The 144,179-nt window shown below is 35.8% G+C and overlaps 1 protein-coding gene and 1 pseudogene across 1 annotated transcript; one reads left to right on the forward strand and one right to left on the reverse strand.

Moving 5' to 3' along the window:
• Positions 1 to 14,695: 14,695 nt before the first annotated feature.
• LOC143386406 (uncharacterized) lies at positions 14,696 to 84,794 on the reverse strand (the record flags this gene model as incomplete). The annotated part of the gene is made up of 5 exons (XM_077108418.1): positions 84,056 to 84,794; positions 79,479 to 79,546; positions 23,049 to 23,175; positions 15,023 to 18,034; positions 14,696 to 14,772 (listed from the first exon to the last, which is right to left on the reverse strand). Coding segments are annotated over exons 1-5 (4,023 nt in total), but the record flags the coding sequence as incomplete, so codon positions are not given.
• Positions 84,795 to 116,247: 31,453 nt separating this feature from the next.
• On the forward strand, positions 116,248 to 117,179 carry LOC143640848 (transcription factor JunD pseudogene; annotated as a pseudogene).
• The last annotated feature ends 27,000 nt before the right edge of the window (positions 117,180 to 144,179 follow it).

Consider the following 144,179-nt stretch of genomic DNA (forward strand, 5'->3'; position numbering starts at 1 on the left):
GCGCCTGGTAGGTTGTCCAATTCAACATATGGTTCTTACCAGTCATCGGAAAACTGACCTTTAGGCAACTGACCTTTAGGCGTCAGCCTCCTGTCTTAGGTTGATACCACTGCAATTGGATCATACCCGTCACTGACTGCCGGTCCAGCATATAGCCATTGGACCCCAAATTTAGACCATCACTAGCAGAAGGGAGGAGGATACAGAAATGCCACGACACCAAGCCAATTGACAGTTCCTTTGGAAAAAATGCATCATTGGTGACACCATCAGCAAAGATCACTGGTGACACCATCAGCAAAGATATGCCAGCATTACCACAATTTGCTGCACTAAACGTAGTTACATAGTCCAGGCAAGTTCTGTAAGCAGTTCAAAGGGGAGGAATCTATCAATCTGTCCGTCTCCTCCCAAAGTCCGTTTCCTCCCAAAGTAAGTTGACTCCTTGATTGAGCATACTTGTTGAGTTATATTCATTGAGATGAAGATAGGAATTCTGGCAATGATGCTAAAAAGACATTATCCTGAAAAGAATTATTAAATATAATGAAAAGGAAAGGTGAAAGTAAACAAACAGATCTGTTAACCTTCTTAAAAAATAATCCTTAACAGCTGTTTACCTGATTTAAATTAGTAAACAAGCAGATCTGTTAAGCACCTTTAAAAACAATCTTTAACAGCTGTTTACCTAATTTAAATTAAGCCATTTAAATCATGTGAATAAAAAAAATAATAATTTGGATCCATTTTCTCATGAGCGCTCCTCATATATGAAATACGCACACACAGACATACAACACAAAACACAAATGTGCAAACAAACGTACAACACATAAGATAATAATAAAGGCCTTGTAGCTTTACCTAGGTGAAATCTCCATTGCAATGTTTAAAAACTCCACAGTGAAAAAAATAAAACTGATCAGAAAAACATTAACCTAGGTTTGTATGAGCTCAAAAAATAAAAATAGAACCTTATGATGTGGAAAAATGCAATAATAAAATAGTATTGAAAAAAGCATCCTGGTTAATCACTGTTGCAGATGTAAGAAAGGCCAAGCTGGAGTTCTGGATATCAGCTGTTATGGATTTGAGTCAAATCATCTTCTTTTCGATCTGTAGAAATCGTTTTAGTTAGTCTTTCTGGAATCCAAATCGGCTGCTGTTCTCCCTGTGGAAACACGCAAACAGAGCCCCGACTCCAGACAATCACTGGGTCTGGACCTTTCCATTGTCCTGTTAGAATATCTTTCCAAAGAACTTTAGGCTTATGCACATTTTTTGGATACATATGCCTTTCCGCAGCACTAAGTCCTGATGAATCCAAATTTAAAAAGTTTAGAGTAAAAAGCGTTATTTTAAGTTTATCTTTGGGGGATATATACCCCTTTCCAATTCCCTCTTTTTGCTTTAATAAGTACGTTTTAATAGTTTGATGAGCTCTTTCAACTATGCCTTGTCCCTGTGGATTGTATGGAATTCCTGTTATATGAGTAATACCAAATGATGAGCAAAATTGTTTAAAAGAGGTAGAGGTATAGCCAGGACCGTTATCGGTTTTTAACTGTTTAGGAACACCCACAGTGGCAAAATTTTGTAAGCAATGAGCTATAACATCTTTAGTTTTTTCTCCGGCATGAAGGGAGCCCATCAAAAATCCGGAAGAAGTATCAATTGTAACATGTAAATATTTTAATTTTCCAAATTCTGGCAAGTGTGTGACGTCCATCTGCCAAATATGGTTAGGTATCAGTCCTCTAGGATTGACTCCAAGATTAACTTGTGGTAAAAAGGTCACACAATTTTGACATTGTTTTATTATATGTCTGGCTTGTTCCTTAGTTATTTTAAAATGCTTTTGTAAAGTATTAGCATTAACATGGAATTTTTTATGAAAATTCATAGCTTCTTCTAGTGTAGAGAAAATATGTATGTCATGTGTAGTTTTATCTGCTAAATCGTTGCCCAAACTAAGGGCTCCAGGCAATCCTGTATGTGCTCTAATATGTCCTATAAAGAATGGATCTTTTCTGTCCCAGATTAGACTTTGTATAGTGGAAAACAAAGAGAAAACAGTAGAAGAAGGGGAAATCCTACCAGCATCTTCAAGAGATACTATAGCATTAACTACATACTGACTATCAGAAAATAAATTAAATACAGAATCTTTAAACATTAAAAAGGCTTGTAATACTGCATTAAGCTCTACCTTTTGAGCTGATTGTTTGGATACTACAAATGTAAAATTTTGATCAGGGGTAACTACTGCTGCTGTACCATTATTTGACCCATCAGTGAATATATTTGGAGCATTCATGATAGGGGTTTTTCTTGTCATTTTTGGAAAAACTACAGGATGCTTAGACCAAAAAGACAACAAAGGATTAGATGGTAAGTGATTATCAAATGAAACATTAGATTTACACATGATTATTGCCCAAGTATTTAACTCATTAGCTAACTCATCAATTTGATCCATAGTATATGGAGTAATAATTTTATTGGGAGAAATTTCAAACACTTCCTTCGCTGCTTTTATTCCTTTGAATATTAATTGTCCTACAGCCTCAGGATACGTAGTAAGAATAGTGTTAGGAGAATAAGATAAATGTATCCACAATAATGGACCTTCTTGCCAAAATACTCCTGTAGGAATATTTTTTGTTGGTAGTACAATAAATAATAAAGGCAAACTTATATCAATTCTATCCAAATGTATATTTTCCATATATGTTTCAATAATTTTTAATGCCTTTCTTGCTTCAGGAGTTAACATGCGAGGTGAGTTTGGATCTGATGGACCTTTTAGAATATCAAATAAAGGTCCCAACTCTCCTGTTGGTATGCCTAGATAAGGCCTTATCCAATTTATGTCTCCCAATAACTTTTGAAAGTCGTTAAGTGACTTGAGTTGATCTACTCGTATTTGAATTTTTGGTGGACGGACCATGGTTGAGGATAATAGAACTCCTAAATAATTAATTGGAAAATTTAATTGTACTTTATCTATTGCTATCTCTAGATTATAATTTTTTTAATAAGTTTGTAAGTGTGGCATAACATTCCAGCAATATGTTTTTATCTTTATGTGCCAATAATACATCATCCATATAGTGAAATATTTGTAGTTCAGGATTTTGATTTCTAAGTGGCTGGATTGCTTTATTAACATATATTTGACACATAGTTGGACTGTTAGCCATCCCTTGAGGGAGTACTTTCCATTCATATCTCTGATCAGGACCTTCATGATTTAATGCAGGGATAGTAAATGCAAAACGTGGACTATCCTCGGGATGAATTGGAATTGAAAAAAAAACAATCTTTAATATCTATGGCTAAAACATGCCAGGTTTTGGCAAAGCAGACAATTGAGGAATCCCTGATTGAGCAGGTCCCATAATAACCATTTCATTATTAATGGCTCTTAAATCTTGCAATAATCTCCATTTACCAGATTTCTTTTTAATGACAAAAATGGGAGTATTATGGGGAGATATGGAAGGTTGTATATGTCCTTCCGCTAATTGTTGTTTGACCAGATCATGGGCTACTTGTATCTTTTCTTTAGTCAGGGGCCACTGAGGAACCCACACTGGTCTTTCTGATTTCCAAGTAATTTTGATTGTCTCAGTGGCCCTTTCTGAAAATCCAACCAATGTCTGTCTGTTCCTTGATCTATTTGAATTGGTGCTGCTATACCTTGTCCTTGTTTTCCTAATCTTTTTTCTTTCCTAAAACCTTGTCTAGCCCTAGTAGTGGGCGCATTAGGATTGATGTTATTTGTTAACGTCAAACCTAATTGATCTAGGACATCTCGTCCCCATAAATTTATAGGAAGATGATCCAATACATAGGGCTGTATAGTTCCCTCACAACCTTCAGGATCCTTCCAATCTAATATCATTGCACTTCTATGGGGATTAGTAGCCACTCCGAGGCCTCGAAGCGTTTGAGTGGCTTGTTGTAATGGCCAATGTTTTGGCCATTCCTTACTAGATATGATGCTAAGGTCTGCACCTGTGGGGGGGTGAGGTTCTTTGCCTCACCTCTGTTGGCCCCCAAATTTACTCTAAACTTTTTAAATTTGGATTCATCAGAACTTAGTGCTGCGGAAAGGCATATGTATCCAAAAAATGTGCATAAGCCTAAAGTTCTTTGGAAAGATATTCTAACAGGACAATGGAAAGGTCCAGACCCAGTGATTGTCTGGAGTCGGGGCTCTGTTTGCGTGTTTCCACAGGGAGAACAGCAGCCGATTTGGATTCCAGAAAGACTAACTAAAATGATTTCTACAGATCGAAAAGAAGATGATTTGACTCAAATCCATAACAGCTGATATCCAGAACTCCAGCTTGGCCATTCTTACATCTGCAACAGTGATTAACCAGGATGCTTTTTTCAATACTATTTTATTATTGCATTTTTCCACATCATAAGGTTCTATTTTTATTTTTTGAGCTCATACAAACCTAGGTTAATGTTTTTCTGATCAGTTTTTTTTTTCAAAAAGATGCTTTAAAAAGCAAAATGTAGAGGGAGAAAAAAGCAACATTTTTTTTTGGTAATTAGGCATTTAAAAAAATTTTAACATTTGTCTGTTTTTAATGAAGGTCACACACTAACACTTAATCAAAATAACAGTTTATTTTCTGAGTTCAGGTGACCAAAGAATAGCCACACCCTTGGAACAAAACACACACACACACACACACACACACACACACACACACACAGAGAGAGAGAGAGAGAGAGAGAGAGAGAGAGAGAGAGAGAGAGAGAACAGAATTATCTTTTACCTAACTTTTTATATGATGTCTCAGATCCCCTTAACTTTCCATATTAGCTTTTTTGTCCAGTTGAATTACAACTGCTTTTTGTAGTTGGAAAGAGTGTGACTATTGAAATTGAAACCGTTTATTCTGGGCATCTTGGTAGTTTCTGGTGAGGTTAAGTGGGTGAGAGGGTAAAGAGAAAGTGGGGGATTCTTTCCTATCATAACATGAAGTTTCCCCCATAGTCTGCTCTAAGGTGACAGAACTCAAGTATTTCTTACAGTGGTATGCTTTGATTATTTTTATTTCCCCTTTATCCACAAGTTTTAACAGCATTTTGTCAAACTGCACTTATTAGGAACCATTTTTGAAATAAAGTTATAGTTCACCTAACCAGTCTGCATTTATTGCTTATGGTTTCACTCACCTGCTATGTCTGTTTTTGGTGTCTGAAAAACAGATATATTATTTTCCATATTTTATCCTTTTTTCTCCATGTATATACTGAACAGAAAATTTTGTCTGGAAATATTCCATTTTGATTGAATGCTATAATCAAGAAAATAAAATTTAAATATGTTAAATGTATTTCCAGATTTTCTCAAGTAGTTATGCTTAAAACAAATAATATATCCTGAAATGAAAAACCATGGTCAGCTTCAAGAAAGCAAGAATAAAACCCAAGTATTTATCCTTAATAATAGATTATAGATGATAAATACAGAATAACCTCAAGATTTACAGGAAAAATAGTATTCAATCTGGTATTCTAAAATGAAGCAGATTGTCCATCAATGATAAATAGAAATAGATTTTTATTAATAATAAAAATCTAAAAAGCTATTTTCCATGCCTCATTTCAAAGAGAGTTACTCAATATAGAAGAAAAATTTTTTAAAAAAGGGAGCAGAGTTTGTGGACAGAAACAGTGGCTGTAACTGCAGAGCTCAATAAAGTTATGCTGATTCTGCAGTACAACTTGAAAATAGTTTTGTTAGCATACCTCAGTCCTACCTTTAAAATGATGGTTTAATAGAAATATTAGCTAATGAGTAGTCAAGTGATTGAATGTAGCAAAATTTAGACGTTTCTAGTGATCAATTTTTCTCACCAAAAAAAATGAATATTAGAAAATACAGGAAAAACAGAGTGATGAAAAAAGAAAGTAAAAACGCACTAAACACAAATAATGAAAGCCAAGTTCTGTATATGAAACACAGTAAAATGTGCACTTTTTGTTAAATTTAGTGGGAAAGAAGAAAGTTGTACTGATTGTTCTTGATGGTAAGAACATCCCTCCATGAGCAGCATTCATGTCCTGAGATTGGATGTCAGAAAGGCTAATAAATTAGAGAAAGAAATTACTCTTACTTCTGGTATGTGTTTTGTGATGAAAAGTATCTTAAAGTCAAATTTGTGAAAATGCTTACAGGTTTTTAACCTTCATAAATTTTCTGTAGACAAAGAATACAACACATAATTATTTTTTAAAGAGAATAACTACCTGAGGAAGCATGAACACAGGGACTTGTAACTATGAAAAAATAGAGTGGGGTGTGGTTGCCTATATAGATGCTGATACTTAGAAATAATAAAGTGTCCAATGTAAATTAAGAAAGAAATCACAGAACACATACCATAAATGATAATCAATTAAAGGCTAAATCCTTTTAATATTTGATTGAATAGGCCTGAAGAAAAAGAAGTGGCCCCATAAGTTAAATTGGTTTTCCTCCCTCTCTTTGCAATTACAAAAATAATGGGAACCCCTAAAACATTGTGTAGGGTCTTCTATATACATTTCAAGATTAAAATCAATATAATCAGACAACTAGTAGTGTGTATGGCTAAATTTAGTTTCCTTTGAAAACTTTACATAGTTGCAGATAGAGTGTAGGCTGCTGATTTGGGTGTAAATTTTGGAAACTACTGTTTTATCTGGTTCTGGAGATTGAACTCGGGGTGTTGTATCACTCATATATATACAAAATTCTTTGATATTTTATTTTGAGACCCGGTCTCACTTAGTTACCAAGGCTGGCCTTGAAGTTATTATCCTTCTGCCTCAGACTCTATGATATTTGAGATTACAGGTATGTACCACCACATCAGGCCTGGACACCACTTTTTTTTTTTACATGCATCTAATAATCAAAATTTTTAAAAAATATTTTTGCCTTTTCTTTGATATAAAATATTCAATATTATCTTACCAAATTGTTTTTGACCCTAATATTATTTTCTTGAAAAGGCCAAAATTCATGTTGAGTATTTATTTTTTTTTAGCTTACCATAACAAGATTTACTCATTAGATTCTATCCTGAGTTAGCAAGTCAATTTTATCCATGTTTTAAAAAAACAAATTGCTATAAATTCTTCTGGTCATGGTTTTAATAGAAGTACCTTCCTCTTAGTCATAATCAAAATAAAAGATAGGAGACAATATAGTAAAGTCAAAAGCTAAGATCCAACAGTTCTTGTTTCAACCAGATGTTTATGATTTGATTGTTTATCTTTTAAATTTCTTCTGATTACTCTGATGGCCTTTTCTATGATATTCAATACTCAGCTTCATTTAACAGCACTAGTTTATGTGAAAAGTGGAAACTAAGGGAAATAAACATCTGGAACAAATTCATAGTAGTCAATATTTTTCTCATAATAATATACAGTTTCCTCCCACGATTCTGGGATTTCAATTTATAGAGCTTTAAATGATTTCCATTCTTCAATATATTTCACTATCTGCACATGCAGAAATAATTTCTCAACAAATTTATATTAAATATAAATAAGTAGCAATTTAGAGAAAACCAGATATAATTTACACCTATGAAATTAAAACAATATATGTGGAAGTTTGCCAAAGAATACTTGGCATATTCAAAGAATAAAATAAAGAAATTTACCCGAATTGTTGCTTTCCTTTATGTGATAGGGCAAAGTTTATTGACATGTTGTTTCAAAAAGACATTAACATTTTCATTATGAAAAAATAGTTGTTATTTTTTAACATAAATTTTACTCAATTTTTTAAAATTTTTAGCCATTTATCTTGCACACTGAGAAGGTATTAGCTGGGGTAAAACACAGTGAGATACTGATCAATCAATTGTATTTTCAACTAATATTGTAAAATGCATCTCTGACACATTTGCTTGTTTTCATTTTATATAATAGCATCATGCACAATCAGAATGATAAGAGTTTTTTCATTTACTTTCGTATCAATAGTGGGTTAGGTACATTGAAAAGATGTTGAAATAATTACATCTATAATGGTGGAATCTCCCAATTCTTTGTTTTCATTTTTCCTGTGGTGCTTCTGCCCTTCATATTAGTATGTTAACTTTAATTTGCATTTTCCATACAGTTTCTTAAAACATAAGACACTTAGAATTGAGGAAATCACATTTAGTAAGTTTATTTTTTAAACTGATATAAGACTCAATGAAAGACTTCAGCATTATTAATGTACATTTAGTCAAAATTCCATTATATCACAATGGTACATACAGTATTTAAATTTTATATAGCTAAAGGTTTTTTAACAATGACTGATAGGCACCCTAAGCAAGTATGTAGCTCCAATCTTCATTTACTGAGCTTCATTCCTTCATAATATTATAGTTGACAAAAAAACACACATCAGAGTGTCTGTTTTTGGAAAAAATTGTTTGGTGAATTGCTAACAAAACAGCATTAAATTTTTATTTATTATTGGTTCATTGTACTCACATCTTACATAGTAAGATTGTTATAATATTCAATAAGGTGTAGATAAAATCATGAAATACCACATACCATATTGTACAGATTATATAAATGCTCTTCATTATTTCTTCATTCTTTTTCACAAATATTTATCAGGCACTTACTATATGCTAATTAGAAAAAAAAGTTTATTATAATTATTTCCGATATTTTTAAAAAAAACTGCAAGACATAATTTGAAAAGAGAAATATAGATTTCAGAAGTAACTACTGTTTCTCTAGTGAATAATGTGTATAGAATTCTGCTTAGGTATTGGGGTATGCAAATATATTTGAGATGCATCAGAGAATACATATGAAAAAACAATACTATTTATTATGTTATTTAAATAAAGTGAAATATCTTACCAAAGGTTAAAAAAAATTAACTTTAGGGAAAACAAGCAAAAGGGTGCACTATATTTGAAATAAGGTAATAATATTTTTTACTGTAATTAGTTGTTTCTGAGTCTCATTTCACTCTTTACTTTAATTACCTATCCATTGTGTTAAGAACCCCTATAGGTGTTAAACTGTATAAGGTACATATATTGTGGTGTGAGGTGTTATTGGAAAATATTAGCATTCAGTGAATAATGCCATCAATTTTCTGTTTTGCAATATTAAAGAACTATTTCAGATTTATTTCAATGGATAGTTGTGTTTAAAGGTAACAGTAGTTTTTCAATGTAGAAATTACTAAGAAAAATTTAGGTGTTCTCCAAAAGTCTGTAACAAACATATTTGATGAACTTTAGGTCATAATGTATAAGAAAAGTTGCTTTCCTAACCCAAACCAGACATCATTGGAATAACCTTGTGTAGTATCAGCACATACAAGTTTAGATGAGGACTTTGGCTTCTTTTCTCCTTTTACTTCCCACCTACGACATGGCTTATTTTTAATAAGCAAATTTCAATGCTTGTTCAACCTCTCACACGTCTCAGAATTTACTAAGAGGGATCCCTGACAATCTAGAAACAAACATATCTGAGATAGTGTATAGATTAATATATGAAAAAGTTCAAGAAATTATTGATCTGGCCATGAGATGGTGTGGTAACTATATAGAAAGCTAAAAATTGAAATTGAAAGAAATATAATACTCATGAGAATTACTATGAATCATGTAGTCTTTGGAAGCAGATATTTTAAGTATGAAGCTCATGAGACTGATGTCCACTGCATTTTTATATGAATATTTGCTCTGTTTTTGAGGGCCACCAGATTTTAGCCAGTAAACTTTTGGCTTGATATAGCATAATCAGAAAGCCCAGCATTCTCTTTTTATACCTAGGCATGGTTTACTAAACATTCATTGAGTTTTTGCACAGGCTTTTTCCTTATTTTAATATACCTAGCCCATTAGTCTTGTCACATTCAAATTCATTCATTGTACAAAAAGTAATCTAATTAAATACCCTATTGTCTTTAAAATAAAATATCAACCTAAAATAATTTCTAGACTTTAAAGCATTTTATTCTAGTAACTAGAATATTTATAACTACTAAGAAATTACATTCTAGGTCTCATTTTTACCATTGTCTCTCTCATATTACTTCATTATGATTTGAGTATGTCCCCCGAATTCTCATGTGTTTGGAACTTAGTTTCAAAGGGAGAGAGTTGGAAAAGAGTGGAATGTTTAAGAAGTAAGATCTAGTAAATTGTGGTTAGATCATTGGGGGAAATGTTTTTGGAGAGGGTTAATGTAACTTTCATGGGACACAACATAGTTTGTATTAAAGCCAGGTGTTACAAAAGAGCAAGTCTTTTTTCTGAATTTCTCTTATTCCTATCTACCTCTCAAATGAGCCCTCACCATAATGCCACCTCATTTGTATGCAGGTAAGGGAGCTTTCACAGGAGCTGAGAAGTACAGTGCACTTAAATCTTCAGAACTATGTGCTCAAAAATATTTTTTATAAGTTGTAGTTGGACACAATACCTTTATTTTATTTTATTTATTTATTTTTATGAGGTGCTGAGAATTGAACCCAGCTTCTTGCATGTGAGAGGCGAGCACTCTACCACTGAGCCACAACCCCAGCCTCTCAGAAAATATTTTTTATGCAATTATACCTATTTTTATTCATTGGCCTGTTTCTGGTATTTTTCTATAACATTATAAAATGGACTAAAACAACCTCTGTGTCTTATTTCTAAAGAAGACAGTTGAGACTTTGCAGTGTGTTATCAAAAAATTCTGTAAAAGCTTTAGAATAAGAACTGCTATGCATTCACTGAGTGACCTTTAGTGAGTGATTAAATATCTTTGAGTATAAGGCATCTTACTATGAGAGCAAGTAGAACTTCTAAGATTACTTTTTAAAAGCTCTGGTATAGTTTAGATGGTAAAGGCTTTGCATTTCTGATTCTTATTTGTTTTTATATTTTAAAGGTGATATCTTGTATTTCTTATATTCCTCATGGTGTTTAGGTTAATGTATTGCCATTTACTTTGGGACTCAAATATGTGGAATTTATTTTGTTTAGTCAAGCAAAAGCAAGAGTGGTTCCTTAGAATATAGAAAAGACTCTATGAGAATGTTTTTATTTTTAATTGGAAGAATTTTCTCATTGCTAATATTTATAGAGGGAATTTATATCTTGATGACACCCATTAATCAGAAATAGCCTGAACTGACTAGATCAAAAACATTAGAAAACTATGAATAAAGAGGCAGATTAAAAAAATAGCACAATTTTGAGTCTCCTATTAAAGTACAAATAATAGTATTTTTTCCAGTAAAAGGACTCAAGTACATGTAGCTGCATTTTAAGCCTCCTGTAATCACACAACTCACCATCAATCATACTACCACTGTAGGAAGAGAAATGCAGATCTTTACAGGCAGAAAAATCAAATACAAAAAGTGCAATTTGCCTTATGCAAAAAAAGACCTCACTATTTATGTCATACTTCTTTTAGCTCCAAGGTTCCATATCTTTGAGCTCAAGATATTTAACAAGAAGAAAGTGGATTTGTTTTATGCTAGATAAGTTAAGAACTGATATAATTAGAATGTAGAGTAAACATTTTGATTTTGGATTCAGTTGTTTCAAGTATGATGGCTTGCCCAGGAAAGCAATGCAGGAGGTTTTGTCCTCAACTTCACCCAAATTGTATGGAAAATTATTATTTGTTTAAATTAAAAGTGGAAGCTACAGGCAATCGACAGCAGGTATTGAAATGTCATGATGAGACATTGAACTGCACTTGTTTTTCTCATGTTTTTGTATCATTGATTGCTGTGAAATTTGAATATTTGAAATATAAAAACTATATTTAAAAATAAACATTAATATTCTTTTGTATTTTAAGGTAATTTTAAGGCTCATGGCCTAAGGTCTTAATACACAGTATAATTACCTCATATTTTTCTAATGTAATCCCAAGACAAAGGAGTTGGTATATATTTTTCCTGAAAAAAATATTTTTACGAAGTAAAATTATGTTGTTACATTATCATACTTTTCTATGCAGTATATGTTGGGCCTTAAAATTAATAGAGGTGAATGCCTTGATGGGACTGCCAAAAGGTTTATATTATCTTGCCCTGGTAAATATTGTGGCAGAATATATGGAGCATGAGAAAAAAGATTTCTGAAATTGTGTATTTTTGTGGTTTGAAACTGTTGAAAGGTATATCATTGTTATTAATGAAACAGACTGACTAAAAAGAGCAATGTTCTTTAAGCGTAGATATGTGAACAAATTCTTTGGTAAGCAAAAATGCCCTGTGCAGCCAGGCTGAAATACATTATACTTAGACTCTGGTAATCTCAGTTCTTTTTTTTTTTAAATTCTAACTAGTAAATTTTTCTAGCTCAATAAATCTCTCCCTATTCCTTTTCTTGCTTTTAAAACCAGAGAAGCAATACTTGTCTTTTTTAACTTTCTGGATTATTTCCCGATTTGACTGCAACAAAATATGCAGAAAACTTTTGGAAAATATTACAAAGCATACAAATGGAAGTCAATAATCTTTGCTTACTTTGTCACTCTTTTTCTTTCAAATGCTGTTGTAGCTCAAAGTGGGTAACTTATCTTTCTTCAATTACCTTTAACTGATTATATGTCCATTTTCACCCTAGCATTTGGAAACCACACTTCATCCACTATTGGTCTCTTGCTTAAGTCTTTATAAGTTTTTATTTCTATATTGTTGTTCATCCAATTGATTTTTCTTCTCATTTAGTGTAGTTTCATGTATAATTAAGTTGGTATAAATATGTCTATATTGGAGAGTGTACAATGTCCCTAGACCTTGTTCTTAGGTATATGTTGTTGTAAACTCAGGTCTTCATGAATTATATGTAATGTTAATAAAATAGTGAATGATATTCAATGATTTTTGTATGGATTCTGTGTATAAGAAGCTTTTACCCTGTTGTACCTGAAAAGCCAATATTTTATGAGAAGAAACTTAATCTTTACATACAACCTTCTCAGTTTACCTCTTAGTACTTGGTCCTCATAAAATGAGATTATAAAACATAGCTCATTGATTATTTTGTCATAAGTATAAGGCCTCACTCAACCTCGACTCCACATTTATTTCTCCAATTCTTGCCCTGAAATAACACTACCTAGAGAATAACAATGATGTCAGAATTTACTAATGTACATGAAAACACTGATCATTGACCTCATTTACAGAAAAATGGAATGTTTCCAATAAGGATGAAGTCTAGAAGGCCATTATACACAAAAGAAAGATAAAGCTCTTCTCTCCTGTAAGAGCTACCCTTACGTTTGGGGAAATTCAGTCTATTAAAATTAATGGAAAATGTTAAAATGTTAAAATTTTAAAATTTATAAATCAAGATATGAATAGCTGGGGCTTATTTTCCTATATCTATATCCTTCTTATAACTCTTAATTTCACCATAAATACAAACAGAAAAAAATAATGATCTGACTTATGCAAATTGTATTTCACATTAAGTTTGATTAAAATGTGTAAAAGTATTAACAGATACTAGAGTATTATTCACTCAACAGTATGTTTTACTGTTACATAGAATATTTAGTCAAGTGGAACACTATGATGTCTGTCATTTAACAACAGGATGCAATACATGAGTGTTAACATGTAAACAAATATTCAGTTAAAAAGACATATTGCATAAATAAGGTAAATATAGGTAAAAAAATGCACTGTAAACCTGACATGATGGTTCATGCTTGTAATCCAAGCAAACTGGGAAGCTGAGTAATTTCAGAAGTTGAAATTCACCCTCAGCAATTTAGTGTGGTTTCAAGCAACTTAGTAAGACAGTCACAAAATTTAAAAAAGTTTAGAGAGGGCTTAGGAATGTAGCTCAGTGTATAAAAATACCTAAACTTAAACTGAAATACAAAAAAAAGATACAGTTTAAAATATTACACTTCAGTGTTAAAAATTAAAAATAGATTTGATATATAATTCTTTTCTCAGTATTCAAAAGTGAAAATAGTAATTTTTGATTTAGGAAAAACAATTATATACTTTTAAAAATGAGGTTTCTTCACTATGAACGTATGATATTTATGACTGATATTTGTACAAAATAACTTGATAATGCTTAATAAATTTAAGCAAAAGTTAAAGACAACTACATGTTTTATAAACTTAAATGAGTTCTGTATTTTACTGATCCTCATATACATCAAGGTGTAATATATAGATAATAACTTTACTATACTCTCACATTTATTATAAATGTTTCATTGTTATATAAGTCATGCATTTTGGACAAAAAACGTTCAGTGTTCACTACTAGTATGAGTTTTCAGATGTTCAATGAATTTAAAATTTAAATACATTTTGGAAATATTATTTAACTTTTTAGAGTTTCTGGGCACAATGAATTCTCTATAAATAAGCAGTGTTTAAGAAACATGTAGCTACATTTTTTTTTCATTTGTATTTTCTCTAACCAGTATGTATCCACAGGTGTTGATTATTGGTGAATAAATTTTGGAGGCGTTGTCACATTGTCAATTTTCACATTTCAAAACTTTCTCTATGCTATGGTTTTTATGGTGAGGATTAAATGTTGTCCCTTTCTTACAGTAATGGTACAATGGTCTCATTTGTAGAGCTTTTCTCCAGTGTGTTTTCTCTGATGTCTAGTAATATATGATACATAATTTAAAATGTTTCTACATTCCCTACATTTAGATGTCTTCTTTCCAGAATAAGAAACCTAGTGGTGAAAAGAATTGCTTTCTTATTAAAAGCTTTGCTGCATCGTTTCAATTTGTAGGGTTTCTTTTCTGTATAAATTCTGTTGTTAATAAGGTTTAGTCTTTTTTTAATGTTTATTTTTTAGTTGTAGTTGGACACAATACCTTTATTTCACTTATTTATTTTTACGTGGTGCTGAGGATAGAACCCAGGATCTCACACATGTGAGTCTATCACTCTACCACTGAACGACAACCCCAGCCCCACAGTTTAGTCTTTGTTTAAAAGTATTATCACTTTATTCACATATTCAATGTTTATATTTGTAGGGCTTCTCTCCAGTGTGAGTTCTTCCATGGTAAATAAGGTCTGATTTTTTACCAAAAGCTTTGCCACATCCTTTATATTTGTAGGGCTTCTCTCCAGTGTGAGTTCTGCTGTGGCGAATAAGGTTTGAGTTTTTACCAAAAGCTTTGCCACAATCTTTACATTTGTAGGGCTTCTCTCCAGTGTGAGTTCTTCTATGGTAAATGAGGTCTGATTTTTGACCAAAAGCTTTGCCACAATCTTTACATTTGTAGGGTTTCTCTCCAGTGTGAATTCTTCTGTGGCGAATAAGGTGTGACTTGTCACTGAAAGCTTTGCCACAATCTTTACATTTGTAGGGCTTCTCTCCAGTGTGAGTTCTGCTGTGGCAAATAAGGTTTGAATTTCTACCAAAAGCTTTGCCACAATCTTTACATTTGTAGGGCTTCTCTCCAGTGTGAGTTCTGCTGTGGCAAATAAGGTTTGAATTTCTACCAAAAGCTTTGCCACAATCTTTACATTTGTAGGGCTTCTCTCCAGTGTGAATTCTTCTGTGGCGAATAAGGTGTGACTTGTCACCAAAAGCTTTGCCACAATCTTTACATTTGTAGGGCTTCTCTCCAGTGTGAATTCTTCTGTGTCGAATAAGGTGTGACTTGTCACCAAAAGTTTTGCCACAATCTTTACATTTGTAGGGCTTTTCTCCAGTGTGAGTTCTTCTGTGGCAAATAAGGTGTGATTTTTGACCAAAAGCTTTGCTACAATCTTTACATTTGTAGGGCTTCTCTCCAGTGTGAGTTCTGTTGTGGAAAATAAGGTGTGATTTGTCACCAAAAGCTTTGCCACAATCTTTACATTTGTAGGGCTTCTCTCCAGTGTGAGTTCTGCTGTGGCAAATAAGGTGTGATTTTCGACCAAAAGCTTTGCCACAATCTTTACATTTGTAGGGCTTCTCTCCAGTGTGAGTATTGCTGTGGCAATTAAGGTTTGAATTTTTACCAAAAGCTTTGCCACAATCTTTACATTTGTAGGGCTTCTCTCCAGTGTGAGTTCTTCCACGGTAAATAAGGTCTGATTTTTTACCAAAAGCTTTGCCACATCCTTCACATTTGTAGGGCTTCTCTCCAGTGTGAATTCTGCTGTGGCGAATACGGTTTGAATTTTTACCAAAAGCTTTGCCACAATCTTTACATTTGTATGGCTTCTCTCCAGTGTGAGTTCTTCTATGGTAAATGAGATCTGATTTTTGACCAAAAGCTTTGCCACAATCTTTACATTTGTAGGGCTTCTCTCCAGTGTGAATTCTTCTGTGGCGAATAAGGTATGACTTGTCACCAAAAACTTTGCCACAATCTTTACATTTGTAGGGCTTTTCTCCAGTGTGAGTTCTTCTGTGGCAAATAAGGTGTGATTTTTGACCAAAAGCTTTGCCACAATCTTTACATTTGTAGGGCTTCTCTCCAGTGTGAGTTCTGCTGTGGCAAATAAGGTTTGAATTTCTACCAAAAGCTTTGCCACAATCTTTACATTTGTAGGGCTTCTCTCCAGTGTGAGTTCTGCTGTGGCAAATAAGGTTTGAATTTCTACCAAAAGCTTTGCCACAATCTTTACATTTGTAGGGCTTCTCTCCAGTGTGAATTCTTCTGTGGCGAATAAGGTGTGACTTGTCACCAAAAGCTTTGCCACAATCTTTACATTTGTAGGGCTTCTCTCCAGTGTGAGTTCTTCCATGGTAAATAAGGTTTGAATTTCTACGAAAAGCTTTGCCACAATCTTTACATTTGTAGGGCTTCTCTCCAGTGTGTGTTCTGCTGTGGCAAATAAGGTTTGAATTTTTACCAAAAGCTTTGCCACAATCTTTACATTTGTAGGGCTTCTCACCAGTGTGAGTTCTTCTATGGTAAATAAGGTCTGATTTTTGACCAAAAGCTTTACCACAATCTTTACATTTGTAGGGCTTCTCTCCAGTGTGAGTTCTGCTGTGGCAAATAAGGTGTGATTTTCGACCGAAAGCTTTGCCACAATCTTTACATTTGTAGGGCTTCTCTCCAGTGTGAGTATTGCTGTGGCAATTAAGGTTTGAATTTTTACCAAAAGCTTTGCCACAATTTTTACATTTGTAGTGCTTCTCTCCAGTGTGAATTCTTCTATGGTAAATAACGTCTGATTTTTTACCAAAAGCTTTGCCACAATCTTTACATTTGTTGGGCTTCTCTCCAGTGTGAGTTCCTCTGTGGCATATAAGGTTTGATTTTTGACCAAAAGCTTTGCCACAATCATTACATTTGTAGGGCTTCTCTCCAGTGTGAGTTCTGCTGTGGCACATTAGGAGTGATTTTAAACTGAAAGCTTTGCCACATCCATTACATTTGTAAGGCTTTTCTCCAGTGTGAGATCTACAGTGGCGAATAAGGTCTGATATTCTACCAAAAGCTTTGCCACAATTTTTACATTTGTTGGGCTTCTCTCCAGTGTGAGTTCCTCTGTGGCAAATAAGGTTTGATTTTTGACCAAAAGCTTTGCCACAATCTTTACATTTGTAGGGCATCTCTCCAGTGTGAGTTCTTCTATGGTAAACAACGTCTGATTTTCTACCAAAAGCTTTGCCACAATCTTTACATTTGTTGGGCTTCTCTCCAGTGTGAGTTCCTCTGTGGCATATAAGGTTTGATTTTTGACCAAAAGCTTTGCCACAATCTTTACATTTGTAGGGCATCTCTCCAGTGTGAGTTCTTCTATGGTAAACAAGGTCTGATTTTCTACCAAAAGCTTTGCCACAATCTTTACATTTGTTGGGCTTCTCTCCTGTGTGAGTTCTGCTGTGGAAAATAAGACTTTTAATACTAACAGCTTTGCAACATTCTTTATATTTGTAGGTCTTCTCTCCAGTATAAATTCTCTGGTGATGAACAAGGCTTGATTTTTTGTATGATTTCTGGTGTTCACTCTCACTTGTAGTTTTCCATATTTTCATTCGTGGTAAATAGTCAAGATCACAACTTCTATATTTTGCACTTTTCACTTCATGAAATATATGTTTTAGGCCCTTTTCTGTTGAATATTTTTGGATATGATTAGGAGTCATGGCTGAAATAAACAAAAATTTTTAAAAAATCAATGCATATTAGACTGGGATAAATATATTTTGCACACATAATATGAAATTAAGAAAAAAATAAGTACATCATTAGTGTAGCAGATTAGTAAGTCCTAAGTCACCATAAATCCAAAAAAATATATATTAGTTCCAAAAAAAGGAAAGAAAAAATTACTTTGAGAATATTATTGAAATTTTGTAGAGACCACAGTATCCAAGAGGATTACATCATTAAGAAGAGTAATATAATAAAATGTTGAAAAGTATCATTAACAGCCTTTTGTCCTCCATAAGATAGTATTGTGTATTTAGGAAATACGTACCAGCTACATTTACTGTCAGTAGAATAAGAGAAATGTAAAACATATGCAAACATTTCTGGCTTTTTCAAAGAGTGTCCAAAATGGTTTTTGTTTACCATGACATAGAGACATGAAAATAACTAGTAGATTTTGAGTGATAATACCATAAATATTCAACAAGGAAAAAGAGGCAATGGACTCTTAAAAACAAATATGAACAAAAAATTTACTAAGAAATATACACATATATGTCTATAAAATTTTTTATTAAAACATTTTAAAAGACTATAAAAGCCTTGCATAGCCTATGGCCATAATATTTGGAAGAATTCAACACATGACAATCAAGTATAATAAATTAATTTTTTTTATATATTTTTACATTCGTGTGATATGAGAATTTCCTTTATTGACAAATACTACTTTGTTTATTTATAAATATATCATGGTATTTTACACTATATATACAAGGTAAGATGACTAAATAGAATGAATTAACAAAATCATTATTTCATATAATTATCAATTTTGTTCTTACAAGGTATTGTATTTTTTCTACTAGTATTTATGAAGAACATAAAACACTCACTATGTGGTAAAATAAAACTCTTGACCCTATTATGCTCAATAAAATAAAAATATGGAGACTTTTACTATAATATCAACCCTTCACAAAGCATAGTACCTGGTGAGCAAAATTTTGCTCCCTAAATTTCTGACTTCCACATGTGAATCAAATGCTCCTACAACTTAATATCTGCCTGCCACCTTTCACTTAATTCAAAGTCCTGCATATATTTCTTATAACACTTTAAGAGACAAAATATTTCATAACTAAATAATTATAGAATATAAGTACATATTTTTCAACATTTTACATTGATGGGCATACACATTGAGTCCCTAGATTTAATACTAAGAAAAATATTGGCACTAAACACAAAAGCAGAGGTATATCTTCAATTTTCTGATTTAATTGTTCATGGATACATATTTAGTACTGGCAATTCTGGATTTTTAGGTCATCAAACTGTTAATGTTCCATGTGAAATGCTTGAGATTTCCCCAAAAATTCTATATCACGAACTACAATACAAGTGTTTTTAAAATTGTTTTAGCGATGCTGTTTCTAAATTTCTGTGACTTCTCTCAAACATGAAATACTTTTGCATGGCCTCCCAATTAGCAAATATTACAAGTATGCAGCATTGTTCTTGCCTATTTTTGTTTATTAAAAAGTTTTTATATTTTTTTCCTGAAAATGGACTATATAATCTACTGATAGCTTCTTTAGTGAATAAATAAAAAATAGTAAAGCAAATACAAACAAGATAAGCATGGCTAAATCCAAGTTACAAAAAAGAAAAATAAAACATTAAGAATTTAACATTAGGATACTGACAGTGATGAATTACTCAAAGAATACTAAATAACTATTTTAAAAAAGTTTGGAGACATAAATTGATATAAATATTAACATCAATGTGCACAATGTTTATGTGAATAATTCTTTAAGAAAAAAATGAAAGGGGAATTCCTTGTGTGCAAATCTGAAATTCTACAAATATGGGAGAGGCTTATCAAGCAGTACCAAGTTTACGACAAGTCTAAGCAACTTGTAGAATACTGTAAAAATTAAAAATCTATAGGATATATAAGGAGAAGTGGGATACACACACACACACACACACACACACACACATACTGTGTTTTGTGTAGGGTTGATATTATAGACAAAGACTCTCTCTCTGTCTCTCTCTCTCTCTCCCTCTCTCCATAAAGAGAGAGAGAGAGAGAGAGAGAGAGAGAGAGAGAGACAGAGACAGAGACAGAGACAGAGACAGAGAAAGAAAAGAATCCAAGCATGCCAGAATAAAAAAAATGATCCAGAAGTTAAAACACTAATCAAAATAAGAAAAATAAAAAATATTAAAAAATTATAAAGTAGAAGTATAGTGCTAAATTCACTTCAAAATATTTATGATTTCTAATGCATTACTGCAAAACACAAAACAAAAGAAAAAAATTACTAACAGAATTGAATCTGAAAAAGAAAATGTCAAGTCAGTTCCAGCAGAGAACATGGAAAGAAACCAAGCATGATCTGCTCCTAGAGGTTCTATTTGTTTAAAGATGGATAATGATCCAGCCTTTACATCTCATCCTGTTGCACAATTTTTAATCAATGAGATATAGTTTTAAATCATGAAATTTTTCATAAATCTTTTGGACGAGCTTTTGTTGAGTGCGCAAATTGTATCCTAATATTTACCTTTTAAAACAAAAACAAAGATTTATCCTCTCTTATATAAATATACATTAAATATTGTTTTATTTACAGTTAATATGCTCAATATTCAACATAAATTTAATACTCATAATTGGTCATCTGCATTGAATAGACATTTTATTCTCAAACAGCAATTACCAATATAATTATGTAATATACGAGGCTCCACCTTACCAGCATGACAAGATCCTATGCCTTTGATCACGTGGGGAAAAGCATAGACTTCTATACTTATGCCAACATGGACTCTACCTTCATGTTTGAAAAAAAGCAATTATAAATATACATCAGGGACTTCACAAGCTGATTTCTAAGTCTTATTTAACCCTGGAAGATAAGAGTTCATCCAAACAAGAGAATAATCATTCTCCTCAAAAGAGGAGAAACATTAAAAGAGGACCCAAAAGATACTTGAATTCTAGTAACTTAGGGAGATATAAAACCATTAACAGCCTCAGCTCAACAGGTGTTGGCTACAATGGGGTTAGAATGTACTCTAGATAACTTTGTTACTGCTTTGATTGCTAAACTTACACAAAACTCTGTAAATGCTTTGGTCTTGATAACAATATTGCTCTCTTTTTGTACACCAGCTCTGGGAAATTCAGTCCTGTCAGATTCTGGACTTCTAGAACCCACTAAAATATCTTGACTCACTTGCATGAAATTGTTATATACCTGCAAAAATGTCTCATGGTATTCATTGTTGTCTTAGCAGAATAATGTGTCCTTACCATCTACATAGTATTAAATAGGTCACCATCCTGTGCAATTTATTCATAACAGATCTATTCCTCTTGATAAAAATTGTGAAGATTCAGTGAAGCTTCTCTCTAAGGCAGAATTTAATGCTTTGACATTCTCCTTTGTGGGTTTACCTGGACTAGCTCTACAGGCTCATAAAACTACTATGAAACTCGCCTATGCTATCATAAACAGTATTAGTCATGCATTCATGGATGTAAATATGCTTAATGAAGAACAAAAACAACATTGTCAAGCCATACTTGACAATCATGCTGCAATTGATTGTCTGTTATTGTTACATCATCAAGGATATCAAAAGTTTAATACCATGTGATCCTTCAATATAAGTTATAATATTAATTTTATTTCAAAAGACCTAGATTACCTTAGAGATATTATTAATAAGTTTCAACAAGATGATGGATTTTGGACTTGTTGGATTGGTTAACTTCATGTATACACAATTTTATCTGGGTCAAAAATATTCATAGGTGGATGTTTACTGATGTTGGAACTTGCTGATGTCTATGCCTGCCCTATTTATTGCCCTCACCAGCATTAAGGAGATAAGTAATATTATTTATTCAAAATTCCTTAAAAAAGAGGGCAGGTATTAAGTATTCTGACCTGGGAATAGATAGGAAAGTGTGGGGGTGATTGTAACTGGCACCCTGAGTCCCACGATTGTAATGCCCAGCAGTTTCTCCCTGAAGCTATTAAGACAACTCTACAGGTGCATTATCTAGTTTCTGTAGTAATGTCCTTAGGGAGAAGGGTCTCTATATTTGTATTAACTGAACCTAATCTTGGTTAGCTACCACTTGGGGTTAAAGAAACACTGGGTGAGAATGTAGTCAAGGTATCAGAATCTTTGTAATTTGGGGGCATTATATGTACAGCTGTTAAGAGGGGTAGCCAGTTTATTTTTCTTTTTTCCTTTTCACTGTGTGTGTGTCTCTCTCTTCTGTTTGCTCCTTTAAAGGTTTCCTCATAAGAAGATTTGAAACAGATCATGCTGGCCCTCACAACAAAAGGTAAGTTTTAATGGTTAATCTGAATAAACTGGAACATCACTAAAGAACAAAACAGAGAACAACAAGGAATTTGAAAATGTGATAAATATAGGGCAGTATGTGTTCAATGATTACAATTAAAATAAGTAAACCTAAGCTTTTGAAAATTTTGTCTGCTGGGTAACTACTCTTTCGACATTTTTTAGTTTGGTTTTCTCATTGACATTTGAATGACTCAACTGTGTCCCCTGCTATGTGTAGTCTACAATAGTTTACATCACTAAATTATACTAGGTACTACTTATCTAAAGTGAAGGATGTGTAACACACAAAGAAAGAGACAGATTTAATAGTGAAATTATATATATATATATATATATATATATATATATATATATATATATATATATAGAGAGAGAGAGAGAGAGAGAGAGAGAGTAAAATATCTGTACTAAAAATGCCCTTTTTCTTTGAAACACAAATTTGAAACTCATTTTTATAGAGAAGTTCCCAGAAGATACTCTGCAACAGAAGTAAATTACATAATAATAAGTAATTAATAATTTTAAAGGAAAGTTAAACTTACCCAGGAAGGCCAAGTTTCTATAATTCTCTAGCATCACATCTCTATATAAATTTTTCTGAGCAGGCTGAAGGCATTCCCACTCCTCTTCAGTAAAATCAATGGCTATATCCATAAATGTTAACAGTACCTAAAATAAGGATAGGTAAATAAATAAAACATTGACCACAGGAATATTTGCACAGTCTGTAATGTAAATACAGTTGAAATTAGAGTTTGTAGAATATTATGTAGGTATTGTTTTTGAACACAATGAGAAAAAGTGATTTAAGTTCAAAAAAGTACACATATTCCACATTTATGAAACACAATATAAAATTTAGGCATTATCACAAAAAATATATATTTTGTAATTTTTTATATCTTGATCTAAATTATACATATTTTTCAGATGAGAAAATTATGGTAATTAAGAAAGGGAATCCTCAAATTTTAATTGTACAACTACAAATCAGAGATTTACTAATGTGTAGAATCTTATTTGTTATTTTTGTGATACAGCTGGCTATTCTGAATGTGTAGTGAGATCTCTAGTAATTCCAGTATCAATGGTATAAGAGAAATTTTGAAATGCAACAAGGTAGGCAGACCACTTAATGGGAATATTTAATAGTTTATTTAAGTTTGAACATTTTATGGTTTTTATGTATGTTGTTAATATAAAAAATAGCAACAAAAATCCTGTTTTAATTTTCCTGTTTATAATTTTAACATTTTTTAACATACAAAATTATATATATATATATATATATATATATATATATATATATATACACACACACACACACACACACACACATATATATTTAAATACAAACTTTGATCGATGTTTATATTGTATGATATTTATAATAGAATATACATATAGCTCTTCAAAAAATATATATTTTTTTAATTTTATTCATTCTTTCTAGTTCTACCTGACAGTAAATTGATTTTCATGGTATTATGAAAGCATGCGATATATATTAGTATAATTAAAATCCTGTTTCTGTTGGTGGCTACGATGGTAGGATCCACTTACAGATATAGATCTTTTTTTTTTCTATCCTTGTCCCTTTTATTTATTTATTTACATATTTATTTTTTTATGTTTACCATTGTTCAATCTACTAATCTTCTTTTCTTGCCCTTCCCCACTTTATAAGCTTTAGATTTCACATATCAGCAATAACTTTCAATATTTGGTTTTAAAGAAATGGTTTGTTTTACTTAGCATAAAATATCCAGATTCATCCATTTCTTGGCAAATGTCATAAAGTCATTCTATTTTATGGGCAATTCATAGTTTATTGTGTACATAAGCAACATTTTTTATCCTACATTATTGAATGGACCCATGCATCATTGAATGGTTGGTTTTATAGCTTAGCTATTGTGAATTGTGCTGCTATAAACATTAATGTGGCTGTGTTAATGTAGTATGCTGATTTTATGTCTTTTGGGCATATACAGTGCAGTCAAAAAAGTGGGTAAAATTGTGGTTCCATTTCTTTAACAATATCTATAAATGTTATTATGTTTCACTTAGATCTCCATACAGCTGGAAAAATTGGAATTCATCTATACCTGAGGCGAAAATAAAACATAAACAAAAAATTAGTAAGTCATAAAATGACTAGAATTTATTATCAAATCCTACATCCCAAAATATAGTAAAATTCAAAAACTAAAAGTAAAGAAAGTCTTAAGCAAATAAGCAAAATTAGAAGCTATTAAAGATAAATATAACACAAAGTTATCAGTATCAATGTTGGTGCTTTTAAAAAGCAAATGAGCTCAGTTTAGTGATGGAAAACTATAGTTCCAGTGACTGAGGAGGATAAGAAAAAAGAATCATAAATTCTAAGACAATATTATATATAATATTGTCTTATATATATTTTATTGAGCATCTTAGTGAAGCACTTAGCAACTCGGCAATATTCTGTCTCTAAATAAAATATAAAAAAAGGACTGAGGATATGGCTTTCTTGTTAAGCACCCCAGGGTTCAATCTTCAGCACAAATTTTAAAAAAGAAGATACAATTAAAAAATCACTAGCAAATTTGAAAATTGAACGAATAAAAATTATATCAATTATACAGTATATAATTGCAAATATAGGCAAATATAATGATATATCACTTTATTGAAATACACTCTGGAAAATTTATCCTAAGAATTTTCTGCAATTTTCCAATACTCTGAGTGCAGTGACAGAATCTAGATGGTATAGACTAGTACATGGCTAAAATACTTGCTAGATCCATGCTTGTACATAAAGCCTACTGCTGACCAAAATACAATAATGACACATGATTGATGTTATGAAGTAAAATCAATCAGGGTAAACCTCATAATAAAATAAATGGTGGAACTACTGAAAACACTAACAATACAACTCTTAAAACATGCTAGGATATTGGGAAAACAGTGCACTAATAAAATGCTATTTTATCCCTTCACTCATAAAACTTAAAACATATTTTGACACATTAAATGCTGATTATAAGTTATTAATAAATAATACTGAAATATATAAGAAAGTACAAAGCTCAAAATTTACATACAATAGATAGGGTTCATATGGCGGTGCACACCTGAAATGTTTACTATTCTGGAGTCTAAGGCATGAAGTTCAAAATTTAAGGCGAACTGAAGAAATTGAGCAAACCCCATCTGGAAATAAAATTTATAACAGAGTTGATAATATGCTCAGCATTAAGACACTTTGGTTGAATCCCTAATATCACAAAAGAAAAAAAAATGTTTTTTTTTGTTTTCAAAATTATACAATATAATAGACTTAAACTTATTATTTACAAAATATTAATACAAAAAATTTCTTCATCAAATGATTACATTAAAAGCTGCAAAAGTGACAAGTTAAAAAAAAACTAATTTCCTCACATATAATCAAACACTTATAAGAAGAAGAAATACAACATAATGCATAAGAAAAACAAAAAATTCTTGAAAAGTCACTTTAAAAAAGATATATCTAAGTATTCAATAATCATAAAAACCCAAAATCTTTAGAAATTAGGTAACATTGAATAAAATCACATCATATAGATGAATTTAATCATATTGATGAATATGTGGAATAAATGCATTCACAAAAAAAGGAAAATAATAATTTAAGCTTTTATTATCCATTTGTAGAAACTGTTTTGTAATCATATGTATATGATACACCCACATAGGAAACAGAGACTAAAATTACAGAAACTGTTCATGAGAATACATTCACATTCTTCCAGAGTTGAAACCAAGGGGCATGGCTAAATAGGAAGAAATAATTATTAAATTTTGTAAAATGTAAATTCTAGGAGCTAGAATTTTTGTTGATGTATTATATCCAGTTTGACAAATAATATAAAATACCATGCATGTTTTATGCTGATGTCACATGAATGTTGCATTTCATATGCAAGTATGTTTACAAAAGGAATATGCACTATTTGAGAAAATAAAAATATGGAAAAGAACATAAAAGACTCAAATATTCAACATACTTACAACGGATAGAACTATTATAAAAATGATCATTTTTCCCAAGGTACACTTTAATAATAACTGGTCGTAATTTTACCATTCTTTACTTTTTGTTAAAGAAGAATTAAAGGATAAACTTCTAATATTTTCCTGGAAAGATGAATGTATATAAAATCAGACATGTACTCTCTGACAGATAAGAACAAATGTACTAGTGATCATTACCTGACAGTAATGCATGTTATAATATTACAAAAGTGTAGTAATTTTAAGATAAAGAATCACAATACAGAAAACTACATAGGGCAGTTCATATGTATACAAATATCTTTTTAATGTTAATTATTAATTATATAAATCAAAACATATCAATAAAATATTTAATGTTAACGAATGCTACGATTCAACCTCAAGGTAGATGTTAGAATAAAAGGCAAAGATTACAAAAGCTACTTGTGTGCAGAATGTGCGTGACACTGGAATTATACAAAAGCATTCACCAAACAGCAGATATAAAGAGAGATAATTTTAAAAAATAAAATAAAAATAAATAAAAGCAGAATATAAGCCTACCTCCATTTATGGATACACCAAATAAATATATACTCTGGTTTTGAGTCCTTCTAAAAACTGTAAAGGAATTAGAGGCACACAAATTGGAAAACTTAAAAAAAAAATATCGACCAAGAGGAGATAAGTAGAATGCACTTGAAGATTTTTCTGATTTGAGCAATATGCAAAATTACTGGAACAAAATGCCCAAATCCGGTGTTAATATAAATAAATGAAGACTGATTTGGGTTTGAAATATAATATTTAACTCTAAATTGCCTGTAGTTTAAATGGTAATTTATCTGTACACACAGAGGAAGGAATAAGATATACATGAGTATTTACTCGGGGGTGTGGGGGGGAGATAAGTGGTTTTCTATGGCCGAGTGGAAGAGGTGTTAAATCTTAAGGTAAACCTTAATCCCTTAGAGGGATTTGCCAACATTCTCTAAAAATGCAAGTAGCTGTTGCTGACAGTTGAACTTTTATCTAGACACTAACAAAAACTTAACAGGAAAATACAGACCACCACTGAAAGCCAAATTGGCAGATTAGCACTTCCTGAGCTCTGTCAGCCAGCTCACTTTACTAATAAACACCAGACCTAACCAATTCTTTCTCTAAGTAATTTCTCCCGATATTAACTTTTTCCATTTACTGCACTACATCTGAAACCTCAAAGCATTGAAACATTGGTAACTTTCTAGATCAAAAAGGATTTTTCTCACATTGGTGTGCAAACATTGTAATGGGCTAAAATCTCAAATATTAATGAAGAAAAATGTTTACAATCACAGATCCCTCTTTATTTCTAAAATGGATGCACCTCAATTTTTTTTTCCAGTGAGCATAAGGCACCCTGGAATCTAAAAAGCTTGCATCCAAATTTTAGTGCACCATCCAACTATAAGATTTACTGCATGAGCACAGCTGTTAGAATGGCTACTCTGAAAAAGTGGAATAGTAAGTAGTACTCCAATTATATGAATATGGAAGAAAGAAACACTGTGCTGGACTATAAAATTAGTGAAAACATTTTTTAAAAAATGGAAGTTTAGAATTCTCTCAGTTATTTTTTTAAGAAACTAAGCTCTCTACATTTATACTGCTGTTGAAAAAGGAAAGCCCCAAGTACTGATCTGGACTTATGAGAGCCACTTGAGTCTCTGGAATTCATATGCACGTATCATTGCACCCAGAGAGAAAAAAAATACTTTAAAGTCTCATCCAGTTTTTGGTATAACAATTGAAAATACCATGTTCACTTGAATATAATATGGGTAAAGTAACTGATAATACTGCAAAAATGTAACTTATAATACTGGAAAAGGGGGAAGTTGTCATTGAACAGGAAGCTAAAATTTTCCATATAAATACAACTCACAATACTGGAGCATAATTTTAAAATCACACTCAGCAACTGTTTGAAGATAAAAAAATAAAAAAGTACCAGTTATGTAGCTAAGTGGTACAGTACCTCTGGCTCAATCCACAATTGCACAATCTTCAAAAAGAAGAAGAATGAATTCAGGAAGAAAGAAAAACTGAGATACCTATAGAGTATTCACCCCACTCCTGGAGGAAAAAATACATGGAGTTGTGATTGGGATGGTCTCCTCACTCCAGAATCCACAACACAATCTGAGAAGATTTGGAAATATTGCCACAAATGTTCTCACATAGAATTTAAAGTAGGGGCTGAAGATATTCCATAGGATACTATAGGACTTCCAGTATCTACTGTTAATATATGGTCCAGTTGACTGGCCAGTGGAAATTCATGGCTGACCTTTCTCATAAGAAGACACAGGACTGCAGAAACCAAAGATTACACCAGGGATTCTAGCCAACCATTGCCAGTTCCCACCATAGTCAGTGCAGCTAGTTTTAACCAGACTCACCATTCAGTCTCAGGATTTCACTGCAGACTCATCATTTACTGTATTTTTAGGAACCATGTTTCCTCTCTATAAATCACAAAGAACCTATATAGGAGATAAAGTCAGGTTCACTGAACATAAGTGAGGAAGCCTAGAAATGGATACCCACTCTGGCAGACTTCACACCAGATAGTCAAAAATTGCTTCTCTTTACTTAATATGTGTAGATGGGGCAATGCTTATATAAGGGGTCCTGATTTGACACAACTTATGTCTTCATATGCTCAATCTGAGTCTAGTGAGTTTTTTGAGAGATAGGAGATAAACTCAAATCCAGAAATAAATGATGTCAAATTGTAGGGTCTTGCCTGTACATTTATTTACTTATTTAACATTATTTTTTTTTTTTTTTTAGGCTCTGGGAATTGAACTCCAGATGCTCAGGCTGCAGCGAATTTAAGGCAAGGTGTCCTTGGAGAAGTAAAATCCAGCCAACCCAGAAAAGCATTTGCATTTAAACTTGCATACGAAGCCTTTTGAATTTGTAGATTATATATGTAAATATATTATTTATTGATGGAAATAATACAGTGACAATCTTGTAAAATTTCAGTTAACTTCTCTTGAATAGAAACAGATGGAACATTAAAATTAAATAAGGTGGAAAGATAATTATTTTTAAGAATTCATATAAAAATAGTAAAAAATGAATTTTATAGTATAACCCATTATTTCCATATTGTGAAAATGACCATTATGTATTTAAAATATTACTAATAAAGTATACGTATTTTTGGAACAGCACCCTCAAAACTATGTCAAGACTCCAGAAAAATCTCAGTTCACAGAACCATATTTGAGAGTTATGCTTCTCCTAAGTTCAGGAAGTTAAAGGACATGATCACTTCTTTTTATGCTATAGGTGAAAGATACATTTATGTTTTATCAATATTTCTCCTGAGATATTAAAAACTAGAAAGAAACTTTCCTGAGTGAGGGCAAGGAGATTTAACCAGAAAGTGTATGGTGTGTGTATGTGTGTGTGTGTGTGTGTAATATATATATATATATATATATATATATATATATATATATATATATATATATATATGTTTTTTTCCACATCAAAAAATTTGAGGCTATTATTTAAATTGATCAATGGTATATACCTTATTTTATGCCATGGCCTTAGACAAAGTGGCCTATCTATAACATTTTCTTTTTCTGCCTTGGATGAAAGCCCCTTAAGAAAGTGGGCTGGAAATTAAGATGAATTGTGTTGCTATCATTGTGTTGCTATCATACACCTGTAATCCCAAGTAGGGGATTTAAATTTTGCTTCTTTTAGAATAGTACTAAAGCACAAGAAATAGAAACAAGAGTCGATAGATCAGATGAATTCAAACTGAAAATATTCTTCTCAGCCAAAGAAACACTCAGTGAGGCGAAAAGTGATACCAGAGAATAGGAGCAAATTTTTACCATATGTACATCAAATAGAAACCTAATTTCCAGGATATATAAAGAAGTTAAAAAACTTAATAACAAAAAAAAAATTCCAACCATTAAATGAAATGGACTAAGGAACTGAAGAGACACACTTCTTAGAAGATAAACAATCATTCAATAGATAAAAATGTTCAACATCTCTAGCAATTAAAGAATTGCAAATCAAAACTACTCCAAAATTTAATCTTACTCCAATCAGAATGGCAATTATTAAAAATACAAACAAAATTGTATGTTGGTGAGGATATGAGAAAAAACGCCCACTCTTACACTGTTGGTAGGACTCTAAATTAGTGACACCAATCTGGAAAAGAATAAGGAGATTCCTTGGAAAACGTGGAAAAAAAACAAAATTTACCCAGCTATTCCACTCTTCAGTTTAGACCAACAAGAGTTTAAAAATAGCATAATACAGAGGCATATCCAATTCAATGTTCATAGCAAAACAATTCACAATACATAAACTATAGAACCAATCTATATGCTCTTCAATAGATGGATGGATAAAAAAAATATGGTCTATTTTCACAGTGGAATATTACTGAGCATTAAAAGAAAATAAAATTATGGAATTGGAAAGTAAATGGATGGAGTTGGAGAATATCATGTTTAGTCAAGTAATCCAATGCTCCTAAACCAAATAGCTAATGTTTTCTCTGCTAAGTGGATGGTGATCCACAATGAGGGAAATGGGAGGTAGCATTGAAGAAATGAAGAAACTTTGAATAAGACAAAGGGGAGGGAGTTGATGGGAGATGGTATAGAGGTAGGTAAGATGGTGGAATGAAATAAAAATATTGTTGTAAACAAAGTAGAGTTACATGGGTTTTGTATCTATACTTTCTGAACAACAAGAGAAATAAAATTTTGTGCTCCATTTGTGTGTTATGAAGTGAAATGCATTCTGCTCTATTAGAAAGTTAGAAGTGATTAATAAATTAATTGATTTTTAAAAATTAAGGAAATAGACTTGCCTTTCCCTAGATCTACATATAAACATATATGCATATACATATATATATTCTATATATAACATAGTTAATGTATATAATTTATGAACAATTTTTTCATATTTCTATCAATTTTTTTAAAGAAATGACAACAGAAGCATTACAATTCTTATTTCATGTATAGAACACAATTTTTTATATCTCTCGTTGTATACAAAGTATGGTGATACAAATTTGTGTCTTTGTACAAGTACTTTTGATGATGGTCTCTATCACATTCCACCATTCTTGCTAATCCCCTGCCCCCTTTGTTTTCCTCCGACCCATCTTCTTTATTGAGAATCCATCTATTTCTCTCATGCTCCCCCTCCCTACCCCATTATGAGTCAGCCTCCATATATTTTGCATTTTTTTGGAATAGGCTAAAATCACGTAGCATTATCTTCTCCAATGCTATCCATTTACCTTAAAATGCCAGATATGATTGTATATTTAGAAGACTCAAAAAGCTCCATCAGAAAACTTCTAGAACAAGTAAATAAATTTAGTAAAGTAGCAGGATATAAAATCAACACCCATAAATCAAAGGCATTTCTGTATATCAGTGAAAATTTTTCTGAGAAAGAAATGAAGATAACTACCCCATTTACAATAACTTCAAAAAATATAAGATACTTGGGAAGCAACTTATTGAAATAGGTGAAAGATCTAAACAAGAAAAACTACAGAACCCTAAAGAAAAAAATCAAAAGAGACCTTAGAAGGTGGAAAGATCTACCTTGATAATGAATAGGAAGAATTAATATTATCAAAATGACAGTGCTACTGAAGCACTGTACAGATTTATTGCAATTCTGATCGAAATCCTAATAACATCCCTCATAGAAATAGAAAAAGCAATCATGAAATTTATGTGGAAAAATAAGTGACCAAGAATAGCTAAATTAATCCTTAGCAGAAAGAGGGAAGCAGGGGGCATTACTATACCAGATCTTAAACCATACTACAGAGCAATGGTAACAAAAACAGCATTGCATTTGCAGAAAAAAAAATAGACTGCAGATGAATGGTACAGAATAGCGGTCACAGAGACTAACCCACAAAATTATAATTATTATATATTATACAAAGGTGTCAAAATATGCACTGGAGAAAAGATAGCCTCTTCAACAAACCACTATCTCTCACCATGCACAAAACTCAACTCCAAGTATATCAAGATCCTAGAAATTAAACCAGATACTCTGTGTCCAATGGAATACAAAAGAGGCTCTAATCTTCATCATGTGAAATTAGGCCCCAATTTCTTTAATAAGACACTGAAAGCACAAGAATTAAAACAAATAATCAATAAATGGAATAGAATCAAACTAAAAAGTTGATTCTCAGGAAAAGAAACAATCTGTGAGGTGAAGACAGAGCCTACATTTTAGGAGGAATATTATACCCCTCACATATCAGATAGAGCAATAATCTCTAGGGTACATAAAGAACTAAAAATTAAGAAAATAAAAATAATAGTGGTTGATGATGATGATGATGATGATGATGATGATGATAATGATTATAATGATAATAATAATAATAATAATAATAATAATAATAATAATAACCCAATCAAGAAATGGGCCAAGGATCTGGACAGAGAGTTCTTAGAAGAGAATATACAATCAATCAATATATTTTTTATATATCTGATTGGTTATGGTCCTCCCTTTTCAAGACCAAGTACAGTTCTAGTTCAGTTTCTAAGGAAAGGAAACTCAAGCAAGAATTATTCTCAACTCTCCTTTATAAATTATCAAATACAATTATCTATGTCATAGCTGGACATTGGAAATATAGGTTTGGAGAAGAGAACATCTTTATTAGAAACACAGTGTAAAAGAAAGAAAACAAAAACATAGTTATTTGTACCACATTGAACCACAAGAGAAACGGAACCTGGAATTCAGAAAAGATTAAAACTTTTATACTTGGGAATGTTGATGACATGAATGCCTAAAGTGAAAAGGTTATTACAAGCTTTTGAAAGAAAATTCATGTGAGTGGCAGATAATGGTTAACCAAATAGAATCTACACAGTGTATTCCAGGGGCTTTGTCAGCTGTGCAATACAGAACATGCAGGTATTCATAGCCTCATGAAGAGCATTATTCATCTGTGCGCTCTAAAATTATTCCCATAGTACAGATGAAAAAACATGGGTATCTTGATATTAAATGGCAATTAAGCAGCCCACAAAAATACCCAGAGACAGAACTGTATGAAATTTCTTCAAAGACCATCAATGTATTGTTAGCTCCTGACACAGGGATGTCAGTCTGGGGAAATATTTTCTCCACATTTGAGGAGAGTGCATTGAGAATACATTTCAGGGGCAACATAAAGGATTTTTTTCTTTCTTTCTTGTTAAGAAACGCTTCAGAAAAGAGAGCTCACAAGACAGATTTCTTAGAAGGGAAAATGCCTGGAGATTACAAAATAAAAGAAAAACACATCAGTGGCCCTGAGTGAGTCAGGAAGGAAATAAATCTAAAAGGCTTATTAGAAACTGAAAAGCAAAAAAAGTAACTATTTCTAAAAATAAATATGTTCATTAGTTGCTATCTCCACAACATGTCATTAAGTAAACAACAAATTATGTATGAATATTCCTAGGATTGGCCAAATTTTATTCCATATGATTCTATATTAAATCCCAAAGTCCAGATAATAGAATTCATGATTCACTGCCAAAAATATTACAGAAAAAAATTTTTTAAGGAGTGGATGTTTAGTAAGTATGTGATTTAACAATTTTATTACCATATGATTTTAAAGTAATTTATTCATTTTCCTGCAGCCATACTGTAGAGAAATTTCTTATTTATTTTTTCTGTAGTAATTAACAAAGATAAGCCCTAGAATCCACTTTAAATAATGTACCCTTACAATCATACAAGAAACCTAAAATAAATGATGAGTAAAGAAAAAAGCCAATTTAAAAAAATAATAGTTTAAATCTTTTTTCTTTTTCTTTTATTTTTGTTTTTGAAATCAATCTCTAGATGCATTTTTGGATCCTTTTCTTATCTTTTAAGCCAAAAATATATAAAAGACAGAAATTTGAACTTCAAATTTATACATAAAATATGTTTATTAACTATAAAATTTCAAAATCTTTAGAAATTTAAAAAATACAAAATAATAACCCATCATGGGAAAAATTAAGTAATATTGATGAATATTTAAAACAAATTAATAATCATTAACTCAAAAGGAGTTTTAAATAAGTATGTATTTGTGGAAACTATTTTGCTATTGAATATAAATGATACTCCCCATCACAGAGACTTACTGAAATTAGAGCATATGTGATCATGATAACATGTAAGTATGCAATGGTACTCATCCAAACACTTGAAGCCCAAGGGCATGACTCAATACAATATACATCTTGGGAGAGATAAATAAAAATGTTTATGAAAAAAATGCTCACTGGGGCCACTCACATTTCATATTATATCCAGTTTAAAAAAGAGCATAAAACACTATGTATAAATTCTACATAGATGCCTTATGCAAGTGGTATTTCACATGTGTACATTTTTAGAAACGAAATATGTAGAACTTATGAGAAAATAAAAGTCACAAAAAGCAAATAAAAGACTGAATTATAAATCCCATGTAAATAATAAAATTCATCATTAAAAAGGTGATCATTTTCCCCGAATTAACCGACAATATATCTCACCAAACTGCTATGTACAAACATGAATATATCACAGTGAATTATAATTTTATGTGTATTCTATAAAGCAATAATAAACAAAAAACTAAAAATAAATATATGATAGAAGAAAATAGGGGAATAGGAAAAGCGTAACTACTGGATACTGAACGGGAGCAAATTATATTTCATGTTTTACGGTTATGTCAAAGAAAACCTGACTATTAAATACAACAATAATGTAATAATAAAAAATCATCAAGCTTTACTTTAAATGAAGTAAGAAACCAAAGCATAATTTTTTAAAATTCATCTACAAAGTTACATGTAACTTTAGCCAAAAAACTTTTCAATAAAAAGAGCAAAAAAAGAACTTATCATGGCCTACTCTTCGTATATATTGTGAAAATATAATATTACAATAATAAAGAATCACAATATAAATAAGATCCCCATATGGATACATATGTACGTAAAAACAGTATGCTTTATTGCAATAGCAAATTCTAGATAAATCAAACCATAACAAAAATAATTTCAGCAACTTAGCTAGGACCTTTCTAAAAATAAATTTAAACCTGTTAGGGCTGTTTACTGGTGAAGAGTCGTTGCTTCCCCAATGATGCAGTATAACACCAGAGACGTGCGCCAAGGTGAGTTTAGAGTGGAAAGTAGAAGCTTTATTAGAGGACAGTAGAAAAGACTTCTCCCCAGAAGAAAAAGGGGACCAAAGAGGTAGAATCCATGAAAGGGATTTTTTAAACTAAGGTCTTTTTAGCTTTTTTATTGCTAAGGTCTTCCTTCAGCTTTCCTGCATTCCTGTCACATTGCTGTTCTTTGTTTTCTTGCAGTGTTGGAATGTAGGTGGGAAGAAGCAAAGTGTGGAGGACAGGTGGGCTGAAGGAGTAATGTGGGCAGGAAGGGCTTTTGAATTAGCATCTCCATGTTTGCTGTGAGCTGCTTCTTTAAAATTTCCTTAGGATGGGCTCCGGGCCTAGGGGACATTTTCAATTCCCCTTATCCTGGACTCCATCCTCAATATGGTGTTTATTCTTGATTTTACTGGATATTAGACCCAATTTACCTAACTACACTAACTACCTATCTGTAAATCTGGCTCCACTACCAAGGATATTGCTAAGTAGTACACTATCCCTGAGTTGACCTAACTTTAAGAAAACAATAATAATGAAGAAAGTAAAAATAGAAGATTTTCAAAATGAAAATTAGCTAGCTGAAAAGAAATTTGGGTATCCAAAAATGACAGCTCCTTTTGTGCAGGAAAATGGACCTTGGAGTTTTGATTTTGATAATTATTTCACCTGTCAATCTCCAGCATCTGGTAAGACACTGGGCTGCAGGAACACAACTACCACATAGTATTTTATGCAGATTTTAAGGAAGCCCTTTCAGCATAAGGAAGGTAGCAAAGAGTCTCTGCCACTGATATGTTCCCCACCTGGTTGGCCAGTAGGACTGAGGATATAGTGGCAAAGTGGAGAAATTAAGCCTGCAGACTCCAGAGACTGCCCAGAGTCCCAATGTGCTAGCTCCTATTTTCAACAGAGCCAGTCTTGTGGTACTAATAGTCTTCCTCCCCCAGCCTCCCTTGCTAGGCAAATGCACACTCACCATTTCCTGCTTCTCAGGAGTAGGGCTACTTGGGATCTTCAGTTCCTGCACAGCAGAACAACCTGTGACTCTGAAGTGTGAGACTACAGATGGCAAAAGTGGAGGACTCAGGACATAAGAAATGAAAGCCCACCCTCCTCCTCCCTGATGACACATGATTGGACAGTTCCGACAAAATGCTTTTGATTGGAAGGGGCTTCAGATCATGAACATTGAATCTGAGAGAAGTGAGCACTTTTTTTGAGTTACAGAGAATATTATCCCATCGAGGCATGAATAAGGGCTAGAATATCAGGTCATTGAGTGCTGTTTTTTTTTGTTTTTTGTCTTAATCTGAGAAATGTACCCCAGAGTCTCAGGCTGCTGTTATTTTTAAGGCAAGGTGTTTTCCCATAAGTGGGAATTAACCCAACCCACACAACATTTTTATTTAAACTTATATATAAAGTCATTTCAGTTTATGGATTATATATGCTTGTATATTATTCAGGAATTAATATAAAATAATGATAATAATTATCAAATCTTATTTATTTATTTTTTGATCTCTGTTCTTTTTAGGTGACAGATTGAACTTTGAACTGGGAAAAAAAACCTGTAAAGTAAAAATGCCCAAGAAAAATTACACATAAGGGCCTGGGGTTGTGGCTCAGCAGTAGAGTGCTCACCTCCCATGTGCAAGATCCTGGTATCAATCCTCAGTACCACATAAAAATAAATAAGTGAAATAAAGGTATTGTGTCCAGCTACATCTAAAAAAATACATAAAAAATAAGGTACTATGTGAGAAACCAGCCTCTACCTCAGATCAAAGACTGTCCAAGGAAGGGGGCATGACTCTTGTCCTTGGAAAGACACACAGAGAACTCCTAGGCTCATACCCACCCTGCTGAGTTGTTTATCTACAAGTAACAAGAGAGATCTGCTGTGCTTGGTGTCCCTGACTCAGTCAGGCTAATTGGGGATTCATAGCAACCCCCTAGCAGCCACCAATCAGCATGAGACAGGGAAAATTCCTGGAATTCCAAATGACAGTTCCAATAGTTTAAGGTGGTTGATAACATTTTGGGAAACCATATAGTTCAGCATATACTACCCTCATGGCCTAAGCCAATCTGTTCAACTGAATCCCCATCTTGTGCTAACCAATCATGCTTACCCAACTTGTTCCCACCAGTGAATGTGCTAATCATGTTTTAGAGTTCTTTATAATTTTCTCAAGGTGTGTGATGATTTGCAATGAGATGCTATGATGTCTGTGGGGTTCCCGCCTTCCCCAAAGAGTTATATAACTGCTGTAAACCCCGGGCTCAGGGCCTCTAAGCCACCAGTGTCTGTCAGTGTGGTGTGTGTGTGTAGTACTGAGCCAGCTTGCAATAAACACCTCTTTTGTGCTTACATCAATATTGGTCTCAAGTGGTCTTTTGGGGGTCCTGCATGTGAACATGACAGTCTCTCCTGAAACCCATGGGAAAAAAAGACAGCACTCCACTTCTCTAGTACTGTAGTTTTATTCCAAAAAAAGTTACAAAAGGGGGGTGACTTGAGAACTTACACGAATAACAGGATTTTCACAAGCATAATACAAAGACACGTGGTAGGTTAATGGTCTAAATGGTTTAGCTCTTATTGAGTAAATTTAGATCACAACATCAGAATTTATGATGCACCAGTAAAGTTTCAGAGTGAGTTTTTATTTGGTCAGGGAAAGCCAGAATTTATGAGTCATCACTAAAGTTTCAGGGAGGGTTGTTATCTCATCAGGGAAAACAGACATGGGTGAGTTCAAGGCACTGGCAGGAATTTCAAGCAAGTTTACAAATCACAGTAATTTATAATGAAGCAGAAGTTAACTTTTCATGCCTTTGTGATGAGATGGCTTCCAATCTTAAAAGAAAATTAGGCTGGATTTTTCACTTGCTATATCCATAGCTTTTAAAGTATATGTTTCATACCTTAACAAGTATGAGAATTAAATTATTAATATTAATTACTACTAATTTTTAAAAAACTAAATAAAATAGGAAATTAGATATTTGTTGTTAAATGCATAAAAATTTTGATTAATATATTGATAATATAAACATGGAAAATTTTGACAATGATAAAAAGACATTTAATATAAGGGATTCAATATTATGAGTCCCTCATGTTCAGTGGGTCAGTTCTTCAATGATATTTTTCATGTTTTTTAGGTCATTTTGAATTACACTTCTGCAAATATTTGTTAAGTATACAAATGTAAGATCTTGTATTTTGTGAAATAGAAAAATGGCAGATTTGAGCTCCTTTCAGGGTTTTAAAACTTATAAGCCATTTGGGGCATCTTAGCACTTTTTTTCATATTTGCACACAGTCCAATTCTAGAGAAGAATGAGCTGGAGATATAGTCTATTGTTCTGAGCAAAAGATAAATTGCCTTAAAATATTTCTAAAGCTTTTAACGTTTCTATCTTTTCAGAATTTTTGATGATTTGAAAAAAATTATTTATTTTAAGAAATAAATTGTTTGAAATTAATTATTAATCTTTCCTGCATTATTTTTCACTTTCATTGATTTTTTTAGAAGAACTAACAGAACAGAATTCCAAAATTGTTCCATGTAAATTTAAAGGTATGTTTCTAATCATCAAGATAGAGAGCAGAATCAAAACATTATCTAGCTTGGAGGATCTGCCTCAAACTAAAGAGTTAATTATTTATTTCTGCTATTATTCACTAGGTTCCTGAGGCTGCAGAAATCACCAACCAACACAGAGAAAAGTCTTGTTAGTTTGATTCTCACAACCAATTCAAGCTAAAATACACTAGTATGAGTGTAGTTTCAGACCAAAGGGTGTTACCAAATAATAAAAATATGTATACATAAATATATAAATAAATATAAAATAAAAAAGAATATTAGATAGACTTATTTTTCTATATAATAATTTTGTACATATTTCCCTTTAGAGACAATTCTAGGAACAAAGTGTCACAAATAAGACATAAATCCTACATTGCTACACAGAGTAATTAAGGCACATACTGAGACCTTGGTATAAAACTTGGCATAGAGACATAAATAACTGCAGAACATCGTAGAGAATTATACATAGGTGCTAAGTAGCAAATTCATAGTCTTTAAGTACATGAAGAGACAAGTTATCATAGCAAATTTTGTAACTCAGTTGCTGCTAATATACAGAGATAGAGATATTTATTAAGAGATAGTTTTATGCAGATTTTTGTTTAAAAAGGGAAAGATCAAATAATGGAGGTGATTTAAACATCAGCAATAATATTTTTCTGCATTCAGTACCTTTTTCACAGATATATGAATTAAAATTAATTCCAACCAATAAAATGCAGAAATAGTGAAAAGATTATTCACTAGGAGTAAAACTACTTAAAAAGACAACCAAAACTCCCATTCCTGTACTAATGTTAATTCCTGACAAAAAGATTTTTTTTATTTTGAACCATTTTTTGTAGATATGATTTTTTGAATAAATATTTTGGTGATTTTTTGCATATTACTTAATATATTTATGCTTCACATTTTCTCTTTTGTCCTATTTTACTACCTATATTCTGAAAGAAATAATTTCTAACTCCTAAACTCACTTGATATTTGAGATATCTTTTAATTTTTAAGCTTATATCATTTCTATAATGAATGCTGTGCTTTCAGTAAAGAATGACTATTTTTATGCACCTGGCTCATTTACTGGAGTTTTGTTCTGTTCTTTGGTTATATTTACAGTGAAGTTAGCATAAAGGTTAATGTTAAACCATAACACAAATGACCATGAACTCAAATTTTAAATCAAATTAAATCAAGATTGTATTGTGTACACAAAAGCTGGCCAGGACTGTCTCTTACAAGATTCCATGCTAGAGATCATCCCCCTGATATTCAGGAAAAAGTTTTTACAGCACAAAGAGTTACAAAGGAGGTGGGTGTCTAAGGTACTTGCAGCTAATAAGATTTTGACAATCATAATGCAAAGACAAATAGCAGGTTAAGGATCTACATGGCTAACATTTCAATGTGGAAAATAAATTCAGATCCAGACATTAGAATTTATAAGTTGCCACTGAGATTTAGAGAGAATTGTTATTTGGTCAGCAGGAGCCAGAATTTATGAGGCACCAGTAAGGTTTTAGAGAGGATTGTTATCTGGTAAGGGATAGCCAGGCATAGGTGAATTCAAAACACAGGTAGAAAATGCAAGCAAGTTTAAAACATCAAAATATTGTCAGCCAAAGAGAAAAATTAGTTTTCTTACACAAAACAGAAATAAACTTTTTACCTCTGAAAGCTCTAAGAGAAGATTTCATTTTATTTTTATTTTTTTGTATTTTCTCATATCTAATGGCTTCTGGCATTCCTTTGTTTGTGGCCATAAATGCTTCTCTTCTGTGTTTATGGGGCTTCCAAAACAAAAAAAAAAAAATAGATAAGCCCTTCTCATAGGGAAGATTTTTCAAACATAGCAAGTAACTACCCTTTAATCCACAGGGTCTGACAACCACATTATAGGATATGAAAGACGCTCCAATATGCTGTTCTTTCAATCATTGTTTGCAAAGATTGACAAAAGTCAATTCATTGCACAGAATGAGTGAGGTGAGTCTCTGCTCTGCAGTCCAGAACAGGAGGTAAAAGAGCCCCCAAAGTGAGTTTAGGACAGGGCTTTACATGGCATAGCTGACAAAATCTTAAAAACAGGAGAAAACATAAATTCAGAGAGAATCATACCCACATAATCTCATTCGACAGAATCAAATTCATAAGAGGAAGAGAGGACAGAGGGATTTAACTATATTTTCTTTTTCTGAATTGCTATGAATGTCTTCCAGGATTATAGAGTTCTGGATCTCTTTAGTTACTTCTTTATCATTACCTTCAACCTACAATGCATGAGGCACACTGAATTTACCCTCATACTCATGTACTTATTCCTTATTTTATTTCTATACAAATGCATATGTATGTAAATATATTTTCCCCACATTTCCAAGATTCTACACTGAAAATTTCTGTGATATCACTTCCCTGAAATGCATTTTCATTATTTCATGTCAGTTCATGTAAGTATTCCATATCATGTGTTGGAAAAGTTGAAACAACTCTAAGGCCCTTCTTATTTGACTATTTATAAACTATAATTAAAGGTCAACCTCAGTACCTCCAAAAAACTTAAGTCTCATTCACCTTTCTCATTCATAGTGCTTTATTTTTAAGTAGGTAGAAAAAAATTTATTTTGAAAAAGAGTAAGTGATTTAAAGCCATTCAGTGTAATTTAGAGGATGCCAAAAACCTATGGTTGCGGTTCTTAAACAACCTTATCACTGAAAAATGTGGATTACACTCCAGGTTGGACACTGATACTATGCTTTCATGGGAAATGGTTTCTTGATTGTGAATATTGTCTTTCCCTTTCCCCTATAGCCTTGGAAATGTGTGGATTGTGTGAAGTTTTAGAATTACTATTTTCAACACAGTTAGCATGGACCCATTTGATAATAGAAGAAATTTATATTCTGAAAAAAAAAAGACCCTTCACCAAGGCCTAAAGAAGTGATAAAATAATCTCTGGAAAAAATAACAGTCATCCATTAGATTATTTTTTAAAAATACTAAAAATAAGTTTAGTTAGTAATTCATTACTATACTAGGAAAAGTGATATAAATGCAATTTTAATTTTTAATGTTGTTTCTGATTACTACAAAGAGACTATAAAAAGCTGGGCACATGGGCTGGAGTTGTGTCTCAGTTATAGACTACTATGCTAGAAAGTGCAAAGTACTGAGTTTGGTTCTCAGCAATACATATAAAGATTTTTTTGTTGTTTTATTTTTCAAATACATGACAGTGGAATGCATGGTAAGCAATTCTTATTATACATATAGAACAATTTTTCATACCTCTGTTTGTATATAATGTATGTTCACATCAATTACTGTGTTCATATATGTACTTTATTTTCTTTTGAGAGAGAGAGAGAGAGAGAGAGAAAGAGAGAGAGAGTTTTATTATTTTTATTTTTTAGTGTTTGGTGGACACAACATCTTTGTTTGTATGTGGTGCTGAGGATAGAACCTGGCCGCACACAAGGCAGGCAAGTGCACTGCTTCTTTAGCCACATCCTCAACCCCATATATGTACTTTAGATAATAATGTCTATCATATTTCACAATTTTTGCTAATCTTTACACAACACTCCTACACTGGCTACTTCACATAAACTTGCCTCAGAGATTCAATGCATTAATCAAATAGATTTTATTCAGCCTATGCAGTGCTGTTGGAATGACTATTATAAAATTCTAAAATTGTCATGTGTGGTGGCATATGCCTGAAATTCTAGAAACTATGGAAAATGTCACAGGAGAATTGTTAGTACAAAGACAGCCTCAGTAACATAACAAGGCTACAGTGAACTTAATGAGAGCCTGTCTCAAAATATAACATATAAAAGAATGTGGATGTATCTCAGTGGTATGCAACTCTGGGTTCAATGCCCAGCACCAAACCATACAGATCCAAGCAAATATCTCATAATTAATAGGGATTCAAGGGTACACAAATATGCAAAAATGTTGATGACAATATAAATTAAATAAATATATTTTCATAATAGTGTTATGGTTCTTTAAAGCCCTAAATAAAAATGTCACATAATCCACTAGTAATAATTTGGGGTAGCAGTTCAAAATCATACATGCCTGCATTCCCAGTGGCTAAGGAGAATAAGAGGTAGAAAACTAGGGATTTATTCTCAAGTTAAAGACCAGCCTCAAGAACTTGGCAAGGTCCTAAGAAACTCAGTAAGACCCTCTCTCAAAAATAAATAAATATATAAAAGTGTTAAAGACTGAGTATGTAGCACACTGGTAAAGTGCCCTGGGTTAATCTCTAGTATTTATAAAATAAAAAATATATATAATTAATAATTCTCGGTAAAAAAAAAAAAAAGCCATACAATCCAGTAATAACTTTGGATATATATGTAAATAATTTGGAATCCTTTTGCTAAATATATTGCCACACATCTATTTTTTATTGTACCTTTATTCACAGTATCTAATAAAAAGAAACAAATAAAGTACCTTTTAGATAGAAAGGGGGCTGCAAATTGGTGTGGCCAATATGGAAAGCAGTATGGATATTCCTGGGAAAGCTGGGAATAGAACCACCATTTGACCCAGCTATTGCCCTTCTCAGACTATTCCCTGAAGACCTTAAAAGAGTGTACTACAGGGATACTGCCACATTGATGTGCATAGCAGCACAATTCACAATAGCTAGTCTGTGGAACCAACCCCGATGCCGCTCAATAGATGAATGAATAAAAAAAATGTGGCATTTATACACAATGGAGTACTACGCAGCACTAAAAAATGACAAAATCATGGAATTTGCAGGAAAATGGATGACATTAGAGCAGATTATGCTAAGTGAAGCTAACCAATCCCTAAAAAAACAAACACCAAATGTCTTCCTTGATATAATGAGAGCAACTAAGAACGGAGCAGGGAGGAAGAGGAGGAGGAAAAGATTAACATTAAATAGAGTCATGAGGTGAGAGGGAAAGGGAGAGAAATGGGAAATTGCATGGAAATGGAAGGAGACCCTCATTGTTATACAAAATTACATATAAGAGGTTCTGAGGGTAATGGGAAAAAAATTAAGGAGAGAAATGAATTACAGTAGATGGGGTAGAGAGACAAGATGGGAGGGGAGGGGAAGGGGGATAGTAGAGGATACGAAAGGTAGCAGAATGCAACAGTTACTATTATGGCATTATGTAAAAATATGGATGTATAACCAATGTGATTCCACAATCTTTGTAATGTTTTGAATAACCAATGAAAAAAATAGATAGAAAGTAGATCAGAAAATGCCTTGCAGCTTCAAAGCATCCAATTAGTCCATCCCTTTAGAAGCTACACCACATACAAACAAAGATGTTGTGTCCGCCCAAAACTAAAAAATAAATATTAAAAGAAAATGCTCTCTCTCTCTCTCTCTCTCACACACACACACACACCCACACACACACACACACACACACTCTTAGCAGGACAGCTTAAATCAATTTAATAACTTAAACCACTATATCCAAAATATTATTATTTTTGAAAATATAAATTGACTAATAAATAAATGTATTTTTCAAGCTTCATCCTAAAATTCACTCTTGACCTCTCAGGGATATCTATGTTCATCATAACTCTATTCCATGTTTGAGGTCTATAAATACCCTGACCTCAGCAAGGTGAAAAAAAAATGGACAACTCAGTTCTGTGTCATAGATTATGGAATAAACATACCAAACAACATTCTCTCAGGGCCAAAGAACAGGAGATACTCTGCACTTTGAGAGAGCAGTCATCTACAACTCAGAAGTGTACAAAAGTGGAAACTGTTTCTCACAGGATTCTGGGCACAGATCCATTTTCATTTTAGATATCATACTTTTACCAAAAGAGATTGGTATCACAGGAGAGAAGAATCTAGGTAATCAGATCATCAGTAACCAGGAAACTAGACTCTAAACATTTAAAAAAAAATATTTTGCAGTTTTGTCTTTAGCCTAACACAGGGTTGTAATTTCAATTTCTTCTTTAGTCTGGGTACTCTGAGAATATCATCAAACATTAAAGGCATAGAAGTCTACACATATTTCCATTTAATTCAAAAAAGCCTGTCAAGAGATTAAAGTTTAAACTTAAATTAATAAAAATTTAACCAGTAGCTAAAAGGCACAATATGTCTTTCACATAACTTCTGTTCCACATTCAGCCTATGTTTCGTGAATTAGATGTCTATCACTGAATAAGAAGAAACCATATAAAAATTATTGTCTCAATTGTGGGCTTATCATCAATTAAGCCTGAGTTCATATGGGATCTGTTTACTGCATTCGGTGATAGTTGGTAAGGTTACTGAACTTCAGAGGGAGATATGGTTGCCAAAAAAGCACCCTTCTTCTCAGAATCAAATAAATTAATGTGGGCTCATACTCATGGAGGTGACAGTGTTATGAAAGTAAAAACAAAGTATTAAAAATGTTTTCTGACTACTACACTTTCATAGTCACAGATTTACATAAGTCACACACAAAAAAATAAGTGCTCGGATCCAAAATTTGGGAAATATACTCTGCAGTTTGGCTACAAGAGGAGTAAAAACACATTGTCACCTTTATGTGTACAGATAGGGCTAAAGAATTGCTAATATGCTGACACTCGGTATCATTCTGCTTTTTGTAATGGATGAGGTTTACATAGCTGTTCAGTGTGAAAGAATATTTGAAAGGTCTCACACACTCTCTCTATTAAAAAAAAAAAAAAGAGATTGAAGTTGGCCAGGCATGGTGGTGCATGTCTGTAATATCAGCTGTTTACCAGACTGAGACATAAGGATCATTAATTCAAAACCAGTCTCATAAATGGTGAGGCACTAAGCAACTCAGTGAAACCCTGTCACTAGGTAAAATACAAAATAGGGGGTAGGAATGTGGTACAGTTGTAGAGTGCCCACGACTTCAATTCGTGGTCTCCCCCCCAAAAAAATGGGGCTGAGTAAAGCTTGTAGAGTGCTTGTCTTCTAAGCATGAGGCCCTGGGGTAAATCCCCAGTAGAGAGAGAGAGAGAGAGAGAGAGAGAGAGATTGAAATTGCATCTAATTTAAATTCAAGTTAGTCCCACTTATATTTTTTCCTGCCACACAAGAATAAAAGAGTTTCCGGAAATATTTGGAATGTTTCTATGGGTTATTTATTTATTATTTATTTACTTATTTTTATGTGGTGCTGAGGATTGAACCCAGGACCTTGCATGTGCTAGGTGAGTGCTCTATCCTGAGCCACAACCCCAGATTGTCTGACCATAAGTAAGTAAGTAAATAAATAAATAAATAGATAGATAGGTAGATAGATAGATAGATAAATAAATAAATAAATAAATAAATAAACCCTCACTTGATGACACATTACAGTTTTTAAAAATCCTTATTTGGGACACATAAACCTCATTTAGGAGAGATTCATTCTTTTTAATGTCACCTTATTATATTCTGCTCTCTTCTCATGTGAAAATCTCAGAATGATAAATTAAAATCTTTTAAAAATGCCCTCCAGTTCTTGAAGAAAAACATTATAAATGACGCATGCATTTGAAATAAAACAAGGGAAAATGATTAATAATGTTGAAAGTGGAAATTTGAGATGAACCAAAATTTCTCAGTTTGCAAATTGAATCTGGGTGCTTGACTCATAAATTTTGAAGGAAAAAAAATCTATTTAAGGAAAAAGAAATAGAACGCCCACCATGTTGTATAAGGAATTATACCAGTTAAAAAATAAAATAAAATAAAAAATTAAAAAAAAAACAACCTCATTTTTGTATGCCATCTTAGAAGTGTATTGATGGTTGTGGGCAGAACAAGGAGCAAAATACATTTAGAATAGGCTTTGGAAAAGGCATCCTGACTACCATATGGGTTCATTTTTATTCTTTCTATGACCCATCCTTTTTTCTTCAAATTCAATCAGGAATCACCCCTGGCATAAAGGACTTTGGTGAAGGTGTTCCCACAAGTGGGATTCAAGGTCTTTTACATTTGAAATAGGCCTTAATGGTGCTCATTAACATCTTTCAGTTAGCCACCAGGTATGTTTGAGTGAGGCTCATTATCCTCATTACATGGTCATTGTACTATCTATTATATTTTATACTTATTCTCTGTGATCAGAGAACCCAAGTTTTGGATATGTGAACAGAGAGCTAGAAAACTAGGGGTTTATTCTAAGACCTATGGAGAGCTAAACTGAAGTTCTGGATTTCAGATTTTTGTTTTGTTTTTGAAATACTGCTTCTGCTACTTTTAAAAATCTCAGGACTCATGAAGAGAATGAGTTAAAAGCCAGCATCATCAAAGTTGTGAGGCCCTAAGAAATTCAAAGTGACCCTGTCTCCAAATAAAAATGTTAAAAAAGGGGTGTGAATTTGAATCTGTGGATGAACATCTCTGGGTTGAATTTCTGGTACCAAAAAGAAAACAATATACACATCATCATCATCATCATCATCATCATCATAAACGAACAAACAAACCCTCATGAGTTACAAGCCCTAAAATTAACAGCCTCTCTCATGCATGAATACAATAAATGGGTTTGTAGTTCTCTCCTGGTAATTATCTCAGCATTCACTATGCAATTTGGATACATGCTGGATTCATGGCACATAGAAGACCAAAAATGGCTTTAGAAAGAAGCTGAAAGCATCATACAATTATGGAACAAAATGCACAGGTTTTCAACTGATGATCTAAGCTTCACTAGACTAGTCAGAGGGAGGTGAAGGCTAAGCTAACACAGAGAGACCCTCTGGCCACAAGACTCTGGAGAAGACCAGGAGGAGTCCTTAGACATGAATGCCCATTTCCACCATTGCCACTCCTGTCAGCTTAAAGCCACCTTCCTACACAGTCTCAATATAACAAGGCACACTTACCATTTCCTGGCTCTCAGGGTTCTCAGCGTTCTCCCTGTGGTTTGTTTTCATATTCTGCATAGCACAGACACCTGGCCTGCGGATCCAGGACAGAAGCCTACAAAAAAGATTTTAAAAATGGAGGGTTCCAGACACCAAGGGAACAGAAGATTGTGGATGCTCTCCCCCTCATCACTGGCTGCGTGAGGATTGGACAATTCTCACCTAAGTGACTGATTGGTCAAGGCTTCAGGCACTGCCTCCAACCTGAGCCAAATGAGCACAGAATCAAAGTCTGAATGACAGGCTGCTCCATTGTCATTGTTAACCGACTACAGATCAGGGCTGAGAATATAGCTTAGTCAGTAGAGTGCTTGTTTTGCTGATATAAGGCCATAGATTCAATCCCCTGCACTATGCGCACACACTCTCCCCCCCCAAAAAAAAAAAAAAGATTAAGTAAAGGACTTTGGGGACTAGGGTTATGGATCAGTGGTAGAGAACTTCCCTAGCATGCATGAGGTACTGGGTTGAACACCCAGCACCACATTAAAAAGCCACCCAAGAGGGGATGTGGCTCAAGCGGTAGCACACTCGCCTGGAATGCAGGTGGCCCAGGTTCAATCCAAGCACCATATACAAACAAAGGTGTTGTGTCCGCCAAAAACTAAAAATAAATATTAAAAAAAGCCAACAAACAAATACTAATGATATTGTTGTCCATCTACAACAAAAAAAATTCAAGAAAAAAAGACTTTGTATTGGACTTGTACACCGTCACTACAGAACTCATAAACAGTTTTTATAAATAATATATGCATATATGTCTTCAGACAATTTATAAAATTCTTCTGTGATGTTTTTTGAAGTAACTTATATTACAGGTATGCTTCACAACTTGAAATCCTCCCCACCTTAATTATTATTATTATTATTATTATTATTATTATTATTATTATTATTATTTGAGGCCTCTTAATTGCCTTAAATGCCGCTGTATGGGGTTATTTTAAGGCAAAGTTTTCTTCCAATAATACGACCTAGCCCATAGAGAAATGTATTGACACTTATAACTGTTTATAAGGTTAAAGAAAATTGTGAATAAATATGTATATATATTTTTATGAAAATGATATCACAATTACTTTAATATATATTTTTTTAAATTTTTCTATTGTCTCATAAAAAAAACAGTTTGAACTTTAAACTCATTAGGAATGTCCTTATATCCCTTCCCCCAAAAAATTGACTCACAAGTATTATTCAAATTTTTGAGACTCATAAATTTTTGATTCTTTATTTTAACTAGTGAAGTCTAAAAATTCTCTTTTTATTTTCACCTTTAAATGAAGCCCACTTTTTATAGCTTTCTTGTTGTGTAACTGACCTTTAATATTCTATAATTTTTATCCCCATTCTGATCACTTTGGTCTATTGATGTTTTGATCGAGGGGATCTTAAAGTGGTCTTGGACAAGGTAGGAAATGGATATAGTAAGATATAAGACTGGGGATTGCTTAGTATGTAGATTTTCTATGCAAAATAAGTATTGGTGGATGATATGGGGGTAGGGCAAAAAAGAGCAATGTTAAAAAAAAAGAAAAACTTGAACAGTAGAGGGGTTTACATGCTACAAGTCTACAATGATAGCATGAATATAGAGGGCAGTGTTCTTGGAAGCAGCAATAAAATTTGAGGGAAAGAAAAAGGCAATTTTTTGCACAGTTCCTAAGTGAGATAGCCAGGTGAATGCTTTCTGTGTTCAACTCTTTCTACCTAGGAGTGGACTTTATAGTTCATAGGGTATATCTCAGTAAGTAGTAAAACTCCATTTCTATGTAACTTTACACTTTTTCATGGCTACAAGCTGACTTTGACAATTCCAGTCTCATTACATCTTTGCACTTGTTAGCTATTCATTTATTAATTCATTTATTACATTATTTATTTATTTTTTATTAATTCACTTTTTCTTTTTTGTTCTTTTTTAAAGAGAGAGTAAGAGAGAGAGAGAGAGAGAGAGAGAGACAGTGAGAGAGACAGAGAGACAGAATTTTAATATTTATTTTTATTTTTTTAGTTCTCGGTGAACACAACATCTCTGCTTGTATGTGGTACTGAGGATTGAACCTGGGCCACACGCATGCCAGGCAAGCGTGCTACTGCTTGAGCCACATCCCCAGCCCTAATTCACTTTTTTTTAAGTTGTCATTGTTTTTACATTACTGGTGTTTACATAATTGCATTAATATTCTGAATGTTGACTTTTGGATAAATATTGTTTTATGTATTTATTCATACATTTACTTTTCATTGAAATGTTTTTCGTTTGCCAAGCCTGATTTATATTAGACCTCAATCTTCATTTATGAAGACTAGATAAAATCACATTATTCCAAATAACTCACGTATTTATCATCTTTGCAGAACCCTAATCACCCACAAACGTTGACCCAGTCTGAGTCAACTAAAAGCTGTGTCAAAACTCCTCTTTTTTCTTATATACACTTTAATAAAGAATTCCTTTGGCACTTTTATATTTTGGAGAGTAGACTAACTTACCAAGCAATAGTTAATAACCTAGATAAGTTTTCCAACTAGCTCACTATTACTTTTAAATTATTTACATCCCTGATACTAACAGTGTCCCTGATTACTTTTTTTATTTTTCCAAGATCTCTCTCTCTCTCTCTCTCTCTCTCTCTCTCTCTCTCTCTCTCTCTCATGACAAATTGAAATAAGATATGTTTTTTTACTAAGAAACACTCTCAGCCTTTAATAAAATATTCTATAAAGAAAAGGGTTTGGGGGCTGGGGATGTGGCTCAAGCAATAGCACGCTCCTCTGGCATGGGTGCGGCTCGGGTTCAACCCTCAGCACCACATACAAACGAAGATGTTGTGTCTGCTGAAAAATAAAAATGTAAATAAAATATTAATAAAAGATTACAGATCAGGGCTGAGAATATAGCTTAGTCAGTAGAGTGCTTATTTAAAAAAAAAAAGAAAAGAAAAAGGGTTTTGCTGATTTTCTTAGAGCCTCACTAAGTTGCTGAGGCTGGCTGACTTTAATCTAATGTTATAGAAGTTTGCATTATATATATAGAGAGAGATAGTAGTGTTCATTTGACTCTTTCTCTTGGGGACTGTGCCAGAGTTACCTTCTTCTTTCACTTCTACCTTATTTCTGCCTCCAAAGAAACTACCCTTTAGCCTCATACTACTGTTGATCCACCATTAGACTTTTTAAATCTGAACTCTTGAGCTGGTCATTCTTTCCCTCTTTCCTTCACAGCACTTTTTTCTCTACCCATACCTATTTCACCAATACTTTTTCATGAATAGTCACTACTACATACTCAGTATCCACCAATCTCACATTCTGACCCATCCTTGTTCTGCCTTTTCCATGTATCACTTTGAGATCTCCTCCACCCAGATAGTAATAGTCCAGAGTAAGGTCAGGAAAGGGTGTTATATATACAGGTTTTTAAAAGTCATTTACATAACAATAATCCTATTAAAATTGGGATGTATTTTGTCTTAGGTTAAAAAAGAAAATCTACAGACTGCACTGTTATACTGAATTGTTAAAAATTTATTAATCTCAATAATTTGGAAAAAGAAATTTTATAAAAAGGAGAATAAAAAACATAATACATAAAATTGAGAAATTTGAAGACACACCAAGTGTACATATCAAAGAGTGTCATATAGCAGTGCTTTCAAAAGAAAAATTAATTTGAAATAAATGTAGTTAATGTGAGATGTAGTAATCATTTATTAATTATATATAATGGTAGTATACATGTATATGTACAAAATGCACCTCATATAATTATGAGTATAAATTGCAAAAAATGAACTCTACAGTATTTTTTTTAATTTTACTGGCAACTCTATAAATACCTACATTTAGGTTTATGTATTACCAAATGTTCAAGACACATTTTGCACTTTATAAAGTTTACAACTGACCAACAGACCTTTTTTTTCCATTTTAAAAGGAGTAGTATTTATTTTCAGTTAGAAAATAATGCCATCATTTATCTTTAATTTTTAAATATTTTTTTAATTATATATGACAACAGAATGCATTACAATTCTTATTACACATATAGAGCACAAATATTATTTCTCTGGTTTTATACAAATTCTATTTACATGAATTCACTTCTTTATACATATACTTTATATAACAATATAGATCCTATTCCACCATATTTTTAACACCATGATCCCTCCTCTCACCTTCTAACCCCCAAAAGGTAATTTTGATACACAATGATGTATGCTATAAAGTTATAGAAAAGAGTATATACCTTATAATAATATGAACAGATAAAGTTTTGTAACTAATACATATCATCATCATCATCATCATCATCATAAACTTGCCATTTAGACATTAATAAATTATACATCTAGAACTATTGACAACTTTTCCAAAAAAAATTGACATCTTTTCCAAAAAAGCGGGGTTATTTGTGGGGGAAAATGGTATTCTATGTTTTCTTAATATTGAGAATAAATTATTTTCAGGAGTAATATGTATTTCAATATAAAATAAAATAGAACCAGGTTTCATGGCACACACCTCTAATCGCAATGGATTGTGAGGCTAAGGCAAGATAATCCTGAGTTTAAAGCCAGCCTCAGAAACATAGCAAGGCCCTAAGCAACTATGTGTGACCCAGTCTCTGTGTGCCCCTGATTTAAATTTCCAGTAAGAAACACAGCAACAAAAAGAATAAAATGTATTGATGAGGACACAGAACAAATTACCATGAACTAAAGATGGAGTAGAAATTGCTGTTATTTCATCAGGAAAACTGTATTTATAAATATATTTATATGAGAAATACTCCTCACCAAGCAGCTTGGACCTGTAGAAATTATAGTATGTGTGTACAATGACAGTGTACATGTATGTGATAGCATAAGACTAGAGTTATACTTGTCAATACAGTAGAAATCTGCAGCCTAGCAGGAAAGAGGAGGTGATTCAGAAAAATAAATATAATAAAGATTGAGAAAAAATGGTTTCTGGAGCCCAGAAAGATTTTTGGTTTAATTAGAGTACAAAATACCACATAAGTATTATACTGAAGTTACATCTGTTAAATACATCACATGTATAATGGATTTCAAGGAAAATATGTGGAACTTATCACAAACTAAAAAAAATTTACAAAACCACATAAAATAGCATGTGTGTAAATAAAAGTAATCATTACAAAGACAATTATTTTAACTCAATTTAATATATAATATTTTCCTATCAAAATTTTAGGATGTTTTTCTTTAAATACAATAAGAGAGCTGGACATGTTGGTGCACAATTGTAATCCCAGTACCTTTGGAGGCTGACACAGGTGCATTGTGAGCTCAAAGCCAGCATCAGCAAAAGTGAGGCCCTAAGCAACTCAGTGAGACACTGTCTCTAAATGTCATACAAAATAGTTTTGGGGATGCGACTCAATTCCCCTGAGTTTAATTCTATGTACCAAATGAAATAAAAGAAAAGAAGGGACCAAAAAAATCTTAGAAATAAAATATACGTAAAATACCCAAAACATTTAATAAAAAAACAAATAATATAGTTATTGTTATGAGACACATTAATGTATATTATGAAACTATATTGCAATAATACAGACTAATATATCATAATATAATCAAATCTGAAACCATATGTAGATCAATAGTATTGTTAAGAGCAATAGAAAGGCATATGTAAAACCGACCATATGAAAAATAACATTAGATATGAATGAATGAATCCATCCAACCTAAATTTAGAATTGGAACATAGAGGCAAAGTTCACTGTTAGAATGTGTGTGCAGAATGTGCAAGATAGTCAGTTCCAAACTTAGCAACACTATAAAAAGCGAATATTCAGAGGGAATGATTTTGAAAATAAAGCAGAATATTAAATAAGATTCTCTCCCTCCATCTATAGATAAATTTAAGGAAAAAACTTCTGTGAGTATCTCTTTGGAAAAATCATGAATGAGTAGAGAGATTTAGATACACTGGATATTAGTCCGGTCTTAAGAAATGTACCACATTTGGGACAAAATTCCCAATTATCATCATCACCTCTAGTGAACAGAAATGTGAGAGGGTCTGAGTATGTATCTCAGTTTTTAGAGTGCTTGTCTTGTATGCACAAGGCCCTGGGTTCAATCTCTAGCACCACAAAAAAAAAAAAAAAAAGAAAGAAGGAAATATGAAAGAAATGATACAAAAATGGTGATATCTAGGAACCATAAAAGCCTTCACAAGTGATTCATCAACTTTTTTGTTTATGTTTATGTTTAACATAAACAATATTTTGTTTATGTTACTATGTGCCTGATACACTAGTAATAATGCCAGAACTACCAATTGCTCCTAGAAAGTTTTTTTTTTGTGTGTGTATGTGTGTACTGAATATCTCAACTTTAACATATTTTATTTACCTTACTATGTCTTGAAGTTCCAAACTCTAGAACAAAAGGTGATTGAGCTTATGTAAATCTCCGTAGATTTCAAACAAATGAATTTACATTCTTTTCCCAGCACTTTTATGAACTATGATACCAAACAGCAGTTCAGAAAGGAGGTTAAAAAACCAATGATCCCCGTTTATTCCAACAAATCTTTACAGAATAGTTCTACATTGGCTACTTCATATTAAATTTCCTTAGGGATAAAATGCATCAGTCAAAGAAATTTTTTGTAGCCTGGGCAGTGTTGTTGAAAATGTTATTATAATAATCTGAAAGATCTAGGTGTGGTGGCAAATATACGAGAGGCTGGAGAGGCAAGTCAGGAGGATTGTGATTTGAAAGACAGCCTTAACAACATAGAAAGTATATAAGCAACTTATTGTGATATTAGTGATATATCACCTGTCTCAAAAAAAAAAAAGTATTGGAGACATAACTCAGTGGTAAGCATCTCTGGAGTTCAATTCCTAGCACCAAACCACACCAAACTAAACAAATATTTGAAAGATAGTAGGGGCTCCAGAGTATAGGTGTATATGTAGAGATAAAAATTTTGGTTACAATATAAAGTTAACAAAGATACTTTTGAAAAAAAAATCATGGTTCTTTTTTTTTTAAGAGAGAGAGAGAGAAAGAGAGAATATTAATATTTATTTATTCATTTTAGTTTTCAGCAGACACAACATATTTATTTGCATGTGGTGCTGAGGATAAAACCCAGCGCCACACACATGCTAGGCAAGTGCACTACCACTTGAGCCACATTCCCAGCCCCTATCATGGTTCCTAAGAGCTCAAAATAAAAATGTCATATAATCCACTAATAATATTTTTTTTGAAGCAGAGTATTATTGTGAATGTCTGTACTCTCAGTGGCTCCGGAGGATGAAACAGGGGGAACTTAAATGCAAGACCAGCCTCAGAAACTTGGCAATGGCTTAAGTGACTCAGTGATATCCTGTCTTATTAAAAAAAATAGGGATGTAACACAGTGGTAAAGTGCCTAAATAAGTAAAAATAAATAACAATTTTTGGTCTAAAAAATACCCTATAATCCAGTAATAATAATTCTGGATAAATATCTAAAGAAATTGGAACACTTTTGTTAAAGAAATTACTTCACTTCCATTATTATTGTAGGTTTATTCACAGTATCTAATAAAAGGAATCAAATGAAGTGCCTTTTAGATGCTAGGTATTGATGAAAAGGTTCCTTCAAGGTGCAGATCATCCATCTACTTGCCTTAAAGGCTGCATACTTATAATTCAAACTTCTCTCTAAAAGGCAAGACTCAGATATGGATTCTTCTGAGTACTCCAAGAAATTTTGGTACCTCTGCACAAATTCTGTAAAACTTTTCCAAAACTAAGAAATAGGTAAATTTTGGAGTTTGGAGTGTGGACAACATACAGTAAATTTTCAAGGGGGAATCTTAATTCAGACACTGTTATAAGGTGTCTGGTGTGGGGAAGAAAGAGGAAGTAAAATCAGAGTTTGAAATAAAACTAGACTTTACTTCATTGATTTCTAGGTTTTTGATTTAATCCAAACAGATTTTGAAAATGGGTTAAAGCTACTAATTAAAATTTATGTAAAACAGGTATTTAAAAAGTACCAGGAAACAGCTGAAGGTGTGGCTCAGTGGTACAGTTCTTGCCTAGCATATATGAGGCCCTGAGTTTAATTCTCAGCACCACATATAGGTAAATAAAATATAAATAAATATTTAAAAAATACCAGGTAAGCATTACGGGTTGTTGCTCAGTAGTAGAGTGAATGGCTAGTGTGCATGAGGTAGTCTGTTTGATACTGGACCCACATTAATAATATAATAATAATAATAATAATAATAATAATAATAATAATATTTTGTTCATCTACAACTAAGAAAAAAATTATTTTAAACAAATACAACAGTGCTATGGCCACCTTCTAATTATCTATGTTCTAATTAAGCCCTTGCAATTGAACTTTCTTGTCATTTAAATTAAAGTCCAGTTCCACTTTTATTTCCTGCCACACCAGGACAAAGAGTTTGCTTGAATATTAGGAATGCTTCTAAATGTCACTTTAATAATGTTTTCTACATATTTAAAAACTCAGTTGAAACAAACTTGGTGGCACAGGCCATAACCCCTGTGGCACAGAAGAATTATACATAGGTATCATGAGTTCAAAACTACCATTAGTAAAAGCAAGGCACTAAGCAACTAAGTGAGTGCCACAGTCTTGCTGGGCACAATTCAGGAGCCACTTGTCAAAAGAAACAAATTTTATTTTTAGAACACACACCGCACCACACAGCTCCTAAGGAAAAATCCTCAAAACCCAACTGCCACCACTGGCTTTTCTCAAGCCTCTCAACCTTCCCCACTCCTCCTGCTCTTGAGGCTGATTGCCTGGGTCACGTGGGCGGAGCCAAAGAAAGACCCCCAATGAGCAGCTCCTTAGTCTGAAAGGGCAGGGAAAAAGCCCAATGAGCATCACGGCAGAGGACCCAATCAGCTAGAAGTTGCTGGGGCTGCTGTGAGCCAATCATCAGCTGGCAGCTGGAAGTTTGCTGGCATCTGGAAGTTTGCTGGGGTCCCTTCGGCTGTGGCTCTCAACAAGTGAGACCCTCTCTCTAAATAAATATAAAAAAGGACTGGGGATGTATCTCAGTGCCCCTGAGTTAAATACCTGGTACAAAAAAAAGAAAAAGAAAAGAAAAAAGAAAAAAAATCAATTGAGGACAAATATATTAAAGAAACAAACAACAAAAAAAAACCTTAATTTTGGACAAATTAACTACACTATTGTGAGGATGGTCTTAGGCGTGGCCTAAAAAAACTTCATTTTAAAAACTCCAGTTTAAAACATGCAATCTCACCAGGCATGCCTAAAGAAGTCCTGCAGTATTGCCCTCAGACATAAACAAATTACTTCTCCTCACCTTGATAAACAGAGTGAGGCCTCTGTCAGATTGTCCTCACATAATAAGAGGGAAGGGTGAGAAGACAAAGGTGTAGACCACCAGACCAGATGTTTCTGACCCTAGAGTCATGAAAAAATGGTGGTAACTAACAAGAATTTAAAAAAGGGTCAAAAAGCTGCAAAATTTAGTATTAAGAATAGGAAAAAATGAACAGATGTTCAGCCAGATCAATAAAAAATGCACTTGAGCTGGGCAGGCTGATGAGGACTTGGAATGACATCTAATCACTTCTCATCATTTGTATTATCCTCACCACTCTTAAACTCTACAGCCACACCTCAGTGAGAGTAGGAAAAGTAAAAGATTATGTGATGTTCTTCTCATGTGATGAAAACTTAATTTCAGTGAGGAGAAACCCAATGGGGAAAATAAAACCAAGAGGCAAGATCTCCCACACACCCAAAATATATACTTTTATGAATAAAAATTTTATCAAAATTACTTTAAAATTTCATTTAACTTTTGTGCTTTCTGGTCTTATGAGAAAGCAAATTTTATTTTAAACTTCTAAGCAATGTCCTAAGGCATTAATATTTCCCCGGAGGGAAAAACAATATAATGCATTAGTATAATTTAAAAATTTCTAATTATTCATAATAAAATTAAGAAGGACAGCTTAAATCAATTTAATACCTTAAACCACTATATCCAAAATATTATTATTTTTGAAAATATAAATTGACTAATAAATAAATGTATTTTTCAAGCTTCATCCTAAAATTCACTCTTGACCTCTCAGGGATATCTATGTTCACCATAGCTATATTCCATGTTTGAGGTCTATAAATACCCTGACCTCAGCAAGGTGAAAAAAAAATGGACAACTCAGTTCTGTGTCATAGATTATGGAATAAACATACCAAACAACATTCTCTCAGGGCCAAAGAACAGGAGAGACTCTGCACTTTGAGAGAGCAGTCATCTACAATTCAGAAGTGTACAAAAGTGGAAACTGTTTCTCACAGGATTCTGGGCACAGATGAATTTTCATTTTAGATATTATACTTTAACCAAAAGAGATTGGTATCACAGAGGAGAAGACTCTAGGTCATCAGATCATCAGTAACCCAGAAACTAGAGTCTAAACATTTAAAAAAAATATTTTGCAGTTTTGTCTTTAGCCTAACACAGGGTTGTGATTTCAATTTCGTTTTTAGTCTGGGTACTCTGAGAATGTCATCAAACATTAAAGGCATAGAAGTCTACACATATTTCCATTTAATTCAATAAAGCCTGTCAAGAGATTAAAGTTTAAACTTAAATTTATAAAAATTTAACCAGTAGCTAGAAGGCACAATATATTTTTCACATAACTTCTGTTCCACATTCAGCCTATGTTTAGTGAATTAGATATCTATCACTGAATAAGAAGAAACCATATAAAAATTATTGTCTCAACCGTGGGCTTATCATCATTTAAGCCGGGGTTCATATGGGATCTTTTCCCTGCATTAGGTGATAGTTGGTAAGGTTACTGAACTTCAGAGGGAGATATGGTTGCCAAAAAAGCACCCTTCTTCTCAGAATCAAATAAATTAATGTGGGCTCATACTCATGGAGGTGACAGTGTTATGAAAGTAAAAACAAAGTATTAAAAAATGTTTCCTGACTAATACACTTTCATAGTCACAGATTTACATAAGTCACACACAAAAAATAAGTGCTCAGATCCAAAATTTGGGAAATATACTCTGCAGTTTGGCTACAAGAGGAGTAAAAACACATTGTCACCTTTATGTGTACAGTTAAGGCTAAAGAATTGCTAATATGTTGACACTCGGTGTCATTCTGCTTTTTGTAATGGATGAGGTTTACATAGCTGTTCAATGTGAAAGAATATTTGAAAGGTCTTCTGAATATTAAGCAACTTTACTGGAATTCACGATCAATTCTATGTGACCCCAATGCCACAACTCACATCCTCTATACTACATGAATTATCAATCTGTCATTATTGTCTTAGAAGTTAGATAGTGGCACAAAAAAGCAGAATATTTTTTTGTACCGAGGACTGGACTCAGAACACTTTATCACAAATCACATCTCCAGCCCATTTGTTTTTAAAGACAAGCCAAGTTCTCACAAAGATGCTTAAGGCCCCACTGAGTTGCTGAGTCTATCCTTGAACTTAAAATCCTTCTTCCTCAGCCTCTTGAGTTACTGAAATTACAGACATGCATTACAATATTGGCTCTTGTTTCCTGGTTTATGAATAGGCAAAATTGAAATAATAAGTAGAGACTCAGCTGTTATAATCACCCCTTTATTAATTCTGGCTTAATTCCTAAGGTTTAAATATTGAAACCCGTATTTCAATGTATACTGAAGGTAACATTATCTATATTGTCAACAGTCTGTTGATCTCCATTTTATCCAGACAATTTTTTACTACCTAAACTTTGATTTAATTTGAAAATGTTACTCAATATGTTTGAACTTCTGTTTTTCTTCTGGCATTATTAGGATACTAGGTTCAAACCATACAGCCTATGGAAATTTATGGTGTGGTTATAGCTAAAAAGAAGACTATATGATAAATAAATTTTTAAACTCATGAGGATGAGGTGTTTTTTTTTTATTTTTATGTAACCTTGGTGAATAAGATACAGAGTACACAGCCAAAACTTAACTCACACAAAGCAGGCTCTAACTGTAGTTAATAAAGAAAAATATCAAATACAAAACATTGTGTTGCAAAATCACATAGCAGTTGGTTTGTTATCAGCAGCACAGGAATGGGTTTCTGCCATATAATAATATCAGTATGACTTCAATACATATGATATCTTTAGATGCAGCCACACAGCAGTTAATCAATGATAAGTGTTAAGAATGATGAGCTTTTTAGATAGCATCTGGAGATGGCTTTTAGTAATCCTAGACAGGGGGATTGTGTTTTAGTCATATCACAATACAGCATATTTTTTGAGGCCTGTGGATGCAGAGCTCTTACCTCTTTGCTAATAAATCATTGCAGAAGACTTCAGGTGTGTAGATTTTTTGATGATGAAACCTATAATGGTGGATCATTGGAAAGGCCAAACATGGCTATAGCTACTCTGTTGTTGATGCTTCCAACAGGTTACTGTTGTTATTATTATGATTATGATAATTATTAATATTATTATCATTTATTTAAGTAATAAAAACCTTAATTAAGTATATACATTCATTGTCATAAACATTTTCTTCTGAGCATGTGTTCACTATGTAAAATATTGATCAAGCACCTTTGTTTTCTAGCCTATATATGAAAAGGCCTATGGAATGATGCAGGATTCTGAGGGCTGAATGCTCTGGACTACCTGGGACCTATTGTTACCTCTGCATAAGCATGACTACACTGCCAACTCTTCCTCACATCTCTCAATTGCTAGAGACCAAAATTTTACATCCTGGGTCTCAACACCCACACAGCAACTCGCATAATTTTTAGGATATTTGCAGGTGAGAGATATCTCAGTCCTGATAGACTAATGGAGATTTTTAGGGGGGTAGAAGCACCTATGGACACGAAGAAGCATACAACACTTTGTTGCCTCAGTCCAATTACAGTACACTCCTGCGGAGAGCTGTGACATAATGGGATTAGTTCCTTGTAAACAGAAATACGGATTCTGACTGCACTCTGTGCAAACATAAACCTTGGAAGTTGAACTATCAATGAATTGCTGAAGCCCAGGCCCCAGCCCCTGGCCAAAGAAAAAAGTGGCAGAAGTGGCATAGATGATTTGGAGAAGTAGTCAAATGAGTCATGTGCAGCTGCTTTGGTCATGGGATGAATGGTTTCTATAGATCTGACAGCAAAAACTGATGCAAGTGTATGAGAGACTACCAGAATGAGAAATTGCAAGATAATCAAGTATAGGAATCCAATGTATATCCAGTAGAGAAAGATCTCTCTATTTTGAAAATACCCATCAACCTCCATTCTTATGATTGAATCTGGGGAGAAGAAGAAGGATAAAGGCCTTCAAATCCATTCAATGGATGATGCATAAAATGAAACAACAGGAGCCAATGGCTCCAGTGAACAACTGGCATGGCCAGCCCAGGTATCCAAATTTACCCCATTTTACCTTTTAAGCACAACTGGTGGACTTAAAAAATAATTTATCCAGGTGGCAAGAGAGCAAGATTATTATTTTTTTGTCTGTAGAAATTAGAGATAAACAGCATTCTGTGTTGAACCTTAAGAGTGGAGAGGTTAGCATTGCTCCTTACAGCAGAAGCTGTAAAATGCTCAAAGCCATGAGGCATTTAAGGACCAAAAAACACCAAGTATGTTAGTACCTGGCAAGGCTTCCAGAGGGCAAGTAACCAAGGTCATAAACACTCATATTGAATCTATGTTCTCAAGGTCAAAAACATTTGTTTGTGAGCATGCTCTTACATCAGTAAAATGTTGTTGATATGCCTTCTTTGTCTGACCTGCATAAAAAAAAATGTTATATTTAATAATTTGAGGGCCTGAGGTATAGAAGCTAGAGGTTGGTAATGGGCTATTGCTGCATTCAAAAGTAGCATGCCTACAATTCCAAAAGTTCCTCACATCTTTGTTCAACTGCTTGAGCCCCAAACCTTCTTTTTTGATATAAGCCCCTGCACAACAGCCAGAGATGTGAAACCACTTTTAATTTGAGACTGTCACAAATCCTCTGCTTTATGCAAGGAGTATTGTGTTGTTTTGTAGACATACTCCCAGATAAAATTCATATAGTGGAGATTAAGTATATTATTTATTTTAGATTACACCTATGGCCTTAATGTTGTCTCACCCTCACTTTTTTGATGTAGTGTTTCATATTCTCCATTTACAAAACTTTTGTGATACAGACACAGTCCTTTTGTTGCAGTTTCCGTAGCATCCTGCATTTTCATCATGACTGAAATGAAATATGGCTGTTTTCAAATTACTCCTGATAAGAAATTTTAAAAATATTGCTTGTTCTTGATTTTTCAATTCAATTTTCAGCAATTTCCCAAGTTTATTTTAAATCCTTGCTATAAGCTTTAGACGTTTTTCTCAAACATATTATCGCCATTGAATTAAAAGTTCATTAGATGTAAAAATTTTGTTTTTCTTTTTTTTTATTCTTTCTTTTTTTTAAGGTGAGAGGAATGAATACTTAACCCAGGGTAGTTCTCCTAAACCACTACATCACCAGATTTTTAAATTGTATTTTATTTTATATTTGGTTTTCACACAAAGTCTTGCTTAGTTTCTTAGTGTCCTCTCATATTATTTAGGCTGAATTTGAAAATGTGATTATTCTGCTTAAGTCTCCCAAATTATTAAGATTGCTGATATGAGCCACATATGTGTGTAACCTCCCTCCCCTTTTTGAATAAATGTCACTACTTAAAAGTGTCACTACTTAAAAATAATGATGGATCATCGCTTCTAAAGGAGGTAAGTTTTGCCTTTGTGTCAGGCATATTCTATCTTGATATGTACTTAAAAATTGTGGGCACACAACAAAGCATCTTTGTAAGATCCTGTTTCAAAATAAACAAAAAGAAAAGAAAAAAATTGAGGATATAGCTCAGCAATATTTATTCTCTCAGTTTAACCACCAGCACTACACTCATATAAACACACACACAAAGTACTTGTTGGATTTTGAAAATATTTTTTGACACTGAACAGCTGTATAAACCTCATCTATTACAAAAGGCAGAATTAGTGACATAATATCAGTAGTCCTTTAGCCTTATCTGTGTACAGAAATTCAGTAATGTAATTTTACTCCTATTCTAGCCAAATGCAGAATGCATTCTACAAACTTTGGGTCAGGGCTCCTCTTCTTTTTTTTATGGCTTTTATAAAGTTGTGGCTATGAAAGAGTACTAGTCAGGTACCTAGTAAGGAAATATTTTTTAATGTTTCTGCTTTTGCTTTTACAACACTGTCTCCTCAATGAGAACAAGCTCACCTTAATTTATTAGATTCTGAGATATCATGTGAAGAAGATTCAGGGTGATTTTTTTTTTGGCAGCCAGATCACATTCTGAAGTTCAGTAATCTTAAAAGCTAAACATATGCAGCAAAAATATTGCAGATGAATGCAGTTCAATCCAAATGTGAACTAGTAAGTTTTAGAGTGACTTTTTGTACAGTTATAGACAACAATATACCCACTAGAGGGAAAATGTCAGGTTTTAATCATATGTGGTACAGTGAATATCTGGAAAACAGCAGATATCTTATATAAAGTATATTAATTTATCTTATTTAAGTTCATATCTTCAGCCCTGATCCTTAGTCTTTTAACAATGAAAAAGGACCAGCTTGCCTTTTGGACTTGATTCTGGGCCCACTAGGCTTACGTTGGAGTCAGTGCCTGAAGACTTGTCCAATAAGTCTCTTAAGTGCCATTCTTTTTTGTTTTTGTTTTTTTTTTTTAGAGAGAGAGAGAGAGAGAGAGAGAGAGAGAGAGAGAGAGAGAGAAAATTTTTTTTATTATTTATTTTTTAGTTCTCAGCAGACACAACATCTTTGTTTGTATGTGGTGCTGAGGATCGAACCCGGGCCGGACGCATGCCAGGTGAGCGCACTACCATATGAGCCACATCCCCAGCCCTTAGGTGATATTATTTTAATTATTTTGTAGGCTTTTGGTCATGGATCAGGAGCCCAAATTTCTGTGCTAAGGAGAAGCTGAAAACAAATCACAGTGAGAACTCTAAAAACCCTGAAAGCAAGAAAATGATTAATGTGCCTTTAAGGGTAACATTTCTAAGCTGCTTCAAAGTTGGAGCCTGGGTTAAAGTGTAAAAGACCGGGCATGGTAAAATTTTTTAAGCTACAAGGCTTGGGTTAAAAAGTATAAGACCAAGTATTGTTAAGTTCCCCTGCTATCCCCAAAACTTGAAATACCTGTAGCTGTTAGGACAATACCCGAATTGCCCAGTAAATATTCCCACTGACTCTCTGGTTATCTCATAGCTTAGGACTCTGTGCAGCTTGTCACATAGGTATTTAGGCCCTAAAACCAATCATTTTGAATGTGTAACCCACTTAGGAGTGACCAATCACCCCTGTCCAATCTGTTCCCACCAATGAATGTACTAATCATGCCTCAGAGTTGTTGTTCAATTTTCCCGTGCCTCATGATGATTTGTTCTGATGTATGCAAACCCCCACCCTCCCCAAAAAGTGTACTTAAGCACTGCTTGACCTCTGCTCAGGGCTCTGGGCTGCTCTCCCTTCTTGAGCGAGCCTGCCTGGAACCTAAGCACGCTGAATTTGATCCTCAATAAACTCCCTTCTGCTTATTGCATAAAGTCAGTCTCTTGGTGGTCTCTTCCTCCGACGCTTCCCCGGACCCTTACATGCCTTGTTATCCTGAGACTGTATAAGTAGGTTGTTAGAAGCTGGCAAGAGTGGCAATGGCGGAAAATGAAAATTGTGGCTAGGGACTTGTGAGGGGGCAACAATTGTGATATATGCAGTACAGGAGAGAAATAAAGAATTTCTATGCACTTCTGCCCCTTTCAATGCTTTAGTCATTCAATTACTCAACATAATTTCACTCTATACGTTCTTAATCAAGAAAACAACAATTCTTTATGCTAGGTCCTACAATAGACATAATCCATTCAGAGCTAACAATTATAAATTAATTCTAAGCACTGCAAAGGACACGTAATAATGACAGGCTAATTATAGACATTCCCTCTGCATGCTAAGTTCAAAAGACTCAAGCCTTAGGCTATATGTCCAGCATATGCACACTCACTCAGACCAGGGTGATCAGGACAAAAACCAAGGCAGAGCTTTCCTGGTGTGAAGCAGATGACTGGTTGAGGAGAGGATGATAGGGAGAAGTTGCAGCTCTCACCAGGGTCCAGACAAGGGCATAGAGTTGTAGAGTGGTGAGTATTACACAGAGGATCAGGAAATGAAGACAACTAATGGGATGTCAGGTCCTCATAAGGCTCTCCATCTCAAGTGCATCCTTGTTTTGGCTGGCTGAATCCCTGTTCATTAGCTCTATTATTTACATAAAATTTTGGGCTTTTTGACCCCCCCCTTGCAATCTTCTTCATCTACCATCAGGATTCTCATTATCATTTACCCTGTGGTCAGAAACATCTTGTCTTGTGGTCTCCACCCTGATATTTTTGCCTTTCTCTCTTATCAGGCTAGGAGAGCCTGCTAGGGGCTTCACTCTATTTATCAGGTTGAGGGGGAAATAACTTGTTTGAGGCCATACTGGAGTGCTCTGTGTGGGTGTGCCTGGTGAGCCTGCAAGTTTGAAACTAGAATTTTTAAAATAGAGTTGCGTAGGCTCAGAACTAAGGCCATTTTTATAGGACTCCTCAGAGGGTCTCTGTGGCAGATCAACCTCCATCCCCCACCCTTACTAGTCTAGTGAAGCTTAGATCAGCAGTTAAAAACCTGGGCATTTTGTTCCATAATTGTATGGTGATTTCAGCTTGTCTCTAAAGCCCTTTTTGGGCATCCATGTGCCATGAGTCCAGCATGTTCCCACATTGTGTGGTGAAGACTGGAATAATTATCTGAAGAGAACCCCAACTTCATTTGCTATGTCCATGCACAAGAGAGATTGTACTTTTATAGCTTGTTATGGAGGGTTTTTTTTTTTTTGTTTGTTTGTTTGGTTTTTTTTTCTTTTTTTTTTTTTGTGTGTGTGTGTGTTTTGGTGTTTTGTTTTGTTTTTTGGTACCAGGAATTCAACCCAAGGGTGTTCAGCCACTGAATCACATCCCCAGCCCTTTTAAAATATTTTTATATGGAGACAGCATCCCTTTGAGTTTTTTAGGGCCTCATTAAGTTGCTGATGCTGGATTTTAACTTAATGCTCCTCATGACTCCTGAGCTTTTTTAATGTAGGGGAAGCAGTATCACAAATTCAGAACAACAATATAAATTCCAGAACTGAAGCTTAACTCTTCCTAGGTCTGAGAATAAACCTCTAGTTTTCTAGCTCTCTGTTCACATATTTAAATCCAGGGTTCTTTTTTCATAGTGAATTAGTATAAAATAGAAGAGATAGTAAAATTACAGTGTAATTAGAATAATGAACCTCATTCTAATGCAGCTGGAGGCTAACTGGAACATATGCTAATGAGCACAATTAAGGCCTATTTCAAATGTAAAAAAACCTTAATGCCCACTTTTGGGAATACCTTCAACAAAGTCCTTTGTCCAGTGGTGAAGTTGCAAGAGGAATGATGGGTCACGGTAAAGATGAAAATGAACCCATAAGGTAGTCAGGATGCCTTTTCTAAAACCTATTTTAAATAATTTTTTCCATGTTTGCTGAAAAACATCTGTAAACTTTTAAGATGGCACACAAAAATGAGTTTATCTGGTATCATTCCCCATCCCACATGGTGGGAGTTCTATTTCGACTTGCTTAAATAAAAAGATTATATTCTTCAAAATTTGTGAGACAAGCACCCAGATGCAATTGGCAAAGTGAAAAATATTGTTTCATCTCAAAACTCCACTTTCAAAATTATCAATGACTATTTTCTCATATTTCATTTCATTTTTCTTCAAGAACTAGAGAGCATTTTTAAAAGATTTGATTTATCTTCTGTGTAGGAATGGCAGAATTGCTCCATAAACTTAGCAAGCAGGACTGTAGAGGCCTGTCACAGAAGAGAAGGGGGATGGGGGAAGAAGAGAGACAGAAGGGGGAAGGGGGAGGGGGATGGGGACAGGGAGAGGGAGAGGGTGTTGATATTTATGAGCTCAACGGGAGATGAGAGGAAAAAGGGGGAGTGAGCTCTTACTTCTTTATTGGCTGAGAGTTCACGCCACTTTGGAGATTTGGAGGTGTGCCATTGTGCCATTAAAAGTTCACGCTATTCAGTGTCATGGACCTGAGCTCCTGAAGAGAAATGCTCCAGGCACCATCTTTTTTTAAAAGAGAGAGAGAGAGAGAGAGAGAGAGAGAGAGAGAGAGAGAGAGAATTCTTTTATTTACTTTTATTTATTTATTTATTTTTTTAGTTTTCAGCGGACACAACATCTTGTCTGTAGGTGGTGCTGTGGATGGAACCTGGGCTGCACGCATGCCAGGTGAGTGCTCTACCACTTGAGCCACATTACCAGCCCCTCCAGGCACCATCTTTATCAACAATCCAAGCTTTTTACATATGAATAAAGCAGAATAAAATTAGGTGACATTAAAAAGAATTAATCTCTTCTAAATGAGGTAGTGTAGTTTATGTGTCCCAATAAAGGTCCTCAATTCATTTTGTTTTCATACGTAAGACCTTTTAATTAAAATGGCCCTGACACATAGAAACATTACAAACATTTCAGTAAACACCTCTCTCTGGTGTGGCAGGAAAATAAAAGTGGGACTAACTTGAATTCAAAGGACATGAAAGATCAATCTCGCTCTTTCTTTCCTTTTTTTGTTTTTTGTTTTTTGTGGTACTGGGAATTAAACCCAGGGCCTAATGCTTAGAAGGCAAGCACTCTACCAGCTGAGCTATATCCCCAGTCCCATCTTTTGTGAGGCAAATCCGGGATTGAAGTCATGGGTGCTCTACCACTGAGCCACATCCCTACCCTTATTTTTTTTTTTATTTTTACTTAGAGAAAAATTTTCACTGAGTTGCTTAGCTTCTCACCATTGCTGAGACTGACTTCATATTCAGGATCCTCCTATCTCAGCCTCTGAAGCAGCTGAGATTACAGGCATGCACCACCATGCATGGCCAACTTCCATCTCAAAAACTGAAGTACAAAGCAAATTAGGTCACAGGCTGTCAACAAATAGGTACATTATGAAAAAAACTATTTTGTAGTTGTTGATAGACCTTTATTTTATTTACTTATATGTTGTGCTGAGAATTAAGCCAAGTGCCAGACAAGTTAGCTACTGTTTGAACAGGACACAAGAAAAGACCACCAATTCCAATTAAAATCAAATTAAAGCAAGCTTATTATTTCGACTGCCTGGGCTGCCTCTCCCTCCCAAACGGTGGGAACAAGACAGCACCCCAACTTTCCTGAAGCCTAGCTTTATAGCCCAGAAAGTTACACAAAGGGGGGTTACAGATAAAAGAACTCTGAAAAGCATCACACTAATGGTAGTTTACATTTTTTTGCTGGCCCCAACATCAGAATTTATGAGGACCATTAGAGCCTCAGAGAGGGTCATTGTCTGGCCAGAGAAGGCCAATATTTATGAGATGTCACTAAGTTTCAGAGAGGGCTACTATCTGGTCAGAGAGCCAGGGATGGGTGAGTTCAAGGCATGGGCAGGCTTTCCAAGCAGGTTCAAAATTTGCAGTAATTTGTAGTAAAGCCAAAATTAACTTTTCATGGTTTTGTGGCGAGATGCCCAATTTTAAGCAAAGATCAGGTTGGGTCTATCACTACCACTGAGCTCCAGCCCCAGCCCCCTGGTACATATTTTTTTTTTATGGTGGATACTAGAGATTGAATTTAGGAACACTGGACTACTGAGACTCAGTCTCAGGGTTATTTTTTACTTAATTTAGAGATAAGGTTTCACTGAGTCATTTAGCACCTCACTTTTGCTAAGGCTGTTTTGAAAATTGATCCTTTTGCCTCAGCCTCTCCAGCAGCTGGGATTACAGGCCTGCACCATCACACCCAGCCTTTGGTATATTTTCAATGCCTATTATAAATACATTTTAACCAGTAGCCTTAAGTCTTTTCTAATATATGTTTGGATTGAATCCATAACCCAGAAATCAGTGAAACAGAGAATCTAGTTTTATCTCCAAAACTCTTTCTTCTATTAGAGTGTCTGAGTTAAGATTACCCATTGAAGAATTTACTGTATATTGTGGTTTCATCCTGACCTCCCATATGTACCTCATTCTGAGTTTTAGAACAGTCTGAAAAATGGTGCCCACAGATACCAAATATCTTGGAGTACTTAAAAAACACCAGTATCTGAGTCTTGCCTTCTAGGGACCAGTTTTAATTTTAAGTGTGTAGTTTCTAAAGGCATTAGTTGAATAATTTGCAGCTGGAAGGCATTTTCTGATAATACCTTTTATCTAAAAGGCATTTAATTTGTTTCCTTTTATTAGATACTGTGAATGAAGATACAATAAAAATAGAAGTGCAGCAATATCTTCAGCAAAAAGATTTCAATTGTTTTACATATATACCCATATTTTTTTTTATTTTGAATTTAAATTACATGCAAGTTAAATCTATCTCTTTCTCTCTTTTATTTTATTTATTTACTAATTTGCAGTACTGAGGATTGAACCAAGGGTGTAACCCATGGGCATTTTACCAATGTGATACATATCCAGTCTCCACCACTTTTATTTATTTATTTATTATTGAAACAGGGTTTACTGATATGCTTAGGATTTTGCCAAGTTTTTGAGTCTGGTCTCTAACTTGAGATCCTCCTGTCTCACCCTTCTAAGCCACAGAGAGTACAGGCATGTACAACCTTGTGATAGTACCCCAAATTACTACTAGTAAATTATGTAGAATTTTTATTTTGGGCTTTTAAAGAACCTTAACACTTTTATCAAAAATATATTTATTAAATTTATGCCGTTGCCAACATTTTTTACATGTTTTTGTACCCTGAATCCTTTTTTTTTTTTTTTTTAATTTTTGGTTTGGTGCTGAGTATTGAACCCAGGGGTGCTTTCCACTGAGACACATTCACTGTCTTTTTTATGTTATATTTTGAGACAGGCTCTCACTAAGTTTCTGGGAGCCTTGTTAACTGAATGGGGCTGTCTTCAAACTACCAATTCCTCTGCCTCATTTTCCTGAACTTCTAGGATTCAGGCAAGTTTCACCAGTCATGACAATTTTACATTATTATAATATCCATTACAACAGCAATGTTCAGGCTGTAGGAAATTCATTTGATTTATAAATTAAATCCCTGAGGCAAGTTTATATGAAGTAGCCAGTGTAAAAGTATTGTGTAAAGATTCCTTGGGAATAAACAGGGATTTTTTTCTAACCTCTTTTGTGAATGACTGTTGGAAATTATAGTCCATAAAAGTCCTAGAAAAGAATGCAAATTTATTTGTTTGCAGTTTACAGATATTTGCACATGCCCCGTCGCCTTTGCATCTAAAACTTTAAACTTCAGAACATAGTAACTCGAACAAAATTTGTTAAAGTTGAAACAGTGCACAAACAAATTTCTTTTAGGAGCAATTGGTAGTTGTGGTGTTATTACTGTGGTCAGCAGAGTTGGGCCCGGACTCTGGAAGGTCACTCAGGGTATTGGTGATTTACGTTATTCTACACTATTCCACCCACAATACAATACTCCCAGCAATAGTAATTGATAAAATATGCTGATAATGTCTTGAGCTAAACTGGCACCTTTGATATTTGCCTATTTCCCTGCACTGATCCCAGCTGAGTAATTAGCATGGAACCAGAATGTGAATAGGGTATTTCCTGGGCTTATTGTTTTGGGGTCAGCTGCTCCATTAGTGTGTGTGGGGGGTCTGAAACCAGGCTGGTGCAAGTATTTTTGTGTAGATTCCTTTGCTCTGGCTGAGGTATATCATTTTAAATGACAAAAGATTTAGAGTAATTTGCTTCGACTTATTTTTTATACACTTCACAGTTTACATCAAGAAAAAATGCCGCAGTCTGTCTGGGCACAAATAACCGAGCCGCCACAAAGCCTTGTAGGTTCAAACAGCAACTACTTTATTTCAACTCTCACTGGCACTGCACACATGGTTTTTCGCCAACGCCACTCACATGGCCCTTCCAGCAACCCCCACACTGGAAATCCCTCCTCCGGCACTTCCCAATCAATGGGAACCCTCAGCGAATCCCCAGGAGAAGTCCAAAGTAGAGCAAGAACTTCAAAGTATCGGGCGCCCAAGGCAGCAACAGTCACCACATTGCCTGACTGTAAAGGTCAAATATACAATGCAATCAATCCAGCATCATAGCAATTCGATATAGCTTAACTCAAATCATCATCTCAATGGTTCCCTGCCATAACCTTTCAAACATTCCCTGTCACCTTTCAAACATTCCCTCTGGCAAATGCCAGGCGTCATTCTGACTGGTCCTTGCTCTCAACAAAGAATAAACAGCTAGAATTTATCTCAACACCCTTTTACATACAAAATATAGGTTGTCATTGAATATGTTGGAAGTTTAATCAAGGTTTATTAATTAGAGAACAGGCTAATCTAGAGAGAATGTAAAGTACCACCAAGTCCTATGTTTTCAAAACAAAAAGAAATGTTAGATATATAGGCATTCAGAATATATTTTTTAAATTTTTTCTTTGTCTATTTTATTTCATTTTTAAATAGAAAGCAAATATAAAAAAAAGGAGACCAAGGAGGGAAAAACATTTACTGGCAGGACTATGAAGCATTAAAAACTAGAATCTTGACTTCAGAAAAGAAAGATTTGACATTTTGTATTTGGACATGTGGATGGCATGAATGTCCATGATAAGAATGTTGTAAGCTTTTGAGAGAAAATTGATATGGTGAATGAAGCTTATGTAACCTAGATCCTTACTTAAGCCATATTCTGCCACCCCAATAAGCCTTGATAGGTAAACCACTGCTTGACTCTATGCTGAATACTGAATAAAGAAACGATTGCCAATGAGAGGTTTGCTAAATACCTTCCACCTTTGTCATGTTTGTGTCATTTATTCTATTATTAATCAATCCAAAATTATACAAAAAGTAATGACATTTCAGCTACTTTGAAATTTGTCAGTGAATTCCTGACCATTTTTATGGAGGTTCACAGCAGGCCTAGCAGATTCCCTGGAGAAGACTTGGACCTGAATGGCAGCATAAGAACCTTATTTTCCTCCTTCTGTGCTGGGAGCCATTAGCCAAGTAGGTATGACAATTTTCTTGCCAGCGTACCCCTTTTTGCTTAGTAGAAGGACTCATGAAAATAGGACATTTTGCAGTGACATTGCATGTAAGGTGACCTTGCTCAAGGACCAGGACGGATCCAGGCTTAGGGCATTTCCGGTTTAGAACAATCTGGGTTTAGGGTGTTCCCAGTTTAGGAAGGTTATTCCTGCTGGAAATAGGAAGTATCCTGCTGCCTGAGTTCCCCTTGAGTTATCACAGGATTCAGACAGTATTTTTGGGAGACAGAAGCCCAGTGGAGGTGTGGATTTGTGCAGAGAACGTGGATTTCCCGTAGAACGTGTTTGTAGAGGGCTGGTGTGAGATTGGGAATGAAGAATTGCTGTTTGAATCTACAAAGCTGTGAGTGGCTTGTGATTTTGTGCCCAGCCAGACTGCAGCATTTGGCGGCCCATATGGGGAACATCTGAAGAAAAGGTAAGTAAAATTGCTTGCCCCTGAAGAAGAGCAAAAGAATGGGTGAGCATTTCAAACAACAATTTGTTCTTGTTCTAATTTATTTTGGTTTTATTTCAAGTTGCCTGTTTCTAGAACTTTCTCAGGCAAACTGGGGAAAATGGTTGACTCAAGGTTTGAAGTTGTTCGCCCCTGAGAAAGAGAAATTGTTAGAGAAAGGAGGCACCCCAGTAAGACCAAGAACAGTTAAGGCATATGATGATACAATACAAAAATATAGCCCATGGCTTTTTAAAGACGAGTTATTAAGTATATCAATGGGATCATCATGGTATCCTGTAGAAAGATTTTTCTGCAACAAGGAAGATATGGCTAATTCTGTTTACTACAATTGTCTAAGATCTTGGTTTTTACAGACATCTGATTAATTTACAAAGCTAAAGTGTTAAAATATCAACTACTAAATATAAAATCAAGTAATCTTTACTTATTAAGTTCCATAAGGTAATATATTTAAACATTATGTGCGTTTTCATAAATTGGTAAATGAAAAAAAAAGTTTAATATTGCTTTGGTCTGTGTCTTTGCCAAAACAAGGTTACTAAGTGCTAAGATTCTATCAGGTTTAATTTATATACAAAGAGTATAAGAAGTTTCAGTTGGGTTTCAATTATTGTATTATAGTACCATAAAAAACATGAAAGTATTTTATCTTATTAAATTGGATAACTTATCTAAATCAGAAATTTTATAAGAGTTGTTTCAGAATGTAAATTTATAAAAAGGGTTAATGGATAGAAAAGAGATATTAAAAGATTGAAGATGTGAAAAAAATTTTAATATAAAAGGTTAATAGAAACATAAATGTTTCTAGATGAGATAATCTCTGTGTGGTAAAATAAAAAGTTGTAAAATTCCATTTAAAAAGATTTTGAGGAAACTAGACTTACTTTAAAAGCTTAAGAAAGGAAGAAAGAAAAAAAAAAGTATTTGTACATGGCAGATTGAGATAAAGCTTCTTAATGGAGTAAAAAAGGCCTGTAGTTGAAGGGCAGCCATGTAAACTAACATTAAGTGATTTAAACAAAATCTAAGCCTCGTTTAAAAGAGTGAAGCTGTAGGTGGTGAAAAAGTACATTTAAAAGTACAGTATAGATGATAATTAAAAGGCTTTAAAAGGTTAAATTGAAGGTTGTTAAGATGCCTTCATGACAGAGGAAAAAAGCATGAAAATGGGAAGATAATAGGATAAAAGATATTTAGATAAAGAAGACTAAAAATTTGAAGTAAAAAAACTTTAAAGACAGAAGTATAGAAAGTTAAAAAGAAAAAAGATAAAGAAGATGAAGAAAGATAGAGAAGATGTAGAAAGACAAGAATTTTAAACCCACAAAGTAGAAACAAAAAAAAATAGGAGGAAAATAACAACTAAAGGTGTATGTACAAACCTTAAAAGAAAACTAGAAGATAGAAACAAGATAAAAATGGTTAAAAATGTCAAATAAAGGTATTTCAGATAAAAAATACAAAAAGCTAAGGCAACTATTAAATACAGAGATTCAAGATAGAATTAAAATGTACTCATTAAAACAAAAAGAGGGAATTGGAAAGAGGTATATATCCCCCAAAGATAAACTTAAAATAACACTTATTACTCTAAACTTTTTTAAAATTGGATTCATCAGGACTTAGTGCTGCGGAAAGACATATGTATCCAAAAAATGTATATAAGCCTAAGGTACTTTGGAAAGATATTCTAACAGGACAATGGAAAGGTCCTGATCCAGTGATTGTCTGGAGTTGGGGATCTGTTTGTGTTTTTGCACAGGGAGAACAACAACCGATTTGGATTCCAGAGAGATTAACTAAAACAATTTCTACAGATCAAAAAGAAGATGATTTGACTCAAATCCATAACAGCTGATATCCAGAGCTCCAGCTTGGCCATTCTTACATCTGTGACAGTGATTAACTAGGATGCTTTTTTCAATATCTATTTTATTATTGCATTTTTCCCACATCATAAAGTTCTATTTTATTTTTAGAGCTCATACAAACCTAGGTTAATGTTTTTCTGATCAGTTTTATTTTTTGACTGTGGTGTTTTTAAACATTACAATGGAGATTTCACCTACGTAAAGCTACAAGGCCTTTATTATTGTCTTATGTGTTGTACTCTTGTGTTTTGTGTTGTATGTCTGTGTGTGTATGTCCATATTTCATGTATGAGGAGCGCTCATGAAAAATGGATCCGAATTATTATTATTATTTTTTTTATTCACGTGATTTAAATGGTTTAATTTAAATTAGCTAAACAGCCGTTAAGGATTGTTTTTAAAGGAGGTTAACAGATCTGTTTGCTTACTTTCACCTTCCTTTTCATTATATTTAATAATTCTTTTCAGGATAATATCTCTTTAGCATCATTGCCAGAATTCTTATCTTCGTCCCAGTGCCGGTGAAGACAAAGATAAAACCAAACTACAGCTTCTATGATAGCTATCACAGTAAACTGTATAAACTGATGCATCAATGAATATAACTCAACAAGTAATGCTCAATCAAGGAGTCAACTTACTTTGGGAGGAAATGGACTTTGGGAGGAGACGGACATATTGATAGATTCCTCCGCTTTGAACTGCTTGCAGAACTTGCCTGGAATATGTAACTATCGTTTGGTGCAGCGAATTGTGGTAATGCAGGCATATCTTTGCTGATGGTGTCACCAGTGATGCAATTTTTATTTTCTTGCCAGCGCACCCCATGTTAATTGTGGCAGTGCTGGTATATCTTTGCTGATGCTGTCACCAGTGATGCAATCTTTCCAAAGGAGCCGTCAATTGGCTTGGTGTCATGCATTTCTGTATCCTCCTCCTTTCTGCTAGTGATGGTCTAAAATTTGGGGGCCAATGGCTATATGCTGGACCGGTAGTCAGTGATGAGTATGATCCAATTGCAGTGGTATCAACCTAAGACAGGAGGCGGACGCCTAAAGGTCATTTTTCCAATGACGGGTAAGAACCATATGTTGAATTGGACAACCTACCAGGCACGGTCCTTAAACCATATTAACCTCACTCTCCCACTGGCACCAAGGCCAAATTTGGGGGCCAATAGAGGTGAGGCAAAGAACCCCCCCCCCACTGGTGCATAGACCTTTCCACAAGTGTGGCTGTATGCTGGACTGGTAGTCAGTGACGGGTATGATCCAGTTGCAGTGGTATCAACCTAAGACAGGAGGCTGACGCCTAAAGGTCAGTTTTCCGATGACGGGTAAGAATCATGTTTTATTGGAAAACCTACCAGGCACGGTCCTTAAACCACATTACTTGTTGTTTAATTAATCAGAAGTGGGGAGATGCTGGGAGCCATTAATCAAGTAGGCATGACAATTTCCTTGCCAGCGTACCCCATGTTGCTTAGTGGAAGGACTCGTGGAAATAGGACATTTTGCAGTGACATTGCATGTAAGGTGACCATGCTCAAGGACCAGGGCGTATCCGGGTTTAGGGCGTTCCCGGTTTAAGAAGGTTATTCCTTCTGGGAATAGGGCGTATCCTGCTGCCTGAGTTCTCCTTGAGTTCTCACGGGATTCAGACAGTATTTTTGGAAGACAGAAGCCTAGTGGCAGTGTGGATTTGGGCAGAGAATGTGGATTTCCCCAGAACATGTTTGTAGAGGGCCAGTGTGTGATCGGGAATAATTGCTGTTTGAATCTACAAAGCTGTGAGTGGCTCGTGATTTTGTGCCCAGCCAGACTGCGGCACTTCTAAAATTAGTCAATATTTTGAGATGACTTTCTGGCTGGAGGCAGAAGACAGGAATCATTTCAGAAGAATTGAGTCAGCTCAGAAATGTGTCAAACCCAGCTGGGCACCCAGCTCAGTAGTTCACTGGTCACAAATATCTGCAGTGGCCTCATGATTGGCAGCCTTGCACAAAGAAAGATCAACCTTGGTGCTTTCCCAGTTTCCAGGTAAGTAACATGGGTCTCAGTCATTGGGCGCTCACCTGCCTTCCTAAAAAACCTGCAAAGTCACTATCCAGTTGTTCATTCTTAATAGTTGCTGAACACTCTGTGCTTTTCAAGGTGAAATAATAAATAAATAACAGCATCATGACTGCTCACCCCAGCCTGCTTGTTTTTATGCAAACAGAGTAGATCTGTTTCAAAAGGAGCTAAGTGGGGCTGGGATCCTGGCTCAGTGGTAGAGCACTTACCTAGCATGTGTGAGGTCCTGGTTTGAATCCTTAGGATCATATTAGATACATAAGTAAATGTATTGTGTTCATCCACAAGTAAAAAATTATTTTTAAAAAATAGGCTACGTGTTCTGTCTTGCTCCCCAAGTGGTGCAAAAAGTCACATAATCTTATTAAGAGAGACTCATGGAAGGCACAGGCAGGGGGCACCAGAAGGAAGAATTTCACAGCTGAGGAGGGTCTTATTCCTGGCACTCGGGACTTTCTAGAGCGAAGAAAAAGAACCCAGTGCCTACCTGGGAACCATGCCCTGGCAGCAGTGGCTGGGTCCCCTGTCAACCAAACTAGATGGGTTTACAGAGGGTTTCTCGAGGTCCCCAGTCCTGGGAAGGCAGTGTCCCTCTCTTGGTCTTTCTTCTTCTTTTAGGTTGCTAGGGTCTAGTGTTGGCACCAGGTGAGCAAGTTGCCTTGGTAATCTGAGCTCGCCCACATAGGGTTGGGAGGACAGGCCTCAGGACAGCAGCGCCTCACAGCAGGGAAAGCTGGAGCTCCCAGTCCCCTCTGTGGAGATGGCAGGAGGCCTGTATTGACTGCGGACTGTGCTCCAGGCTCCATGCACCGGGCCTCGTCCCCAGATCACTGGGCTCCGCAGGTTCCAGGGCTTGGTGGTGTCTCTTGCACTCTGTTCTAGGGCTCTTGCTTTTTGCTTTCATCACTGTGAAGGGACCAGCATTTGAGCCTGATTTCCTGAGGTTTTGGGTGCCGCCTGCTTTTTGCCCTGGAGGCCAGGCTGCCCAGATTTTGGAAAGGACCAGAGTGCAGCATCTGCTCCCTGACACTGAAAGTGCCTCATTGGGAAAACTGACTCCAGTATGGAGCTCCTGGTCCTGAAGGGATCTCAGGGGACATGTGAGTTGGGGCATGGCCTGCAGAATGGGAGGAGTTGGCAGACCTTAGGCCAGGTGACAGCAAAAAAGCCCCACAGTTTTCTCTCTGGGCTGGCTGCCAGGCACTGTAAGGTAGGGACACCTGTGGCCACCTGTGGGAGATCAAAAGGATAAAAACAACACCTCCAGTCCCGGGATGGCAAAGCCTAACAGAGGGGCATTTTCTAAAAGATGAAGAGATGGAAAATGGTCAAAACTAGTACATTTTAAAGTTGAAATGAAAGCTTGCAAAATTTTGGGACAGTATTTTTGTGTAACTTGTGCCTAAAGAAATATTAGGTAATTGACTCCCTTCTACTTTTTTAGCTTTTGCTTTTATTTTATTTTAGCAAAGAATCGGTTTTGTCAGCATTTTCCTCAGGAGCTGAGCATTACCCACAGCAAGGAAGACAAACTAACAATTTTCAAGTTGATCTTGACTTCATGTCTGGGATCTATCACTTCTAAATGTACAGGAAAATCATTTCTTGCTGTATTTTCCATGTGTGATTTCTTCCCTTATCTTCAAGGACCCAGTGATATTTGTTTATTGGTTTCATAAGCATCTATTTAAATGTAGTTTTTGTATGAAATACTCTCAGTTGCCACAGGACATAATTTTTCAGAGAAAGCTGCTAGTGGCTTCACTTTCCAAGAATGTAAGTAATTTCCTTTCTTTGATTTCAGAGAGTTGATATTACACAGCGTCTGTACTTTGTGGGGACAATTTTCCAAGTACATCTGTCATTAAAAAGGCTTTTGTGTTTCCTTCCTAAGAGCAGTGCATAAATTTAAGCCAAGCAATGTTAAAAGATAAGAAGTTTTTCAGCATGTAGAGTATTATAAGACTACTGTAGAAATAAATTTTAGCAACCAAGATCTACTAAAAGCCACCTCCAGATGGTACCCAGACAAGCTTATCATTCATGCAAATGATCATTGGTCAGTTGCTTTGTAGCTGAAACTTTAGAAAGCATATGTACTGAAGCCATAGTAATATTATTTTAATCATCTAGAATACATATGCAACTAAATCTGTTACATACTCATCATTGTGCTGCTGTTAACAAACAAAATGTCATGTGATTATGCAACACAATATTATATATATATCATTTTTTTTATTCACTAGAAATAGATCCTACAGTCTATGACTTAAGGTTTCTGTTGTGTGCTCTCTCAAGGCAATTATCTGCATCTTAGTCACCATGAATAAATTTTAAAATAGAAAAAAATGTACCTCATCCTTGGGAGTAACTAGAGTTACAGGAATGCATCATTAGGTGAGTTTGTATACTCAACTTTAAGAATGTTACAAAATAGCCATGTACATGGTCATGCACTTCAATACCGGTGATACAGGTTTCTGATGCTTGAGGATCAAAAGTTTTAGCTTAGACTTGACAACTGAGAAAAACCCTGTCATAAAACAAAAAAGAAAAAGATCTGGGAGTATAACTCAGGAATAGAGGAGTTATAAGTTAAATTCTTCATATTGCTAACTAAGTTAGAAATATGAAACAAAAATATGATTAAAATTAATACTATTAATATTTTATTATATTGACTTCTCTCTAGCTGTAAATTCATCATAATTTTGCACAGGCATTAAAACCAGTGTTCTAATAGAAAGCAGAGAAAGCACAAAAATTTTACAGGATGAATTATATTTTCAAATTTAATCAAGTTTTGAACTGTAACAAATTGTATAGATAAAATGAGAATCAACAGACTCCTGATTAAAATAATATTTCCTCATTATGTGTCAAAACAAGTCCAATGATTAAATATTAGGAAAAAAGACACCATTTAAGATGGGGTGATTTTAACAGCTCTCTTTCTGTTTGACATCCCAATTCTGCCTTTGTATGAACTGAAAAGAACCGGTATGGTGATGTGTTTCTGTAATTTCAGTGATTCAGGAGATTTATGCAGGGAGATATCACATTCAAGGACAGCTTCAGCAACTGAGTGAATACTAAAGAAATCAAACAAACAAACAAAAAAAACCACGACTGTGTTGGGCAAGGTGCACACAACCATAATCACAGAAATATAAGAAAATGAGGCAAGAAGATGGTAAATTCAAAGTCACCCTCAGCCAAAGTGAGATCCTAGACAACTCAGTGAGACTCTGTCTCTAAGTATAATACAAAATAGGGCTGGGGATGTGGCGCAGGTTTAATTGCTCCTGACTTCAATCTCTGGTGCAAAAAATATAATAAAATTAAATGGGCCTGGAGGTGTGACTTTGTGCTTAATTGCCCCTGGGTAAGATCTCTGGTACAAAAGAAACAAAAATTCTGCTCTTTTGAATAAGTGTCACTATCTAACATCCAAGAGAATATGAAAATATTGATAACTCACGTAACCTAGAGGTGGTGAGTTTTGGCTTCGAGATAAGGTAAAGTTTAACTTGAATTCCAGTAAAGTTACTTAGCAAATATTCTTGTGAGACTTAGCAAATATTCTTTCACACTGAACACCTATGTGAACCTCATCTATTGTAAAAGGTACAATAATCATAAATGCCAACATGTAACAATTCTTCAGCTTCATTTATATACAGAAAGTAGAAGATATGTTTTTACTCCTACTCTAGAAAAATGTAGAATGTGTTTCCAAAACTTTGAATATGGTCTCTTATTATTTTTATGAATTATGTAATGCTGTTTGGTATGAAAGTGTATTAGTCAGGTATCTGGTCAGGAAACATTTGAATGTTTTCGTTTTTTGCTTTCAGAACACTGATACCTCCATGAGAACAAGCCCACAATACTTTATTAATCATGAGTTATTTGGGGAAAAACCATCAGGGCGTTTTATTGGCAGCCAGATTATACTCTAAAGTTCAGTGTATTTACCAACCATCAGCTAATCATAAGCAGCAAAGATTCCAGGTGAAATGAGCCTAAATTGATGACCATCCCAAATATGAGTTAATAAGTTTTAGAATGAGTTAATTAGTGACAGATAATTAGTTAATTTATTCACTATAGGCTGGATGCCAGGTTTAAATCACATGATGTGCAGAGGTTGTATGAAAAACAGCAGTCATCTTATAGACAGTGATTTATTTTTTCTTCATTAAAATTTTGTTGACTCTCTTAGAAAACTGTATTGAACTATAGAAAAATATTTATAGACATATATGCCTTTAATTATGAAAATATTCTCCCACTACCTTATAAATTTGGTATGAATTTTAGCAAAATTATGAAAGCCAAATATCTCAGTCCTGCCTCTAGGGTCAGGTAAAATTGCAAATAAGTTTCCCTTTAATGTATTTATATTGTAGAGTCTGGGGTACTGAAAAATCTGAAGACCTTGCACCATCCACCTCCTGTGACACCAATTCTTTACGTTTGCCATGTGGGATCTGAAATGGGAATGGATCTGTTCTTAGAATCTAGTGAGAAATAATGCCCACATTTGTACAGTTCTGGGTTGGAGATGCCAGCTTTCTCAATTTGCACTGTCTCTCCTGTTTTTTGGCCCTGTTAGAATATGTCCAGGAAGTGTATTCCATCACCTAGGACATAAAAATGAGTGGTTAAGGCCTTTCATCTTGCTGATGTCAATGAATCCATAGCTCTCAATGTGAAATTTGTATACAATAAACTGAGATATGCCTGAGACTTAAGAAAAAAAATAGTGAATTTTAAGATGGTTTTCCAAAAGTGCATGTATGTATTAATAAATTCATAGTGTCAAGCCATGATAATATATTGAATATAGAGTTTTAAGTTGCAATTTGTTTAAGGTCTTATTTTCTTCTCCTTCTCTTCCTTTTCCTCCTCTTCCTCCTCCTCCTCCTCCTCCTCCTCCTCCTTTTTCATTTAAGGACAGAGTCTTACTCAGTTTCTTAGTGCCTTACTTTTTGCTGAAGGTAACATTGAACTCACAGTTCTCCTGCAACCACCTCCTGAGCCACTTGGATTAAAGGTCTATGTCACTATGCCTAACTTTTGTTTTTCATTTATAATTTGAATAGAAAAAAAATTAAAATTATACTTGTCTCTTTTTAGTGGTGAGAGATATGAGGACGTTGATGCCTAAGGAAATTGCTAATGAGTTTAAACCTCAAGCTTTTTTTTGTAAGACCATTGAACAGAAAAGTTAAATAAAAATTTAAACTAACTGTGATATCATTTACATAAATTAAAATATATACATATTTATTCACAAATTGCTTTAACTTTTTAAACAGTGATAAGTGTCAATGCACTTCTGTCTGGGTTACGTCCTATTATTGGAAAGAAATTCTCACTCAATGTAAATCAACCCAAGTAATTTAATGCAATTCACAGCAACTCAAAATAATAATAATAAGAAGAAGGTTAGGGGGATTCTAGAATTGTGATGCACACCTGTAATATAAGTTACTTGAAAAAGCATCACAGGAAAGAATTTACTCTCTCTCTCTCTCTCTCTATATATATATATATATATATATATAATATATATATATATATATATACAAGTAGTGAGGGTACACAAGTCTAATACACAGTCCCTTTTTTTCTTAAATTTTTATTTGTTGCTTTAGATGGATATAATATCATTATTAGTTTGTTTCTTGTTTTTTTTTTTTTTTTAATGTGGTGCTGAGTGTTCAACCCAGTACCTCACACATACTAGAAAAGCACTCTACCAGAAGATTCTGACCCCTTTTCTTTGTTTTTGAGGGCTTGCTATCCTCTCATGTTTTTAATTGCTGGACTCAGCAGTTTTAGATGTGCTTCTTTTCACATTTTGACACCATTGTCAGCAGATCCAAGATCTTAAATTAGATAGTCCTTAATACAATGTTTCTCATTTTGACTTCTTAGTTAAAGATTAGTTTCCAAGTATAGGTGGATGCAAACTATTATTGAATTAAATAGTTTTTATTTGAGTTTCTTTACAAAAGTCTTTTTTTTTTTCCCTTAGGTCACTATGTTCTCAGGTTAGAGTATTAACAGGAGATGCTTTCAGTTTTCATGGAAAATATAATTTTTAAAAAAAAAAAACAAAAAAAGAATTCATTGAATGAATACTAATGATTTTAATGGAGGAAAAAGGAAAATTGACAATAGTAAAATCATATTTAGGATAGAATAGAAAGAAATCATAATTAATAAAAGAATAAGTGCAAATCATGCGGAAAGATTTTTATAAATTTTAAAATGCCTTTCCCCCATAAGACTGCAGAACCATCATTGGATGATGATAGCAGCATAAAATATTTTAGGTTCTAAGGTGGTTACTAAAGAAAAAGAAAAATGTTGATGACTTCAGAAGTTCTTTTTCTTCCTATAAGTTTTTTTTTTTTTAATTTTTATTACTTTTAACTTGGTGGTGAGATACTGAAAAACTTCCATGGCCCAGGGAGAATTGCCTCACCTCTCCACCTCCTATGCCCTCCACCCATATTTCTTTTTTTTTTCCTCAGTCCACCTTTGCCCCCTCCTCTGCCCTGTCCTTTCCCCAGTGACAGGACTTGGCAGCGGTCACTGTTGGGGAGGAGGAGGGAGGGACAGCCTTGCTCCCAAGCCCCCTCCTCTGCTCCAGAAATGGTGTGGTCCAACTCTCTCGGCAAGTTCTGAGATGAGGAAAAGGAGGGGGAGGGGTGGAGCAGGAAGAGGAGTAAGAGGAGGAGGGGAGGAGGGTGGGGAGGAGAAGGAGAAGGAGGAAGAATAGTGGAGGAGGAGGTGGAGGAGGGGGAGGAGTGGAGCAGGAGGAGTTGCTAACAGGAGGAGTTATAACAAGAGAACTTGGCTGCTGCAGCCTCAGCTACTGCTTTGGCTGCGAAAGTCAGCGCCCTGGGCACCCAGCACGGAGGGACCAATAACAGGAGCCAGTCACCGCGCCTTCCCCAGGGGCTGCGAGGGCGGGTGGGAGGTAGGCAGGGGCTCCGCATCCCCACCCAGGACTGTGAGTGCCCACGTGGAGCCCCGAGGAGACCAGCACCCCCAAGAGGGCTGTTTCTGGGTGCGGGCACCGCTGCCTGAGTGTGCCTAAAAGGAGAGCTGCATCCTGGAGGCGCCATGGAGCTCCGGAGTTGGGGTTTGGGGTGGGGAGGGCGGGAAGTGGAGGGGGAGAAGCAGAGTCCCGGGAGAGAAAGGAGGCGCTTAAGCACCTCGGGAGAGGAGTCCCAGAGCACGAGGCGGGGGGAGGCTGCAGCCCCTGGTGCAGGCCAGAGGTGAGCGCCGAGGGGGCTGGGCGCAGGTGCGGCCCCCACTGGAGAAGCGAGTGCATGCCGCCCAGACTGGTGTGGTGTTGGATACAGCCTAGGCTCCAGCTCTCCCGAGGGCAGTGAGGGGAGGCAGGACTTGGAAAGTGCTGGGGGTGTGTGAAGGTGAAGGGGAGTGTCAGAGGCAACCACCAGCTGAGCCTCTAGAAGGAGAAGGAGGAGGAGAGGAGACCCGCCCCACAGGCAGCCGCCCTCCTCAGCGCCAGAGGTGGAGAAAAGGGGCGCCAGACAACAAGGGCTGACAGGAAGGAGCTGTAGCGAGTAGGGCGGTGGAGGCTCCGGCAGAGCAGGCCAGTCTGCGGATGAGAGCCTGGTCGGCAGCGGTGGGGGCGCGAGCCTGGGGCAGGGAGCCAGAGCCAGGGGTGTGGATGGGGGCGGGGCCTCAGAGGCACCAAGTTCGCTCCCCCATGACTTAACTTTCTGGGTGGACATGTGTGCCAGAGGTGCGCTGGGGCCAGCCGGGGCAGGAGGAGTCCACCCATATTTCAGCTCAAAATTGTATTCATGGAGTTGTTAATGTCTAAAAAATTTTGCTTTATGAAAAGAAGCAACTACTCTCAACCTATGTTTTATTCATTGTAATTAAATTATTCCTTTGAACATGGAATAAAAAAAGAAATTATTAAATTTATTTGAAGACATCAGAAAAACATTTGGTTATGCAGTCTGCCTTCTTTAATATGACTTGCAAAATTGAAAACTGCAAAGGGATTCTAAGTCAATAGAAAAATTTCTAAACTTTTTAAAGGACATTCATCTCAAAATGTGGTTTTAAAATTAGGCACTTCACCATCTGACACAGGAAGAGAAAGATAAGAAACCAAATAAAATACTAGCAAAGTCTGACAGAAACTCTCTTTCCAAAATTAGACTTTTTAATCTTCACATGAGAGACTCCATTTTCTACAGAGGGCTTATTTTTTAATATAAAGACCCCCCTCTCCTCCCCACTAAACTTAGAAAATTACACTGGTTTCTTGGGGCTTCTGTCCAAGTTTTTTCCTTATGAACCACTCACATTTCTGCAAACCTCCTCTAAATATTGTGAGAGATAGAAGTGGCTTTTTATTAAAAAAAGTAGTAGTGATTTAGGATTCTCAGTGAAACCCCTTAGGGCTTTATTGAATCATGTCAACAGCTGTCAGTAGTAATATGTACTTTGCTGGCAACAACATAATGCATTGATATGTATAAAACAATGTTATAAACTGGATAAAAATATGTTTTTTTATAATTTATATGCAGTCTTATGAATAATACAGAGCTCTTTGTGAGCATTATGTCACTGTAGATAATAAATTTACCTTGTTCTCTGGCCTGCCAGGAGAGTTGTAAAGCAGAATATATTGGTTCACCATTGTGATAATAAACAATTTTAGTATGTCAGTAGGTTCTAGCTAACATTTACTTCTGAGGTATTAAAAAATAGTGTGCTCTAAATGGTTCTGGGAGTGTTTATACTGGCTCTGACTCTCCTGGGTAATGTTTCAGTGAGTGATATGATCAGATAACAAGTGGCACTATTTCTCAAGTATTGATATTGTGATATCTTCTGTAGTTTTATTGCCTGGAGTAGCTGATTTTTTCTTAACTGGATCTATAGTTCTTTGTGTGTATTTTTAATATGATTTTTAAAAGTGGTTTATAAACTTTTGTACATTTTCTAAGCGATATCACCCTTCTTTCTCAGTTATTTTTGCATGGATTCACTTTATTTAAATAACATAATAAATAGTACTGTTTTTTCATATGTCCTCTCTGATGCATCTCAAATAAATTTGCATACCCCAAGACCTTAGCAGATTTCTATACACATTATTCACTAGAGAAGCAGTAGTTACTTCTGAAATCTATATTGCTCTTTTCAAATGAGGTCTTGCAGTTTTTTAAAAGTATCGGAAATAATTATAATAAACTTATTTCTAGTTAGCATAGAGTAAGTGCCTGATAAATATTTGTGAAAAAGAATGAAGAAATAATAAGAGCATTTATATAACCTGTACAATATGGTATGTGCTATTTCATGATTTTAGCTACAACTTATTGAATATTATAACAATCTTACTATGCTGCATTGTTAGTAATCCACCAAACATTTTTTTCAAAAACACTTTGAGGTGTGTTTTTTGTCAACTATTATATTATGAAGGAATGAAGCTCAGTAAATGAATAATTCGAAATACGTACTTGCTTAGGGTGCCTATCATTCATTGTTAAAAAAACCTTTAGCTATATAAAATTTTTATACTGTATATACCATTGTTATATAATGGAATTTTAATAAAATGTACATTAATAATTCTGAAGTCTTTCATTGAGTCTTATATCAGTTTATGAAATAAACTTACTACGTGTGATTTCCTCAATTCTAAGTGTCTTATGTTTTAAGAAACTGTATGGACAATGCAAATTAAAGTTAACATACTAATATCAAGAGCAGAAGCACCACAGGAAAGATGAAAACAAAGAATTGGGAGATTCCACCATTATAGATTTAATTTTCTCAACATCATTTAAATGTACCTAACCCACTATTGATACCAAAATTAATGAGCAAACTCTTCTCATGATGACTGTGCATAATGCTATTATATAAAATGAAAACAAGCAAATGTGTCAGAGATGCATTTTACAACATTAGTTGAAAATACAGTTGATTAATCAGTATCTGTGTTTTACCCCAGCAAATACCTTCTCAGTGTGCAAGATAAATGGGTAAAAAAAAATCAAGTAAAATTTATGTTAAAGACTAACAACTATTTTTTTTTCATGAAGAAAATGTTAATGTCTTTTTGAAACAACATGTCAATAAACTGTGCCCTATTACATAAAGAAAAGCAACAATTCTGGTAAGTTTTTTCATTTTATTCTTTGAATATGCCAAATATTCCTTAGCAAACTTCCACATATATTGTTTAATTTCACAGGTGTAAATTATATCTGGTTTTCGAGAAATTGCTACTTATTTAATATAAATTTGTTGAGAAATTATTTCTGCATGTGCTGATAGTGAAATATAGTGAGGAATGGAAGTCATTTAAAGCTCTATAAATTGAAATCCCAGAATGGTGGAAGGAAACTGTATATAATCATGAGAAACATCTTGAGTATTATGAATTTGTTCCAGATATTTATTTCTCTTAGTACCTACTTTTCACATAAACAAGTGCTTTTAAATGAAGCTTACTATTAAATATCATAGAAAACGCCATCAGAGAAATCAGAAGAAGAAATTTAAAAGAGAAACAATCAAATCATAAACATCTGGTTGACTAAGAGAAAGGTACTTCTATTAAAAGGATGAGCAGAAAAATTTATAGCAATTTGTTTTTCTAAACCAGGGATAAAATTGACTTGCTAACTCAGGATAGAATCTAATGAGTAAATCTTACTATGGTAAGATAAAAATAGTATAACTACTCAACATGAATATTGGCCTTTTCAAAAAAATATTAGGGTCAAAACCAATTTGGTAAGATAGTATTGAATATTTTATATCAAAAAAGGCAAAATATTTAAAATAATTTATTAGATGCATGTAAAAAAAAAGTAGTGTCCAGGCCTGATGTGGTGGTACATACCTGTAATCCCAAATAACATGGAGGCTGAGGCAGAAGGATCGCAACTTCAAGACCAGCCTTGGTACCTAAGTGAGACCAGGTCTCAAAACTAAGTGCCAAATAATTTTGTATATATATATACACATATGTATGATAAAGCACCCCAAGTTCAATCTCCAGTGCCATATAAAATAGTACTTTTCAAAGTTTACACCCAAATCTGCAGCCTACACTCTATCTGCAACTACGTAAAGTTTTAAAAGGAAATTAAATTTAGCCATACCTACTAATAGTTGTCTAAATATATTGATCATAATCTTGAAATATAAATAGAAGCCCCTCCACAATGTTTTAGGTGTTCCCATTATTTTTTTTTTTTTCTAATTGCAATGAGAGAGGCAGGAAAACCAATTTAACTTATGGGGCCAATTCTTTTTCTTCAGGCCTAATCAATCAAATATTACAAGGATTTAGCGTTTAACTGATTATCATTTACGGTATGTGTTCTGTGATTTCTTTCTTAATTTACATTGGACACCTTATTATTTCTGAGTATCAGCATCTGTACAGGCCACCACATCCCACTCTATTTTTTAATAGTTACAAGTTTCTGTGTTCATGCTTCCTCATTTAGTTATTCTCTTTAAAAAATAATTATGTGTTGCATTCTTTGTCTACAGAAAATTTATGAAGGTTAAAAATCCATAAGCACTTTCACAAATTTGACTTTAAGATACTTTTCATCACAAAACACACACCAGAAGTAAGAATGATTTATTTCTCTAATTAATTAGCCTTTCTGACATTCAATATCAGGACATGAATGCTGCTTATGGAGGGATGTTCATACCATCAAGAACAATCAATACTACTTTATTCTTTCCCACTAAATTTAACAAAAACGCACACTTTACTGTGTTTCATATACAGAACTTGGTTTTCCATTATTTGTGTTTAGTGCGTTTTTACTTTCTTTTTTCATCACTCTGTTTTTCCTGTATTTTCTAATATTCATTTTTTTGTGGTGAGAAAAATAGACCACTAGAATCTTCTAACTTTTTCTACATTCAATCACTTGACTACTCACTAGCTAATATTTCTATTAAACCATCATTTTAAAGGTAGGACTGAGGTATGCTAAAAAACTATTTTCAAGTTCTACTGCAGAATAAGCATAACTTTCTTGAGCTCTGCAGTTAGAGCCACTGTTTCTGTCCACAAACTCTGCTCCTCTTTTAAAAATTTTTTCTTCTATATTGAGTAACTCTCTTTGAATTGAAGCATGGAAAACAGTTTTTTAGATTTTTATTATTAATGAAAATCTATTTTTATTAATCATTGATGAACAATCTACTTCCTTTTATAATATAAGTTTGAATACTATTTTTCCTTTAATTTTGTGGGTATTCTGTATTTATCATCTATAATCCATCATTAAGGATAAATACTTGGGTTTTATTCTTGCTTTCATGAAGCTGACCATGTTTTTTTTTTTATTTCAGGATATTTTCTTTGTTTTAAGCATGGCTACTTCAGAAAATCTGGAGATATATTAGCGTATTTAAATTTTATTTTCTTAATTATTGCATTCAATCAAAATGGAATATTTCCAGACCTAATTTTCTTTTCAGTATATACATGTAGGAAAATGGATAAAATTGGGAAAATAATATATCTGTTTTTTAGACCAAAAACAGGCATAGCAGGAGAGTGAAACCATAAGCAATAAGTGCAGAGTGGTTAGGCGAACTATCACTTTATTTTAAAAATGAATCTTAATAAGTGCATTTGACAAAATGCTGTTAAAACTTATGTATAAATGTGAAGTAAAAATAATCAAAGTATACCACTGTAAGAAATAATTGAGATCTGGCACCTGAGAGCAGACTGTGGGGGAAATTTTATGTTATGATAGGAAAGAATCCCCCACTTTCCCTTCACCCTCTCACCCAGGTAACCTCACCAGAAACCACCAAATGCCCAGAATAAAATGTTTTAAGTTCAATAGTCACAATTTTTCCAACTACAAAAAGCAGTTACAATTCAACTGAACAAAGAAGCTAATGTGCAAAGTTAAGGGGATGTGAGACATCATATAAAAAGTTAGGTTAAAGATAATTCTTTTTTTGTGTGTGTGTGTGTGTGTGTGTGTGTGTGTTTTGTTTTGTTCCAAGGGTGTGGCTATTCCTTGGTCACCTGAACTCATCAAAGAAACTGTTATTTTGATGAAGTGTTAGTGGGTGACCCACATTAAAATCAGACAAATATTTAAAAAAATTTAAAAAGTCTATTAATCTTCTTGAATCAAATGTATGAAATATGATATGTCAAGAGCTTTGTAATGTTTTGAACAACTAATAATAAAAAATGAAAAAAAAATTAAAACGTTGCTACTTTCTCCCTCTACATTTTATTTTTTAAATTATTTTTTTAAAAAAATATTCATTTTTTGTTTTAGGTGGACACAATATCTTTATTTTTTATTTTTACATGGTGCTGATAATCAAACCCTGTGCTTCGTGCATACTAGGCAAGCACGCTACTACTTGAGCCATATCCACAGCCCTAAAGTATCTTTTTTAAGTTTTGATTTTTATTTTTTGTCCTGAAAAGTAGACAGTAAAACAGCTTCTGGAAAAATTTACAATCAACTGCATGAGGCTCTGGGAAGTTGAGAGGCTGAAGCAGGGCTGGGAGGAGCAGACTGCAAGTCTGACTAAGGAGCAGACTTCCCTTAGTCACTGGAGGCCAATTTAACTAAAAAGAGACAAAAATCAATAAGTGTTTGTAAACCAGGAAATGACACAGATTATCAAGTTAGTATCAGTTATAAAAAATTCATATAATCATGAAAATAGAGAAATCATGAACAGGATTAGAAAAATAATTGATGTAAATTTTATTTTTAGAAGCTTATTGGTGATACATAAAAATAAATATTTTAAATGGAAGGCAGAGAGATATGCAAGTCTTATAGTACTTCATAAACCTTACTTAAGTTACAAAAGTATAATCAATTGATAACTTCTACTTATTTTAATCTCTATCTTCCTTGGCATTTCACCTGAGGTCACACTTTCAGAGTGTGACCAATAACTAAGCAAATAACTAACCAAGAAGATAGTCACTGAAGTTACACTTTTTCTCAGAAAACCCCAATCAATTTCAGAGCAAAGGTTTGATAAAACACTTCTTCATTTCCTTCTTTGGGAAAAGGCCTCTTTTGCAAATCAGATAGAAGAGGAAATTGGACAACCTCTATCAAAATATTACTATAAATAAATATTAGTTATCTTCATTTAGAAGTAAAGTGAAATAAAATAACACCATTGTACAGTATCTTTCAGGATTACCCTTGAAAAATAAAAAAAAAAAAAACTCTTTCTAAAGAGCATAATACTTGGCAGCAATCCTGGGAGAGCTGGTCTCCAAAATTTTTTTTGGACATATCTGGAAAGGCATCTCAATTGGAATCTGCTGGGAGCCATCAGCCAAGTAGGTATGACAATCTCCTTGCCAGCTTACTTCCATGCTGTCTGTGGAAGGACTTCTGAAAGGTGACCTTGCTCAAGGACCAGGGCAGGATCCGTGTTTAGGGTGTTCCCCCTTTAGAATAGGGCGGTTTAGCATAATAGGAGATTAGGGTGTTCCCCCTTTAGAATAGGGAAGTTTAGCATAATAGGAGAGTAGGGTGTTCCCCCTTTAGAATAGGGCGTATCCTGCTGCTGAGTTCCTCTTGAGTGCTTAGGGTCAGACAGTATATTTTGGGAGACAGAAGCCCATGCGGAGTGGATTTAGGCAGGAGAGGATTTGGGCAGAGAACGGAGTGGATTTGGGCAGAGAATGTGGATTCCCCCAGAGCGTGTTTGTAGACGGCCGGTGTGAGTTCGGGAATAAAGAATTGCTGTTTGAATCTACAAGCTGTGTGGAGACTCGTGATTTGTGCCCAGCCAGACTGCGGCATTTGGTGGCTCGTACGCGGAACGTCTGAAACTTGGAGGTAAGTGAAATTGTTCAGCCCCTGAAGGAGAGCGAAAGAATGGGTGAGCATTTCAAAAAACAATGCGTTCTTGTTCTAATTTATTTTGTTTTTATTTCAAGTTGCCTGTTCCTAGAACTTTCTCAGGCAAACTGGGGAAAATGGTTGACTCAAAGTTTGAAGTTGTTCGCCTCCAAGGAAGAGAAATTGTTAGAGAAAGGAGGCAACCCAGTAAGACCAAGAACAATTAGGGCATATGTTGATACAATACAAAAATGTAGCCCATGGATTTTTAAAGACAAGTTATTAAATATATCAATGGGACCATCATGGTATCCTGTAGAAGGATTTTTCTTCAACAAGAAAGAGATGGCTAGTTCTGTTTACTACAATTGTCTAAGATCTTGGTTTTTACAGACATCTGAGTAATTTACAAAGCTAAAGTGTTAAAATATCAACCACTAAATATAAAATCAAGTACTCTTTACTTATTAAGTTCCATAAGGTAATATATTTAATCATTATGTGTGTTTTCATAAATTGGTGAATGGAAAAATGTTTAATAATGCTTTGGTCTGTGTTTTTGCTAAAACAAGGTTACTAAGAGTTAAGATTCTATCAGGTGTAATTTATATACAAAGAGTATAAGAAGTTTCAGTTGGGTTTCAATTACAGTATTATAGTACCATAAAAAACATGAAAGTGTTTCATCTTATTAAAGTGGAGTAATTTGTCTAAATCAGAAATTTTATAAGGGTTATTTCAGTTTGTGAATTTATAAAAAAGAGTTAACGGCTTAAAAAGAGATATAAAAAGATTAAAGATGTGAAAATATATTTTAATATGGAAGGTTAAAAAAATGTTTCTAGGTGAGATAATCTCTGTGGTAAAGTAAAAAGTTGTAAAATGCCATTTAAAAAGATTTTGAGGAAACTAAACTTACTTTAAAAGCTTGAGAAAGAAAGAAAGAAAGAAGAAAAAAGTATTTGTACATGGCAGATTGAGACAAAGCTTCTTAATAGAGTAAAAAAGGCCTTTGGTTGAAGGGCAGCCATGTAAACTAACATTAAGCGATTTAAACAGAATCTAAGCCTCGTTTAAAAGAGTGAAGCTATAGGTGGTGAAAAAGTACATTTAAAAGTACAGTATAGATGATAATTAGAAGGCTTTAAAAGGTTAATTTGAAGTTGATTAAAATGCCTTCATGACGGAGAAAAAAAAAAAACCCAGGATAATGGGAAGATAATAAAATAAAAGATATTTAGATAAAGAAGATTAAAAGTTTGAAGTGAAAAATTTTAAAGACAGAAGTATAGAAAGTTAAAAAGAAAAAAAGATAAAGAAGATGTAAAAAGAAAAGATGTAGGAAGATAGAGAAGATGTAGGAAGACAAGAATTTTAAACCCACAAAGTAGGAAACAAAAGAAAACTAGGAAGAAAAAAAGCAACTAAGGGTGTATGTACAAACCTTAAATGAAAACTAGAAGATAGAAATAAGATAGAAAATGGTTGAAAATGTCAAGTAAATGTATTTCAGATAGAAAATGCAAAAAGCTAAGACAACTATTAGATACAGACATTCAAGATAGAATTAAAACGTGCTTATTAAAGCAAAAAGGGAATTGGAAAGGGGTATATATCCCCCAAAGATAAACTTAAAATAACCCTTTTTACTCTAAACTTTTAAAATTTGGATTCATCAGGACTTAGTGCTGCAGAAAGACATATGTATCCAAAAAATGTACATAAGACTAAAGTACTTTGGAAAGATATTCTAACAGGACAATGGAAAGATCCTGACCCAGTGATTTTCTGGAGTCGGGGTTCTTTTTGTTTTTCCACAGGAAGAACAGCAGCCAATTTGGATTCCAGAAAGACTAACTAAAACGATTTCTACAGATCGAAAAGAAGATGATTTGACTCAAATCCATAACAGCTGATATCCAGAACTCCAGCTTGGCCATTCTTACATCTGCAACAGTGATTAACAAGGATGCTTTTTTCAATATCTATTTTATTATTGCATTTTTCCCACATCATAAGGTTCTATTTTTATTTTTTGAGCTCATACAAACCTAGGTTAATGTTTTTCTGATCAGTTTTATTTTTTTTGACTATAGAGTTTTTAAACACTGCAATGGAGATTTCACCTAGGTAAAGCTACAAGGCCTTTATTATTATCTTATGTGTTGTACGTTTGTTTGCACATTTGTGTTTTGTGTTGTATGTCTGTGTGTGCGTATTTTATATATGAGGAGCGCTCATGAGAAAATGGATCCGAATTTTTTTTTTTATTCACGTGATTTAAATGGCTTAATTTAAATTAGGTAAACAGCTGTTAAGGATTGTTTTTAAAGGTGGTTAACAGATCTGCTTGTTTACTAATTGAAATCAGGTAAACAGCTGTTAAGAATTTTTTTTTTTAAGGAGGTTAACAGATCTGTTTGTTTACTTTCACCTTTCCTTTTTATTATATTTAATAATTCTTTTCAGGTTAATGTCTTTTTAGCATCATTGCCAGAATTCCTATCTTCATCCCAATGAATATAACTCAACAAGTATGCTCAATCAAGGAGTCAACTTACTTTGGGAGGAAACGGACTTTGGGAGGATACGGACAGATTGAAAGATTCCTCCCCTTTGAACTGCTTACAGAACTTGCCTGGACTATGTAACTATGTTTAGTGCAGCAAATTGTGGTAATGCTGGCATATCTTTGCTGATGGTGTCACCAGTGATCTTTGCTGATGGTGTCACCAATGATGCAATTTTTCCAAAGGAACTGTCAATTGGCTTGGTGTCGTGGCATTTCTGTATCCTCCTCCCTTCTGCTAATGATGGTCTAAATTTGGGGGCCAATGGCTATATGCTGGACCGGCAGTCAGTGACGGGTATGATCCAATTGCAATGGTATCAACCTAAGACAGGAGGCTGACGCCTAAAGGTCAGTTGCCTAAAGGTCAGTTTTCCCATGACGGGTAAGAACCATATGTTGAATTGGACAACCTACCAGGCGCGGTCCTTAAGCCACATTAACCTCACTCCCCCACTGGCACCAAGGCCAAATTTGGGGGCCAACAGAGGTGAGGCAAAGAACCTCACCCCCCCACTGGTGCATAGACCTATCCACAAGTATGGCTGTATGCTGGACCGGTAGTCAGTGACGGGTATGATCCAGTTGCATTGGTATCAACCTAAGACAGGAGGCTGACGCCTAAAGGTCAGTTTTCCAATGACGGGTAAGAGCCATATGTTGAACTGGACAACCTACCAGGCACGGTCCTTAAGCCACATTACTTGTTGTTTAATTAATCAGAAGGGGGGAGATGCTGGGAGCCATCAGCCAAGTAGGTATGACAATCTCCTTGCCAGCTTACTTCCATGCTGTCTGTGGAAGGACTTCTGAAAGGTGACCTTGCTCAAGGACCAGGGCAGGATCCGTGTTTAGGGTGTTCCCCCTTTAGAATAGGGCGGTTTAGCATAATAGGAGATTAGGGTGTTCCCCCTTTAGAATAGGGAAGTTTAGCATAATAGGAGAGTAGGGTGTTCCCCCTTTAGAATAGGGCGTATCCTGCTGCTGAGTTCCTCTTGAGTGCTTAGGGTCAGACAGGATATTTTGGGAGACAGAAGCCCATGCGGAGTGGATTTAGGCAGGAGAGGATTTGGGCAGAGAACGGAGTGGATTTGGGCAGAGAACGTGGATTCCCCCAGAGCGTGTTTGTAGACGGCCGGTGTGAGTTCGGGAATAAAGAATTGCTGTTTTAATCTACAAGCTGTGTGGAGACTCGTGATTTGTGCCCAGCAAAAGACTGCGGCAGGAATCATGTCCAAACAAAATTGCTATTACTCTGATCATAAGATCTAATTAGTCCAGTCAAATTAAACAATTTAAAAACAATGCCTCCACTTTGGGGTGAGGGATTTCTGGCACCTCCCATGGTTCCACCATGGCTCTGAGGGTCCTCTCTCTATCATGTGTGATAGGTTCCTCTTCCCTAGCTTTTTCTCACATGAAGCACCTGGTTTCTGGGTAGTGTTGTTTCTGCATGCTACCATTTCTTAAATAGCTTTTTTGTTACTCAGGCTTTGTGTAACATATTAAAATTAATAATTAAATAATGATTAATAATTAATTAAAATTAATAACTAATTAATTAAAATTAATAATTAATGAATGAAATTAATCTGACATTTTAGAAGAGGAAGAAGAAGAAGATGAAAAAGAAGAGGAAGAAGAAGAAGAAGAAGAAGAAGAAGAAGAAGAAGAAGAAGAAGAAGAAGAAGAAGAAGGAGGAGGAGGAGGAGGAGGAGGAGGAGGAGAAGGAGGGAAGGCTACAGGCTGAGGAGATCACAGGAAGATTGAACATGCAGCTGAGTCAGAGCCCATTCTTAAAGGCAACCCTAAGGAACCTGTGATGAACCATCATATTCACTAATAGAGGTAGAGGGGTTTCTTGCCCTTTCTCTGAGACAAACCATGTAATATTACCTTAGTCTTGTCTGTACTATATATAAAGTTATATAAAGCATAAAAAATAAAATGAAGACCTGTGATGTAGAATCAAAAGAAAGTACAATCATATCAAGCAGGTCACTGAAATTCCAGTATTGGAGTCAGAAGATACTGCTTCATCACAACCATTGTCAATTTGTGAAGAGTTAATACAAGTATCATAAAAATGAAAAAAAAAATTATTTTGAGAGAGATTTGGAAACTTGAATTAAATGATAATAAAATCAAATAAAAACTGTAAGGCCTACATGTAATTTTCCACATGGTTGAATTTGGAGTAGTTTAAAAGCTGCAGAAAAAAAATTACAAGAAATTCCAAATCATGAGACCTTCAAAGCCATGTGCAAAAGAAATATAAAATAGGAGAAGGGCATAAATAGTTGAAAAAGCATATATGTGATAAGGCAAGGCTCATTTGTGGAGGAGGAAGCCCCAGGCTTCATGTGCCTTGGAAAAGTTTATCTTCTAGGCCAGTACCCATCCTGGCCCAGCCACTCCTCTGCCTTTGCTGAATTTGTTTATTCTCTATTTAGTTGTGTGGCATTGTCCATTGATCACAAAGTTACCACCTGAAATTCTCTCCTCTATGTACACTTATTCCCTGGGATAATTGTGGGGTGAGTTGTGGCAGAGGGGTTGCCTTGTGTCCTCTCAGCTTTGTGGAGTCTTCTTTTGTTTGGAGCCACAGGGATTCCTTTGGAGAGCTACAGAAGTACAGACACACACCCTGGTTTTCCTGTGGACTTGATGCACAACATTGAGCAGGTGAATCCAATCATTTTGTCTGTTTCCCTGATTTTTAATGTAAAAGTGATTGCATCTCTAATTGTGAGCAGTAGAGTCAATCACCCTGATACCTGGACCTTAGCTCCAGTCAGTGAAACAAAAATATCTGTGGAGTACTCTCAAGCATTGGATTTATTAAGCTTGCAGGGAGGTTCCTAGATGTTATGACTAGTATAAGATAAATGTTAATGGACCTAGGCCCTGAGTACATATCATACATTTGTATTCTGGCTTTTATATATTTATAGAGGCTTGAATAGTTTCTTTTTTCTTTGGTACTTGGGATTGAACTCTAGGGCATACAACCACTGGGTCATATCCCTGGTCCTACTTTGTATTTTTATTTATAGACAGTGGCTCACTGAGTTGCTTAGCACCTCAATTTTGCTGAGGTTGGCTTTGAACTCACAATCTTTCTGCCTTAGGCTCCTAATCTGCTGGGATGGCAGACATGTGCCACCTCACTTAGCTTTAATAGATCTTTAATTTCTCTCCTTAGATCTTTAATTTCTCTCCTATTTATTTATCTTTAATAAATGCTTCATAAGCCAGGGGGATGACAGGCCTTTGTATTATTGCGTTGTGGGCACCCAGCTTTAGCTCTTTAGGCAAAGCCTTGAAACACTTAGCAAAACCCTGTTTAAAAAAATACAAAAATAGGACTGGTGATGGGGATATTGCTCAATGGTGAAGCTTGCTGAATTTCAGTCACTGGTACCAAAAATGTCATTTAATTGAGGACATTGTAATTATTATATTAGTATGTTCAATTGTGACCTATACATATGTGGGCATAACATCTTTGACCAGTCTCGTTTCTCAATGCCTGAATCATCTCTCTTATCCTCTCTTCCATCAGTGTAAGCTCAACTATTCTTTCTCCATTTTTTTTGAGATCCACTACTTTTTTCAACTCCATTTTTCCTTTTACCTTTCACAAATGATAAAAAAGACTTGACAATTGACTCTCTGCATCTGATTTATTTCATTTAATTTTATGTTCTACAGATTCATTCATTTCCCATAAATGATATAATTCCATTCTTGTTTATGGCTGAGTAGAATGAGTAAAATTGTGAAAATATATGTAGATGCTATTTTCTGGGGATATCACCCGCCAGCACACAGGACCTTCAGGGTCCAAGCTCAGCCTGCCATTGTGTGAACCAGGGAATGAAGATGGAGGAAGCAAAAGGTCTCATGTGAACCATTTGAGGTCTTCCAGTCCATGGTTCTTACTATTTGTACATGCACCAACCAGCCTGGTAACTTCCAGAGTGTCCTTTATTGTCTGCATTGATGACTAACTTATCTCAGTGGTCTGTTTTCAGTACAGTTTTGTTCTCAAAAGGAGGGAGTCAATGTGAAGGTAAAATCTCTTGATTCTCCAAGTGTCAGATATAGGGTTTGGCTCCTTCCCTCAATTCTTTCCCTTCTGTCCATTCATGAAACTGCCTTTATCTGCTTTACAATAGTCCTCTCCTCATGTGACACGTTTGTATTTATTCTGCCATGAGCTCTGGTTGGAGGTAGGGAATCTAGATTCAGAGCAAACCTGGGCCCACTGGCCACATGAACTTAATTATTTTATTTATTTATTTTTTCCTTTTCAAGGATTCATGTTTCCCATGTTGTGAAGTGGGATTGACAGCTTGTAATGGTGACACTTAATGACATCAAGAGCAATCGATTACCATGTTCTGGACTATTGTTTTTGAGAATTTTATCCCTGACCTCTTCACTGGCAATAAGAACTCCATGAGTTGAAGCCATGTTTACACCCATGTTGCAGGACAGGAATGCTCAGCTGTGTTGAGTTAACTTGCTTAAAGTCACACTGCTAGAAAATGCAGCTTCGTTGTTGCTGTGGGGACAGAGGAAAAAAATGCACAGATGAGCATGGTAAAGTGTTGGCACATAATGATCAGGCCATAGAGCACAAAAGTGATGTACAGGTGCAATGGAAGGCCTGGCTCTAACCACGATACAGGCAGGGCCCCTGAGGAGGGGAGAGCAGAGTCCAGAGTGCAGTGTAGAAAGAGGCTTCACTCCTATCATAAAGAGGTAGCTCAGAGAGTAACACCACAGGAGGACTGGGCCTGCCATGAAGGGATGGGGCCAAGTTTGTGGTTCCCAAATTTGACATGTAGATGTGCGGAATATGAGGATTGGGCTTGTTGGAAAGCCCCAAGCTCCTTGCAGTTGTATGTGCATGTACATAGGCACATACATGGAGGGACACTCAGAGAGTTGATAACCTGTGTAAAATTCAGGGAAGAGTTCATATTGAAGGAACAATTGAAAAGACAGAATTATCACTTTAAATATATTTTAGTCCTCTTGGACTCCTGTAAGGGAGTACTAGAAACATATACCTTACAAGCAAAAAAAAATTCATTTGTGTACTTCTGAAAGCTCAGATGTCCAAGATCAAGTTTCCAACAGGTTTATTGACTATTGAGAACTTGCTTTTTTATAGACAGATCTAATTTGAAGGTTTGTGTCCCCTTGGGTAACTTGGTTGAACTCCTCTCCTTTAAGGTGATGGTATTAGAAGGTGAGTCTTTGGGGAAGAGTTGAGGTCCTGAGGCTGAAGACTTCATCAGTGGAATTAATGTTCTAATGAACACTGCTACAGGGTAGCTAGCTTCTTCCACCACATAATGACACAGCCAGAAGCTTCTACCCATTAGAAATAATCTTTCAAAACATTGAGTTGCCTAGTGCCTTGATCTTACACACTGTGAAAAATGAGTGTCTGTGGCTTATAAACCACCCAGTCTACCATAGATTATTTTAGCAGCTTGATGAGAGAAAGAAAGTACAACATCTCTGTCCTCACAGGATTAATTGAGAAGTTTCTTTGCAACTTTCTTTTAATAAATGACAATAATCCTATTCCATGACTTAATAACCTGCAGGATCCCACTTTTGTCTGCCTAGGCTCATGATAAACTACCCCAACATTAAAATACATACTCACACAGGGTCTAGGACTGGTCATTTTCCCCCAGTGTGTATAGCTAAGCTTCTGAAACCTGAAGCTTAAAGTAACTGTCAAGTCCTCTCTGTGTTCTTGGCATTAAACTTTCAAAGAATTCTTTAGTGTATATTAATAGTCAAATGTATGTATTCACCAGGCTGCTCACACTAGATAAGAAATGGCCGTTGCTCTTGTAAACTTCAGCCTAATGGAGAAAGCCTAAAACTCATCTTGTCCCTTGCTGTGCTGACACTAATCATTGCATATGAATCCTGTGATCCTTTATTGCCAATTACTGATCAGTAAATATTACATCACAGCAAGCATTGCTACTTTAGGTAAACATTTTGTTCACACTGGAGAAAAGATCCTGGAAATCATGCTAGCTTAAGAAATTAATTAGTCACAGAATAGTATGGTTCATGTTTGTGTTGTCAGACTATTATCTGTCTGTTGGTGCTTGATTTTAGTCCTTTGATTTAATTCTATGTTTTGAACAAGTTTTTTTTCTTTATGTGACTCAAATATCAACCCATGTTAAAATGCACTGAAGACTCACTTATATTCAATCTCCACTAATCTTTAAACATTGCCCTTTATGAACAACTGATTTAATTGTTTCTAGTATATATTCTTAATATTTCCTTTTCTTTTTGGTAGGAGGTAATAACAATAATATGTTATTATGTAAATTTCTTTCTTACCCAAAAGGGACTGTTCCTGTATATGCTTTCTGCCCCTTATTTTTCACTCAATGAAACAACCTGGAAAACACTCCACATATGCAAAAATCTTAACTTTCCATGAAACAGATACACGAAAGTTGGAACTAAACAAATGATGGACATTCAGGCTATTTCTGAATTTCATTACTTAACAATATTTCTATATTGAATAGCTCTCGAAATCTATTTTATATTCTTGCAAATGTACATCCAGTGTTCATTCCTGCAAGAAATATTGCTTTATCAATGGCTATTTTTTATACTTTCAAACAATAAAGCCCAATTCACTGTAGGGTTGCAACATTTTTCTTTCTCCCAGCAGGTATACAAGTTCATGCTTTCTGTAGATGCCCCATATAAGATGCCACATTTTGGATATTCTGTGCATTATCACAATGTGCTTGTACTTTCTTTTTTTTTGAGAGAGAGAGAACCATATCCTATTTCTGTTATTTTTTTTTCTTTTTACGTATGATTGATACCATGTCATGGTTACAGAAGAAAACAGCAGTGTCCTACCCTAAATAAACCCATGACTTGGTGAGAGTTCAATACTGACTACAATAATTTCTTCCCAGTACAAAGATTACCAAGGTTACAATGCATTTTGTTTTTTTGTGTCTTCCACCAAATTGATCTATGTAATCTAAGTCCTTACACATATGGGCTGAGAGTTTTAAATACTGTTTATTTATTTTAATGTTCATGTATTAAAAGTGATAACATCATTTATTTTTTAGTTAGAGTTTTATCTATTTATTGACTTTTAGAAAGACCTGAGGACATAAGCCTTAGAAAAAAGACTTCCTGGAACACCCCCGATATTGAAAATAAGTGCCTTAGAAAGTAATACATTGGTACAATTGTTCAGCATACAGTAGTGAATACAAGATCATGTTAGGTCACATTGATGATGGCAGTACAAGAGAATGAGAATCAAGCATTAAAAACATGTAGAATACCCACAAGGAACAAGGAGTCACAGGCTCTAATGTGAGAATTGATGGTTCAACTTTGCCAAGCAGGAGCTTCTGGGGCTGAAGGTGATGTAATAGAGAACACTCAGTTGGCAGGTGGTACAAATGGAGAAGCACCCACCAAAAACTTGTTAAAGTAGATTATTAATTTTTATTTGATGTCATCTACAAAATTATAAGACAAAAACATCTGTAACTATGAACTCCATAATTATTAGCAAACCTAGATGTATTAGGGCCAAGATACCAATGGTACAGTTCTTGGGCTAGATCTTGTGATACAAAAGGAATGTGAAGTTTCAGAAGAAAATTATGGTGTTAGCTAAAATCTCAAAATAAACTTTAGAGGAAAATGTTTCTTTTATTAATAAAATAATATAGTTTCTTGATCTTTTTCATCTTTTTTTATATTCCATATTAATAGTATATATCTTATGAGAAAATTAAGCAGAAGCTTTTGTTTCAAATAGTGTCATCTTCATCAATCTCAGCCTATCCTCTTACCAGGGATGTATGTGGATTCACCCAAAGCACATTTTTCTCACTTCAGTTATGAAGTCCCTCTAATATCCTCCAGGTGCCATTCCAATATTATTACCAAATTATGTCTGAATTATGTAATGGTAGTTGTGCTCCCACTGTTCATAGGCTTTCTTATAGATTCAGAATTACCATATATTATCAAAATAGTTCTTGATATAATCTCATATTGAGGTTTTATGTGGTAGTGTGTTACTTTGATACCATCTTTCTCTTCTTGATTAAGCAGCAGGAACATATTGAAAACTCTACAATTTTCAGTGAATTGAATTGGAATGATTGAACAAAAGTAAAGAATCACAACCTTCTCAAAAATGCATCTTAATGTAGTAGGTGTGCACATAGATGTATTTTTTTAGTGCTGTCTTTTGACATTTATTACAAGAACTAATGCCTTTAGTAAATTATCTAATATGACACTGAAAATCATGCCCTATTGTGATTTTTTAAATTTGTGTTTATAATCTTTTATTGAGTTAAAGTGTTATCTTGATGCTAAATCTGATCATTGTGTATGACATATAAGGAGCCACATTACATATATTCTAGAGCTGTTGTGTATAAAAGAATAACAAGTATCAAACATGGATGGGTTTCTGAAATAAGAAGTCCTCAGTAGAAATGCTGGCCATTATGTTGTAAGTGTGCAATTCCTCATATATGTGATTTAATAGATTGAAATCTTTTCTTTTAATAATGGCTACTTATGTTTTTGCTTAAAATTGTTTTCATAATGTTAAAATATTATAGCAATATATGTAGAAAGCTCTTTGGCAGTATTTTATGCCTGTCTTTGAATCCTCAATGTAGCTGTCCACCTTGCATATATGTTTTTATTATGACCAGAAAAAATATCTTAAGTGACCAAAGTCCAGGTATTGAATATCAGTAGGAATATATTATTATTGTCTTCTCCTCAATCATCTGGAATAAACGTGGTAATTAAAGTCACAGTTCACATAGACTCAAAGTCATTTTATTGTAAGGTTATTCATTAAAGAACAAGAATTTGGCCCAAGCTTAAAAGATGAACTTCCATAAAATCCCAATATTCATCTGCTTGAAGGAAGCAAAGTATTTCTTCAGTAAAAAACCACACATAAAATTGATACAGAAAATTTGATGTTAATCTGATAAAATATTTTCTATATAAGGCATGCTGTGTTTTAAGTCAAGTGTCTGAAATAGTAGGTATGTACTTTAAATTGTTTCAAGCCACATATTAAAAAATACCAGGCATCAGGGCTAAGATTGTGGCTCAGTGGTATAGTGTTTGCCAAGCACATGTGAGAAACTGTGTTCAATTCTCAACACCATATAAAAAATAAAATAACAAAATAAAGTGTAAACAAGTTTTGAAAAAAAAAAAATAGCAGTCATCAGAAAACCATGTGAATGAGGCTAATTCGTTCCATGACTCTTTAGACCTTTTAGATATAAAAGACAGGATAGTAAGAAAAACCAAAATAGTAAAACATTTATGAACACAGGATACCATTTTAAAATCTGAGATGATGTAGATATTTTGTTAAAACATCAAAGAGTTGATTTCTGTTTATTTTAATATTTAACTGGAATCTACTATTTGTACTTGGATATGAGACCCATTATTGTAACACAACATGTGTATATAGTGTGTGATTATCAGATCAGGGTAATTTTCATCTAATTAAAATTATTATTCTTTCTTGGAAACCTGCAAATTTCTTGCTATTTTGATTTGTTTAAGAAGTTATTATAGAATGTAATCACCTTATTGTGCCATAAAACCTAAGAGTAACTTTCTGGTCTTAACTGATTTTGGAACTCCTTACACACAATCAATCTCTTTCTCATTCTTATTCATAAATCTGGAAAGCATTTCTGTTTCAGTTCCAGTGTAATCTACTTTTTAGGTTTAACACATAAATGCCACATGCAGTATTTGTGGGAAAATAAATGTCATTATTAGGAAAAAAATATTATCCTCAATTAATATTTTAGGAAATTGGCATAATTCTTTGCATTCACTCATTTAGTGTTTTGAACTTGTCTATAATAATAAATCTGTAAAAAGAATAAAAATATATAAATCAAATATCCATGTTTTCAAGATTTTATGGGTCACATTTGGTCAATGGGAGTAATTTTTGTGACATCTATTTTTATAAAAATGGCATATGCTAATTCTTAAAAAATTATTTATAATAAGTGAATATATTATATGTATGTTTTTTGATTGTAAGTTTAAATAGATCCATGTTACCATGGAATAAATAGCTTTAAAAATTGTATTAGAGTTGGCTCAGTGGCACAGGCCTTTCATTCCAGTGGATGTGGAGGCTGAGGCAGGAGTATTGAGAGTTCAAAGGCAGCCTCATTATCTTAGTGAGTCCCTGAGAAACAATTTAACCCTTTATCAAAATAATAAAAAAAAAGAAAAGGGGACCCACACACAGTGGCACACACCTGTAATCCCAGTAGCTCAAGAGGCTGAGGCAGAAGGATCAAGAGTTCATAGTCAGTCTAAATAATGGTGATGAACTAAGAAAATTAGTGAGACTCTAAATAAAATACAAAATGAGGCTGGTGATATTGCTCAGTGGTGGAGTATCCAAGAGTTCAGTCCCAGAAGGGAATAATCAAATAAATAAATAAAGGTGTTAAGATGAGGCTGGGCCTGTGGTTCAGTGGTAGCACAATTGAATTGCATGGTATGTGTGAGGCACTGGGTTTGATTCTCAGAACCACATATAAATAAACAAAATAAAGATCTATCAACAAAGAAAAAATATTTTAAAAACTGGTGATGTATCTCAGTTGGTAATCACCCAAATGTACTCACCCTGTACCCCTTCTCTATCTGGGATGACCACCCTAACACATATGAAAGAACAATATATCAACCTGGTCACCTATCCAGCATTTCTCCTTTAACAGCCCATGAGGACCCATTCCTCACTTGATGCCCATTCTTTCATGCCACCGTGTGCCTATGCACTGGGCCTGCACTAAGTTACCCGAGCACAACTGGTTGTTAAGATCCAGGTGCAGGTCTCACTAATTCATTTCACTGTGACCTTATATTTTATAAAATGGGTTTCTAATAATTCAAAAAGACAGGTTTAAGGCTGAAAGTTCAGTTCAGTAGTAAAACGAGTGTTTCCCATGTGACTGGCTCTGGGTTCCCCTGCCACGTGACCAGCGTGAGCTTCATGAGAGAAGATTTGGTGCATAAGAAATTGCTAGTAGTTTTAAATTAAAGAGACTCTTATTACCTTTAGCACAGCTGCAAGACGGCTTCTCCTAGTTCCCGCCTTCAGCCACCTAATGTGGTGGCGAGGTTTACAGAAGAGACTAGCTAGAGAGGAAGAGCATGCCAGGGAGTGAGCTTTTATTGGGGAACAAAAAATTCAAGGGAAAATCTGATCCAATGAAGAATAAGGGGGCAGCATTCCAAGTTCAGGGCTGGCAATTGGGTCTGCAGGTCAGTTGCCAGGCACGGCTCAACACGGAAAAGCCCTCAGACCTGGGAAAGGGTGGGGAAGGCTTTTTAACACAGGCTGTTTAAGCACCTCTCACCCAGGCAGGGAGGTAACTCAAATCACGTCTAAGGATGGCCTCCCAGGATCCAACTCCAGCATGTAAAAAAGAAAAGCCAGGCAGACCTGGTGGCACATGCCTATAATCCCAGTGACTATAGAGGCTGAGGCAGGAGGCTCAGAAGTCTAAGGACAGCTTCAGCAATGTAGTGAGGCCCTAAAAATCTTAGAGAGACACTGTCTCTAAACTATAAAAAGAGTTGGGGATGGTTGTTCAGTGCTTAAGCAATCCTAGGTTTAGTCCCAACAACCAAAAAACAGAACCAAACCCAAACTAAAAGTGAAAATCAAACTGTATTCCCCAATATTCTTTGCAAGTAGGGGTCTCTATGATTATGTGCTGGCCAAGGAGATATCAGTGGAAGCCACTGGGCCTCTAGGTCTTTGTTTTTTTCCTTCTTTCCTTTCCCCTGATTGCTGTATTGAATAGATTGCAGAATGAAAAACAGAAAGGGTTCTCGGACATGATGGCATAGCTGGGTAGCCATAGCAGCCCAGAATACCAACCACTGGGCTTTTTTGATTTTTAAGTAAAAGGAAATCTTTTTCAGTATTTTTTGTGTATACTTTTCTAGTAGTGGAAAGAGAGATGCATTGATTTTTCTGTTTTTTTTTTAATTTTTTTTTTTTTTTTTTACTTTCTGTCCATTGTCCTCCTGTACAAAAATAATATAGGCCAAGAGAACCAGCCATCTTTGTCACCAATTATTAATCAGGTCTCTGGGGATAGGAAAAAACCTCGATTTTATTTAATCTCAGCCCTTGAGGCAGAGTTAGGCCTGAATCATCTCCAGGATCTCTCACCTGCCCTAGAATATTCTCAAAGAGTGAGTATCTTTTTTTTTTTTTATGCCAACACTCAAGTCCAGAATCTCAGGGCTCTGAAGGCTCCCCTGAGAACTGTTCCACAACAGGCTAATGCTGATTCCAATCTCAATTCCTGCACTTATGGACCATTGGGAAAGTGATTTTAAGCAAGCCTTATTGTTCCCACTTTTGAAGTGGGTCTTCTCCAAAAAAGACTTGAATTAAATGAACACAGAAGGAGGAAGCCAGGGTCCAAGGACTGAAGATGAACACTGCCTCCAGAGAAACCTAGGATTTGTAAAAAAAATTCAATTAAAGGTAGGTGGCAGGTAAAGTATAGACCTTGACATAAAACAATAGCCTGACAGCAAAATGTCAGGTGTGGGAATGGACATATGTGTGAGAGACTGACTTTTCACAGCCTCCACAATAGGTGAAAATGAATGCTAAAATTGCAATATATAACATAAGAAAAAGAAACCACAATTTTCTTTTCTTTACTTGTTTTTTGTAAAAGGGTTAAAACCTAGAGGCACATACCACTGAGCCTCATCCTCAGATTTTTTTAATCTTATTTTTAAACTTTTGAGACACATTGTTAATCACAATATTAGTGTATTCTTATATCAAACAAGAAATTTGGTCACAAAATAAATATGTCATGTTAGCAAATACTTCTCTTTTACTGATTTTGTTTTTTTTTCCTTAAATTCAAGTGAAAATTGTTTATTTTCATATTTAATAACTTTTTTATAGTTTTAGCCATGATTTTATTTTTTTTTATTTTTATGTAGTGTTGATGATATAACCCAGCACCTTATGTGCACTAGGCAAGCATTCTCCCAGTGAGCCACACACCCAGCCCACATTTAACCCCATTTTAATCAAATTCTTTTCATTCTTTCTACCCACCCTTGCTTTTTTATTTACCCTCTAATCTGTGTGACTAAAAAGGCCTGAGAAATGATACTACTTAATGTTAATTCTGGTGTTTGGGGCACTGGGTTTTGGCAAGATTCCTACCATTTGGCCAGTTTTCCAGTATTCTACTGTATATTTTGAATTCTTTATAGGAGGCTTTAGCATTGTTGTAGAACAATGCAAACAGTTTCCCAAAATATGGCACTATTTTTGAAAGATTTGTGGACAATGAATGACATGATGAGAAAAGAACCTGGCATGGTGTGGTTGTGTGATTCTGAGAAGACACAATTTTCATTGTGAGGTCACAAATGGTGTTCTTACTTATTATGTCCTTCCATTTGTTCTTTAGCATACTTCAACTCATCCTTCAATACCTACTTTAATGTGAAGAATTCATACTCTCAGCCAATACCTATACCCAGCCAACCAGAATTCTTCTCTGAAGACTAAGAATCTGAGCAGAAACAAAGCAACAGCAGAATGGCTTCCAGTGTGCTCATATCGCAGTGGGGTCCTGGAAAGACTATAAAGGGGTTTGGGGCACTGAGATCACCCTGCAAAACCCAGCTCCTGGTTTTACTGAATTTTGCCACCAAGGTTCCCTTGACCTCCCCAGTATCATCAAGAGCATTTTTTTTAAAAGCACCCAGTTCAGTTTCTTCAGCTTAAAACCCAAGTCCCCAACTGCTGCCTATCTCTACAGGATTGAGTCAGGCTGTCAGAATAATCAATAGTTATACATAAGTCATTATAAAGAGGCTTTTTTCTGAGACTCAACCTTGAGAAAGATGGCCATGATCAGACACTTATGCTTCCTCATTCTGAGATGCCTCAGACTGGCTGAAGAAGAGATCACAGATGACTCTTGTTTGCCAAGTATCTGTGCCTATCCTATGCTGAAAGAGTAAAAGAAGGTGCTAAAGGCCACAGAGCTAAAGACAGAAGGCCATGTCCTTGCAAACATGCTTTTTAAATTCTGCCTGGGCTCTTTCACATATAGGGCATGGACCTTGCTAGTGGCTTGCCAGTGCCTCTTCTGCATCCATAATACAATGATAGTTTTGAAAATGTGCTCATGTTTATGCAAATAATGTATTATCATCAGCTGAATTTTGTAAATGGAGATACTCTGACTTAGGTTAGCAGAGTTTTCAAGGTCAAACATTAAAGATGTGGGATTCAAAGGTGACCAGAATCCAAAGGTAATTGTCCCTCTGATCTTGGGTGGAGCCCATTGAAATAAAGTGGAGAGGATCTAGTTGGCCTTGAATGTTGAGCAGAGCTGGTGAGGCAGAGTCAGGCTGAGTGAGGGGAGCCCAACCCATAAGAACAGTGGGTGGGGAGGAGACAGGGGAAGCATGTGGGAGGCAGCACCCAATCCAGCACTCCTTAGGTGAGCACAGCCTAGGAACCAGGAGCCGCAGTGGTGCAGGAGCAGAGGGCATGGTGGGTGTGTCCACAGGAGGCAAATGCAGTCAGGTGAGGCATCATGAAATTCTGTCAGGAGACACTGTGGACCCATTGGGGAAGCAGAATCTTTGGGCTCTGAGATAGAAATGTGACCTCAGGGTCTGTTTCATTGGGGGTCTCAGTTTTCCCTCTTACACACTGAGGCAATTGAGGGAGGCTGAAGATGCCACAGCACAGTCTTTCTTGGTTTTCCCCTCTCATGGGATGCTGTGCACTTTCCATATTTCAGGTTGACTGGGTCCATGGGTTTTCTAGAAGAGGTCCTGGGGATATCACCTGAGACACTTTGTCTTTGGGTAACAAAATTTTACTAGCATGTTCACAGAGACTTCTCTTAGTGCCTGCTGTGTACATACTGAGACCTGGAGGTCCAGAGAGGGTAAGTCTGTGATGCGGCCATAACTTGCTGGAGCCTAGTTTTGATAGCACAGCCCACTTCACTCACTCACTAAATCATCGGAAGTGTTTGCTAGTACCTAGACAGTGAAAACAACATAGATGGGGGAGGAGGCCTTAACCCTTTCCAAGGGCGACTTTGGGGAACTCACAAAATCTATAAAGTAGAACATGATACGATGCCTGCCTCTCAGCCTGGTCCAGTTTCATGATTCTCTGAAAGGCAGTTTGGCATGGATGGGGCAGGGGATCTATTATGACAATATTATCATTTAGTTTTATTTTTTCTTTTAAATATTTATTTTTTTAGTTGTAGGTGGACACAATACATTTTTTTTATTTTTATGTGATGGTGAGGCTTGAACCCAATGTCTCATGTGTAATAGGGGAACACTCTACATCTATGAAAAACAACAGCCTTTATTTAGTTTCATATATGGAAACATAACCCCTTGCATTTTAAAATAAAACTATAGTACCAGGCTCTGTTCAAGGCAAAGAGTACACAGACCTGTTCAAAACAGCAAGGAAGCTCTGCTCTCATTCTTGTGGAGGCTACTATTAACCTGGTCTGAAGCAAGAATTCAGGCACTAAAGGGACATGGAGTACTAACACTCTTTAGGCATCAGATCTAATGTTACCATCCATGGCAATGTTTTACCTTCTCAATTATTCTAAACCACATCCCTCACCATGTCACTTAGCTGCCCCAATCCTTTTCTACCTGTGAGATAGAGGCCGCCTTAAGGATCCCTCATTGCTAACTTCTCCAGTTCCATCTCCCCACCCCTCTCTGAGGTTTCAAGCGTTCCTATCTCATCCCTACTTGTACTTACTGTTCTGCTTACTGTGGGTACTTTCCCATTGTTATAAGTGCTAACTCCTAATTAGACACTAGAAGTCGCCAGAACTCTACTTTTGACTTTTTTTTTTTTTCTAGTGTCCACCAGAGTATCTGCCTACTTATTGACTGGCTTGGTTAAGAAACATTTTAGAAAGCCCTTCAGTATTTGTTTTACAAGCAGGTTTTTAAATTTTTTTCATACGAATATTCATTAATTGAATTATGATATTAATCATCCAGCTATGAAAGGGAGTGGTACACTAACTATCCAGTGTATGTGTGTGTGCATGAGTGTGTGTGTGTGTGTGTGTGTGTGTGTGTGTATATATATAAACATATATTTTTTTTCAAAATTTATTCAGAAGTAGGATAAGGGTTTCAATTCAGTGATGGCCTCTTTCTACACCTGTTGTTCCTGGGATGTTTAAGGAGTCCTTACTAATATTGCAGGTATTTCTTTCTCTTTTCTATGCTGTGTTTATTATAAGCCATTAAATATAATAAATATATCTCAGAGATGCCAAATGTTATCTCACCTGTAGTTGACCATTGGGGATCTCTAGGCCTAAGTAAATATTCAGTGCTTTTTGGCAAAAGCAGCTTTTAAGTCCCTCAATATAAGGAGGATTTGTGCCTATTTAGCAGAACTTGGCCCTATGGATATGATTATCAATAGAAGATATATTATATGACATGATCGCATGACTTGGTAACAGGAATAAAAGTGGTTTAACCTGATTTATTTATTTATAATTATATATTTCATAAACATTTAATGTACATATAATTATATAATTATTAAGCAATAACTTTGAATACATGTATCTTTCTTTCACACATATATGTTTATGATATTGTCTTTAGGATAAGCAGATTTGGGGATGGATTGGTGTGAGTGTAATGGTGAAAAGATCAAGGACAGTTTCTGAACTTTTGACTTGAGCACTGTAGGGTAGTTGCTGATACTCAATCCTGTATGGAGCAGAAAAAACACATGAGTCAGGGAAAAGAGTGCAAGTCTCAAAGAAGGCTTTTGTGTTGATGTTTGTGATTTCTCCTTGATTTCCACATGAACATATCTGAATATGACAGGAGAGGACTAGGAAAAAATGAATATTTGGAAGGCAGGGGAATGTGCAAAATACTTCAATGAGACTTAGCATGACCCTGGGTGTGGGTGAAGATTTAGAGTACAGGGAGCATTTCTCTGAGCTGGGGACACACCTATGTTTAGCAATGGAGAAGAAAATTATATGAAGGAGACAGAGAGTGAGGGCATCCAGTTAAGGAGATAGAAAATCAGGGAAATGTAATGACATGGATTTCTGGAAGAGATGATTTTTAAAAAGAAAGGCAGAACCTGTTGTTCTAAAAACCACTAAAATGTGAACTACAGGGTGACAAAGGAGGGACCTTGAGATTTGGTGCCATTGTGGTTTCTGATGATCTCAGTGGAGCCCCTGTCCTCAGGTGGTAGGAACTGAAGCCAAATGGAAGATTTTTGGAAAAATTCAGGTCAGCATAAGTGAAGGCAATAGCTGGAGATTATTTTTCTGATTGTGTACAATGAGATAAAGGGAGACTCAGCCAGGTGTTAACATTAATGGCCTCTGAGATTTGGGAAGAGTTTACTTCAGCAAATGTTTCTTTGTGGTTGCAGAAATCTTTTTTCTATTATCATATTTGCCACTTACACCCTAGAGTTGATTTTTTTAGAAGTAATATAGAAGCCCAATAGTCATTTCCAGAGAGTAGGAAGGGTGCTGGGGTAGGGCAAGGGAAAATTAGAAGATAGATAATTAGATATGATTACTGTGTACCTTGCATTTGGAAATAATATGTTCAATTCCATTAACGTGTGCAATAAATATTTGTTAATTATTAACAAATTAAAACTAATTATTCTATTTGATCCCTGAAAAGTAGACACTCAACACTGAGGGAGAGAGTGTCCTTTTGGTTTGTTTCCTGCTTGTGAAAAATGGTTACTGTTAATCACCTATAAAGAGAACTTATTAAATAATTTTGGAAAGAATAGTATGAATTTGAAATGTGTTTTTGTCAAAGTAGAAAGAGGTTATCTGATGGTCACTGAAATATTTGAAGCACTAAAGTCCATCCGTTGTCAAGGTAATTTATACCAGTTTCATCCTTTGGGAATGTAATATTTTCCTTATTCCTTCACTATTTGATGCAATCAAGTCACTGAATCTGCCCACCCATAAAAGACAAGGATACTAAGCTTCACATGCAGGATGGGATGCTATTCTCCTGCATTGTTTTGAACTCTTATATAAGAAATATTTATCTGTTCCCATCACTTATTATCAATGAGGTCAATAATGTTTTATCAGTAAATATATATTCATTTATCACTTTTGCTTATAATTTACTGATAATGGTTTCTATTTTATTGCTCATATTTTTTCAGCTTTCACTTTTTCAGGATTTTTTACTTTAGTTCTCATGTCATTTGTCAGGAATCCACATGTGGGACATCTTGGGAGACTCTGCTGTTAATCTTCCTTCTTTTTCTCCTACAATATTCAGGTTCATTTTTTTAAGTATTATTTATTTATTTAAGTATTTATTTATTTTTTTAGTTATTGGCAGACACAACAACTTTGGTGGTATGTGGTGCTGAGAATAGAAATCGGGCCACACGCATGCCAGGTAAGCGCGCTACTGCTTGAGCCACATCCCCAGCGCCCAGGTTCATTTTTTAATTTATCTTACCAGATCCCAGAATTATCATTTTCTCCAGGGAAATATACACATTTTTACTGGTATTTTTAGGGAAACTTGTATAATTTATCAGGACCAATGCAAAATGAAAACTTTGACTTCTTGTATAAAAGCAGGTGACCTCTACAATTGACATCATGCCACATAAATCTATTTCTTTCTTCTGTGATCTCTTCACATGTCATGGTAAATTTTGTCTTTCTTTAATTGTCCTTATTACACAATTTTAAAATTTTAGCAAGACTTCTAACATTCATCTTTATGTATGCCATATCAATTCTAAATGCAAACTCACCAACAAGTCACATTGGAGAGCTTACATATCCATGTTGTGTTCATTAATACCAAAACAGTGAATGTTACACAGAACTAGTGCAATTGTTTTTACTACAAGTTGATAACTGTGAACAATTTCTCCAGCTGGCTTGTAAATGAGTTTGAAAGAACTGGAAGAAAAATGACTGTGGATCACCCTACTTTTCCTTTCCCTTCATATTCTCAGCTGGAGAGGTGGGTAAACACAGTAAAGTACCTTGAGTGACAAAGCTGTCTTCTTTCTGTATTTGAATCTAATTCTGGTTGAACATTAAGGTGTGGCCTCCCCGGGTTTCATCATGCTCCCTTTTTTTACTTACTGGTGAATAAGACATGGTCACATTGTACTCAACTCTCTCTTAGGTACCATATTTCCTTGCCCACTGGTATTTGTGATAATGGGAATGAGAACTCAATGCTCATGATGTGGACAAATGCACTATACCTGCAGGTTATATTTATATGCTGTGTTTATACCTGTGGTCCACTGCCTTCTTGGAATTTACTTATGAAAAATAAGTAGTAAGATAAAATCAATAAAAATTATGATAGCAATTTCAGAATATTCAATCCAGGTCAGATCCAAGTTGAGCAGTAATCCTGACTGTGTAGGAAGAGCATGATGGGGTTAGACCTCCTTTCCCTGCCTTCTGCCTCCTCCTCTCTCTCCATCACCCTTCCCTCCCTCAGTTCCTTGTATCCTCCCTTCCTCCCTTGCACAATAGTAAAAACCCTAAGTAGAATACATGTACTCTGAAAACATTTAAGTGAACATTATACTATTGTAAAGTGTAAGTACAGAATTTTGCTGCAAATATCTAGATGTTATTTATTTTATGCAATTAAAATTTTATATCCATTGAAGAGCAACACCCCATTTCACCCTAACCACATTTCTTTGCAAAAAACATGCTTCTCTCTCTCCTCTCTCTCTCTCTCTCTCCCTCTCTCTCTCTCTCTCTCTCTCTCTCTATATATATATATATATATATATATATATATATATATATATATATATAAATTTAGACACATTGTCTCATTCAGTTTCTTAGGGTCTGGCTAACTTGATGAGGCTGGTTTTTAACTTGTGTTCTTCCCACCTCAGCTTCTCAAACCACTTTTATTCAAGGAATGTCCCACTGCACCCAGCTCACTTCATGGGTTTTCATAGAGATTATTTTATGTTTCAGATTCTCAGGTGATGTGTAAGTAATTTCTCTCATTTCAACAGTTGAATCTTTTCCCTGTTCATTTTTTACTGTGCTGTGCAGAAGCTTGTGGTTTAATGGAATTTTACATGTCTGCTTATGTCTCTTCCCTGTCCTTTTACTGTCATAACCAAAGGACCATTTCCTAAAGCAATGTAGTAAAGTGTTTCTTTTGTGTTTTCTTTGTATATTTTGCTCACAAACTAATGCTCTTCTTTCTTTTTTTTTCTATTTTAGATTGAAAAAATAGCAACATCATCTGCTTGTGTTGTATAGCAGGATATTTCAAATTTCTACCAATGGATTTCCAGTTTTCCCAGCACCAATTGTTGAAGAGGCTATCTTTTCTCCAATTTATGTTTTGGTCACCTTTGTCTAGTATGGATTGGTATATATTTCTTTTGATATGGAGTTTCCTTTTTCTTCCTTTCTTCCTTTTTAAAATTATTTCTCTGTAGTATAGTTTAAGGTCTAGTACTGTGGTGTCTATTGATTCAATCATTTTATTGAGAATTGCTTGTTGAGAATGACTATTGTGGCTCTCCTATTTTTTTTAAAATGAATTTCACGATTGCTTTTTCTAGTTTTATGAAGAATGCCATTGGACTTTTAAAAGGAATTGCACTGAATCTGTACAAGTATTTTGTTAGTATTGCCATTTTGACTATGATCATTCTTCCTACAAAGAGCATGGGAGATCTTCAATTTCTATCTTTGGTGTTCTGTGGTTTTCATTGTAGAGGTATTTATACCTCTTTTTTAGATTGATTCCCAAGTATTTTATTTTATTCTTTCTTTTTCTTTTTTGAGGCTATTTGTAATGGGGTGGTTTTCCTAATTTTTATTACACTGAATTCATTGCTTGAGTATAGAAATTCATTTGGTTTATGGGTTTTTATTTTATATTCTGCTATTTTGCTGAATTTATTAGTCAAGATAGTTTTCAAGTGAAATTTTTTGGATTTTCTAAATATAGAATCATGTCATTTGTAAATAGGGATAGTTTGATTTCCTATGTTTCTATTCATTTATCTATTCATTTATTTATTAAAGATAAATGAGTAGAAACACAGGTTTTGGATAGAGCTTCAAGGATGATGTTGAATTGAAATGGCAAAAAAAGGCATCCTTTGCCTTTTTTTTTTTTTAATTTTAGAGGGAATGCTTTAATTTTTTCTCCCTTAAGCATAATGTTTCTGGGGCTGGGGATGTGGCTCAAGCAGTAGCGTGCTTGCCAGGCATGCGTGCAGCCCGGGTTTGATCCTCAGCACCACATACAAAGCAAAGATGTTGTGTCCGCCAATAACTAAAAAATAAATATGAAAAACTCTCAAAAAAAAAAAAAAGAAGAATGTTTCTGAGGAGCCGCCACAGAAGGCCCAGGCGCAGCGGCCACTGCCTGTATGGGCACAGGGCTGAATGGGCAGGGGAGGGGGGGAGGCCATGGAAAGTCCTCCCCCACCAGGCGCAATGGTGATGCGGAGACTGAGAACACCCTTCTAAGGTGATGAGGCACTAAGCAGCCTGGGCAATGGCGTCAGTGGCAGCAGCAGCAACTTTGCGTACCTGGCCCGCTTGTCCCTGGGGCACCCCACACAGCGTTGCAGGCAGAGTGGTGAAGAATGACAGCTGACGCTGAGCCTGAGCAAACAAGTGATGGTGGCGCCACCTCTGGCGCCCTGCGCAGACTGCACCCCCAGCAGTCGCCCGACAGCCTGCTCTCCAGCCCGACCTGGGGCTGGTCCAACCACGCTGACCAACCATCCAGACCAATGGGATGGTCACAACCATGCTGAGGAGCACGAAGTTCTTCTACCCAAGATGGTGGCCAGAGAGGAGCAGGAGTTCACCGAGGACTTTGTCAAGGCCCCAGAGGATTTGAGCAAGCAGCACCAGCTTGGCTGGGTGCAGCTTGGCTGGGTGCAGCCTGGCTGCTGCTGCGGTCTCGCAGAAGGACACTCTGGCACAGCATCGGGGGTCACCCTCCCAGCGGGCACCGGTCTTCCTAAACCTGAGCCACTACAAGGATGGCACTGGGGGTGCTGGGGATACTGCAACTGTCACCTTCTCCTTCTAGCCTGTTCCCTTCCCACTGCCGCTGCCTGCCAGTGGTGTACTGGGGCCGCTGTGCCTGGCTATGCTCAAGGACAGCCACAGATGGTGCCCGACTTGCCAAGCTTTGGCAAGAGCCTGCTGTTGCCAATTGACATGGACATGCAGGAGCGCATAAAGGCTGAGTCCAAGCAGCTGCTCAAAAATATCGCAGCCTCCAAGTGCCCCAAGGGCAAGCTGGAACATCTCTTACCTGGAGGGGAAAGTGAAGAGCTCAAGAGCCAGAACACGGAGCTGGCGTCCACCAGGAGCCTGCTGCCCAAGCAGGTGGCACAGCTCAAGCAGAATGTCTTCAGCCATGTCAACAACAGCCGCCAGCTGCTACCCCAGCACTAGGTGCCCTGGTACTGAGCCCAAGCACAGGGTGCATCCGCGTCCAGTCTCCTGTTGAGGGGTGGACTTACAGAGGGCGGGGATTGAGCTCCCAGGAGTTGGTAGGGTGCGGCCCTGGCAACCCCCTCCAAGAGGGTGCCCAAGACTTGGAGAGGACGCCTTGGACTTGACAAGCTGGAGCCCCTGCTCCTGTGGTGTTGGGGGCGAGCGCATGACCCCCTTGCACTGCCTCTGTTCCCTGCGCTGCGGCCAGGTGTCACATAAACCCAAGACCCAGCCACCCCTTCTATACACTGCCACGGAAGGGGCTCTGTGAGGCGCAGCCTCCAGCCTGCCTTTTCTTTTACTCTTTTATTTTTTTTTTTTTTTTTTTGCCTTTGGAAGAGAGAAGAACAGAGTTTTCTATTCTTCCGTATTTATGTTTCTACTCGGGAACAAACTGTTGTGTGTGCCTGTGTTTCTTTGTGTTGACTTTTTTAAAAGAAATGGGAAGAAGAAAAAAAATATATCACACCTTTCCCTCACTCTTGCTACCCAGTTTTGTCCTCCCGACACCCCTTGCTCCTGTCCTTTTTGTTCTTTGTTTTTGTTTTGCTAGGAGTCCAAATTCCTGTTTGTGATCTTTTGTTTGGTTTTCTGTTTTCAGTAGAATCTCCTTACTTAAAGAAAAGGAAGAAGGAGAAGAAGAAGAAGAATATTTCCCTTGTGTTTACCATAGACAGCTTTTATAGTGTTAAGATATTTTTCTATTATATATAGTTTTCTAGTGTTTTGACCATGTATTTAGTCAGATGCTTTTTTTGCATTTGTTGAGATATTATTTTTTTTGATTCTTGCTTTACATCTATTTATTTTTAAAAAATGTTTATTGATTTCCATTTTTTGAACCAACCCTGCATCTCTGGGAAAAGGCCCACTGATCATGTTGTACAATCTTTTTAATATGATTTTGTATGCTGTTCGCCATAATTTTATTGAGAATTATTACATCTCTGTTCATCAGGAATACTGGTCTGAAATGTTCTTTTCTTGATGTGTCTTTGTCTGGTTTTTGCATCAGGTTGATATTAGTTTCATAGAATGAGGTTAGAAGGTTTTGCTATTTTCTATTTCATAAAATAATTTTAGAAGAATTGGTGTTCATTCTTTTTCAATTTCTTTTAGAACTGGGCTGAGAATTTTTCTGATAATGGGTTTTTTTTTTTTAGTTGTTAGGCTTGTAATAAACCCTTCCTCAGGAAAATTATTCTAGTACACTCAAGACTTCATGCTTTAGAGCAGAAATGCCTACCTTAACATTAGCGTGCTTTGACAAATGTTAGTCCTCAAATAACAATTTTTTAAACATGTTTTGTTTTCCCCAGGAGAGGATCGACACCTCCAAGATTCTTTTCTTTAAACACACACACTGTGTGTGTGTGTGTATGTGTGTGTGTGTGTGTGTGTTTCCAGTGTTTTGTGGTCACTTGTTTAAACTTCATTAAATAACACAGCCATGACTTCAATTAGGATATTTTACTCAAAATTTTTAGCCCACATATTAAGTTTTTGATCCATACAACACTTAAAGTAACTATAATTTCTATCAGAGTCTCTACATGGAAGTATGAAATGATGGGATAAAATATTTTAACACTCTAACTCTCCAATATTATCAAATTCCTTGGTAATGGAGTGTAATGTCATTCATACTCTTGACAAAATTCTCCTGAAATAAATGTGAAAACCTTTGAAATAAATAAAACACAAGAGGATCAGTCAAGGGAAGTGACGCAGCCCCCATGAGAGCAGGATGAAGATTATGAAATACTTCTGAATTAAAAGCTAAGTTCCATGAAAGGTGGAATCAACATTATTCATATGTGTGTGTGTGTGTGTGTGTGTGTGTGTGTGTTAGTATAATTACAACACTAAGATACTTAGGTGTTTGTAGAGTAGGAGAATATAAGATACAATTACAGTGTTAAGAAATAGGGAAATAAAAGGAGCTCTATCGTAAACATCATGCTGAATTTAGCTGGAAACCCAAATGTGAAGCCCACAGATGTTTTGTAGAAAGAAACAAAGTTAAGCAAATAGATCATCAGTTCTCTTGCTGCTGAGGACAGAGTAGAATATAATAGTTTACACACATATTTTAATAAATTCAATAAAATGCTTCATCTCAAAGGAAACTAATAAACCAGGCTGTGGTAGAATGAACTGTCAAGTTCAACTTGTTAAACTGTTTTTGACACATCTATGACCAAGAAGGAAAAATGACTATTTTCTATGAATGAATTCATTAATAACAGAAAGTCTTCTCAGATAAATGGCTACACTTTGAATAATGCTGCAATATTCATTAACTCTGCTGCCTCTTCCAGAATAGTCCCTCAGTGCCTGAAAGACACATGAATACAAAGAAATAGGTGCCCAGGGCTTTGAGTCTTTTTCAAGAAAATTTTCATTTTTTTCCCAAGCTTTAGCCATCCTGACATCAATGTGTGGATTCAGATATTTGGAGCAAAGCTGTACTCTGATGATCCAATTACCTTTTTCATCTAAAATTACAAAATTTTCTGCAGAAAATGCTTACTTTACCTGAACACCCAAAGTCTGTTGTCATTCATTGAATGAATTTAAATTGTCTTTGAAAGGAATTTTTTTCTTTAAAGTTTTCAGTGAACAAAATCATCCTTTGATATTTGGGTAAAAAAATCAGTGAAAATTCCTTTGAAAGTTTGAATACTTTTCAGAGAAAGATAAAATAACTTTATCTTAATTATTATAAACTGTTCTTATTACAGAAAAGTCAGTAATGTATTAGAAAATAATTTGGTTTTTATTACTGTTGTGATTTTTGTTTGTTCATTTGTTTGTTTTTGGTTCTGTTCCTAGCAAAACAATTTAAGGCTTCTCAATAGACCCTGGACATGTATGGCTTGTTGTATAAGAAAATAAATTAAACAAACAAACAAAAAGACTAATGTTTTATGTGAGTGTGTATACTCTTAAAATATATTTTTTCAAGTTTTACAATTGAAAAAAATTCAGAGTAATGATGCCTAATATAAATGTATATGGCTCCCATTGAGCTTTATTTTCCAAATTAGTAGTTTGTGAGAAGTAAATATGATGAGTAAAATGAGACATCTTCTCTTAGAAATAAATCAAAGAAGGGATGTAGAGTGAGAGATAAGAAGGAAATAACCAATAAAATGAGAAAGGAAAAAAGTAGAGAAGAGAGAAAGGAAGGAACACATTTGACTAATGGTTTTACTCATGTGGGAATGAAGACAGGTTAAAGCACCTTCTTTCTGAGGAAGCCAGTTTTTCTTCCAATTACCCCTTCCCATTGTAGTCCATCTTCTCATTCTCTCGACCTCACCAAATTGAATATTTAGCAGATATCCATTGTCATTTTTAACCAATCTGTGCTTTAAGATAATTTCTTCAGCTACTTTACAGTTCAGCTTAGCCATGAGCAGGTAGTTTAAGAACTGTGAAAAAATGAACTGTAGATGCCAATCATGCAGAATTTTCTCTTTTCCTTCTAGGAACCAAAATGAGAGACTCTTTTCTGTTAACCTTGGTTGAGAAATGTAAAAGAAGGTCCTGACTGGCCCTGGTCATGTCCAACTCTACTAAATATTGTTGTGAGCATAAGGTAACTTAATCTGGACAGAAATGACTCATGGACCCTGTTATCTGTTTCTGGTAGAATAGTGTTAGTAACTACCATAGCTCAGAAATGAAAGATCTACATGGGAAAAATTAAGTTATAAAGAAAATATGGAGAAAGCATATGGAATTCTCAGTATCATCAAATGCCTAGTATTTATCTGATCAATAAGACTGTGTTTCTAAGTAATATCACTCACAATTTATCTGCCCCTTAATGTGTATCAGCACACCTCTTTACTTGGACTATCTTCATTTATTTCAACCAGAGATTTGTTGGGTAAGTACAAAAAAAGTAATCTCATTTTATAGGTAGCATATTGGAAGTGAGGTGGACTTAAAAAAAAATCTCACATATTTTTCTCATCATTATTTGTAGTAAAATAAGTTTAGAACATATTTTCCTTAGAATTCAAAGAATTACTACCCATGGAGCAGAGTGATAAATAATCATTTTTATTGATGTATAAGCATCTTTTAAATAAGGTACTAGTTTATTCACTAAGGTCTTGTGTTCACTGTTCTCTAAAAAGATCGTGAAAATTGTAGAAATAGATTTTCTTGATTTTTGTAGGAAAACTCCAGCACCACTTCACAAAAAAAAATGCAAAAAAAAAAGGAAAGAAAGAAAGAAAAGAAACAAAAGAAAAACAAAGTTGTTGGAAATTATTAATTCTCAGTACAAATTTCATTGTTGAGGGCCAGTCCTAAGCCAGGCATGTTTGAGGCTAGGAAAACCACCAACTCTTCTTTGATTGTTTTAACTAACAGACTTTATTTTAAGAAGACTTGTAGATTTACAGAAAAACAAAGCACATAGTACCATGTTCCCATATGCTTTCCCTTATTCAGAATTTCACAATTTTTTTGTTTATTACTGAGTAACTTTTTATGAAAGCACAAAATCAAAATAATTTGCCAATAGTTATGGTGTTAAATAATTATTAATAGCAATAAATAGTTGAATTATTTATTAAAACACTAATTTTACATATTTTCAAGCATTGACAAGGAATAATGTCAATTTTCACCATGATGGCATCTTACAGAGTGGATTCACCATGCCAGAAATCCCTGTTCTTCACCTCTTTAAACATCTTCTACTCCCCCTGATTTCTTGGCAATGTTTAACATTTTTAATGTTTTGACTTTTCCAGAATGTCATAGATTTGGAGTTATACAAATATGACATTTCAGACAATATATTATTTCTGGCAGTATATATTTATGATTTCTCCATGTTTTTTCATGTTTAATAGTAAATTTTATTTTTTGAAAAAATTTGAATAACCCTCCAGTGTATAGATTTATCACAGTGTTCACATTAATAACAGGTAAATAGCTACTGAAATTTCTCTTAGCTGCTTCCTTTTCTTTGCAATCATGAATAAAGAAGCTGTGGATATTTGTATGTGGGTTTTGTGTGGACATAACTTTCAATTCCATTGAATTAACACTGAGAAATACGATTAGTGGGCCATATTAAGTGTACACCGAACTGTCTTCCAGAGTGGCTGTCCAATTTTGTTTTCCCAACAGCAATGTGTAAGAGTTCTTCTTATTCCCCATCTTTGCCAGCTCTTGATATTGTCAAGTTTTAAATTTTGTAAACTTTTATAGGTGTGTTTAATTGGTAATTACTTAATAAATTTTTAATATTCAGCATCTTTTCTATTCTTTCTAAATATACACTTGGTTTTTTTGCAGGCATATATTCATTTTTTTCATTCAAATTTGAAACAATTTTATTAGGATAATACTAAAATACAATAAACTATACATACATAAGTCATAATTTGTCATGTTGGATATACGTTTTTACCAGTGTAACAATGACCAAAATCAAGTTTTTAATATTGATAGTTTATGCAGATGGTTCTTGGTGCCCTGTAGTAATTTCTACCTCTTGCTTCCTCTTCCCACCAGGGAAAAACAAACAAACAAAAACAAACAAAACAACAACAACACGTACTGACTTTGTATTGTGGTACATGATAGAGTAATTGGAAATCACACAAATTAATTTTCAGAGCCTTAGTCTGCATAGATGGTGACCTTCAAACAATCAGTCATCCCTCAAACATGCTGTACTCATCTGTTAGATAAGAGATCTTCCAATCAGGAAGATAGTGTGAAGATAAGAACTAAGTAAATAATGAATCAAGAATACTTCCTGACACAGAGAAGGCTCTTGATTTCTGGTATCTAGTGTTACCATCCATGCTTTTGTTTGGTGATGCAGAGTATATTTTGGAGACTATAACTCCATAGTTTCTTTCTTTATTTTATTTTATTTGATTTTTAGATATGCATGATGATAGGGAATATTTGGGCATATTATAAATACATGGAGTATAACGTATTGTATTTAGGATTCCATATTTTTGGTTCTACATAATGCAGTCACTCTGGTCATGTGTTCAAATACAAAGATAAGAAAGCTATGTCCAATTCCGTAGTTCATTTCTGTCACTTCTACCTATAATTGTATAGACTTCAGTGTTTTTAAGTTTTTTTTTTCTTATTAGTTTTATTGAGGTTTAATTCTCATAAAAGTGCCTATCAAAAAATAATTTAAGTAGTGACATTTACAGTGGTGTGGTATAATTACCACAGTTACCTTGTTTTAAGCATTTTAATCATTGAAAATGAACCATGTAATCGGTTAATCAAACACTCACTTACATACCTTCCAAGCCCTGGCAACCAACTCTCTTTTCTAACTCTATGATTTCCAATTTTTGGATATTTAATATAAATGTAGTAATAGCACAGGTGAAATTTCATGTTTGATTTTGTTTACTTTTCTTAATATTTTTGAGATTTGTCTACATGGTCAGCTGTATAAATTGGTAGGTCATGTCGTAATTCTATGTTTAAAATTTTAGCAATCATCAATTTTATTCCTATACCTACTATACCACTTTATATACTTGACAGCAGTGTGGGTAACTTCCAATTGTTTCACATGGTGCCCAACACTTCTTTTTTTTTACATAATGGAAGCATTCTCTTCTCATAAAGTACTCTTTCATGTTATTTGATGGATGTCTGTTGTTCAGGTTGTTGTTGTACTAGTTTTGGTATAGGGAAGTGAACCTTAAGGTGGTCCACCAATGAGATACATCTCCTGCCTCTTTTGTTCACAAAGTCTCACTAAGTTACTCAAGGTTCCCACAGACTTGTAATATTCCTGCAGACTCCTGAGTTGATTTTCACAAGATTTTTGAGCAATCTATTATTGCAATGATATAATATAGTTTGTGATTTTTTTTTTCAAATGGGAAGTGTATTTGAAAAAGTGAGCTTTTATTGTAACAAAGTCTTTGTCTTTGGGCCAGAGATATTCACAGGGATATTTACATTTCAAAGACTAATTGGGCTCCATTGTAATGGTTCAAAAGCTTGGGGGGAAGGGGGGTAAAAAAAGCTCTTTCTTTCTCATGTGTTGATCCTTGAGGAAAAAAAAAAAGTACTTTTGTGTTGTTAATTTACCAAGAACATGTTGTGCTGGGAACTTCTGTAGATATTGAACCTCTGAGTACCTCTCCCTATACACTGGGTTTGAAGTAGTAAAACATCCTGAAAATGGCCTTTAGGCCAATTAATTGAGTAGAGTGAAAAGTTTTCTCTCTGAACCTGGCTGCAGCCAAATAAATGTACTCTCCTGTGGTGTCTGACCTTGTCTCATTCTACTACACTGGCTTCTTTTACTTTGGCAAATGCATTTAAGTTTTATTTTGGTTGTTGAGCTAATTAATACGCTGCTCTTTTCTTGTTGAATGGATTATTTTTTTAAAAAATACACATACAAACACTATATATATATATATATATATATATATATATATATATATATTTTTTTTTTTTTTTTTTTTTTTTTCCTCAGATGAGCAGAATCAAAGCCTCGGGAACTGGAGTCCCCTGTGCTTCTTTTTTACTAGCAAAGCAATAATATACCTGCTATTCCTTTTTCTCAATACCGTGTCCTCAGGCTGAGGTTGTGTTTCAAGTGCTAGTGCCCTCGATTGGCATGTATGTGGCCCGGGTTAGATCTTCAGCACCATATTCAAAGATGTTGTGTCTGCCGAAAACTAAAAAATAAACATTATAAAAATTCTTTCTCTCTCTCTCTCTCTCTCTCTCTCTCTCTCTCTCTCTCTCTCTCTTTAAAAAAGCATGTCTTCTTTATTAAATTGGCATCAGGAGAAGAATCAAGTTTTGGTAGCATAAAATGTGAAAGTGTGATCACTGGATAATATGGTAACTTTATTAAAGATAAAAAATACACTACTTCTTTCCCAGAAGACTGTGTTGGCATTCAAGCAACAATCAAAAAGAATACCTCTGCTCCACAACCAATCAGTATTTGTTACTCTTGGGTTTTGTGTTAGTGTGTGCTATTTATTAGTGGCTAAAGAATGTAGTATTAATTTTAATTTTGTTTCCCATTTGACAGGTGTTGTTTAGAATCTTTTCAGATGTTTTCAAGCTCTTTATATAGCTTATTTGTGAAGGGTCTGTTCATGTCTTCCTCTCTTTTATACTTGTCATTCACTGTAACTCTTGTGTCACAGTATCCCACCATTTCAACTAATTGAACATAATCATTAATTGAGTAATTATTATTCTGTATTTTGATTATTTCATTAATTAGAATATATACATGTGCAAATTTTCTACAAGTTACCTGAACCAATTCTCAGTTTTCAGTTTTTTATTACATCATAATTTAAATCCAAAATTACCACACAAAAGGAACAATATTATGAGACAGTAGAATATAAGATATATACATATAATATTTCAACAATTCCCTCAATATATCTTTTGATATTTTCAGTGACAAAAAATGCAGACATCTATTTAGAAATGCAACTTTAATATTTTTTGTTAATAAAATAATACTACAAATCCATAATTTTTATGGCATGAATTACTATGGCCACACATTTTCATATATTTCTGTATCATTTGAATTTTACACTTTGACCTCTAGTGAAACATATAAGCCAGAAAATGAAGAAACTGTTGCTAAATAAGGCAACATACCCTTGAAAAAGTGAGCAGCATGGACTGATGTTTAATTGAATCCATAGCTAGAACTCCTCCTCCTTCTTTGAATACATTGCAATGTGGCACACACCTGTAATCTCAGCTACTTGGGAGATTGAGGCAGGAGAATCAAAAGTTTGAGCCCATTCTCTAACAACCTAGGAAGAGCCTAAGCAACTTACTGAGACACTGTTCAATAAATAAATAAATAAGTGATTGGGGGTGTGGCTCAATGGTTAATCACTACTGGGTTTGATTCATGGGCAAGAAAAGGAAAAAAGTAAGAAGATTGAACCAAATTCTCTAAAATGCTTTAAAATTTCTAGAAAGTATACAAATTATATGTTGATATCTTTTGAATCATGACACATGAAATTCTATTTATTTTAGAGAACTTTTTCACAGTTGTGTATGAAGTTACTGGTAACTCTTTAATATATATTTTATATATGCATTTTATGGGGTACATTATGATAATTCAGTACACATAAGTAGTAGTAGTCAAATTATATTAATAAGTAAGTTCATCTCTTTAAATGTTAATTATCTTTATGTATTGAAAATTTATTTATATATTAATTTATTGGTGCTATGGTTAGAACTCAGTGGTACTTAGCCACTGAGCCACACCTCCAGCCTTCTTTTGTTATTTTAATTAGAGACAGGATTTTAGAGACTGATTTTGAACTCATGATCTTCCTGCCTCAATCTTTGAAGTCAGTGGGATTATAGGCATGTGCCACCTGCCAGGTGTAGATATTTTTTTGAAACACATTTTATGTTATTTTCAATAATAGTTACCTAAGTGTGCCATAGAAGTACCAGGAGTGATTTCTCCATTTTGGCCTTTGTGCTCCGCAATGAACTCTTTTAATCTGCCCATTTCTACTCTTCCCATTTTCTTGTTATCACTATTCCATTCTGTTCTAGTATATTTACTGATTGCTTTGGTGTTTGTTCTTCTGCACTGGAAATATTACACTTAACTTAAAAAAAGGTCATTGTGAACTTCTTGTTATGGTAAAGTGCACAAAATAGAAAATATACCATTTTGATTCTTTCTTTCTTTCTTTCTTTCTTTCTTTCTTTCTTTCTTTCTTTCTTTCTTTCTTTCTTTCTCTTTTCTTTTAATGCCAACTCAACTGAGCCAGTCAACTCGTAAGTATCAAGAAGCATTTTTTTTTAGAATCTGAACCCTGCATTCATATTTATTGAGTTTCTCCAGCTGTGACTGTACATAGTAGAATGTGAACCTCACTACTTTAACATTATTTTTCTATCTAATAAAATTTTTGATAATAATTATCACATGATATGTTAAAGCTCAAGGAGATCTAAAACTACTCTCAACAAAATAGATATCATAGCACATACCTCATTTTTTTCTATACAAAGTAAACACATAAAACTACTGTCAGATCAGGCGAGGTGATCAACGACCAAAGGAGGCTGCTGAATGAGGCTTTATTGAGATATCACTTGCAGGTGGAACTTGATCAGACCCACTGAGTGGACAGAAGAAGTGTCTGAGGAGAAACCATGTGGGAGCTCGACTGGACTGGACTTTTATGGGGCTTATAGGAAGGTCAGGACTTGGGACAGGAAAGGTGTTTTTAGGGTCCCTTGTCCCTTTGAAGTAGGTCAGGGGAGTTGGCTGAACTCCAGGTTTGTCCAGGGGGTCCTACTGATTGACATGCATTTCCTCTGGTGCCTGATTAATGTTCCTTTCCCGAACAGGCTGCTTTGTTCTAAGTAGCCACCAAGTCACCACCACCCACCTAAAAACTACCTATCTTCCTTTCACTGTCATCTTTACATGATCCTTTGTCTTACCTTTTGAAGAATAAAGGAAGGCTATTTTTTTCAATCCAGGATGGACTTTGACCAAATTTATTTGTTTTGCAATTAGTGGATATTATTCATCTATTGGTGAAAGGCCAGCAGCTTCTCTATTTGCTAATTTATGATTGGCAGCCGGTTACCATGTCATAGGGGGAAAAAATAAACGTTTCTTGGTGAAGAAATACTGTAGTAGTAATAAGATTTTCTTGAGCTGAGTTGTCTCCCAATAAACTATTTGTTTTAGCTAAAAAAAAAAAAAACTGGGTTCAGGTTCATTGTGGATTTCCTCCTCTTATTTATGGTCTGGTACATCTTTCAGTGAACCAGTTACATGAATGTAGGACTACTGTATTATTGTCCCTTTACATGTTGTTATGCTTCCAAGAAATATCCATAATGTTGGATAAGTACATAGGTTAAACTGCAACCATTTACTGTGCTTCTTGCATACCAGTGAATACACCCAGTGCTGTACACAGCTGATCACATTTACTCCTCACTGTAGTTTTATAAGGTGGATTTTAAAGTTTGCCCTTATAGAGGAGAAAGCCAAGGCCCAGAAGGTTTTGAGTCCTCCAAAGTCCAATAAGCAGAGCGGGGAAGCTAGAATTCCAGCCCTGTGAGCGTGGCAGGAAAGCCCTTGTGTCTGAAGAAACACTGGTAAGCTGAATGTATTTTCCAGTTCTGCTTTTGGCCTAAGGTTCATGGACAATGTTTATTCAACCCCAGGTTTGCTGTTTTTTTTTTTTTTTTCATCATAATAAAGCATCACCAGCTCCTGTCTTTGGTTTCACATGCACCTTCTGCCAGCTGAACCATGATGGAGAGAAGCAGAGTGGGAGGAGGACACTTTGCTCAAGATCAACCTCTCTCCAGGATCTCCTTTACAGCCCACATCAGCTCCGCCACCCGGCTTTGTGCCTCTGCCTGGTGGGCGCCACTGTTTCCGCGCCTCTGCTACCTGGCACTGAACTACATTTCCCAGCAGACCGTGCGGCAAGAGCGCCGGCTCCACCAGCCTTCTTCCCTCTTCGCCTCCTACGTCGCTGCGTGATGATGTACACAAGTAGGGCACTGAGGAGTGACAGTGCTCTGGATCGTGATGGTGGAGGCGGCCTAAATAGTGGCAATAGGTGCAACATCAGCGACTTCAGGGAGGATGATGTCGGCTGGGCAGGTGCTGTGAGCAGAGGGGAGGGGTAGGCGGGCGTCGCTGGGGGGCTCCAACTTTGGCAGTGACAGTCAGGCTTCTCAGCCAGCCAGTGTTTAGGCCTCAGCAGCGCGGGAGCCGCTCAAGCTGTTCTCTGCGGGAAGATGCAGGGTCCCCGCAGCTGCTATTTTGGAGCCGGGATCTCGGCCTCACCCTCAGCCCCTGCTCCCATGCCACCAGCATGCGGGCATCCTTGGTTTCTGCTCTCCATCTCGTGGTTCTCTGTGAGTCTGTGCCTTACTGTCTGAGCAGCTGTGCTACTTTTGGGCCTGCCTGGGTGGAGGAGGCCCTAAGGCCACCGCCTCTGCCTCTCCCATCTGGAGGGAAGCCGCCAAGGCTCCCCGTGGCCTCGGGAGCCAGAGGAGTAGGAAGGGGTGGTGTTGGCAAGATCCGGATGCAGGCGCTTCCACCAGGGTCTCATCAAGCCTTACTAGCTCCAACGAAGGCACTGACTGCATCTAGGAGCTAGGCATATGATTCCCTAACCCTAACCCTAATCCCAACCCCAACCCCTAACCCTAGCCCTAAACCTAACCTTGAGCCTTTATAAAATTTTATAACTTTATAAAAGTGTTTTCTGTATACAGGGCACTTTCTTGGTATGGGCTTTGCTCTTTTTTAATTAGGGACAATCCTGGGCCTCCATCACCTACAGAGCCCTCCTGAGGACATGCCTCTGTGTTGCAGCTCCCTAGGGACATCCTGAGAGCTGAATCTTCAAAATAGGGGCCCTGGGGGACAGGCAACAACCAAGATCCTGCCTGAGATAGGATGAGGACAATTTCAGCTCTGGTCTCAGCTTCATCGACTGAATGAATCTGTTTTTAGGACCATAGGAAATTTTTGAGGTAGGGGTCAGCTTAAACTGAGTTGGATGTTTATCAAAGAGAGCAGGCTTGTCTCCTGGACTGAAGGATTAAGTTGTGCCAGGTGTGAGAAGCTAAGCCCTCCACAGATGCAGGGCTGGATGCATCTTTCTCTGTGCCTCTCATCCCTACCTCCAGTGTTCATGGCCAGACCACTGCGGGGCCACCTCTGTGTGGCAGATGGATGGCAATTTCCTGGAACATCCACCTTTGCACATGATGTCCTTGCCTGGATCAGGCCTCATGCTGGAAAGCCATGCCATGGGGGTGTTTTTCTGGTTTCATAAAGATGACAGCATGCATGAAATGTTGCTTCTAGTCTTGAAGTAACAAAGCTGTCATTAGTGTAGGGACAGGAGCTGTTCAAATTTCAGATGCATGGACGAGTGCCCAGGGCCTCCCAAGATCACAGGACCTATCACAAAGCCCAGCAAAATCAGAGTCAAATGACACCTTTTAGTCACTATCTTTGAACCTGCACATTAGTCATGTGATGCTCTTTTCTTTTCTGCCACTCCCATTTCATCCTCCACAATGGCATGACATTTCTTCTGTTGTCACACTGTTTCCACCTGTAAAAGGATGTGGGGGAAAGAAAACTATCTTGTGTCTCTGCCATGACATCAGGTTCTTCTCCAATGTGAGACCCACAAGCACCCCTTTAAAGGCTCCAATTTGCTAGAGAATGGGTCCCTGTCTTTGCTGGTTGTGTGCACTCCAGATGCAGTGGGTGGCTCCTGGGGTGGGGAGCAGAACATGCTGATGGTCCCAGGCCTGGGCACAAAATTGCACCATATTTAAGGGACACTTTCAATAGACTTATGATTCACAGTTGGATACCTATCAGTGAGAAAGAATGGGAACATGATGTTGAGCAGAGGAGAGAGGGACAAGCCCAGGCTGGGGAGGCTGAGAAGGGACTGTGGGAGGAAGGCGAGTGCAGCTGGAGGTGCACTGTGTCCATGGTGAGGGGTCCATTGGCAGAGAGGGCTGGGCTGTTTCTGACAGGTTGCCAGCACAGGTTGAGATCCTGGGAGAGCACAGAACAGTACATACTTTGTATGTACTCAAAGTACCTACTTTGAGCATTTAGGTCCAGGAAAGAGGCAACATGGACAGGTGGCCAGGTGGAAGGCACCTTCTTTCTCCACTAGGGTCCCCATGCTCTGAGGAGTCTCCAGGGCAAGTAGCACTGTTCATGACTTGGGGGTTATGGTTCTCATTTACATGGAGGCATAACACCTCTGCTTTCCACTGGAATCAGGGAAACCCTCTCACCTCCTCCACCCTGGCTGCCTTCTGTCCCATACCTTGGCCATTTTTCTTTGAGACATTGCTGAGTGTCACAAAGAAAAACCTACCCCTGCATGAGCTGGCAGGCAACAGTATGTGTCTGTGGGTCCTGGCACCTCGGTGGACATGGGGACTTCTGCTAGTCACTGAATAACACTGTACTGTTGACTGACTATTTGGGGCATGATCTATCACTTTCATCCAACTTTAGAAATCCAAGGTCATTATCTTTCTATAGTAGCCTTTGGATAATGGCTGTACAATGATTTTTATACCTGAATTGCTCTGAGAAAGAACAACTTCTTAGCAGACATTATTAAAAGGTTTTTAATCCATGAAAGCTTAAACAGCCAAACTGGTTAAGAGCACAGGGTCACCACTCGGCTGCTGTGCCCGGTGTCTCTATGTAATAGCCACAATCTGCTGCATTGAAGATAGCAGATCAAAGCTAATGATCAATATTTTTTCAAATCTGTTTCTGCCAATAGCTCTGGACATTCATAAAATCTGTATTGTCTTCTCCTTTGAGAGCTGAAGGAGGGGATGGATGTTCTTTTTCCTACAGAGTCCCTGAGGCCTCAGAGTCAAATGCTTTGATTTTCTCCATTCTCACACAAGGGTGCTTTCAGTCTGACCCCACAGGGATGGTCAGGAGCTGTGAGAAACAGAAAGCACCTTTGTGTGTTCAGAGCTTTTCACATAATAGGGTTTCTTATCAGCGTGTCTCCAAAAATAATACTGAGCAGTTTTGTACCTGGTTTCCTATCAGGAAGAGGAATTTTACCCCACTTTTGGCTCTGAATTAGAGACAGGGGCTCACACACAGGTTCCCAAGATAATGGCAGAATGACAATAATGGTGGGCTCCTAAGAGTATCTTCCATTCCAATTCACACACCCCATCACACCACAAGCCAGATGCAGAGCAAAGTGCTATTTTTGCACTGTCTTCTGCAGGCTCAAGGGTGCTCAAGGAGAGTTCATGTCACTGTGGTGAGGAATGGCCTTTTGGCTACTACACCTCACCTTTGCATGGGTGATGCTAGTCACCATCCATAGACTGGGATCTGGGTGATATCTGGAATGTGTCTACTGCTAGCCCATCCCTCAGCCCATTCCTCAGCCTGTCTCTTAGGACTGCCTGTCCTCCTCAGCCAGATGAAGAGGATTCAGGTCTTGGCTTGTAGGCAGAGGGGATGGCAGGATGACACCATGGAGGAGCCTGAGTCCTGGGACTGCATGGAACCACTGTTAGGTTGCCAGAGGGAGCAGGCCCAGCTCTGGGAGTTAGTCTGCATTTCACAGACTGAGGCACTTCCTCTGAGAACCGGTCAGTCCCAGAGGGGCTGCATCTTTTCAGTTGGAAGGTGGGATTTGGGGATGGCAGGGCACCACAGTAAACAGTCCACTTATGCAGTACCTCAACAGCTGTGCACAGAAACCCAAACTACCACCTCCCTCAATAGAGAAGGTCAGTGAGCAGAGAGTTTAAGAAAATCAGATGGAGTGGATTTCTGGGTTAGCTTGGACCCATTCTTATAAATGACAATATTAACTCCATTAGCAGTGTGGCCAATTTTTCTTTAAAAACATTTCCTTGCCAATATTTCAATCTTTCAATATATTTATTTTAGTTACTGCCACTGGAGAAAGTGGTAGGAGAAGCTCTGGATTAAAATGAGAATTAAATTAGAAATTTTATTTACCGGAAGGATCTGTTGTAAAGTTGTTTTTACAGCCTTTTCTGTAGCTAGTGGGAGGGAAGAATTCTGGCTGCAAAAATAGAGAAAATCACTCTAAACTCACACATATGCACATTCAATCACATATTAGAATCAATGTCAGATGCATCTTTCACTCGTTGGCTTAATACACAATAAAGCAAACGGCCCATAAAGAAGAAGGAAAAGGTTTTTTTCTTCAATATGAAAATGTTTAAATATGAAAATATATTGATAGTTGATAGGTAAGGTGATAAAATAGATGTGATGCATAGGGTTCACAAGACTTTTGTAAGAATTTGGGTTAGTGCTGGTATTTAGTAGTTTCTTCTCTTGCCTTTGGGACTCATTTTCCTGAGAATTCTAATGAATTAGTACCAACAGTCTTATAGAGATTAGAGGATGTTGTGGCTAAAATGAGACACCCAGAACTTTAGATACCTCAATGAACTTAGTTGGGGATGATGAGAATTTTTGTGATTCCAGGGTTTTGCTTTTTAATTTTTTCTTTACTTTATGGATTCAGGAGCAGCATTTTGTTTAGAGAATGTCGCATCTAGAGGCCAGGTGCCTGGGAATCTCAGGTAAAACCCCCTGACTAGAACCAAGGATGATGTTCAAGTCTTGATGGCCATGGAAAATGGAAAATAATTGTAGTGCAGTTTCTCACTTCAACCAGGGTAAGCCAGCTTACAGGTAGAGCCTGGGCAGGAGGCAGTTCCTTGGGGACTGGGGCAGTCAGCCAGCTGGGAGAGCCTGGGCAGGAGGCAGCTGCTTGGGGACTGGGGCAGTCAGCCTGCTGGGAGAGATTGGGCAGGAAGCAGATCCTTGGGGATCAGGGTCAGCCAGATGTCTGGGACATGCTGGACAGGAGGCAGATATGCAGGGACCAGCTTCCTTCCATTTTAAGGTCCTGTCCTATGCCAGGGATCCAGAGCCCTCTGCTGGTGGTCAGGGCCAGAGGTCAATGCTGATGGGTCCACTTCTTGACCCTGCAGTCGAGTATGTTAATGCTCAGCCATTGTCTATTTCCTTCTCTTTCTGGGGAACATGCTTGACCCCTTCACAGCTGCCCAGTAGGACCAAGGACTGCTTCTTAAACCTGAGATGAGGGCAAAAGTAATGCATGTCCCCTTCTCATGATGTGGCCCTTTCCTTGCTCCTTTGAATGGGGACTGCAGGGAAGTGTGAGGGCTGTGAGGCCTTTAGAACCTGAAGGCACTCAGAACTCAGGCTGCCATTACAGGGCTTGCAGCTCAGTAGGTGGCATGCTGTCCAGGTCCACAGGTTACAGAAGGGAGGAGTTTCACCCATGTCCCACCCAGTACTGGCTCACATGAAGCTCCCAGAGATGGAGTGAATCAACACTCTGAGGGTGTGGAGCCTGGGTGTGGCCCTGAAAGGGATGTGCATTCTAGGGGCCAGGGCAGAGCTCTGTTATGGTTGTTTCTTTGCCCAGAGGTAGGTTTACATGCTGACCCTGAAGACAGGATGTGAGCTGATTTGGAATCTGCCGCAGTCTGGCTGGGCACAAATTACGAGCCACTCACAGCTTTGTAGATTCAAACAGCAATTATTTATTCCTAACCTGTCACCGGCACTCTACAAACACATTCTGGGGAAATCCACGTTCTCTGCTCAAATCCACACGTCCACTGGGCTTCTGTCTCTCAAAAATACTGTCTGAATCCCTAAGAAGTCAAGAGGAACTCAGGCAGCAGGATATGGCCTATTCCCGGCAGGAATAATCTTCCTAAACTGGGAACGCCCTAAACTCGGATTATCCTAAACCAGGAACACCCTAAACACGGATCCACCCTGGTCCTTGAGATTGGTCACCTTCCAGGAGTCCTTCCACTAAGCAAAATGGGGGTACACTGGCAAGGAAATTGTCATGCCTACTTGGTTAATGGCTCCCAGTATCTCCCCACTTCTGATTAATTAAACAACAAGTAATGTGGCTTAAGGACCGTGCCTGGTAGGTTGTCCAATTTAACATATGGTCCTTACCCTTCATCGGAAAACTGACCTTTAGGCATCAGCCTCCTGTCTTAGGTTGATACCACTGCAACTTGATCATACCTGTCACTGACTACCGGTCCAGCATACAGCCATACTTGTGGATAGGTCTATGCACCAGTTGGGGGGTGAGGTTCTTTGTCTCACCTCTGTTGGCCCCCAAATTTGGCCTTGGTGGCAGTGGGGGAGTGAGGTTAATGGGGCTTAAGGACCGTGCCTGGTAGGTTGTCCAATTCAACATATGGTTCTTACCCGTCATCAGAAAAATGACCTTTTGGCGTCAGCCTCCTGTCTTAGGTTGATACCAATGAAATTGGATCATACCCGTCACTGACTACAGGTCCAGCATATAGCCATTGGCTCCCAAATTTTAGACCATCACTAGCAGAAGGGAGGAGGATACAGAAATGCCACGACACCAAGCCAATTGACGGCTCCTTTGGAAAAATTGCATCACTGGTGACACCATCAGCAAAGATATGCCAGCACTACCACAATTAACATGGGGTGCGCTGGCAAGGAAATAAAAATTGCATCACTGGTGACACCATCAGCAAAGATATGCCTGCATTACCACAATTCGCTGCACCAAACGATAGTTACATAGTCCAGGAAAGTTCTGCAAGCAGTTCAAAGCGGAGGAATGTATCAATATATCTGTCTTCACCCAAAGTCCGTTTTCTCCCAAAGTAAGTTGACTCCTTGATTGAGCATTACTGGTTGAGTTATTTTCATCGATGCATCAGTTTATACAGTTTACTGTGATAGCTATCATAGAAGCTGTAGTTTGGTTTTATCTTTGTCTTCACTGGCACTGGGATGAAGATAGGAATTCTGGCAATGATGCTAAAGAGACATTATCCTGAAAAGAATTATTAAATATAATGAAAAGGAAAGGTGAAAGTAAAGTAAAAATCAGATCTGTTAACCTCCTTTAAAAACAATCCTTAACAGTTGTTTACCTAATTTAAATTAAACCATTTAAATCACGTGAATAGAAAAAAAATAATTCGGATCCATATTTTCATGAGCGCTCCTCATATATAATATATGGACATACGCACACACAGACATACAACACAAAACACAAGAGTACAACACATAAGACAATAATAAAGGCCTTGTAGCTTTACGTAGGTGAAATCTCCATTGCAATGTTTAAAAACTCCACAGTCAAAAAATAAAACTGATCAGAAAAACATTAACCTAGGTTTGTATGAGCTCAAAAAATAAAAATAGAAACTTATGATGTGAAAAAATGCAATAATAAAATAGATATTGAAAAAAGCATCCTGGTTAATCACTGTCACAGATGTAATAATGGCCAAGCTGGAGTTCTGGATATCAGCTGTTATGGATTTGAGTCAAATCATCTTCTTTTTGATCTGTAGAAATTGCTTTAGTTAGTCTTTCTGGAATCCAAATCGGTTGCTGTTCTCCCTGTGGAAAAACACAAACAGAGCCCTGACTCCAGACAATCACTGGGTGAGGACCTTTCCATTGTCCTGATTGAATATCTTTCCAAAGTACTTTTGGCTTATGTACATTTTTTGGATACATATGTCTTTCCGCAGGACTAAGTCCTGATGAATCCAAATTTAAAAAGTTTAGAGTAAAAAGCGTTATTTTAAGTTTATCTTTGGGGGATATATACACCCCTTTCCAATTCCCTCTTTTTGCTTTAATAAGTACGTTTTAATAGTTTGATGAGCTCTTTCAACTATGCTTTGTCCCTGTGGATTGTATGGGATTCATGTTATATGAGTAATACCAAATGATGAGCAAAATTGTTTAAAAGAGGTAGAGGTATAGTCAGGACCATTATCGGTTTTTAACTGTTTAGGAACACCCACAGTGGCAAAATTTTGTAAGCAATGAGCTATAACATCTTTAGTTTTTTTCTCCGGCATGAAGGGAGCCCATCAAAAATCCAGAAGAAGTATCAATTGTAATATGTAAAAATTTTAATTTTCCAAAATCTGGCAAGTGTGTGACGTCCATCTGCCAAATATGGTTAGGTATCAGTCCTCTAGGATTGACTCCAAGATTAACTTGTGGTAAAAAGGTCACACAATTTTGACATTGTTTTATTATATGTCTGGCTTGTTCCTTATTTATTTTAAAACGCTTTTGTAAAGTATTAGCATTATCATGAAATCTTTTATTAAAATGTGTAGCTTCTTCTAGTGTAGAGAAAATTTGTATGACATGTGTAGTTTTATCTGCTAAATCATTCCCCAAACTAAGGGCTCCAGGCAATCCTGTATGTGCCCTGATATGTCCTATAAAGAATGGATCTTTTCTGTCCCAGATTAGACTTTGTATAGTGGAAAAAAAGAGAAAACAGTAGAAGAAGGGGAAATCCTACCAGCATCTTCAAGAGATACTATAGCATTAACTACATACTGACTATCAGAAAATAAATTAAATACAGAATCTTTAAACATCAAAAAGGCTTGTAAAACTGCATTAAGCTGTACTGTTTGAGCTGATTGTTTGGGTACTAAAAATGTAAATGTTTGATCAGGGGTAACTAGTGCTGCTGTACCATTATTTGACCCATCAGTGAATATATTTGGAGCATTCATAATAGGGTTTTTTTTTTTGGTCATTTTTGGAAAAACTACAGGATGCTTAGACCAAAAGGACAGCAAAGGATTAGATGGTAAGTGATTATCAAATGTAACATTAGATTTACACATGATTATTGCTGAAGCATTTAAGTCATTAGCTAACTCATCAATTTGATCCATAGTATATGGAGTAATAATTTTATTGGGAGAAATTCCAAACACTCCCTTTGCTGCTTTTATTCCTTTGAGTATTAATTGTCCTACAGCCTCAGGATACCTAGTAAGAATAGTGTTAGGAGAATAAGATAAATGTATCCACAATAATGGACCTTCTTGCCAAAATACTCCTGTAGGAATATTTTTTGTTGGTAGTACAATAAATAATAAAGGCAAACATATCAATTATATCCAAATGTATATTTTCCATATATGTTTCAATAATTTTTAATGCCTTTCTTGCTTTAGGAGTTAACATGTGGGGTGAATTTGCATCTGATGGACCTTTTAGAATATCAAATAAAGGTCCCAATTCTCCTGTAGGTATGCCTAGATAAGGCCTTATCCAATTTATATCTCCCAATAACTTTTGAAAGTCATTAAGTGATTTGAGTTGATCTACTCGTATTTGAATTTTTGGTGGATGGACCATGGTTGAGGATAATAGAACTCCTAAACAATTAATTGGAAAATTTCATTGTACTTTATCTATTGCTATCTCTAGATTATAATTTTTTAATAAGTTTGTAAGTGTGGCATAACATTCCAGCAATCTGTTTTTATCTTTATGTGCCAATAATACATCATCCATATAGTGAAATATTTGTAGTTCAGGATTTTGATTTCTAAGTGGCTGGAATGCTTTGTTAACATATATTTGACACATAGTTGGACTGTTATCCATCCCTTGAAGGAGTACTTTCCATTCATATCTCTGATCAGGACCTTCATGATTTAATGCAGGGATAGTAAATGCAAAACTTGGACTATCCTCAGGATGAATTGGAATTGAAAAAAACAATCGTTAATATCTATAGCTAAAACATGCCAGATTTTTGGCAAAGCAGACAATTGAGGAATCCCTGATTGAGCAGGTCCATAATAACCATCTCATTATTAATGGCTCTTAAATCTTGCAATAATCTCCATTTACCAGATTTCTTTTTGATGACAAAAATGGGAGTATTATGGGGAGATATGGAAGGTTGTATATGTCCTTCCGCTAATTGTTGTTTGACCAGATCATGGGCTACTTGTATCTTTTCTTTAGTCAGGGGCCACTTTGAAACCCACACTGGTGTTTCAGATTTCCAAGTAATTTTGATTGTCTCAGTGGCCCTTTCTGAAAATCCAACCCATGTCTGTCTGTTCCTTGATCTATTTGAATTGGTGCTGCTATACCTTGTCCTTGTTTTCCTAATCTTTTTTCTTTCCTAAAACCTTGTCTAGCCCTAGTAGTGGGTGCATTAGGATTGATGTTATTTGTTAATGTCAAACCTAATTGATCTAGGACATCTCGTCCCCATAAATTTATAGGAAGATGATCCAATACATATGGCTGTATAGTTCCTTCACGTTCTTCAGGATCCTTCCAATCTAATACCATTGCACTTCTATGGGGATTAGTCGCCACTCCTAGGCCTTGAGGCGTTTGAGTGGCTTGTTGTAATGGCCAATGTTTTGGCCATTCTTGACTAGATATGATGCTAAGGTCAGCACCTGTGTCCAGTAGCCCATTAAACTCGTGTCCTTGAATATTTAGTTTTAGTATTGGGCGAGAATCTAAATTTAAAGACAGCATAGCCCAATATACACCAGTGGAGCCTAATCCCCTGGAACCTCTTTCTACACTACGACTAGGAAATTTATTATGTAGGCTGGGTATTATTAACAACTGTCCTATTCTATCTCCAGGTGAAATTACTGATATACTTCTTGGAGAACTAGCTATAATTTTTATTTCACCTACATAATCGGGATCAATAACCCCAGGACTTATCATAAGTCCTTTTAATGTAGATGAACTATGTCCCAATAATAAGCCTACTCTTTTTTGGGGAAGAGGTTCTGTTACTCCTGTGGGAATAATTTGAACTCCCATCTCCGGTGTTAGTACTGCTCTGGCAGAGGCGCAGATGTCCAACCCTGTGCTCCCTCGGGTTTGTCTGATGAGGGATTTAATGGACAATGTATCCTGGGCATTACCCTGATGGTGTTGCTGGGTTCCTCCACTGCCCCGTATATTTGTGGTTGTGGGCACCGGAGCATTGGGCTCCCCTGTCCGTTTTTCGGCATTGGAGCCTGATGCCTTTCTCCATGATATCGTGGGAAAATACCTGGTCCTTTTCCATTTTTTGATAAGGGAGTACTCTCTATGGTGGTTTGAGAATGGCATTCATTAGCCCAATGTTTCCGTCTACGGCATCATGGGCAAATACCCGGTATTCTATTTCTTTGATACCTAGTTTTGTTAAACCCTCTTCCTATGGGGCAACTCCTTTTAAAATGTCCTGTTTTTTCTCAATCATAGCATGTTTTGGCCTGGCATCTAAAGCCTGTTGTACTTCAGCTGCCAAGACTTGCCCTTGTTCATTAATATCTCTTCATAATTTAATATATGTGTTTAAATCTTCATGTCTCCAAGGTCTAATAACCTCTCTGCAGCAACAATTTGCTTGGTCATAAACCAGTTGTTTTATTAATGGAATTGCTTGTTCTGTATCCCCCAAAATTTTGGCAGCCGTTTGAATTAGCCTATCTACAAAGTCAGTGTAAGGTTCATTAACTCTCTGTATTTCCTTAGATAGCTGACCTTGTAAATCTCCATGTCCTTGTAAAGTCTTCCATGCCCTGACTGCGTCTGCAGCAATTTGTGCATATATAGCAGGATCATATTCAATTTGTTACCGGTGACCCTCATAAGGTCCTTTTCCTAACAACATATCTAGATTTCTTTGAGGGTAACCGGCTGCTGCATTTCGCCTAGCTGTCTCCGCGCAAAATTCCTCATTGGCAACCTTCCATAACAAATATTGTCCTCCATTTAGCACAGATTTACACATGCTAGCCCAATCTGCTGGCGTCATGTCCAAGTTAGTAATGGACTCGACCATGCTTACCATGAAGGGAGCTTGGGGACCATAGGTTGTTACAGCCTCCTTTAACTGCTAAAATCTAAAGCATGGTGAATTCGCTCCCCTCCTACATGTTCAAGTACAGGGCATGCTAATCTTTGTGGAATGGTCTCAGGATCCCATTTATCAACTACAGGGTTTGAGAGCCACTCAGCTGTCTCTATCGATGGGGCTGTTGGTTGAATTACGTCTTCTTGTGATAAAACGGAGTTAGTAACAGCCTCCTGTTGTGGCCTTTTTCCTAACCACTCCTTTTTCTTTAAATTTTCTTCCTCTGTCTGACTAGCTCGAGAGACCTTCACTTTTGCTTGATCTAAAATGTCTTTCTCCATGGTCTGAACCTCTAACAGTTTACTTAACATCTTTTCGGTTTTTGTGTTTTTTTTACTAATTTCAAATCTACTATAAAGATAACGCAACCCAATAAGATAACACAAAACAAAACCGAAACTGAATGAAACAAAAACGGAATAAAAAATCGTTGTATCAATTTTCTCTTTCTCAGGGCTGACAAACTTTAAACCTTTAGTCAACCATTTTTTTCCAGTTTGCCTGAGAAATTTCTAGGGATATGCAGCTTGAAACAAAAACAAAATAAATCAAAAGAAGAACACATTGTTTTTTGAAATGGTCACCCATTCTCTCGCCTTCCCTCAGGGGCGAGCAATTTCACTTTCCCCCAAGCTTCAGGCGTTCCGCACACGAGCCACCAGATGCCACAGTCTGACTGGGCACAAATCACGAGCCACTCACAGCTTTGTAGATTCAAACAGCAATTCTTTATTCCCAACCTGTCACCGGCACTCTACAAACACGTTCTGGGGAAGTCCACGTTCTCTGCCCAAATCCAAACCTCCACTGGGCTTCTGTCTCCCAAAAATACTGTCTGAATCCCTAAGAACTCAAGAGGAATTCAGGCAGCAGGATATGCCCTATTCCCGGCAGGAATAATCTTTCTAAACCGGGAACGCCCTAAACTCGTATTATCCTAAACCAGGAACACCCTAAACATGGATCCGCCCTGGTCCTTGAGCAAGGTTACCTTCCAGGAGTCCTTCCACTAAGCAACATGGGGGTACGCTGGCAAGGAAATTGTCATGCCTACTTGGCTAATGGATCCCAGCAGGAATCAAGTTGCTGCAGAGTTAGTCAAGGTTAGGTCACAGTACAGCAGGGAATGCCCCGATGCAGGGTGACCATGTCCTTATGAGGGGCTGGGCAGGTGAAGAAGGACACATGGGGCCCTCTGAGGATAGAGGAGAAGGCTGGAGCCAGGCAGCTGAGAGAGAAAGGCTTCAAGGTCTGCAGGCACAGTTGAAGTTGGGAGGGCACAGGATGGCACCTGGAGGTTTCCCAAGAGCATGGCCTAGTTACCTGTCTTAGTCTTTCAGCCTCCAGGGCACAAAGGATGAGTCTTTAAGTCACCCAGGGTGTCCAGCTTTGTTCCAGCAGCCACAGGGAGCAGAGGCTGCCAGCATGGCCATTCGCAGGTGCCCAGGCTGGCCAAAGGTGTTAGTATGGCCACCCAGGGGCTGGAACCTAAGGATTACCTACAAGAAAATCACCTATTGGAAAATCAGAACTTCTAGGATTCTGAAGTGATTACCTGAGGCTTTCAACAAAACTTCCCTCATCTAGCCCCACCAAGTGGTACCCAAGGGTGACTGAGAATCTTGGGAGAGCCTGGTAACAAAGGCAAAGGTGGGGAATTGCAAGGTCATACTGAGGTCTGCAGTTTTTAAACATTGTGGCCTTTCTCTTTGTCCTCCCTGCCTTTTGGCATGCAGGAGCTCTACCTGTCTAAGTGTTGAGCTCATCAATTTTCAGGGAAGTACATAGCAATGTTCTCAGGCTTCCTTTGCCTGTACTCCTCTGCCACATGGGGTGGCTTTTGAGGAATCCCCTATCACCTGCCACAGTGGTTCTGGCACTTCCAGGTTTGCAGATCCCTATGAGAAATGCAGGTAGAAATGAAGGAAGGCACTGCTTTGGGTTTTGCTTTGAAGTTTAAATTTTGCTTTTTTAATTTTTAAATTATTTATTATTAGTACATCAGAGTTAAACGCAATATTGGGTCTCCTTTTTCAATAATCCCACAAGCAAGGAAAATAATTTGCTCCAACTCAGGCACCCAGTCCTCCCCATTCCTCTCCCCTCCTGCCCCACCTCTCTCTGCTTCTCTCTGTTTATTTATAGTTTGTTTCAAACTTTAATAGGAAGTAGCATATGCTCATAGTTCGAAATTGGTTTGTTAGTCTCCTTCCAACATGTGTATTTCTGAATATTGGCCTTTTCAAAAGCAAAGGATGTTCAAATATTTCAAATATTTTAAAAGGGTTCTGCCCTCCAACTCTGTGCGCTCTCTGCTTTCTCCTCTGTGGCCAGAAGGTCACGGTCTTCCAGGCCCACTAGGGCTTCCTCTTCTGGCATGAGGGGCTCGAGCTTTGAAATGAGCTATTTTTGCCTGATTTGGGGTTTGGCTCGGTACCTGCAGCTACATTTCCTAGGAGAAACAAGATCTGGCAGTGGCCCTACAGTGTCTTGTCTGTGTGTCCAAACCCTCAAAATTCCCAGTTGTCAGGGGTAAGTTGTGACCATGGCTCTTGTCTTCAGGCTTAGTCTCTTTGTAGCTGGAGAGTTCCCCATGCTGGGGCAGCAGCCCCTCTTCCTGGACCATAGGTGAGGCCTGAGGCATGGAATCTCAGGTATGTTAGGTGTTTTAGAAAGGGGTTTCCAGCAACTCATTTTGGAACAGCCTATTTTATCAAAAACCACTGGTCCATGTAATTTCCTATCTAACTAAAATTACTTCAGTTACTTTCTTTCAAAATACTTAGATTTCTAAAGGTGGTTATTTAATCAGAGTGCCATGGGAGTGACTGATAAGCCTAATAGCCCACTTTATTTCATGAGTGATCCCACTCAGAGTGCAGGCGGCCATTCTTTGTGGCGATGGTAAGATCATTGATGTCTGCCCTTCACTTCTCAGGCTGACAGCTAAGCTAGAACCTTCCATCAAATACTCTTCCTTCTTCTTTCTCCTTTTTTATTCTTCTGGGAGAGAGATGCTAGTCCCCATAGTAGCAAACCAAAAAATTACAATAAAGATTGTCCTGAGTTTATGAAATGTATCAGTTTGTTATGTTCCATTTGCAAATCACAGAAATCCAATTCAAACAGGTTTAGACAATCAATATGGAGTAATATTTTGTGTAGCTGAAGTACTCAGGGGAAGAGTGGACTGCAGACCCAGTAGCATCCAGGGGTTCATCAGAGTAAAGTTTAACTTCACATTCATTTTTGCCTTCTTCCATGTGTGTCCCATGGTCAGACAAGCTCTTCCCTCATGGAAGCTGCTCCATCCTCATGTCCCTCTGGGTTTAGAGCCAGAAGAACAGAACTTTCCTCAGGGAGTCATCCAGCCCTGGATGTGTTCTAATTGCATCCTGGGTAAAAGTGGAGTGGCTGGGGCTTCTGAACTCAGTCCCTCTTAGGCACTGATCTGCAGAAATGGCAGTGCACACAGCTGCAAGGTGGCCAGCAGGTTCACTGCAGGACTCGTGGACACGGGGCAGGCAGTCACTGCCAGCCTGGGAAGCAGCAGGTGGGAGGAGGAGATGCTATGTCCAGCTAATGGCAGGTTTTT

This window comes from Callospermophilus lateralis, unplaced genomic scaffold (assembly GCF_048772815.1).
Source record: "Callospermophilus lateralis isolate mCalLat2 unplaced genomic scaffold, mCalLat2.hap1 Scaffold_660, whole genome shotgun sequence".
NCBI classification, from domain to species: Eukaryota; Metazoa; Chordata; class Mammalia; order Rodentia; family Sciuridae; genus Callospermophilus; species Callospermophilus lateralis.